Source organism: Muntiacus reevesi, chromosome 2, assembly GCF_963930625.1.
Source record: "Muntiacus reevesi chromosome 2, mMunRee1.1, whole genome shotgun sequence".
NCBI lineage: Eukaryota > Metazoa > Chordata > Mammalia > Artiodactyla > Cervidae > Muntiacus > Muntiacus reevesi.
Genome location: NC_089250.1, coordinates 179,929,916 through 180,044,986, shown reverse-complemented (window position 1 = coordinate 180,044,986; position 115,071 = coordinate 179,929,916). Strand labels below are relative to the sequence as shown.

Below are 115,071 nucleotides of genomic sequence, written 5' to 3'. Positions count from 1 at the left end.
GGGACAGAGTGTTCATCTGGGAGGAATGGAGTGTTCTGGGGGTGATGGAGGTGACAGTGGTTTGACACACATACTCGACACCCCAGTACACTTGGAAATGGTGAAGATGCTGAGTTTTGTATGTCATTACCCAACTACGAATTTAGAAAGGGGCGCACAGGGCAAAAAAGATTTTCATGACCCAGATAACCACGATGGTGTGATCACTCACCTAGAGCCAAACATCCTCGAATGTGAAGTCAAGTGGGCATTAGGAAGCATCACTACGAACAAAGCTAGCGGAGATGATGGAATTCCCGTTGAGCTATTTCAAATCCTAAAAGCTGATGCTGTGAAAGTGCTGCACTCAATATGCCAGCAAATTTGGGAAACTCAGCAGTGGCCACAGGACTGGAAAATGTCAGCTCTTATTCCAGTCCCAAAGAAGGGCAATGCCAAAGAGTGTTCAAACTACTGCACAATTGCACTTGTCTAACACTAGCAAGGTAATGCTCAAAATTCTCCAAGCCAGGCTTCAACAGTGCGTGAACTGTGAACTTCCAGATGTTCAAGCTGGATTTAGAAAAAGCAGAGGAACTAGAGATCAAATTTCCAACATTCATTGACTATGTCAAAGCCTTTGACTTTGGATCACAACGAACTGTGGAAAATTCTTAAAGAGATGGGAAAACCAGACCATCTTACCTGCTTCTTACCTGAGAAATCTGTATGGAGGTCAAGAAACAACAGTTAGAACTGGACATGGAACAACAGACTGGTTCCAAATTGGGAAAGGAGCATGTCAAGGCTGTATATTGTCATCCTGCTTATTTAACTTATATGCAGAGTACATCATGCGAAATGCCAGGCTGGATGAAGCACAAGGTGGAATCAAGATTGCTGGGAGAAATATCAGTAACCTCAGATATGCAGATGACACCACCCTTATGGCAGAAAATGAAGAAGAAATAAAGGGTCTCTTGGTGAAAGTGAAAGAGGAGAGTGAAAAAGTTGGTGTAAAGCTCAACATTCAAAAAACTAAGATCATGGCATCCGGTCCCATCACTTCACGGCAAATAGATGGGGAAACAATGGAAACAGTGACAGACTTTATTTTCTTGGGCTCCAAAATCACTGTAGATGATTTTGTCACCACTGTAGATGGTGACTGCAGCCATGAAATTAAAAGACGCTTGCTCCTTGGAAAAAAAGTTCCTTGGAGTTAAAAGGTGGAGACATTACTTTGCCATCAAAGGTCTGTCTAGTCAAGGCTATAGTTTTTCCAGTAGTCATGCATGGATGTGAGAGTTGAAGTATAAAGAAAGCTGAGCACCTAAGAATTGATGCTTTTGAACTGTGGTGTTGGAGAAGACTCTTGAGAGTCCCTTGGACAGCAAGGAGATCCAACCAGTCCATCCTAAAGGAGATCAGTTTTGAATATTCATTGGAAGGCCTGATGCTGAAGCTGAAACTCCAATACTTTGGCCACCTGATGCAAAGAACTGACTCACTGGAAAAGACCCTGATGTTGGGAAAGATTGAAGGTAGGAGGAGAAGGGAATGACAGAGCATGAGATGGTTAGATGGCATCACCAACTCAATGGACATGAGTTTGAGTAAACTCCGGGAGTTGGTTATGGACATGGAAGCCTGGCATGCTGCAGTCCATGGGGTCACAAAGAGTCAGACATGACTGAGCAACTGAACCGAACTAAACACAGGGCATGGCAGTGAGCACATAGAAGGCAAAGGAGTCTCCAGTGGGAGGAAGGGAACGGGAATCCTAGTCAGTCGCCTTTGCTGAGACCTGGTCCAGTTCTGGAGGGACCCCCAGGGCCCTGGACTGCCCTTGCCCCAGGCTGGCGAGGCTGACAGCGGGCTTCAGGCACCCTCCAGTGTCAGTGTGGGGAGTTGCTTCAGAGCCTCCTCCCGCTGGCCGGGGGCCCTGGCTCCCCACCCTCCCCGTCCTCCCCCTCCCACCCCCTGAGAATGGGACAGTGTCCCTGGGTTCCTGGGAGGGGTTCCTATAAAGTGACCTGGTCTGGCAACGGCACAAACCTGGCCCTGAGGTGGCCCCCCAATAGCAAGCTTCCCCTTGCTCCTGCCCAGCTGCTTCTCCAAGGGCTGGGTGGTGGCGCTGACTGTCACCTGCGCAAGAAGACCCCACAGGCTGCCTCTGCTCACAGCTCCTGGCCCCGCAGCCTGCGAGGGTTGCTTCTCTGAATCGCCCAGTGTGGTCAGCCATCAGAGGTCTGCTGCCCACATCAAGAAGCCCAGAGGGCTGTGGGCGCAGGAGAAGACGTGCTCAGTAAATACCCAGAGAGTGTGTGGACGGACGAATGACACCCCAAATCTCAGGTAACTCCCCCGACGCTGTGTTCCATTTGGAGGCTCTTGCATGTGCCTCCAACTCCAGACGCTACAGTGCCCTGACCCTCCAAAATGGGCCTCTCTCCACTTCCCACTCAAAGCCCAGGTCCTGGCTGGGGACCAGCAGATGGTGTGGAGCCAGGAGCAGTCTCAGGTGGGCCGTGCCCTCCAGCAGGGGGGCACAGGTGAGGAGCACGCAAGATTGGGGTGGGGTTGGGCCGTCCAGGGCCTGTGGGAGCCACACAAAGCCCAGGCGGAGTCAGTGGGGGTGGACAGATGGGAACTACGCCCCAGGTCTGGTTGGCGCCCAGGGCAAACCAGGAACAGGAAACTGGCCAGTGGGAGGAGAGAACTGGCTTCAAGGGGTCGGCGAGTCAAGCTCCTGAGGAAATGGTGGGAAAGCCCAGGGGGTCAAGTTCTGCCAGCTGCCGAGACCTCTCATTTGGGCTCCTGTTTCAGCAAAATCGACGAGAGGGAGAGACGTGGGCTGAGCAGAGGCCAGCTGAGCCTGTGGGCGCTCAGACCTCTGCAGCCAGGACCTCCTGAAGGTGTGCTCCAGCTGACCTGGGGCAGGGTGCTGTCACCCTTGGAGGGGCTGGGGGCTGGAGACACCAGGATGGTTCCCACAACCCAGAGCCACGTGATGCCAGGAAGCTGCCACCCAGTGGCATACTCCAGGGGTGCCCACCATCAACACTAGCCTGGAAGGCTCCTGGCCAGCCTGACCTAGGGAGCCCCAGGGTGCTGGAGGGAATGGCCCTCCCAGAGACCCCATCAGGGAGATAGTCACATCTGTCAGCTCTTCCGGGCAGCCTGAACAGCCTCTGGTTCCCCTTCACCTGCACAGCCCCCACCCTGCTCCCAGGTGGACTCTGGCCTAGCCCACCCATGAGCCTGTACCTTAGGACACATGGCAAGTTTCCTCCCTTGATGAGAAGTCCACTGCCTCCCTCCCGCCGCCCCACATACACCTTGCATCTTCTCCAGGAGCCAAAAATGCAGCTGCAGATTGATTTGCAGCTGAGCTAAAAATAACTGCCAGGCTCCAGCCAGGGCCCAGGAAAATATCCCATTGCTAGGAGACGACGTTACTGGGAAACCGCCATTGCTAGGCAACAGGGTTGCCTTGGTGACAGCTGGGCCCTGAGTCATCCTCAGCCCTGGCCACTCCACCCCCCGCACCCCCTCCCCTGCCTTGGTGAGTCGGGCCTGGGTCCCAGGAGGAGGGAAGGCAGGGAGCAGAAGCTGGAGGCAGCACAGGCCTGCCACCCACCGCCCCCACCTCCCACAGCTGCTGGGCCACCCCATGCTGCGAGGCTCTCACTTCCCTGGGCTCCCATCAGGTTTCAGAGTGCTGAGGACTGCCAAACACACCTGTGTCCTCCCCACGCCACGTGGTCCCCCTGCAGGCCCTCTCGGGGCCCCTGCCTCTGGGTGGGGAGCAGGGGCAGTGGGGGCACAGTGTCCGTCCTCCCTGCGGGTCCAGGGCAGCCTGACCTCTGGGGAGCATGCGGCTGTCCCCACCCGTGCTACACCAGGATCTCCAGGGCGACCCCTTGGGCCCCAGACTCACTTTCCAAGAGGGGACCTGCTTGTCTGAGGCCCCACCCCAGGAGGGCGGACTTGAGCCCAGGTTTGTGATCCTGGAGCACACACCTCACCCCAAGGAAAGGCCTGAGGAAGGAACCCCGTGAGCAGGTCGGGCCTGCAGAGCCGCGAGGTAAGCAGCTCCGCTCCCCGAGGTGACTATGGCTCCCTCTCTCATACCCGCAGGTTCTCAGGGCACAGTGTGCCAACGGCTTTTTGTCCTCACCCCCTCATGCTCCAGAGCTGGAGACCCCCAGCTGCCTGGGCTAGAGAGACTCCTCTGTGCCCAGCCATCAAGATGAGGGGAGCTCCAGGTGAGGGGTGCCCCAAGTGAGTGGGGGGGGGTGCTTTAGGTGATGTGGTGATCAGGTGAGGGGAATCCCAGGGGAGGGGTGCCCCAGGTGAGGGTGCTCCAGGTGAGGGTGCTCCAGGTGAGGGCACAGCCTGCTCTCTGCCTGGGCCCTGACACCTGCTGAGGGGCAAGAGCCCCGCAAAGTGCAAAGTGAAGGCCTGCCTCCCAGTCAGGCCACTGCACACCAGGGTCGGGTCGGGCTGCCCCACCGCCCCCTGCCGAGCAGGGGCTGAGCCCAGGTGGAGATGATGGGCTGGGTCAGACAGCACTCCCCAGTCACCTCAGGTCTTCACGCATCCCCACCCACCCCGACAAGCCGCCTCCTTCGGTCAGGGTCAGCAGGACGGGGGCGCCAGTCTCCATCACACACAGAGCTCTCTTCACCCCGCCAGCACCCCACACAGCTGCCTGAGCGGGCCAGCCTGCCCTCTCCAGCTGCCCCGCCTCACACCAGCCCCTCTGGGTCTGCTTCCTGTCAAAACGTTGCCGACAACAGCCGGTTGCATTTTCTATTAAGGCTCTCAGAGGGCTCCCTCTCCGCCCTGGGGCTCTTTCCCTGGTGCAAAGACCCCACTTTACTCTCCCCACACCTGGTCCCTCTGCTGTCTCCCAGGAGGTCCCGAGGTAGGCAGCATGAGCCTTGGTCCTCCATCCCGAGCCTGCAGGGAGGCCTGGCATCCCCAGGGGCCCAGACAGAGCCTTCCGCATCCTCCCGCCCCGCCCCGTCCCACCGTCTCTCCAGGCCCATCCCAGAGGGAACGAGCCTCGGGACCTTTGCACACCCTTTCCTGAACACCTTCCTTTGCCCTCTCTCCCTTGGGGACTCAGTATAGTGTCCTGTCCTCAGGAGCCCCACCACCACCATCCTCGGAGGTCTCCATCACGTGGCCCTCTTGAACCTCCATCGCGCTCGTCCCTCTCCGAAATGATCTACTGGTCAATTGTTACTCTGCTCTGCGGGTACGCAACTGTGCCCCCCGCTGAGGGAGGTTCCGGGGCCTGGTACCCACAGGTGCGCGGAGGATGTGACGGCCGGGCGGTGAAGGGGGCCCGGCCGTCCGCTCCGCAAGAGGGGCCGGGAGGGGAACGGTCGGACCGCTGGAGCCCAAAGGCTCGATCCTCTGGGCCCCGCTGGATTCAGGGTCCCCGCTGCTCCTCCGAGGCAGGGTTCGCTCCAGCCTGTCTCTGCGTTCGCGGGCCTGGACCTTCCTTCGCCTCTCTCCTGCCCTCACCGGCCCTCCTCTTCGCTCCCCGCCCCGCCGCGCGCCGGGTTTGTTATTGTGCGGGCGCCCGCGGCAAGGGGGAGCGGGAGCGCGTGCCGGGCCGGCGCGTGCCCGTGGGCGCCGGGGCGGGAGCGCGCTGTGCGCGCGGGAGGGCGCGGCGCGGCGGGGCGGGGCGGGGCTCGGCATCCTCAGCACCCCGCCCGGGCTCGACAGCCCGGATTGGCTACCGGCGCCGGGAGCGCGCGAGGGAGCGGCGCGTAAGGCCGGGTGGGGGACGCGCGCGGCGCCGCCGGCGGCCGCGGAGGAGCGCGGGGAGGAGGGCGGAGGAGGAGCGCGGGGAGGAGGGCGAGGGGAGGGAGGAGGCGCCCGCCCGGCTCCCTGCAAAGCGGCCTTATTTATCTGGGCACAGCCACGGCCTCCCCGGTGGGAGGCTCGGGGCGGCTGATCCTCTCCCACCGGGGAGCTCCTCTCGGGGCGCAGCGGAGGGGCCCGGCCAGGCCGGACGCGGGGCGCGGGGCGCGGCCGGGCCCTGCCAGCCAGGCCAGCACCTCGGTCGCCTCCCCGCTTCGCCGGTGCGCATGCCGGGCTCCCCATGACGGGAGGACGCCCGGTGGACAGCGTGGCATGAACCAGGAGCCCGGGCCGAGGTAAGGTGTGTGCCGGGCCAGGCTACAAGGCGGGGAGGGGGCTGGCCACAACACCGCGAAGGCCACAATGAGCAGGAGGCGGGGAGGGGGCTTGGGACAGCGCCACCTCCCCCCCTCCCCTGGGCTTACGTAACCGCAGCCCCTTCCCTGGCGGCTGCAGCTGGGCCTCCAGCCCTGCCGGGCCTCCCCCCAGCCCTTCACCCCAGTGGCTGCCTGGTTGAGGCCGGATCCCCATGGCAACTGGACCAAGGCTGTGGGTCGGTGCCACCGTGCTGTTCCCCCGTGGACGCCGAATTACAGGCCTCCAGCCAGGCTGCCTGGGTGAGGTCCCGGACCCCAAAGCACTCGGGACTCCTCAGCCCAGCACCGTGAGCCCCTGGGCCTGTAGACAGGTGTTAGATACAGTTACACTCCAGGAGGAGCTTGTGAACGCGAGGCCGGTGGCTGACCTGCCCCTGGACACCTGAGCCTGGCCCTGCACGGAGCTGCCACAGTGGGAGGTCGAGAGGAAGGGAGGCGCTGGCCACGTGTGCTCTGGAGGAGGGGCTGGGCGCTGGCCAAGGCTGGAGGGCCCCAGAAGCAGAGTTGGGCACCCTGAGACTTGCTGGAGGAGGGTCTGTCCTTCTGGGGATTTGAGTGGGTCGAGGAGTCCCCCACCCATGACCCAAGAAGGAGAGAAGTTCTGGCTGTTGGAGCTTCCAAGAGCCTGCAGCCTGGCGGCTGCTCCTCCACCCCTCCCAGCCTCTGCAGGGGAGGCCTTCCCTCCATGGACAGGGCCCATGGACCAGGGTCAGCCCAGGGCCCCCTGGCGCTGGGCAGAGCCTGGGGTCCTTTCTGCCCACAGATGCCTTTGAAGGATACCAGACAGCAGCCTTGGGGCAGGAGGCCTGGCAGGTTGGGAGCCTGAGAGGTTTGGGCTCCCCCAGGGCGACTCACTGGCTCCACAGGAGATGGCCCTGGGGCTGGCCGAGGCTGTCTGGGGAGGGGGGGGGATTCAAGGCCCAGTCCCAAACACGCAGAGCAGGGAGGCCATGCAGGCCCCAGGGGACCCCAGGACTCACCTAGCCCAGTGCCTGCTGCCTCTGTGGCCTGGCTCCCCCTCACCAGGGGCCTGGGGGCATCTGCCTCCCCTTGCTGTGGGCCAGGCCTACGGGCATCTCTGACGCTGCAGGGGTTCACGGGGCCGATGCCGCCCTCCAGCTCACACCCACTTTCAGGGCACTTGCAGAAATCCTGTCGCCCACTGGTCAGAAGGAAACAAGTGGCTGGAGGTCGGAGCACCCAGACACTCAGGCCAGCTGGGCCCAGCCTCGAGAAGGGCTGTGCTGCAGGGACCAGGGAGACCTCTTGCCTGGAGGCTGGGGAAGGGGTTCCTGGGTTGGCACTGTGAGCTGTCTGCAGCCCCCGTCTCATCACACGTGGGAGCTGCTGCTGTGTCTGAGGGCTGGCTTGAGGGACGAGCGGAGGTGGCAGCGAAGTGGGTGGCCCGGAACCTCCCCACCCAGTGGTCCGGGGGAGCCTCAGTCAGACCCATTGCAGAGGGTGGGCTTGGACACGTGCATCCCCTGGGCAGTGTTTGAGGCACTGGATGCCCCAGGCCCTGGAGGGCGCGGACCCTTCAAAGCAGAGAGGCCTGGAGCCTGACATGTACTCCTGGAGGCGCCCAGTCCCACGTGGTTGAGCTGCCCTGAGCTTGGCCACAAGACGTGCTCTGCTGGAGCACCAACTCGGCTCTCTCTTGAGCCCCACATGCTGCCTTTCCAGAGCCCCAGGCGCCCGGGTGGGGCAACCCACACCCCCAAGCATCTCCGAGCTGGGGGCGGGAGGGGAGCGCTACTGCTAGGACGTGTGCAACGTGGTAGGGATGTGAGTGTGCCTGAGTCACAGAGCTTTGTCACAGAATTTGTCAGCCTGAGCCGTGTCCCCAACCCCAAGCCACCCCGGTCGTCACCCCAGCCCCTGGGCTGCCGCTGCAGGTTGATCTGATATGAGCTTTTCTGGCTACCCATGCCCTGTCCAGCTCGATAGCCCTCAGCCAGTAGGGGGAACTGGTCAGTGCAGGTTCTACTGTTTTAGATGGGGTATCAGGGATGAATGAAGAGACCTCTGAGCTGAGGACCGTGACAGGTGGGTATGAGCACTCTTCCTGGGTATGAGCAGTCCCAAAGATGAGTGTCTCAGTGGTTGACACACAGCTTGCAGCCTCTGGAAGGAGGGCAGGGGCATGACAGGGGGCACACTGGGAGAGGCCCCCGGCCGAGGGCTCCAGGCTGGGAGAGCATAGGGACTGAAGCAGAACAGAGCAGAGAAAGGAGGCAGCAGCAGCAGGCGGGGTGGGTGGGTGGGGGCGCAGGGTTGCACTCTGGACAGCCATGCCTGGCCTGAGTCTTGGGAGTCAGACAGCTGGAGGACTTGGGGTCAAATCCTAGCTTTGTGCAACTTCTGAAAATGTACTCTGAAACTTGCTGTCCCGGCTTGTGGTCAGGCAGTGTGTGATGGGCTGAGACCAGCAGTGCAGCAGGGGGATGTGGTACTGGGAAGCTTCCCTCCCTTCTAATGCTTCCTGTCCCCTCCCCCCTGGTCCGGCCCGACCATGGGGAACAGACAACCAGCACCCTCAACCCTGCAACCCTCAAGGGGGGGACTCGGCCAAAAAGGGAGACACAAGCCGTCCCCTTCCCGAAGGTCTGAGTAAAGGCACAGCTCGCCCCAAGCCCCAGGGTCTTGGGAGCCTTCTCAGAGACCCTGGCATCACTCTCTCACTCCCCCATGGACTCAGGCCTCTGTCACAACCTGGACTGAGGAGCTGAGCCACAGCCCTTCCATCGACTGCCCTCTGTCCTGCCTCCGGGGAAACTGCACCCCTTTCTATATGACCCTAATCATTGGACTGGCATTCTTCATTCATTCAGCCACTCAGCCGTCATGCTGTCTGTCCTCAGGAGAGACAGACAGGTAGACAGTGATGATAGTCCACCTCATGGCGGACATCTGGAGATGCTTTCAGGCCAGGGGTCGCATGGGGAGAGGCAGGGCGGTGCTCACACTGAAGGATAGAACAGGAGGAGCTTGCGGGGTTAAGGATCCCGGAGGCCTCCTGAGCAAGCAGGGGACCAGCATGTGCCCGGGCAGAGGAATAGGGGAGTACAGGACAGCAGGTCTGGAAAGGGGCTGAAAGTGAGGCTCTAAGGTGGACTTGCTGGGTCTCGGGGCCCAGTGACTTCATCTGTAGAAGAGGCAGCTCCTCAGGAAGCCCCAGCGTGGCCATCTCCAGACCTGGAAGCCACCAAGGTCTGGAGTCCTCGCAGGACTCACGTTGCTCCCCAGGTGCCCTCTGGCCCCCACGGTTCCCGTGAGTCTGCTGGGGAAGCAGAGGCCTGGTTTGCTCTCCCTGATTCACCTCTGACTCAGCTGGTGAAGACAAGAAGCTAAACTAGTGAGCACCTCCCTCCTCCTGTGGTGAACCAGGATTCTGGAGCCCCTGCAGCCATCACAGGAGAAGCCCTCCCCCAGAATCCCACCCCTCATGGAGAGACAGCACACCAGGGGCTGAGGCTGAGAATAGTGCGAGCCTGACCGTCTTATTTTAAAAGCCTCTTTCCCTGCGAGTTATCTGCTGGTGCTTCTCCCTAAAGGGGAGTAGTCCCCAGTGGACTGGCTGCCCCTGCCCCATCCTGACAGGAAGACCAGGTGGGTCCTCCTGGACACACTGGGTGCAGTGGGGGCAGCTGTCAGGAAGGTAGAGGCTCTGCCACCGTCTGCTGGGTCAGGGGGTCAGAGCCAGGCTGAGGGGCTTCTTGCCTCACCAGCTGGAAGACCCATTTCTGATTTGAGCCTTGTCCCAAAGCCCTGACCCCTGCGCTAAGGTGTGGCTGTTTCCAGTTTTGAGCTGAAGATCCAGGGCTCAGACTGTCAACGAGGCTGGAGTGTGAGGAGCAGCCGGAGTGCAAGACTGTGGACAAGGACGGGGAGCAGCAGGCCTGCCTCTGAGGGAGGGATGCTCAAACCCAGAACGTAGGGGGCAGGGAGGCTAACCGACAGGCCGGCAAGGGGCTGTGGAAAGAGGGGCAGCCAGGCCTCGGACACTCCCTGCAGGCTGCTGTAAGCTCTTTTCCGTGGATGGGCTCCACCCAGAGGTCTGGGGGCTGGGGATGGGACTGTGGGTGTACGCAAATGTGAGCTCCTGTGGGGGACTGAAGGGAGCCCCGCGAATGCCCGGGGCATACACGTGATCCCCTCGACTCAGGCTCCACGTGCACACCCATGGCAGGGAGAATTTTCAACCTAAATCGGCACTGCTCTTGAGTTATTTCTCCCTTGGTGCCGCCTCCGCCGCCTCCTCCTCCGGATCTTAGCCAAGCGGGCGTCTTCTACCCCCTCCCCTCTCAAGCCTCGCGGGCCCCTCCCAGCCGAGCTGAGTTTGCCGGGCCGTACCCTACCCGCCGCGCGCTGCCGCTGTCCGTGGTGGCGCGGCCCGACCCGGCCCGGCCCCGGAGCCCGCACGAGGCGCCTGCGGGGGCGCTGTCCATGGTGCTGCCGCCGCCGGGCGCGCCCTGCTCTGGGGACGCAAAAGTATTCAGACAGGGACCGCCCCTCTAACCAGCACAGCCCGCACGAGGGAATTGCCAGGATACTCTCCCACCTGGCCCCAGGATGTGGGGTGGGGGGGCACTTGTGGACTTCATACTGTCCCTCCATGCGGCGCGGTTGTCCCAGGATGGCCCCTCCTATGTCCTGGCATTAAGGGGTCTGGGGCAGCCCTCACGCTGGGCCACCCCTGCCACTGTGGGCAGCTGTAACTCCTGGGAGCCTCAGGTTCCTGGTGTGAAAACCGTGATCACAGCAGTGGTCCCCCTGTGCCCCCCAGCTGGGCTGTTGTGAAGCTGACATACACAATTATCCCAGTGGGCACTCGGCACGTGCTGTTAGGGATGTCGTGTATTAGCCCAGGTGAGGAATGCAACTACCTGGTCATGACCTGCAGTGAAGGGGCAGCCAAGGTGTGGGGGTCTCCTCCTGGGGCATGGACCGGCAGCCTGAAGGTTCATGGCTACCAGGGCAGGAAGGCCTTTGGACTCAAAGCTGGGCTGGCAGCCACGAGGGCCATGTGTCCCAGTTAGACCCTTGGGCCCAGCCCAGGATGTGGAATGCCAGCCAATGTTGTGCTGCCCAGGGCTTGGAAACCAGTGGGGGGTGTGACGCTGGGAAGGGCAGGGCAGGACCACTGGCCCCCGCCCCCCAGGCCAGCAAGCTCCCTGTGAGCCGCGCCCTGCACTTATCGTCTTCTTCTCGTGCTGTTCCGTGGGGCATGTCATCACCCCCAGGCTTTGAAGTGAGGACAGTGAGGCTCGGAGCACGTAAAGGGCTCCCCAAGGCCACACAGCCATTTGGGGTGACCTCCTCGCTGAGTGTCGGAGGTGGGGACGGCAGGAGATCTGCAACGAGAGGCAGATGGTAGCCCTGTGAGGGACCCACTGCCTCTTCTCTCTGGGGTCATCTGCATCCAGTGCCCTCTGCCACCCATTCACAGCCTTGGAGGCCTGAGCAGGGGGGTGGGGGGTGGTCTCAGCCCCACCCTGTGGGAAGATCCCTACACATAGCCTTCCACAGCCAGTTCTCTGTCTGTGTCTTGGCTCCACCACTTACTGTGACCTCAGGCAAGCAATTCACGCTGCCTCAAGCTATGGTTTCCTCATCTGTACAATGGGTACAATCATCAAAGCCTCATCCTCCATGGGTTGAGTGGAAGATTAAGGAAACAATATGTGTGCAGGGCTCATAGTGCTGGCATCACCGTGAGTACCCTGGGAAGACACTTGCCCTTTCTCTGGGTATGTTTTGAGCCACAGAACCTCCTGCAGCCATGGAGATTCTCAGTTCATGAGCCTCAGATGGAGCACTTAAACCATTCCAGAGAGCTACACTGGCGTGGCATAGAGGAGTGGCCAGAGAATGCCCCAAACCCTCAGTTCCCCAGCCATGCCTGGCAGAGAGAGGCCTGGCAGGCACCGATGGTGGGCAGCAGAGGTGAAGGGGGCAGTCATCAGCAAGTGTCCCTCCACCTCTGTTCTGTCCTCCATAGAACCTGGGGATCAAAAAGCTCTGTGGTGGGTGGAGGTTGAGCTCAGTGCATACAGTAGGTGCTCAGGAGTGTCGTAGTCATGACCAGCCCTGCCTTCCTGCACCGGCTCAGTCAGGGAGGCAGGGCTTACACTCAGACCCGTTCTCTTGGGCGATTCTGAGAATGGCCTGGGAGGGGCCGCCGGGGATGGGGCGGAGCCTAGTCCTCCTGCACAGGACTCACTGCAGTCTCCTGGACCCTGTCTGCAGCCCGAGCGAGGAAGATGTCGAGCCCGGGCATCGACGGCGACCCCAAGCCTCCATGCTTGCCTCGCAATGGCCTGGTGAAGTTGCCGGGCCAGCCCAACAGCCTGGGCGCAGCCAGCATCACCAAGGGCACGCCAGCTGCCAAGAACCGCCCTTGCCAGCCACCCCCGCCCACCCTCCCACCACCCAGCCTGGCTGCCCCGCCGCCCCGGGCTGCCCTGGCTGGGGGCCTGTGCCCCCAGGCAGGGCTCCCCCTTGGTGGACCAGCCTTAGCCCCAGTGTCCGGGCCCCCAGCAGAGCGACCGCCCCTGGCCACAGATGAGAAGATCCTCAATGGCCTCTTCTGGTACTTCTCGGCCTGTGAGAAGTGTGTGCTGGCGCAGGTGTGCAAGGCCTGGAGGCGTGTGCTCTACCAGCCCAAGTTCTGGGCGGGCCTCACGCCTGTGTTGCACGCCAAGGAGCTCTACACAGTGCTGCCTGGAGGTGAGAAGGAGTTCGTGAACCTGCAGGGCTTCGCGGCACGTGGCTTTGAGGGTTTCTGCCTGGTCGGCGTCTCTGACTTGGACATCTGTGAGTTCATCGACAACTATGCGCTCTCCAAGAAGGGCGTCAAGGCCATGAGCCTCAAGCGCTCCACCATCACTGACGCCGGCCTGGAGGTGCGCACGGCCAGGGGCCCAGAGGAGCAGGGGTGGGGGGCTGGGTGAGGCAGCAGCCACTCAGCACGTGTGTGTTGGTGGGGGGTGGAGAAGCTTTCACAGGCAAGCAGCAAAGTGGCCGAGGGTGGGGCTGGTGCCCTGAGGAGTGTGGTTCTGGGGTGGGGGGAGCAGGGCTGGCTACTTAGTTTGGGGGATCTAGTTCAAAATGAAAATATGGGTTCTTTGCTCAAAGATAACAAAGGATTTCAAGACAGTAACAGCAATGCAGGGGCTTCCCAGTTATTGCTAAAGAACCCACCTGCCAGTGGAGGAGACAGCTTCATTCCCTGGGTTGGAAAGATCCCCTGGAGGAGGGTATGGCAACCCACTCTAGTATTTTTGCCTGGAGAATCCCATGGACAGAGGTTGCAAAGTTGGACACAACTCAACCGACTTAGCACTCATGCATGCAACAGCAAAGCAGACAAATGTGAGACCCTGCATGCCAAGAAGGTCGCCTTGGGTAGGGAGGATGCTGGAGGAAGTGGGAGAAGCAGGGGCAAAGGTCAGAGGAGCAGCTGTGGAGGTGGCCCCTTCCCCAGGAAGGGGACTCTAATCATTGCATCATTAACACCAAGGGCTCTGAGCACCTGCTCCAGCCTGGCCTCAGACTCCCAGATCTCCTGTGCCCTGCCTCCTCTCTTAAGAATGTTGTTTATATGTAACGAACACACTGTAAAGTGCACTTGGCAGAGTCCAGCTTGATGGGTGTTTACACTGTCTGCACCCTCAAGAACACAGCTTCTTGCCCCTCGGCAGGCTCCTTCCACCCTGTCTGCTATCAGCCCTCCATGCCCGTGGGGACTGTCATGCCTGGGAAACCACGGTAGGCTTGAGCCCCATGGAGGCCTCCTGACCCCCTCCTGATCCTGCACCTGTCCGCAGGTGATGCTGGAGCAGATGCAGGGCGTGGTGCGCCTGGAGCTGTCAGGTTGCAACGACTTCACCGAGGCTGGGCTGTGGTCCAGCCTGAGTGCGCGGATCACCTCGCTGAGCGTGAGCGACTGCATCAACGTGGCCGACGACGCCATTGCGGCCATCTCGCAGCTGCTGCCCAACCTGGCCGAGCTGAGCTTGCAGGCCTACCACGTGACGGACACAGCCCTGGCCTACTTCACGGCGCGCCAGGGCCACAGCACGCACACGCTGCGCCTGCTCTCCTGCTGGGAGATCACCAACCATGGCGTGGTCAACGTGGTGCACAGCCTGCCCAACCTCACCGCGCTCAGCCTCTCCGGCTGCTCCAAGGTCACGGACGACGGCGTGGAGCTCGTGGCCGAGAACCTGCGGAAGCTCCGCAGCCTCGACCTCTCCTGGTGCCCGCGCATCACTGACATGGCGCTCGAGTATGTAGCCTGCGACCTGCATCGCCTGGAGGAGCTTGTGCTGGACAGGTGTGCACGGCCCCACCCCTAGGCCACGGAGGGCAGGGCCAGGCGAGGCTGCTGGAACTCTATGAAGGGAGCCTAGCGGACAAGCCTGGAGCTAGAGGGGGGCTGCAGTGAGGGGGGCGGGGCCCTCATAAGAGGCTAACGTAGTGTGGACTATAACACGGGGGCGGGGCTGAGCAGTGCCCGCCCCCCCAGGGAATACAACCGAGCGGCCAGTTGGGGGCGGAGCCTGGGTGGGGCGCGGCGCGATGGGGCAGGAAGGTACCTCAGCTCCGGGCGTCTGGGGCGGAAAAGGAAGGGGCCGGAGCTGAGGGGCGGGGACAGGTGTTTTGAAGGTGGGCAACCCCTTCTGTTGCGGCCACAGGTGTGTACGCATCACGGACACTGGCCTCAGCTATTTGTCCACCATGTCGTCCCTCCGCAGCCTCTACCTGCGATGGTGCTGCCAGGTATCAGCCCTCCACGTCTCCAGAGACCGGGGAGTAGGCGGGGGAGGTGGGGGGGGGGCGCGGGGAAAGCCCCCACCCAGATATGCCGCTGATCTGCACCCGGCCCACTCAGATCCTGTAAGGAAGTCTGGGATCCCTTCACACCCAAGCGGCGCGAACGGAGTCCCCAGGGCCCTCAGCGACTCCGTGGGGACCTGAGAACCTACCCCCTGCCCACTACGGCCTGACGCTAGGAGTGGGGCTCCCTCGAGGCGCGAACGGAAATAGCTAACTCGCCCCGCCTTCCCGCCCAGGTGCAGGACTTCGGGCTGAAGCACCTCCTGGCCATGAGGAGTCTGCGTCTCTTGTCTCTGGCAGGTGAGACCCTGTGCCGCCCTCCTGGGCAGTGACCACTCACCCCCACCTAGGCCGACTCCGCCTGCACTGCCGGGACCCTTGTGCAGACCCACGCCTGGTGTTGACTCGCGGTGGTGCAGGTCCCACCCTACCAGAGGGCGGAGTCTCGCCCCGCCCGGGCCACGCCCACTAAGCCCCGCCCCTCTGCAGGCTGCCCGCTGCTGACCGCCACCGGGCTGTCGGGCCTGGTGCAGCTGCAGGACCTGGAGGAGCTGGAGCTGACCAACTGCCCCGGAGCCACCCCCGAGCTCTTCAAGTACTTCTCGCAGCACCTGCCCCGCTGCCTCGTCGTCGAGTAGTCGGGGCCTCCCCGCCCTCGGCCCCTCGCTCTCCTCCCCGCCCCGCCCCGAGCAGGGAGGGCGGCGGGCGGGCCAGCCCCGCGCACGCACGCACGCACGCTCGGGGAATTTGTGCATGCCCCTCGCGCCCGCAACTGCACGCCCGCCCTTCGCCACGCCACAGTCGCCTCCATCGTTCGCCCGCCCGCCGGAGGGGGAGCGCTGGGGCTCGGTCCTGGGGGCGCTTTGAGTTCGCCAGACGGCCGCCCCTACCGCCTTCTCCGCCACACCCCGCTCTGTCTCCCCACCCCGGGCAGGGCCCAGGGGGATTGAGGGGAGCTGGGTCCCCTAGGACACAGGGGCCCGGAAGAGCCCCCAGGGCTTTCCGCATCTTCCACTGCACCGCGCCTGGAGCCCTCCGAGGGGTGCGAGGGGAAACAGGCCGCCGCCAAAGCCATGGCCCGCCCAGGAGCCCAAGTCCCACCCGCCCTTCCCCCACTCATGCCAGCCTGACCCCCAGCGACCTCCCCTCTTCCTTGCCGCTGTGTGAGACAGGCCCGGCTCGCCCCACCCCCACCCCCAGGCCTAAGGTCCTTGGACCCTGGCTAGGCTAGGGCAGAACTGGATTAGGAGGGGCCACCGGGCTGACAGTGACCTTGGCATAATCAACATTAGCCCAGCTGGCCCCAGTCCACCTTAAACCAGGGGTGGCATAGCTACCTTGAGAGGCCTGCAGCTGGAGCGACCATTAGGGCCTGCAGGCCTTGGGAGCAGTCCTGAGTGGACCCTGCCCCGCAACCCTTGTAGCCAGCTGGGCCCAGGCCCCTCAGTGGAACACTTCATCCCGGGCAAATCTCCACCAGGTGGAAGCTGGAAAGGGGGGCCCTAGCCAGTGACCGATCTTCCAGTGACCAGCTCCCCCTCAACACCCAGAGGGAGAGCTCCTTTCTAGCCACAGCCTCCTTTTCCCCAGCTTCCCAGACTTCCACCTGCCCATGTGGGCTCACCGTGTTCTGTCCAGTCCCAAGACATCGGGAAGTCCTGGGGTGCTGGCCCATCTTGGCGATTGCTGAGGAGGGGGCTGGGACCCCTTTCCATCCCAACCTTGAGCACCCACACCCTATCTTGGGACACTCCCCCCCACCCCAATCTGGTTGGAAGAGAGTAGCCAGTTTCCAGAGAGCCAGAGAGTGAAAGAGAGAGAGAAAGAGAAAGAGCGAGCGAGAGATGCTGTTGAAGAGAGACAGTTCAACAGCCCAAAGATTTCCCTGCCCTTGGAGCACTGGTCAGAGGCTCCAGGGCTGAGATGGTCAGGAGCCAGTTTCTTCAGCCTCTCCTCCCCACAGCTCCCAGCGGGGAGGGGCAGCTGTCCATTTGTCCAAAGTATTAATGCAACTGAAGCTGTGATATTTCCAACAACTGTAGGAGGAAAAATTAGGGGGACAGAGGAAAACAAAACCAACCAACCCCTAAAATCATTTTCTTATTGTACATAACGACCTCATTCTCCTGTATATGCGGAAGATATAACCTTATATTTGGTAAGTGTTTCTTGTGCTATTTTATCACGTGACCTGTTTATAAAAATATATATTAAAAAAGTTGTAAAAACACATGTCTGAATTGTTTTTAGGTCATCACACCACGGTAGAGGGAAGGTGTTATATGTCCTGAGTGGCCCAAGGCTGAATTTTTGTGCACCCCTCATCAGGTTTATTGGTTCTTTCAATAAACATGCAGAGACTGGTAACACTGTGCCAGACTGGAAACCCAGCAGTGACCACCACAGAAGGCCCCTAACCTCTCACTGTGTCAGCGGGGATAGACGCTAAAATCATTACATATAACACTCCTTCCAAAATATCTAGGATCTAGCCCATTCTTACAAGGGCAAAAATGAGGGCTGCTGGGGTATCCTAGAAGATCACAGCGCAGCAAGCACACGTCAGGGCGCATACCCAGGAGAGAAAGGGCGGCTCAGAGAGGGTCACTGATTGAACCTTTTGTGTGAGCAGGTCCAGTCAGGCACCAGAGCTCTTGGAGACAGACGGATGCGAGTTCACACTCATGTGAAACAGATGTAATCAGTATACCGGGGAACTGGTTGTGACGAGCGCCGTGGAGGCCACTTAGATGGGGTGGCTGGGAAAGGCCTCTAAAAACGTGCCATTGAAGCTGAACTCTGAGGGATGAGGAGAAGTGTTCTGGGGAGGACGCCGAGCGAGCACACGCGATGACCGTGAGGAAGGCAAGGGCTCGGCCGGCTGGCAGCCGCCGTGGCGGGAGGTGCGCGGGGAGGACGCGGCCGGGAGCTCGGGATTTACCTCCCAGCGCGGTGAGGACGTGTGGAGGCCCGCAGGCCGGAGTCCCTGGCTGTGCCGGGCTCAGATGAGACGGGAGGGGGGGACCTCTGGAGAGCCGCTAGGAGGCTGTTCCCCGGGTCCGAAGAGGGCGAAAAAGAAGGCGGAGACGGAGGAGGGGCGTGGGGCCAGCCTGGGGGTGCCTGAGACTGCTGATGGACCATGGGGCAGAGATGAGCACTAGCGTTAAAATAACGCGCGTAAAAGAAGAAGAGGAAGAATACCGGAGGCGGAATCTGCGGAACCTCTCCCCGACCTCTGCTCGCCCCTCCGCCTCCACGGCGCGCTCCCGTTCCGGAACGCTTGTAGTGTGGGCACCCGCTTCCGGCGCGGGGCTGGAAAGAAAAGGACCACGTTCGGCTGGGGGCGGGGCGGAGAAGGGCTGTTTCCGGCGCGGCCGTTCCTCCCCGGCCTGGCAGTTTGGGGAAATGGCTCAGGTGCCCGCGGAAGGAGAGACTTCTCCGTTCCTTCGGTTCTGTTCCCGCTGTCTCAGCTCCCGCCGCAACCTCCGCGCCGCCGGGCTCTCCTGAGCGGTCGCGCCAGCCACCCCTCGGGCTCCGTAAACAGCTCGGTCCTGAAAGCCCTTCTGACCCTCGTGCCTCTGTAGCCTGTGTTCTCCGGGCGCCTCTGGTCTTCCCGCCCCTTTTCCAGAGGCCGACTGTGCACGGTGGGAGCCATCTGGCTTCCCTGACGGCACTGACTGCCCGAAGGTCCAGTGACCATCCTGATCTGGCAGTTAGGGTGTTGGAGAAGTGGCCTGGCCTGGGGCTGACCAGGTAAGGTCTCCCCCAGAAGTCAGACATGGGGCTGGCCAGCCTCAGGGTAGCCATGGCGCCCTCCGACTGCCCGGTCAGGGTGATGAAACTTGCCTATCAGACCGACTGACTAACGGTGGATTTCTCTGGACTAAGCAGTTTTGGAGGAACCACCCAGGGTGAAGGGTCTGAACGGACACGCCCCTGCCACCAGGCTGACCAGGCCTGCCCGTTTCACCGATCTGTCCTCGCCACCCCTGCAGCCATGGAGAAGATGTCCCGCGTGACCACGGCCCTCAGTGGGAGCGTGCTGACGGGCCGCACCATGCACTGCCACCTGGATGCTCCAGCCAACGCCATCAGCGTGTGCCGTGACGCGGCCCAGGTGGTCGTAGCAGGCCGCAGCATTTTCAAGATCTATGCCATTGAGGAGGAGCAGTTTGTGGAGAAGCTGAACCTGCGCGTGGGCCGCAAGCCCTCCCTCAACCTGAGCTGTGCAGACGTTGTCTGGCACCAGATGGACGAGAACCTGCTGGCCACGGCGGCCACCAATGGTGTGGTGGTCACCTGGAACCTGGGCCGGCCGTCCCGCAACAAGCAGGACCAGCTGTTCACAGAGCACAAGCGCACGGTGAACAAAGTCTGCTTCCACCCCACTGAGGCCCACGTGCTGCTCAGCGGCTCCCAGGATGGCTTCATGAAGTGCTTTGACCTGCGCAGAAAGGACTCTGTCAGCACCTTCTCGGGTGAGGCCCCGGGAGGCAGGTTGGGCAGGTGTGCATCTCTGCAGGTGGCCGGCCTGTCTAGGCAGGTTGAGAAGTGCTGTGTGTGACAGAGGCCCTCAGGTGTGCTCCCAGAGGGCTTCCTGGAGGAGGAGCCAGCTGAGCTGGCACTGGAGGAGGCGGTGCTGGTCAGCAGGGAAGGGGCAGGGGTGGGCCTGGTGGAAGTGTGAGGGGTACCTGGAGTGTGGGCACAGCGTTGATGCACTTGGGGGCCAGCAGGAGGCGAGGGTAGTGTGGGATCAGAGAGAGGGCAAGTGGGTGGCTGCCCTGGCGGCTTAACCTCCTCTCGCCATGCCTCAGAACCCCAGGCCACCTCATTGCGTGAAGTCTGCTTCCAGGGTGCTCAGCCAGGGAAGCAGTGGGGAGTGGGGCACTGCCTGGTTCCCCCCTCCCCCCAGTTCCCTTCCCAGCAGGCCCAGCTCCTGACACCCCCGCCTTGAGCCAGCTCTCCTTTTTACCTCGATGAAACCAAATGAAGGACAGGGCAGAGCCCTCAGATAATCAGGGAGTCTCTTATGACAGCCCTTGAGCTCCATGTGTGGGGGAAAGCTGGGTGCTGCATTCGGAGGCTCCTGGTGTGGTGGTCCTCAGGGCTGGATGTGTCTCCTCAAGGTCTCCAGTCCTTGGGGGCTGGTCAACCTGGCAGCTCCAGCTCAAGGTGTAGGGCCTGGGCAGAGCCCGGGGCATTCTATCCCTGCCTCCTGGGGCCTGAGGCTTCCAGAGGATTGTATTTGGCCCACCAAGGCTCCTGTTCACACAGTGCTCTGACACCTGGTCCTGAAGCAGTGACAGCTTTGCATGAGGATGGATGTCAGATGCAGAATCCAGAGAAAATCAAGGTCCAGGAATCTGTTAAAAACCACCTGATGCCTGGTGTCCCTCTCACCTGCCTAGGCTATTGCCATGCCTCTCTTCACTCCTGTCCACTCTGAACAGGCCTTGGCAGTGTCTTCGCCACCCTCTGGGCCTTCTAGTCTGGGCATGCATGGTCAGGCATGCAACACCAGCCCACATCCATTCCGAGGAATCCCCCTTGGCTGCTTGCTCTCCCCCCTGTGGGCCACCCCATCCCCCACCCTTAACCTTCTCCCTCCACTAATGTCCGCTCACAGGCCAGTCTGAGAGCGTGCGTGATGTCCAGTTCAGCATCCGGGACTACTTCACCTTCGCGTCCACCTTCGAGAACGGCAACGTGCAGCTCTGGGACATTCGGCGGCCCGACCGCTGTGAGCGAATGTTCACAGCCCACAATGGGCCTGTATTCTGCTGCGACTGGCACCCCGAGGACAGGTGTGGGTAGGGGCTAGGGCAGCAGGGCAGGGTGGGTGGGCTTGTGGAAGGGCTCTCTCACTGCCTCAAGACCCGTGGAGACAGTGGGGAGCCCTCCCACCCCGAAGGAGGTCACTGGGGACTTCATGTGCCTTCCCCAGGGGCTGGCTGGCCACAGGTGGGCGTGACAAGATGGTGAAGGTCTGGGACATGGCCACACACCGTGCCAAGGAGGTGCACTGCGTGCAGACCATCGCCTCCGTAGCCAGAGTCAAGTGGAGGCCCGAGTGCCGCCACCACCTCGCCACATGCTCCATGATGGTGGACCACAACGTCTACGTGTGGGACGTGCGCCGCCCCTTCGTGCCCGCCGCCATGTTTGAGGAGCACCGGGACGTCACGACGGGCATCGCCTGGCGCCACCCACATGACCCCTCCTTCCTGCTCTCCGGCTCCAAGGACAGCACTCTGTGTCAGCACCTGTTCCGCGATGCCAGCCAGCCTGTTGAGCGTGCCAACCCTGAGGGCCTCTGCTATGGCCTCTTTGGGGACCTGGCCTTCGCAGCCAAGGAGAGCCTCGTGGCCACTGAGTCAGGGCGCAAACCCTATGCTGGGGATCGGCGCCACCCCATCTTCTTCAAGCGCAAGCTGGACCCTGCCGAGCCCTTTGCAGGCCTCGCCTCCAGTGCCCTCAATGTCTTTGAGATAGAACCCGGCAGTGGCAGCATGAGCTGGTTCGTGGACACGGCCGAGCGTTATGCCCTGGCCGGCCGACCACTGGCTGAACTCTGTGACCACAATGCGAAAGTGGCTCGAGAGCTTGGCCGCAACCAGGTACACAAGGTGGGCTGAGGGCCAGGATCTTGGTACAGGGCCTGGAGCTCCTCTGACAGATGCGGCTGGACCCTGCCCTGAGTTCAGAGTTCAGCTCTGGCTGAGGACACCCCCAGCTTGCCCCAGTAACTGAGAGTGTAGAGCCCCAGGAGTGGGCTGACGCCAGTGCCATTCCTGGGGTTGCAGGCCTGGGTGTTGTGGGGTCTTGGCCCCTCTTGGTTTGTCCTTGCTTCTAGACTTCCCAGGGTGTCCAGTCCTACAGATAATGTCCACATTGCCTTTCTCATCACCTCCCTGGGACCTCAGGCCCATTTCCATGTTTCCTTTGCCCCTACAGGATGGAGGCTAGGGTGTTTGTTTTTCCTGTGGGCCTCAGCTTCCCACCTGGGGTGGGACAGGACATTGGGTCCCTGGGGCAGCTGAAAGCTGAGGGTTTGTGGTTCTATCCAGGCAGAGGGGGGCTTGTGCAGGGTGCCAGGGACACAGGACCCCCATGAGTGACTAGTGCCCACCCCTAGGTGGCTCAGACATGGATCATGCTCCGGATCATCTACTGTAGTCCTGGCCTGGTGCCCACCACCAATCTCAACCACAGTGTGGGCAAGGGCAGCTCCTGTGGCCTGCCCCTCATGAACAGGTAGACACCTGGGGGCGGCTTTCCCCAGAGGGTGGGACTGCTGGTACCTACCCACCCATCGGCCCTCCCTGCCCTAGTTTCAACCTGAAGGATATGGCCCCAGGGCTGGGCAGTGAGACTCGTCTGGACCGCAGCAAGGGTGACACACGGAGCGACACAGTGCTGCTGGACTCCTCAGCCACACTTATAACCAACGAAGGTAGGGTGGGCGCGGGCAGAGGGCCTTTGTGGGAGTGGGACTGGGTCTCCCAGCGTGAGGCAGTCCTGGAATGGCCTCCCTCCCTTGGACAGATAATGAGGAGACTGAGGGCAGTGACGTGCCCACTGATTACCTGCTGGGCGACGTGGAAGGTGAGGACGATGAGCTTTACCTGTTGGATCCGGAACATGCACACTGTAAGTGGGGGCGTGGGGAAGGAGTGGGGTGGGGCTGGGAGGCAGGGCCAGAGGCTCAGAGCCTGCCTACCCTTCCTGCCCATGTGTCGCAGCCGAGGAGCCCGAGTATGTGCTGCCCCAGGAGGCCTTCCCCCTGCGCCACGAGATTGTGGACACCCCACCGGGGCCCGAGCACCTGCAAGACAAGGCCGACTCGCCCCACGTGAGCGGCAGTGAGGCCGATGCAGCCTCCCTGGTGCCTGTGGATTCCTCCTTCTCGCTCATCTCTGTCTCGCACGCGCTGTGTGACAGCCGCCTGCCACCCGACTTCTTCAGTGCCCTGGTGTGTGACATGCTGCGCTTCTATGCCGAGCAGGGTGACGTGCAGATGGCAGTGTCCGTGCTCATTGTGCTGGGTGAGCGTGTGCGCAAGGACATCGACGAGCAGACCCAGGTGGGTGACAGGGTCTGAGGGTCTCCCTGGAGCAGCTGCCACCCCGAAGGCTGCCCCTGCACGCCCCGCCTACACCCACGCCTGTGTCTGTGACCAGGGAAGCCCGGGCTCTTACTCCGCCCTCCCTGTCCTGCTGCCAGGAGCACTGGTACACATCCTACATCGACCTGCTGCAGCGCTTCTGCCTCTGGAACGTGTCCAATCAAGTGGTCAAGCTCAGCACCAGTCGTGCCATCAGCTGTCTCAACCAGGCCTCCACCACCCTGCATGTCAACTGCAGTCACTGCAAGCGGCCCATGAGCAGCCGGGGCTGGGTGTGCGACCGCTGCCGCCGCTGCGCCAGCATGTGCGCTGTCTGCCACCACGTGGTCAAGGGGCTCTTCGTGTGGTGCCAGGGCTGCAGCCACGGCGGCCACCTGCAGCACATCATGAAGTGGCTGGAGGGCAGCTCCCACTGCCCCGCCGGCTGTGGCCACCTGTGCGAGTACTCTTGACCCGCTGCCGGGCTGGTGGGGACGGGCTTGTGAACCAAATAAAGGACGCGGGAGACATTCTGAGCGGCTTGTTACCTGCTCGCGTCGCTTGGAGTCAGGTCCCCGCGCAGCCTGGTCTGCCGGGCGGAGGGCGGGGCCTCCGAGGCGCGGGAACCAATAGCAGCCCTTGGAGTGGCCTTCGCCCCGCCCCCGGAAGTGCCCCCTCCTTCCGGGCCGAAGGAAGCGGCTCCCCAGCCGGTCGGTGGCCTCACGGCGGCGCTCCTGGCGTGCCTCCGGCGGCGGGTTCATGGCGCTGGGGGCGCGGCCGCTTCTGTGGCTCGCGCTCTGGACGCTGGCGGTTCCCGCCCGGAGCTCCGAGGAGGACGCCGACGGAGGGTGGTGAGCGGCGCCGGGCGAGGTGGGGCGGGGAGCGCGGCGGGGCGGCCGGTCAACCGGCCGGCAAATTGAGCCGCTGTGTCGGCAGGCGGCGGCCCGGGCCGGGGGCGCCGGCGGCCGTGACGGAGGAGGAGCACTGCACTGTGGAGCGCCGGGCCGACCTCAGCTACGCCGAGTTCGTGCAGCGGTACTTGCGCCCTCCTGCGGGGGCCACACCTCCCGGAAACCTGTCCCTAGAGCTGTCCCCTGCACCGCCGAGGACGCGCACTGTTCCTCCCTAGGCCGCTTCCCCTTGAGCCCCTTCGAGCGCTTGTGGGCGGGAGCCGAGGGTGGGCGCGGGTCAGACCTGGCCTTGACCCTGCCCTTCCTTCTAGCTACGCCTTTTCCAGACCTGTCATTCTGCGGGGGCTCACAGACAATTCGGTGAGTATTCACGCCCCTCTCGACCACCATTCGCCAGTGCAGGGCCCCGCCCCTAAGTCCTTTCTCTACCGCCGCAGAGGTTCCGGGACCTATGCACCCGTCAGAGGCTGTTGGCCTCCTTTGGAGACAGCGTGGTCCGGTTGAGCACCGCCAACACCTACTCCTACCAGAAAGGTGAGCTGCCCCACCTTGCAGCCCAGCCTACTTGCCAGCATCTTGCAGGCAGCACCAACTAGTCCTGATCAACGCCTTTCAAACTGCAGTGGACCTGCCCTTTCAGAAGTATGTGGAGCAGATGCTGCACCCCCAGGACCCCATCTCCATGGGCAATGGTGAGCCAGACAGGTGGCCATGGGTGTGTATGTGTGTGGGGGGTGACTTGGAGAGATCCCTGTTTCCTCCTGTGTTTTCTGCTGGCAGACACTCTGTACTTCTTTGGGGACAACAACTTCACTGAATGGGCCTCCCTCTTTCAGCACTACTCTCCACCTCCGTTCAGCCTACTGGGTACAACTCCTGCTTACAGCTTTGGGATTGCAGGTGGGTGCCTTGCAGGATGAGGGGACTTGGGGGCTGGGTGGGGAGGATTAAGCTTGGCAACCAGGTGCTCATAACTCGCCCCACAGGAGCTGGCTCTGGGGTGCCCTTCCACTGGCATGGACCCGGGTTCTCGGAGGTGATCTATGGCCGCAAGGTCAGCACAGGGTGTGGGCTGAGACTCTGGGTTAACTGACCAAAACACAAAGTATAACTTTGCTGCTCCCCCCCACCCCCAGCGCTGGTTCCTGTACCCTCCTGAGAAGACACCCGAATTCCACCCCAACAAAACCACACTATCTTGGCTCCGGGACATATACCCGGCCCTGACACCATCTGCACGGCCCCTGGAATGCACTATCCAGGCTGGTGAGGTCAGTGGCTGGCAGGCAAGGGCCAGGCTGAGCTGGGCCAAGGACCCCCAGCCAACCCATCAACCCACATGTCCCTCCCTACCCCTTGCCAGGTGCTGTATTTCCCTGACCGATGGTGGCATGCCACACTCAACCTCGACACCAGCGTCTTCATCTCTACCTTCCTCAGCTAGCCAAAGGGGGTGGCTGGCGAGCCCACTGCACACCAGCACACATCCCTGCAGTGCTCACAGGTTTTATTACAGGGACAGAGATGGTGGCAGCAGCCTCAGCCCAGCCCACCCTCACCCCGCTTTTCTGGCCCAGAAGGATGAGAGGCGCATTGCCCAGCAGAACTGATGAGGGTGGGGATGGGGACACCAGGGTAGGGATCCAGGGACATAAACTATATACAGAAAACTAGGGGCTACTGCCCCAAAGCCCTCCTGAGCTAGGATACCGGGCAAGGCAGGTGGGTGGCCCATTCAGCCACCCTGCTCAGTAATCCTCTACCCAGCCATTCTCAGAGATGAAGGCATCGATGACCTCTTTCATGGCCAGGTTGGGGATGAGCTGTTCCTGGGTCAGGGGGCTCCGAGTCACAGGGTCAAAATGGCCCACACGCTGTAGTGACAATAAGATCAGAATTAGGAGCTGCTCAATGGGTGGGGGTTCCGCTGCCAACACCCACAGGCCCTCACCTGCAGGTGCTCCTCGATGTCCTTGCGGTCGTAAGTGATGCCGCTGGGCGTGATGCAGGGCTCCCGCATCAGCTCAAAGCTGATCTTGCCGCATAGGTAGTCGGGGATGTCTCGCTTCTGCAGCACACAGGGTAGGGTCAGGTCAGGGGCTGGAAAGGGGCACTGCTCTGGCTACCCACAGGCCCCAGAAGATGGGCAGCTCACCTTTCTCTTCTCATCTACCTGGGAGAAGAGCTCGTCCATGTCTGCCAAGTACTTGTCCTGCAAAGAACCAAGCAGCCACTTGTGGGCCTGACACCCCTCTCCCCTCCCCAGGCACCAAGACACACAGACCCAACAGGAGCCGGGGCACCTCACGTCACAGCATGCGCACACACACAGGACCCACACTTGGGCTGGGGCACCCTCACATGCTTGGCTTCAATGCAGGCCTGCTGGGCCCGTATGTGGCTGTCGTCCTCATCACCCTCGTGGTTCCGCTGACACTCTTCCAGTTCCCTGGGGGTTGACCAAAAGGTGATCAAAGATGGGTCTGGCCAGGGGCAGTCAGACTCCACTCCAATCTTAGGCTCATTCAGGCCTCATTCCCCTCCATCTCCTGCGTGCCAGAGTTGGCCTTCAATAAACATTTGTGTTCACACCTCAGAATTAACCTGAGTGGTGACTAGAGGGGGGAGCCCACCTCTCACGCTCAGCCACAATGAGCCGTGTGAGGTAAGAGTGCAGCTCATTTTCCTGGTGGATGCGTCGCTCCTCGATGCTGTTCCAGCGCTTCTTCTTTGCGATACGCAGAGCACTGGGGATGTCGTCCCCAAAGTTGAGCCGCTGCTCTTTGGCCAGGTTGTAGGCTGGGGGATAGAGTATTTGGGTAAACCTCAGTCGGTCCACCCACCTGGTCCCAGGCACCCTGGAGCCGGCTAGCCTGTAAGCCCACCTCGCTGCAGGTTGGCAATAGCCTCATCATAGCTTTCCATCTCCAGCTGGCACTGCCCCAGGAAGAAGTGTGCCTTCACAGACTGCCCGTCCAGCTCCAGGGCGCGCCTACAGTCAGCCAGGGCTTGTTCGTGCTGCTGCATCTTCAGGTAGCACAGTGCCCGGTTGGTGTAATACACTGCCACCAAGGGGTTCCGGGTCTGGGGACCAAGGCCGGACCAGTAAGCATGAGGGAGTGAGCTCAGCCTGCCCACTCTGTCCCAATTTGAGGCCCACAGTTGGAACCAAGACACTAGCGTTTTCTCAGCTTCCAAGCCCCTGGGTTCTGAGGGAGGGTGAAGCCTACGTGAGCCCACTCTCTGGACTCCAATGAGTCTTGTGAAGGTAGCTTTCCCAGACTCGTGGAAATCCCCAGCATCGCGTTTTACTCTTCAAGGGGCAAGGGTGCCTGGTCCCCAGCCCAGTGGGCCTCGAATACCTACAGTTCCCACCCAACATAGTTCTCTGGCAACCCGCACTGACTCGGGAAAGGCGCGGCCTTGGCCCCAGACCCCAAGCACCCACCCCTCCCTCCGAAAGTCTGGCGGGCACGGCCCGACGTGTTCTGGGGACGGCGCGGGGCAGAAGCCGCAGCCCGGCCCCTCCCCTGGCTCGGACGCCAAGCCCCTCCCGCAGCGCGGGCGCACTCACGATGGCGCGGCCGTAGCAGGCCGCCGCCTCCGGGTACTTGCGGCCCACGAAGAGCCGGTTGCCCTGCTCCTTGAGCTCCTGTGCGCTCGGGCTCTTCTCGGGGCTGCCGCCGCCGGCGCCCAGCCGTGCGCCGCCCTCCTTCTCCTCCTTGCCCTTCATGGCGCCGCGCGGCACCGCCTGGGCTCCGCTCCCAGGCTCCGCGCCCAGCCCGCCCTGCCCCCGCAGCCCGAGCCCGCGATCCGCTCGGGCCCGGTCCAGCGCTCCGCCACCGGAACTTCCGGTCTGCAGGTGGGCGGGGCCGGCGGAGCGGACCGCCGCGCGGGTGGGCGGGGCCGCGCGTGCCCCCGGCGCGCTGCGGGGGCGGGGCCGGCGGGGAGCGTGACTCTCTGGCAACGCGACGCGGCGTCGCGGTTTGCGAAGGGCCGGGTCACCCGGACAGACGCCGGCCGCGGCCGCGCTCCGACGCCCCGCCCCCTAGGCCCCGCCCGGCGCGTGGAGATGGCCGCGGCCGGCCGGCTCTGGAGCTGTGCGGACCCGAGTCGCTGGGCCGCGGTCTTGGAGTGCCGCGGGGCGGTGCTGCGGGCACGCGCGGGCCCCCAGGGGCGGCTGGAAGCGCTTGACCAGTGGTAGGGCGGAGGGGGCAGGGGCGGGCGGGCCGAGCCCCGTGGACCGGACTCCCTAGCACCGCCTCCCCCCAGGTACCGAGAGGAGCTGCCCGCGGCCATCGAGGCCCGCGCGGAGAAGCACGTGACACGAGACGAGCTGGAGCGGCTGCTGGCGTGGAAACTGGCGGTAAGGCTTCACATGTGGGGCGCGGCACAGCCACGTGGGCGGGACTTCCCTGGGGGCGCACCCTCGTGGCAGTCTTGAGGGGGCTCCTGGCAAGAGCCACCACCCGTTATACCCGACCCGACCTGGCCACAGAGGGGCCGCTTCCGACCGCGCCTGCGGCAACTCGTGGCCGCCAACTCTCCGGAGCTGGTGGTGCAGCGTTCGGCCGCCGCCTTCCGCCTTCTGCCAGACATGTACGCAGCGGTCATGGCTCTGTGCACCCTCCGCGGCGTGGGCCCGGCTACCGCCTCGGGTTAGTCGGGAAAGCTGGACCACCCCCAGGCAGGGTCGCGGGTGGAACCTGACCTGTTAGTGTCGTTATCCGTGAAATGGTCTGATGGCCAGATAGGTTACACGGGAGAGTTGCTGGAGACAGCAGCCCCAGGCCCACGAGGGACTGAGTGCTGTCCATTCACCGCCCACAGCGGTACTGGCTGCTGGAGCTCCTGAGGTGGCAGCCTTCATGTCTGAGGAGGCGGTGGCCGCAGTGCCCGGCCTGCCCGCCCTGCAGTACACGGTCAAGCACTACTTGCTCTACCTGAGCCGGATGCAGGAGCGTGCCACAGCCCTGAGTCAAGGTGCGGAAACCACGGGCGGCTCGGGTGGTCACGGAGAGCTCTCTCTGACGGTAGGAAGATCGGTATCCCCAAGCCCCAGGCTCCTTCTGCCCTTCTCTAGGCAGTGCATCTGGGCTGTGGACCCCACACCACGTGGAGACGGCCCTGTGGACCTGGGCTGTAGGGCGGGAGATGTGCCCGAACTTGCTGCCCAACCTGGGTCCTAGCCCGGTCACCGCTGAGGACACCAGGCCAACCAAGAAGCGCAGGACCCAGGCTGAGTGACTTGGCTGCGGCCCAGAGCCTGCTCACCTGCCCGTTGATCTCAGGCCATAAGTCTCTGGACAGGAGGCTGGCTGACCAGGAAGCTGGCTGCTCTCGAAGCTCAATAAATGCCTGCTGAACTGATACCTGAATGTGAGGCCCACAGCCCCTCCCCAGGGCTCCCGGCTCCCACAGACACACCTCACGCTGGGTACAGAGAAGCAAGGGGGGCATCTCAGCCACTCTCGTGGAGGGAAGGGCTCTCAAGTTAGTTAACTGGTTAGTTAACTCTCTCAGAGTGAGGAGGAGACGAGCCCAGCCCAGGGCCCCAGTACAGCCAGCTGATGCTGTGTAAAATATTTATTCATTCTTCAAAAAGGCTCAGACTGCAAGTCTCAGGGAAGAGGCGGGGGAAGGGTCTCCTCTGGGGCCACCCCTGGGGACCTCCACCCCCCGGCCCAGGCCAGCAGTCCTTGTCCCTCCAGCCTGGGAGGGGGTGGCCAGGGCTGGTGTAAGGCTTGACCTGGACTCAGTGGGCCACGGGCCACCAGCCCACACTGGGAAGGAGCAGCCTCGAGACTACATTCACTGAGGGTGGACATGCAGGCCCGCCCCGTGGCTGGCCCTGGGGTCCTGCACCCTGGCCTCTGTGACCCTGTCAGGGTGGTGGGGGGATGTGGGCACCCAACAGGTCATAGGCAAAGATGTTCCAGAAGATGGCAAACAGCAGGAAGGTGCCATAGGCAAGCAGCACCACCCACCAGCCGCACTGGTCCCGCAGGCGCTCTTCGTAGCTGCGCAGGATGGTCAGGCCCATGCTGACGCCCACCACCGCGCCCGCCAGGTGCGCCATGAAGCTGGGCTGTGGGCCTGAGGCAGGCAGTGGCGGGGAGAAGCGCAGCCATACGGCCCGGCCCACCTCGGAGCTCACTGCAGGGGGAGGCGGCAGGTGAGGCCCCCTGGCCAGGGGCTGAGGCCCCCGCCCTGGCTCCCTACTTACTGCACACCAGGGCCAGCACCATCCTCAGCAGCTTGTAGGGACACCTCATCCCAGCCCAGTTCTGATGGGGTGCAAAGAAGAGGTGGTGAGATAGGTCTCGTGGGCCCCTCCCCTCACCCCACCCCAGGGGCTGCCCCGTTACCATGACGACATTGGCCAGGTGTGCAGAACACAGGGCATAGACCCCGCCGGAGCCCCCCACCACAGGGGCCCGCATGTCAGTAATGGAGACGGTCAGGGAGCCTGTGTGAGCAAGGGGAGAGCCGTGAGGGTGAGGCCGGCGGGGGCGGCCCCGGCGCACGCAGCTGCCTCACCTGCCAGCACGCCCGCCAGGTAGAGCAGGCTGATGCGGAGCAGGCCGTGCACCATCTCCAGTGGCACCCCGATCATCAGCTGCAGAAGGGCATTGAACCCCAGCTGCTCCAGCCTGGCCATGGGGGGGCAAACGGGTGTGAAGGGAAGGGTGGGGTCCACAGTGGGGCTACCAGCCCCCTTCCCCCACTTCGAGGGGCTGAGCTCTCCAGACCCAGATGAGGGGTGCTCACCCGACATGCATGAACATGTAGGTGAGGAAGCGCCAGGCCCGAGCGCGGTGGCCGGGGTGGTACACGAGGGGGCTCTTCATGTACTCGGGGTGGTAGGTCTGCAGCACCCACTTGTTGAGTCGGGCCCCGTAGCACAGGAACACGATGATCTGGGGGGACAAGTGCTGGGGCCAGGCAGGACCAGGGGCGAGGGAGGCGCCCGGGGAGCTGGCTGGACAGGCAGGCCCACCTGGGCAAGGGTGACCGAGGCCATAAATACGGGGGGCGGGCAGCTGCGGTGCCGGTAGAAATACCAGTGGCGGTCCACCTCTCGGGGCAGGATCTCGTAGGCCACGTAGCGCACGAACCGCTTGTAAACACCCAGGCCTGGCTCATCTAGCAGCCCGTCCCGAGGCAGTGCCCGCTGTCCGTTGGCGATGGCCCGCTTGAAGCTGCTTGAGCGCTTGCTGCTGATCTAGGGGGCGGGGCCCAGGAATAGACCACCATACTCCCCCCACCCAGGGCCGCCCCTCCTGAGGGGTCTACCCAGCTCCTCACAGGGTCCCAGGCTCTGCCCTATGTCCACAGCCCTCCCCAGTGGAAAGGGCAGGAAGGAGGGGCCACCTGCCCACCCCACTCCAGCCAAGGGACTGCACATGCCAGGCCGGGCCCCCACCCCAGCTGCCTGCCCACAGCTCACTGACCAGGTCCACCAGCTCCTGATAGCAGACCTGGCCCCGCTCGTTGCTCTGGGCCAGTGCCACCAGCATGTCCAGCTTGGCTGGGTCCAGGGGCAGCTCATGGCGGTGCACCAGGCCAGTGAAGGTGTCTGCACCGATGAAGCCTGTGTTCTCAGGGTCCAGCTGCTGCGGTTGGGGGGAGGCCAGCAGCCAGGGCTTAAGCGTGGGCCTGGCCCCCAGACCACAGGGCTGGGCAGGTCACCCTGGAGAGGCAGCCTCTGAACACCCCAGGTCCAGGTCCCTGTACCCACGTGGTCCTAGGAGCTGCGGGCACCAGTGCCTAGGTCCCTGTCCTGAAGCTCCACTAGTTCTCCAGGGGTCTCCCCCCTCATTTAAGCCCTGCCCATCCTGGAGGGGTAGGACCAAGGTATGAGGGCAGTCAATCCCCTCCCTCCACGCTGTGAGCACCCTGCTCTGGCTCGCCCTTTCCTAGGTCTTGGGCAGGAGGCTAAGGTCGCGCAGGGAGACGCTGGGCTGAGGGTCTCTGAGAAGTCCGTTCCCCGGCCCACCCAAGGGCGAAGGGCCGCGGCGGGGGCGGTGCCATCGCCCCCCACCTCCGCACGCACCTGCTCCTGGATAAGCTGCAGCAGCGAGCTCCTGTCCATAGAGCCGGGCCGAGGGCCGGGGCCGGGGCTGGCGGCCGCGGCCGGGAGGGGCTGCTCTGCGGACGACTCCGCTCCGCCCCGGCCCTCCGGCTCCGCCCGCTCCGCTCGGCGCCGCGTCACGGAGCCGCCCGCCCCCGCCGCACACGCCGCCGACGCCCGCCCAGCCACGCGCGGTCGGGACACGCGCGCGCCCCGCACGAGGACGTGCCTGGGCAAGAACGGCGCGCGGCTCCCGGTTCCCATCCTGCTAGTCCCGCGGGGCGGCAGCCGTGAAACTGAGTCACGCGCAGTACCCAAGACCCTCCTGCACACGACCCGTTTTCCCGGGCGGGGTCTCAGCACCAACGCCACCTCCTTGGGGAAGGCCTCAGGGAACAGCCCACTGCTGGGACTCTCCAGGCGGGGGCTCCCAGAAGGTACCTCCCTGCAGGCAACTTGCCCATCCTGACAGCCTAGCATCAGGCCCAGCCCACATAGCAGGGGGCAGGGAGGGCCTGCAGCTGGCCCTGCTTAGCAGGTGGGGACCCACACACCTTGGGCTGGAGGCTTCTGACCCCGCCTGTGGCCACAGCTGGGATGGGGAGGGGCCCTGGCCCCCAGGGAGGGCAGGCAGACCCCCTCCAAGTAAGGAAGGTGGCACTCTCACCCCCCCGTGCAGCTGGGCCTTGGGATGGACGCAGCAGCAAAGAGCATCCTGCCAGGCCTGGCACCAGTGGGGACTGCACCAGGAGCCTTGGGTGTGGAACTGGGGGCCACCGGGATGGTCGGACAACTTCCGGGTCTGACCCCCAGCCCCTACTGGTCTAGGTCTGAGCATCCCTGCTGGGTGGGCAGCTCCCCGCTCCCTAGAAACAGCTTGTCAGGGCTCGAGGGCCTGGGCCCAGGGCCTGCCTTGCACAGGAAGACCAAGTGCAGGATGGAGGGGACAGGAGCCCAGGATGAACACCAGTGTGAGGGCCTGAATGCCAAGCCGGGCCCCCACCTCAGCCCCAGGAAGGCTCTCTGCCCCCTTGTCCTCAGGCTGTCCCCTGCCCAGTGGGAGGGACAGAGGCTCTGGGGAGGGGCAGGGGTAGTAGTGAGAAAGAAGGCAGCTTCCCCAGAGCAGGGCATGCCAGCACATCCCAGAGCCCCAGAGCCTCAGCACACTTCAGCCAAGCCGACAGGTGGAGGCTGAGATTGGAGAGTGGGTACACCTGGCAGTGAGGAGGGGGTCGCATCAGCAGGACCTCCAGTATCAGGCACCCCAGCCTCACCCTCAGCCAGCGTGAACTCCACGGTCCCCAAGTCTCTGAGGCTGCATCGGGGCCGAACTGGTCCTGACTTGGACCCGAGGCCCCAGGATGGTGACCCACGCCAAGAGGGGAGGCATAAGCTCAGGAGGAATGTTCCCAGCCCACACCCACAAGGACGCACTTCAATTAATTCAAGAAGTCGTTTTCAGTAAGCAGGACCCAATATGGAAAAGACACAAGTGACGTTTAATCAGGAAACCCAATCTCACGTCTGCCCTGGACTGGTCTTCAAATCTGGGGGGGGTGGGGGCACATGCTGGTCCAGCCCTTTCTTGCTCCCACCCCCTGCCTTTAGCCCCAAGTTCCTGCCTTCATACCCTCTTCACACCCACTGGCCATACACCAAGGACCAGGAAGAAGGGATGTAGCCCTGAGAATTCGGGTCTGGGGGCACTGACTTGCTCAAACACCCCTGGTCCCTCCAACACCTGCTGCCCACAGAGGCAGGCCACACCCAGCACCTTCAGCAGCTGGGAGCCAGCCTACCTGTGGGTGGGGCAAGGGCAGGGATAGGGCAGTGGGGGGCTGTCCTCAGGAGGAAAGTGGAGACCGGGGGAAGCCCTGCCCCCCCCAGCACCCTGAGATAGACCGCGGGGCCCGGGGCCTCATCGGCTCTTCACCAGGACCCTATAGAGAGAGAAGCTGAGGACGGCAGCGACGGCAGCCCCCACGGCTCCCAGCGCCACCCGAAGCCAGAAGGAGGTGGCCTGCAGCTGCCCGTGGACAAGGTGTCTGCAGGAGAGAGGAGACCCTTGCTGCTGTACCCCAGTCTCCCAGAGACCACCGAGCCGCCGCAGCTGCTTCCTGCTCGCGCCCACTCGACAGACCGCCCAAAGCAGGGGCAGCCTGCGAGGCCTGGCCCCTAGGGCCTGACCCGCCCCACCGCAGTGCCAACACCACAGCCATGCCGCCCTCCTGGGATAGGGTGCATCTCCCACGGGGCTGTGTGCTGGTACCCACGGGAAGGTGGCCATTGTGGCCAGCCGGGTGAAGATGTCCAAGTGGGGCTCGACTGGGCCGGCACAGGAGAACGGGGCAGGGGCGGGCAGCCGGTGCCGGCGGCAGAACTCAGCAGGCGACAGGCCGGGCAGTGGGACGCCTCCAGGCAGGTCAGCCTTGGAGCAGACGAAGAGGCAGGGGGTCTGTCCGTCCATGTAGTGCTGCTGCAGGGCGGGGACCGAGTGAGTGTGCCGGGGGTCCCTGCTCATGCCCTGCTACCCTGCAGGCCCCCAGGGTGGGCGGGACCTTGCCTTATAGACGCTAGCGCACAGCGCGAAGGACCTGAGGTCACTGCTGTCAAACATCAAGCAGGCCACATCACAGGAGGCGTCCGCCGAGGCGGTCAGCAGGCTGTCTGCAGCCACCTCGCACAGCTAAATGGGATGGTCGCAGAGGGGCACAGGGCTGGGTCCCTGGGCCACGCTGCGCAGTGTCCCCCGCGTGCACACGCCAGGCCCACCCTGGGGACCCTCTGGCACTCACGATTAGGTACTTCTCCTGCCCGTTGACCTGCACTGTGTCAATGGCATAGACGGAAGGCTCCCCAGCGGGCTCCCGGGCATCCTGGTGCTGAGGAGGGAGGCCCCTGCAGCTTACGGCTCGGCCGCTCCCCAGAAGCCCAGCCCCCAGGTCCCCTCTCAGTCTCGCAGATGCTCACCCCCAGGCCATGGCCAAGGAAGGCTTGCAGGAAGGATGACTTGCCCACACCGTGGGCCCCCACCACCTTGCACAGGAGGACGTTTCTCTGCGTCTGTCCCTTCTCCTGGTCCAGCCTCTTCTCCCGGGTGACTGTGGGCAGGGAGAGAGGATGAGCAGGAAGTGGGGGCTGCCAGAGAGGTGCTAGCCAGGGGCCGGGGTGAAGTGGGCACCCACCTGTGATGGCGTGGGCCTGGGAGTCCTGCTCGCAGAGCGTGGGGTAGCCCAGATAGCCCAGGTGCTCAAGAGAGCGCCGGACATCCAAGTAGGTCACCAGGCTGGGGACAGGAGAGGGGGCACGTGGCATCGCCGCAGGGCAGAGGGCATGGGCCTGTCTGGGTGGGCAAGGGCTACACTTACGTCCACTGGCACAGGTACCCATGCAGGGGCAGCCGCCCGGCCTTGGTGCGGACCGTGCTGGGGAGTTGGGGGCCCCAGGGAGCAGCGGGAAACACACTGAAGAGGCTCTGCAGCTCCGCCAGGGAGAGGGCACCGTCCCGGTCCTGTGAGCAGAGAGGCGGCAGTGATAGGCGCTCAGGAGGCTGCAGGGGCGCAGCTGGGGCCCAGCGCCCTCACCTGGTCGTGCTTCTCAAACATCCTCTGCACAAACTGGTAACCTCGGTGGTTGAGCTCGGCGCTGCAGCCAGGTGGCACACGGAGCCTGTGGGCACCAGGGTGGGGCTGCGCTCAGCTCCCGGGCACTGCAGGGCACTTCCTCCCAACACAGGCCATCCAGGCAGGCAGCCCCCCAGCCCAGGGAGAGCACGCCAAGGGCCCCCACGCCCAACCCGACACAGTGGAGGCGAGTCCAGAGCCCGAATGCCACTCACGGTGGGCAGAGGTAGTCAGCTGTCAACTCCAGCGAGTCTCCATAGCCAAAGCGCCTCAGGATGGTCCACGTGGTCTCGTGGCGGCCTCGCTGGATGAAGAGCGTGTTCAAGAAAAGGAAGCCTGCTCAGGGATGCAGAGGACAGAGTGGCACCGGGCACAGCCCAGCCTCGCCCAGCCCCGACCTCCCGGCAGGAAGGGCGGGCGTCAGGCCTCACCGTCCAGGGTCAGCCGGTTGTCACGTACACCTCCCGCCACGTTTTTGCTCACCACCATCTTCACATCTTCCAGGGCCTGCGGGGCCAGTGGGTGCCCGAAGCAGGACGTCTGTCTCCAAGAGAAAGTGGTTGTTGGTTGGGCACCCTCTCCCTCTGTCTCGAGGGCGGCCCAGGAGTGAGGGCTGCTGCCGCCGGGGGGTGGGGGGGGTAGGGCGCCGGGAGACAGGCGGGGCCACACCTGGAAGGCGTTGAGCTCCTGGTCACTGAGTGCCTGGTCCATGTCCTGGTCTGAGAGCTTGAAGATGCGGGTGAGTGCCTGGGCGCATGCGGGCCTCAGCTGTGGAGACAGCGGCTCAGCACCCCCGCCGCTCCCTCCTGCTCCCCCCACCGCTGGCACTCGTTGCCCACCTGCTTGGCCTCAGGGTCATAGAGGGGGGCTGTGGGGTGCAGCACGGCCTTCTGAGCATAGTAGAACAGCTCTGAGATGTTCTTCAGGTTCTTGGCCGAGCACTGGGACATGTGGGAGCAGACTCGGGTGAGACGTGAAAGCACACGCCCTCACCTCTGTAGCCCATGGCCCTGTCCACTCACCTCCACGCAGGTCTCGATCTCGGGGAACTGGCTCATGATGGGCAGCACGGCCTCCATGGAGCCCCCTGGCCGCAGGTCTGCCTTGTTGCCCACCAGGATGATGGGAACCCTGGGGAGAGGCCCACGGTCACCAGGGATCAGGGAGCCAGCAGGGCCCAGCTTCCTCCCCAAGCCCTGCCTACTACCTGGGTCCCCTCTTGGTATCCCCGTTCACCAGCGGGATCCATTTGGTTCGGATCTGAAAGGTAAGAGCTGCCCGTGAGGGCTGGGGCCCACCTGGCCCACAGCTCCCAGGTGCAACTCTCACTTGGCTCAAGACAGGCCCACTGAGGAGGGAAGTCACGGCCACCAGCAACAAGGCCAGTGCAGGACAGCAGCCAGCAGGCAGTTCCCAAACACTCACAAAGGGCCTGGCGTCAGCAGCCCTTCCCCCAGGCCTAAAGAGACTTAGCCGTAAAGCCATCCACCATCTCTGCTCAGACATGTTCTGGGGAATTCCAGGGAAGATGGATGCCAGGGGCCCCATGAGACTCCCCAAAGCCCTCGTGAGACATGGGGTCTGCCACGGGTGCAAGCTGCCCTGAACCTGGGCCAGCCTGGGGTGTGTGTGGAGAACAGGCAGGTGACCAGGCTGAGCACCAGTGACGAGAACCTGGAATGCTCACCTTCTCGACAGTGGCCTCTTCAGACACGTCATACACCACGCACACCACGTCTGCCTGTTGAAGGAGGGCAAAGGTCGCACGGAGGGACCTGAAGCTTCCTGCTCTGCTCACAGGCGAGACAGGACGGGGCTCAGAGACCAGGAAAGCCCATCGCTCCAGCTGCTCCCAGGCTGAGTCACTGGCCATTGGCCACCCACACCTCAGGTCAGCCGTTTGCTGCCCACTTCCGCTGCAGAAGCCAGGCCCTAGTACCCAGCTCTGGACAGCGAGTCCCGTGAGGGCTCAGGACACAGCCATCCTGACACTTGGCGCCCCAACCCTAGCCTCAGCTCTTCGCTCGTTGGCCCCTACCGTCAACAGCAGATAGAGGGCAACAGCACAACGGGGGTGATGGTAAAACGGTGGCTGTGGCCCGGACCCTGCCCAGCCGCACCCCAGGACACAGCGGAGGCTGCAGGGGCGGCACCCGAAACTTAGTCCAGGCCCAGGTTCTCCGGAAAACAGGAAGGCAGAGAGCCCTCAGCCCTGGTCACAGAGCCCAGTACAACCGGGAGACCCAGGACGGTGCATTAGACTAAAGGGTCAGGACTGGGGGTGTGGGCACACAGTTGTCCAACGGATCACTTTCAAGAACTCGGAGACTGCTCCCCAGGGTCCAGCAGAAGAGGGAAGACGAGGGGAGGAGGGCTGGAGGGCTGACCAGCCCGGTGGGCAGGAGAGGCAGAGCCCCGCCCCCGCCCGAAGAGCTCCACGCGGACAGGTCGGGACAGAATTAGCAAGGCTGTGGCTCCTTAATCCGCTCCCTCGGAGGATGAAGCAGATCAGGCCGCGGTGGCTCCGCCCCCAAGCCGTGAGCCCTGACCCGGTGCCCAGCAGCCCCCGACACCCTGTACCTTGTCAATCTCACCCTGGAGCTCCTCCACCGTCTGCTCGGTTTCTGAAAAAGAGACCCCGCTGCAGACCTGCCAGAGACGCCGGCTCCTGGGCGCAACGGCGGGCGGGCGGCCGCGCTACCTGAATAATCCACGATGTGGGTGGGCACCTTCTCCGGGGTGACGTCCGCGGGAATCGTGATCTCCTCCGCTCGGGCGGGGACCTGGGCAGACGCAGCCGTGAGGGAGCCGGGCAGGGGCGCGGGGGCGCGGGGACGCGGGGCGCTCGGCCTTACCTCCTCGGGGAACTCCTCGCCCACCAGCGACAGTATCAGCGACGTCTTCCCCACCTGGGCTGCGCAGGGCAGCGCGGTCAGCGCGGAGGCTGAGGTCGCACCGCCCCGCCCCGCCCCGGCCCGGCCCGGCCCCGAGACCCCTACCCACCCCGAACCCAAGCACCTACCCTCGCCCAGCAGCAGGATGCGCACGTCCCGCTTCATGGCGGCGCCGGGAGCTAAGGCCCAGACCTGGGCACCCCCGCCCACCCGCCACCGCGACCGCGACCGCGACCCAGACCCGGACCAGCGCTCCCGGAGCGCGCACTTCCGGCCCCGCCCGCGCAGCCGCACTGAGACCGGCGGGCCAGAGTGGCGGCAGAGCGCGGCGGCGCCCCCGCGTGGGCGCGCCGGGCACTGCGGGCGCGCGCGGTCCAGGCCCGGAGGAGGTCTGGGGCTGCGGGGAAGCTGAGCTCGGGCAGTAGTCTGCAGTGACCAGGAGACGATGCTTCACCGCTACACGCACATTTATTTGAACTGTACAAGGCAGAAACAAGCCCAAGGGAGAGGGGCTCCGAGTACTTCACACATGTTCAGGTTCCTGATGCTTCACACACGCTCCTGAGGCGCCGGTGCAGACAGCGGAGAGCCCACCGGGCCGACGGAACCAGCACAAGGCCCAGGGCCGACCCAGTTTCTCAGTGAAGCCTCTGCCCAGGCCAAGGGTAAGGCTCAGCGGCCTGTCACTTCCCACACCAAGATCTCGCTGTAGGCCGCCGTGAAGAGCAGTTGGGCTGATGGGGCAAACCTGCACAGCTGCACGGAGTCGTCATGGCCCGCGAAGTCCTGCACGGCCCCCGACGCGCGGTCCAGCAGCCGCACCACGCGCTCTGCAGGCAGACAGCTGGGGCTGGGCCAGGGCGGGGGGCCTGCTGACCCCCTGGCCCTCTCCCCAGAAGGAGCTGGTGCCTCGCTGGGGATCCCGGCACCCCCCCCCCACGTCACAGATCCTATCTGTGAGCCCCGGGAGCGGTGTCCTCAGTCCACTTACAGGGACAAGGAACCCAGGGCCCAATGGTGAAGAGTATGGTTCTGTGAGGGTATACAGCAGTACCCAGCCGGCCCCACTCAAGTCACCAGCACTCACCAGAGAAGCCAATGGCCATGAGGTGGGCCCCAGGGGACAGACTCATGGACACAGCAAAGAAAGGCAGTGGGATCTTCTCCACCACCTGCAGGCGGCAAGCACGAGGCTCTGGGGGAAGGGGGCCAGGGGAGGGGTCCCCTGGCCCTGAGACCTGTCCCTCCCCAGCCCTGGGGCCCGCAGGCTCCCAGCACCGTGGAGAGGCGCACGTGCCTGCTTCTGGTGGAGGTTGTAGAAGAAAACCTCGGGGTGCACGCCAAGGCCTGCGCACACCAGCAGCGCCGGGTCCCAGGGGCAGAAGGCAGCGAGTGAGGGTGGCAAGCAGCCGGGGGCCTGTGGGGGCACAGTGCAGAGTGGGCAGCCGGGGCACCGTGCCCACGGGGCCGCCAGGACGCTTACCCCTGTGAGGCCGGGTGCTGGGAAGCTCAGCCAATCCACAAGCTCACAGTGGTCGCGCAGCCAGTCGGAGGCCCAGACGCTGACTCGCTGGTCCCCGCTGGCGGCCAGCCACAGGTCTGTGCCCTCTGCCCCGAAGTCTCCACACTGGGGGGACAAGGGGTGGTGGGTGTCGCCTCCCCTGTTCTCCCTTGCTGTCCCGCCAGCACCCTGACCTGGGCCGGCCCCACCCAGGAAGGACCATGTCACCTTCTTCCTTGTGCTCTGGAGGGTGCAAATGGGGGCGCCGCGATGGTCACTCAGCACCCGGAAGGTCATCCCCGTGCAGGGATGGCTCACGGCCACGAGCCCGTCCTTGTCTCCAGAGACGATGGTCTGACCTGGGCCAGGCAGACCCTGTGCTGTCACTCGTGCACCTGGCCTTCAGCCCAAAGGCATGACCTGGACCAGGCAGAGCCGCAGAGCCGTGCCACCACCGGGAGCCCAGCCTCACCATCAGCAGAGAAGGCGAGGGCTGTGAGCGCGGCCGCGTGCGGGTACATCTTGAGCTCCACGGCCGTGCGCGGGATGCTGAAGATCCGCAGCGCCCCGTCGCTGTAACCTGCTGCCACATACTGCTCTTCCGGGCGTCTGCACGACAAGGGGCTCCAAGCCAGGCAGAGGCAGCTCTGGGGACCACCGGCAGAAAACATCAAGACTCCCCAGGAAGGGGCGAGGCCCAGGCCTAGCCAGACACCGATGCTGGAGGGAGGCCATGGGGCCTGCAGGAGCCAGGCCAGCAGGCACCAGGTCCAGGCTCTACCCGGGCGTGCCCCCAGCCCTGGACATGCCCCCAGCCCCGTGGCACCACTGAATACCTGGTTGAGCACCTGGAACTGGATCAACAGCTCCATGCTAGCCACGCACCACACCCTCACGCTCCCATCATCACTGCACGTGGCACAGTGGGACTCGTCGGGGCTGAAGGCCACCTCGTTCACCTGTGAGGAGCCACTAGGCTGCCTGAGGCCCACGGCCACGGAGGAACACAGCATAGCCACGTGGCTCTGGAGAGCATCCGCCTCCCCCTGGAGCCTGCCGGGCCCCAGCCCTGCCATGTGACACCACCTCACTGTCCCAACCTCCCAAGGTGCCCCCACCAGGCCTGGGTGAAGGCCCCCTCCCGAGGAAGGTGCCCCCACGAGACCTGGGTGAAGGCCCCCTCCCGAGGTCCCCCACGAGGCCTGGGTGAAGATCCCCTCCCGAGGAAGGTGCCCCCACGAGGCCTGGGTGAAGACCCCCTCCCGAGGAAAGTCCCCCATGAGGCCTAGGTGAAGACCCCCTCCCGAAGGTCCCCCACGAGGCCTGGGTGAAGATCCCCTCCCGAAGGAAGATCCCCCCACGAGGCCTGAGTGAAGACCCCCTCCCGAGGTCCCCCATGAGGCCTGAGTGAAGACCCCCTCCCCGAGGTCCCCCACGAGGCCTGGGTGAAGGCCCCCCGCCCGAGGTCCCCATGAAGCCTGGGTGAAATGTGAACCACAGGAAGCCCACCGGTCAGTTGAACTTGACCATCCACTTGCTGGGACATGACAGAAAGAACTGTCCTTACAGAACCTAGAACATGGGACTTCTGGGGGCCACAGATTGAAGTAAAGGACGTGCTGTTAACCGAGCCTCATGGGGGGGTGCAGTGGGGGGTGGCCTGAGATCATCACGAGTGTGGAAAGAAAGATTACACAGAATCAGGGTCTCTGGTATAAAACAAGGAGACGAGGAACGTGCACCAATGAGGTGGGGACAAAAACCAAGTCTTGTGTTTGAATAAAAAAGTAAGAAATGAGTCCTGCTTGGGCGGGAAGTGCTGGGCCCTCTGGCCCTCAGACTGTGGCCTCTAAGCCCAGTTCCCACTGGAGGAGCACAGAACCAGGTCAGGCAGGCCAGGGTCAGGCAGAGCTGCAGAGGGAAGGCCTGGAGCACGCATGCCCCTCGGGAGGCGGGGCCACAGTCACCACCAGCTCAGGGGGACTCGGCACCAACAAGGCCACTGCCAGACACGGGCACTGCTGGAGAGACACAACGCTCCCCAGGGAGGCAACGCCTCCTAGACCTAGACCCCGGCCTGGCCTCCAGACACCGGGGGCCATAGAGGGGCACACCCAGCCTGCTGGCGGGGGATCCCAGGAGGCACGACCAGCTTTCTCCAACAAGTACACTACAAGAAACAGGCGGGACAAGCAGGTCGCGAAGGCCACGGGCCTGGGGCTGCTGCGGGGACGCCTCGCGGACACAGTGCCCACGGGCGCGGGGGAAGGAGTGCGGTGGCTCCCCCGCCATGTGAGCAGCGGCCCGCCCGGCACTCACCTTGCTCCGGTGGCCACTGATGAGGCGAGTGCTGGTGCCCTCGGCCCAGCTGATGTACCAGAGCGTGCCCGCTGTAGTGCCCACCACACCCATGTCCATGCTGTCGTGGAAGACCGCGCTCACGACGGCCCCATCGAGGGTCAGTTCTCGCTCCAGGAACACGGAGCTGGACCTGGAGAGCAGGGGTCACAGGGCTGCGGCGGGAGCCCAGGGCACTGCCTCACCCAAGCACACCCCTGGGGGCGAGCCCAGCCAGCTGGAGGGCCCACGCTCACCTGGCCCCCGAGCCCCGGCGCCGCAGCTCCGGCACGGCCCCCACAGCCCATAGGCGCAGCCGCCGCGTGTTGCTGCCGCTGACCAGCCAGGTGCCTGAGCACAGCAGCACTCCTGGGGAGCAGGAGTGGGCGTGAGCCGCGTCCCCAAGGCCTGGGGCTCCAGAAGGCGTCCCGCCGCCCCGGCATCATGACTCCCAGGGGGAACCGAGCCCCGAGGGCCGCGGGCTCGTCAGACACCCACCGATCTCGCTGTCATCTGCCTCCCAGGCAAGGAAGCAGCGGCCGGCACGCGTGTCCCACACGCACACCTGGCCCTCACTGGAGCCGCAGTAGAGCAGGGGTGTGGCCCCGTAGCAGAGTGAGCTCAGCTCCCAGCCCCCCGCCTCCTCGGGTACAGGCTCCCGGTGGGCCTGGCAGGAGAACGGGGGTCAGCCACGCCCGGGCCACCACACCCCGTCCTCCAAGGCCGCCTCCGAGCCCCAGCACCTGGAGGCTGACGTCGCCCGCCTGCCCCCACAGGAGCTGCAGGGTGAGGACACCCCGGCCCACGCAGGTCAGCTTGCCGGCGTCCCAGGGGTTGAAGGCCACACCGTGCACCGGCTCTGGGAGGTGCGTGGAGGACACGAGCTCGCAGGTGGCCATGCTCCACAGGGCCAGGGTGTCATCGCCATAGCCCCCTGGGGAGACGCAGAGGGCCTGTGTCAACAGCCCAGGGGTCCTAGGACCGGCAGGGGCTCAGAGACCACCGTCCTCCACCTCCGCCCGCTGACCCAGTGTGACCAGGAGCCTGTCGTCTGGTGAGAAAGCCAGAGCCTGGACCGCGGAGTCGTGGTGACAGAGGAACTGCCGGCAGGAGCCTCGGGGCACGTCCCAGAGACGGATCTGGCAGCAGGAGGCAGCACTGCTTCGGCCAGAGACCGAGGCCAGGACCTGGCGGTAGAGGGGCGCTGTCAGCAGGGAGGGTGCGGTCCATGGGCCCGCTCGGGCTGTAGGGGCACCTCAACTCTGGGCCTGCAGGGGTGCCGCAGGGTGGGCACCTGGGCGTCGTGGCTGAGGGCCAGCGTGGAGATCTCCTCGGGGTGGCCGAGCCAGTGCTGCTGGGCGCCTGAGTGCAGGTCCTCCACCACCACCAGGCAGCCACACGTGTAGGCGAAGAAGCCTGTGGGCCAGACAGAGCCCGGCAGGTCAGCACGGCACGGCGCACCTCCCCGCGGGCCCAGCTACAGGGGTTCACACCCATGCCCACCCCATGGAGAAGGGCTGGGGACAGGAGGCCCAGAGGCTCAGCAGGACAGGCCCCCCGCAGCCCCTGGGCCATGGCCGCACCGGTGTCCGGCCTCCAGACGAGGTTGGCACGCCCGTTCCCATTATAGCCCACGACGGCCTTCAGGCGCAGCCGCTCGTCGCCGGCAGGGGGCAGGGAGAGGCCCTGCAGGGAAGCGGCCAGGACGCGGGTGCCCACCTCAGACTCTGCCCTCAGGCCAGGCCTGGATGGAGCCCGCAGGTGTGGCTCCAGGTGGAGGCGGCAGAGGGCAGGAGCTTGGGAGAGGAGGGAGGCCAGGCAGGGGCTCCTGGGGAGGGCCTGGGGGGCAGGGAGGAGCCTAGAGAAGGCAGCATTGTGGGGAGGCAGGAGGGAGCCGGCACGGTGGGCTGGCGCACGGGACACTTCCAGTCCCACTGGCAGCCTGTCAGGAGCACAGGCTGGGCGCAAGGTGGAGGGTGACCAGCAGCCTCCGGCCCAGGGAGCTGCCCCAGGGACACGCCAGGAGCCACTGCTGACGGCAGGGCCGGGGGGTGAGGGGGACCCTCCAACACCACAGGCCGCACTGCCTGAGCCTGGCCTCCACAGTCCACCAGTGGCCGGGACCAGGAGGACCCCCACCCCGCCCACCTGGGCCGGCGAGGAGGCCTTGTAGCGTGCAGTGAAGTGCCGGTAGGAGTTCAGGTGAGCGGGGGGCCAGGCCCTGGCTCCCCCTGTGCTGCAGGCGCCTGTTGGGCAGGGCAAGAGGCTGTGGACCCCCGGGACCACACGGCAACCTCCTCGCTGTCGCCCTGTCCTGGCTGGTCAGAGGCTTGGGGTCAGGGGGCACGGACGGGCCACATCGCCCTGCCCACCTGGCTCGACCGGGGCCTCAGGCTATCTGCCCTGCAGGTGACCCCCCTTGTCTGCTGGGGCAGCTGGCTTTGTTCTTTGACCACCTGGAATCCACATGGTGCATGCACCCGGGCCCCAGCCCAGATGTGAGACCTTGCCCCACGCTGCTGCCCCGCCTGCTTACTGGGCCAGCCACAGGGGTGCGGGCGCCTGCCCAAGTCCCGGGGGCTTCCTGTCACCCCGCAGGCCCCTTCGCCAGCCCGGCCAGCCTTCTTCTGGACCATCACGGACGGGCCTGAGGCCTGACGGGGATCCTCGGGGCCACAGCTCTCATCTGATGGGAAGAGGGCGCCTGGGGAGGTTGGGGAGACAGCAGCGGTGGGGGAGCAGGCGCCCGGAGCCCCCAGCCCACCCCCAGGCCAGGAGCAGTAGAGCATGCAGGGGGAGCCTCCCCCTCCCAGGACCCCTGCCCTCACCATTAAAGCCCTCAGGGGGCCCAGCACAGAGACCCAGCTGGGGCGAGAGCGCCGGGGGTGACACGGACACCTGCTGGAGGGGCCCTCTGGCCCCGGATGCCACACCCTCCAGCTGTTCTGCATCCAGGCCTGTGGACGGAGGAGCCAAGCTGTGCTCAGAGCTGAGGGGCGCGGGCGCAGAGCAGGAGGTGTGCCAGCCCCTGACTCCCAACCAGCTCTGCCCTGGGGCCCCAGCACAGCATCAGCGTGTGCCTCCCACACCAGGGGTCACCGCAGGGCCTGCCAGCGTGGTGGGGCCACTCACCTGCTTCGCAGGTCAGGGGGGCCCCGGGAGCACCCTGGACACTGCAGAGGCAACAGGAGAGGCTGTCAGTGTGTGTGGGGGAGGCAGGGGCCCAGAGAGGCCTAGCAGGTTCAAGGGAAGACAGACACTTGCCTTTCTGGGGGCAACCCCTCACGGGGAACCAGAATGTCCCAGAGGAAGATGGCGTCTCCCACGCTGAGGAGCTGCTGCTGGTCGGGGGTGAAGGCCACAGCCCGCACCGGCTCCGAGTGGCCAATGTACACCTAGGGCGGTGGTGTCGTGCAGACCTGAGGAATGGCCCTCGCGCGGGGTCAGCCCAGGGCGCCGGGGGCTGTCCTCCACCCTGCTGCCCCCCGCCCGGGACACACACCTGGCAGCTGGGGCCGGCCTGCACCGCGTAGTCCCACAGCCTGACAGCCCGCTCGGCGGCTGTGACCAGAAAGCGCCCGTCTGCGCTGAGGGCCAGGGAGGCGCAGGCCGCAGGGCGGCCATAGGACAGCTACGGGAGAGTGCACTTGCTGCGAGGAAACGTGGGTGTGCCCAGGACTGCTGGCCGGGGGAACCCTCCCCAGAGCGCCGCCACCCGGGCGCAGCAGGCAGCCCAGGGCCGCCCCGCCGCAGGCGGTGCAGGCAGCAAGGCTGGAGCCAAGAGGAAGGGGGCTAGGCCGCCAGCCTCGGCCTGAGCTCACCTCCCGGACCACGCGGCCCAACCTGGCGTCCAGCACGGCGATTGTGTTTGAGGACGTGGACACCAGCAGGTGGCCGGGGGGTGAGGGGCCAAAGCAGAGGGCCACAGGCGAGTCCAGGCAGCTGCCAGCCAGGTCCAGGGTGCTGACGTCAACCCGCAGAAGCTGCGGGGGAGTAAGTATTGCCCCCACGAGGTCCAGGCGGAGCTGGAGCCCCCGAGCCGAGGCCCAGGTGGTGGGCAGCCTTGGGCACTCTGCCCTGCCCAGCCACCCACAGCTCACATGTCCTCTCTGCAATGTGTGGCCTCCCGCCCACAGGAATGACCCAGCCATTAGGGTCAGGGGTGCCTACAGGCTCCGTGCATCCTCAGCAGACACACGCAGGGCTCTGGCTGACTCACCTCATCCAGCGAGGCTGCGTCCACAACGCTCACCGTGTACTTGGAGGGACCCACGAAGGCCAGTAGTCGGCTGTCCCCACTGACCACCAGGACGCTGGAGCTGGGGCAGGCCTCCTGGCACACCACATTAGCTGTCAGCACACAGAGGCGGGCAGTCAGCTGAGCAGGGCGGACCCCACGGCAATGTGCACTGCCGGAGCACCAGGACTGTCCCAGTGACCACCCAGAGACCGCCTGGCTGGCCCGAGACACAGTGTCCATAGGAGGAGGCCGGCCCTGCCCCCTGTTGCTCAGGCTGCAGGCGATCACCCCTTCCTGGTGCAGGGCGGGCACACACTGATCTCTCACTTCCGGGGTGCTGGGCAGTCCTAAGACCACACCTGGCCCCGTGGGTCTGTGAGTGAGGCTACGGGCCGCAGCGTCACAGTCAGGGAGGTACTGGGAGGCCCACGCGGGGCTGGGCGTGGGGGCCTGACCTGCCACTCGCAGGACGCGGCACCGGGGCGCGCCACTGTGGTACTGGGCCAGGGTGCCCCGGGAGCAGGTGCTGAACAGGAAGCGACCGTCGGGGCTTGTGGCCAGGCCGGTGATAGCTCCTCGGTGACACCTGCCCCACACGGAAAGGTGTGCAGACGCTCACAGGGTGTCCAGGGGCAGCGGAGGGCGGGCTCTCCCAGGGAGCCCACACTCCAGCCCGGCGTCCACTGCGGGTGTCTGTGGGGCAGGCCCGCCTGGGCGCCCACCTGTGTTCCACCAGGACCTCGGCGACCTCTAGGCTAAAGGAGCGGACGGCCCCGCTGCTGAAGCCACAGAAGAAGGTCGGCTGCGTGGGGTGGAAGGCAACAGCACACGGGGTCTCCTCGGGTGACGCAAAGTCATACAGCTGGGGGGGGAAGGGGGGAGCCACATGAGGGCAGACAGCGGGGCCCCGAGAGCCAGTCTCCCCAGGGTGCTTGAACCTCGGGCCCCAAACCCGGGCAGGAGGACCTCGGGCCTGCCTGCCTGTGGCCTCCAGACTGCCCTCCGGGCCGGGGCCCCTCTGGCCACACCCCACCTGCTGCAGGGTCGCCAGGTCCCAGACGCGCACAGTGTGGTCCTGGGACATGGTGGCCAGCTGTCCCCGGCTGCGCTCGGTGGCAAGGGCCAGCACCGGGGCGGTGTGGGAGCGCACCAGCACGCTGTACGCCTGCGACGGGACATCCAAGAAGCCCAGGTGGCCCGAGGAGGTGGTGGACAGCACACGCAGGCCGCTGGGGCTGACGCGGACGGAGGTGACGGGGCCCTCGTGCTCTGCAGGCAGGGGGCTCGGTGACAGCCGGGCCTGCAGTGGGGCGGGTCCCGCACCAGGGCCCACCCGGGCAGGCTGACCACAGCCAGGCTGTACCAACCCCTAGCCCCTTGTCCAGAACAGCAAGAAGTGCATTTTCCTGCTGCCTGGAGCCCCGTCTCCCTGTGAGCTAGGACCAGCATTGCCCCCGTGACCAACTACTCCCAGATTCAGGACACAGCCCCGTGGAGCCTCACGCTGTCCAGCCTGGCGACATGGCCCTCCTGTGCCAACCCTGGGGCAAGGTGGTGTGCAGGACCCACCTGCCTCCAGGAGGACGGAGGAGAAGTCCAGTGGCCAGAGGCGCAGGTAGCCATCCTCGGAGCCCACGGCGCATGCGGACCGGGAGACGCTGAGGCTGCTGATGGCAATGCCGGGGCCTGGGTGGTAGGAGCCGGGTCAGCCCCCAGCAGCAGGGCCCCTCCCCCTGCACAGCAAGGCCCACTTACCCAAACTGAAGGTCTGCTTCTGTGCGAGGGGGTCACGGGGGTTCTGCAAGGGCAGGAGACGGCGAGCATGCCGCACGGCCATGCGCTGGTGGTCGATCTCCAGGATGTGGCCGCTGCGGCTGCAGACGTAGCTGCCAGGGAGCGGCAAGTGAGGGCTGTGGGCACCACGGGCGGGGCGCCAGGCCTTCAGGGAAGAGGGTGCGGGGTGGGGTGCTCACAGAGTGTGGCCATCCTGGGCTGGCCCAAAGGCCAGGTCGGTGAACTCCAGCGCGTGATGCTCCCCCAGGTCCACAGCGCAGGAGCGCAGCACCCCACCTCGGAGCCGCCACAGCCGCACACTGCCCCGCCCGCACGACGCCATCCTGCAAGTGTGGGAGGTGAGCGGGGTGGGGGGCGGGCTCACGACTCAGTGGCCCCAGCACCCAGAGAGGGCGGGCGATCACCTGGCTTCGTCAAAGAAGGCCACCTGGAATGCCTGGACATCAGCGTCACTGTGTGCCTTCGCAAGGATGACGGCCTCTCCGCTTCTCCCCAGCTGGGCCACACCCCACACCAGCACCATCTGCAACAAGCCTGCACTGAGTGCCCACCCACCCGCCCACCTGGCCTCTCCAGCAGAAGCCACCCGCCCACCCGGCCCCTCCAGCAGAAGCCAGAGGAACCTGCCGTGCCCACCCAGGGCGTCCGCAGATGTGTGTTTGCAGAGAGGAGCAGAAAACGCAACCACAAGTGGAGGGGAGGCCCCAGGGGGAACACCCAGCTTCAGAGACACTGGCGTGAAAAAACATCCATCTCAGGCCTGCAGAACTCGCCAGCAAAGAGAGCAAGACCAGTCACTCAAAGGACAGCTCCGTCCACAAGGGCGAGACAGATGCCCTGCGAAGCGTGTGACATGGGGGTGCCTGGCCAGGCTGGGAGAAGCCAACGGGGGTCCCTGCCCCCTGCCTGTACCCTGGGACGGCTGCCCCACCTCCCCGCCAGCCCAGTTACCGTCCGCCCGTGGCGGTCCTTGCCAACGCCGCAGAGCAGCTCCCCGCTGTTGGAGAAGCTGTGGACAGAGGTGACAGTTAGCGTCACGGGGGCTGGCCCCCACCCCCCCAGAGGCCCTGCACCCACCTGAGGAAGCAGACAGTGTGGACCGGGCTCCGGAACAGGGCCAGGCAGCTCCCCGTCTGGAAGTCCCAGAGACGCAGCATGCTGTGGGGCCAGGCCTGGGCCGAGGCCAGCAGCGAGCCACTCCCGTCCAGCGTCAGAGCAGAGACCTGGGGGCAGGGAGTTAGGGAGGGTACGGGCCAGCAGACCAGGCTGCCCCAGGCCAGGGCTGCCTACCTTCTCTGTGTGGCCAAGGAAGAGACGCTGCTCCCGGGTTTCGATGTGCAGGATGACGATGACTGCGTGGCAAGGGTACACGACAGCAGCCCCATCCGGGGTCCACAGGGCCTGTGAGCAGGGGCCAGAGGCTGAGGTCACAGGCTTGTCAGCTTCACTCCCCACCACCCGTGAGCCTCCCGAGGCACAAGCACAGAAGTCACCGCGTTGCATGAGCCAAAAGGGCAGAAAAAGCCCAGTCGAATGCGGGCACGGCAGGGATCCCGCTAAGCAAGGAACTATGGGATCAACTAACAAGAGCCCGAGAGCCCACCTCCAGGACAGCCTGGTGAGCACACAGCCACCTCTCTCGCGGCTGCCTCCACAGGGACCCTGTCTTGTCCACACCAAGGCCCACTTGGCTGGACGACATGCATCCAAGACTTAAAGGATGAACAAGGGCCTCAGGTCTCTCAAGGCTCGAGCATCTGGACCAGCACCGCCCCGGCTGGTGCTCACGACACAAAGGGCTGCCTGTCTGGACATCACAGCACCAAGGAGGCACCAGGTGTGTGTGGATGCGGGCAGGGCTGGGTGACCACAGCAGTGCAGGGACCCAGTGCCTAGGGGAGCTCAGAGGTTCACGCGGCCGAGGCAGGGAAACGCGGCGTCTGCCTGCTGTCTGCTCGGTGCAGCTGATGCTTGTAGGACCCAACAAGAGCACAGAACTCCTCACCCATTTGGTGCTATGACCCCCAAAGCCGATGACCCCCTTGAGCCTCAGGATCGGATCTGGGAGGAAGCTCTGAAACAGGCAGACGCACAGTGAGAGCCAGGTGGCAAGGTCCCTGTCGCAGCAGGGCTGCCCCGCCCAGAGCCAGTTCCGGCCTCCCAAGAAAGCCACCCAGTCCTGAGCTCCTGCCAGCCACTCTGCGGCAGGAAGCCAGAACTGCAGTCACCGTGCTGGACCCTCCAGGTGCCCCATTCCTGAGGTCCCCCTGCAGACCACTGGGGCTGGGGGCAGGGCACCAACTCTCTTACTCTTTCTTGAAAACATTTCTTGCCCAAAGCTGCCTCCGGTAAGTTCTGCTTCCTGGCAGGAGGCTGGATGGGAAGGGACCATCAGAGGGGACCACCCACCCCTTGCCCGTTCCCCACGGGCAGCATCTCAGCAGCCCTCCATCCACTGCTCGTCCCCACATGACTCCCTTGGGGGCGCAGTCCAGCCCCACCTTCCTCGGGAAAGGCACGCACCTCGTGTGGAGCTGTATCCTCTGGGGCCGTGGGCTCCGTCGCCTGATGGGCAAACACGTGAAGGCCGTCACTGGCTGCATGCTCGTCAGTAGTCTCCACCCAGGCTGAGGGCTCCTGACTACAGCCACCAGGGCCAGCCACACTGGAGACCTCTGAGCGCTCACAGGACACGCGGACCTCTGGAAGGGGCCTGGGCATGGCAGGGGCCCAGCAAGACTGCAGGAGGACAAGTGCCCATGAGTACCCTGCCTGAGGCCAACACCCCCAGCCCCACCTCCAAGGGCACCAGACACTCACGGCTGTGGGGTCATGCTTCTGGACCATGAGGGCCCTGGGGTCCCGCGCAGGTTTGCTGCAGGCTGCTGGGGAAGGGAGCAGCCGCGACACGTGCCCCGCTAAGACTGCAGTGGAGAACTGACTGAGCAGAGTGCAGACAGGCACAAGACACTGGGCGGGGTGGCAGGGGGCCCGGCCTTGCCCACTCTGCAGGAGAGGAGCCAGGCTGATAGCAGCAGCCCGCCCTAGCAGGGGCCCCAACACCCATCCCAGCAGGAAAGTTTGAAGCCCCAAGCACTCAAGTCACAATCTCCCGCTGCTCCAGGGCTGCCTCCCCGCGCCCTTGCAGGCACCACACTGCTGGGGCCACCTCCCCAGATGCAGCATCAGGCCCCCTCTCCTGCTGAGCACCATGGGCCCTGCAGACCTGAACCTGGTCACCGCTGCCCCACAGGCCCACCTGCCTCAGGAGGGAAACCGCTCTTCTGCACCAGCTCAGAGGGCGTGTGCGAGCTGCCGCTTGGAAACCTCGGTGGGGTAGAGGGAGAGTCAGCTTCTGGGACAGCCCTGACCTCCCTGCGCCTGGGACGGCAGAGGCACTCACCGGATGTGGACGTAGCGGTCGTGCCAGCTCTCCCCCTTTGGCACCGGGAAAGCCATTTCTCGAGGTATGGGGGTGACAGGCAGTTTTGCGTGCCGGGCTTCAGCAACAGTGATGGCTGCAAAGAGCAGAGTTGGTCCAGGTCCAGGGAACCGTCCAGGCCCTTCTCCCAGTCCAGGGGTCTCAACACCAGGGGCTAGCAGGGTCCCACCTGGTCACCAGTCCAGCCACCACTCCCTCTGATAGCTGCCTCGGGAGGTGGGAGGCTCAAAGCTGGCACAGCATGGGCATTTTCACGGAGTGCCAGGGATGGAGCGGAGGGTGGCACCCAGGGAGCGAAAGCAGGTGAGCTGCAGGCTAACACAGCTGTGGCCCTCACCAGGGTCGAAGCTCAGGTCACTGGTGTAGAGACTCCGGACCAGCATGCTGGCACACAGCCTGACGCCCTTCAGATGACTGTAGCTTCGATGCAGGTAGACCAGCAGGATGTCGTGCAGGTCAAGCTGCAGGCAGGTCCAGCGGGCACCAGGGAAGGCCACACCTGGCAGGTGTGCAGGACTCATGCCAAGGTCAGCACCGGCCACAGCACTGTGTCCTCGACCTGTTCCCAGTCTCACGGCCACAACCACGTGACCCCCACCTAGACCTCCCCCTGAGCCTTCTGACTGGACGCCTGTCCCAGACCATCCCCTTGTCCCATTCATGCCTCATCTGCACGTTACCTTCCCTGGGTGTCCCAACCTCACAAATGAAAGGGAACTGAAGCCACGTAGCTGTGGACTTGAACTCCTTGAAGAGGTTGGAGAAGGACACTCGGATGACCTGACTGTCCTGTGGGACACAGCATGGACATGAGGGGTCGAGGCTGCTGCAGGAGTGCGGGGCAGGCCCCGGGGAAGCCTCCGCCTCTCAGGTTTGCACCTCAGTGGACACATCCAGGTGAATGACGAAATGCTTGGCAGGCAGTGGCCGAAAGAGCACATACAGGTACCGTCCGTTCAGCCCCAGGGACTGGGTGCTGGTTTTGGGGAGCTGAATGTAGTTGCTCGCAGAGACAGAGCCCCGCACGCGGTACACGGTGCACTTGAGGGTCTTGTCCTGGAGAGAGAGACGTCTTGCAAACGTCCTGCAGCCCGGGGAGGCCAGGAGGACTGCAAACAAACGTCCAGGGAGAAGAGAGGAGAGGCCGCCGCTCCCCCCGGCCACTCACCGTCACGGCAGCCACGTCGCCCTCCTTAGTGGAGCGCTTCCACTCATCCACCTTGAAGTGTCTGAAGACATTGATGAACGGCTGCTGCCACACTGGGGGAAAACGGGACATGAGGTGCCAGGCCCACCGCAGGTCCAGAGAGGGCCCGGCAGGGCCTGCGCGCTCCCCAGCGATGACGGCTGCGACAGAGTCTCAGCACCAACCCGCGCGCTGCGGCGCCGGCCCTTGGACCCCAGACCCCCGCCCCGGGCCCACGTCCGCGCGCCGCTACCTCGCGCCATGACGCCGCAACTCGCACTTCCCGCTTCTGCCGACGCGCACCACACGCAGGGCACGCAACGCGTGCCTAGCAACAGAAGCCTGGCAACGGCGCCACTGACGTTGCACGGCGGCAGGTACGTCACCGCGCCTGACACGTGACCGCGGCGCGGGGCGGGGCCTGGCGCGGGGCCAGACCCCAGTGTGCCCGGCTGCCTCTCCTCTGGACGCGCCGAGTTAATGTGCGGCCACTTCTCTACTGCTGCCTTGCCACGGGGCAGGAGCCTCCGCCCCCGGGCCTCTGCGGCCATCCCCAAGCCAGAACCACGTGGACATGCCCTAGCACTCCCGGCACCCTGGCCGTGGGGTCTGATCAGGGAGGTTCCTGACCCTGAGTCCCGTGTTCGCGATGGAAGTGACACGCAGCCCAGAAATCCTGACCGCACTTGGCGGGGGCGGTCCTCCCCCACTGCTGCTGCCCAGCCCTCTGGAGACACTTATGTCAGCCGCCGGCCCCACAGGACACCGAAGGCTCCCCACCAGACCTGGGGGGTTCAGATACGACAGCAGGCGTCCTGAAACCTGACCCCAATTCTGGGTGGCTGAGACCCCATCTCAGGGTCAGTTAAGTAACATCTCTGGATCTTGAGAGCAGGTTTCGACACCCGACAATGATTACAGGGAGAGGAAGGGGGCATGGGTGTCAGTGGGGGGTCGGCTGGCCTTTACAGACTTCTATGCAAAATGATCTGGCCCAAGACGCAGGAAGGCAGCTGGGCAGGAGGCTAGGTGCCAGAGTTGGACAGAGCTTCAGCTGTGGGGAAAGGAGGCTACAGAGCAAGTCGTGTCCTCTCCCCCGCCCACTCCCCACAGACCACCGAGTCAGGGCCTCTCCAAAAGGCAGTTTCTCAAATTTATTAGCCTGGAGCTCCTCTCTGCCAGCCCCACGGGCTGGTCCCCGGGCACAGTGAGCAGGACTGAGGTCAGACAGTTTCAACCCCTGGCCCCCGGCAGCCTGGAACAGCTGGGCCAAGGGGTCAGCAGGGGCAAAAGTCCAAATGCTGGCACTTCAGGTGTGGCCGGCGCCTGGCCAGGCCCAGAGTGAAGCACGGCCTGCCTCAGCGGGTAGACAGGGCGCCGTGGTCCTCTCTCCTGGCAGAGGGTCCAGTGTGGGGCAGGGCCAGGCCCTGCACAAGACAGCCTTCCTTCCAAAGCTGTGACTAGGAGCAGTTGGTGATCCTGGCCAGGAACTGCTGTGCCCACCACTCGTCCAGGTCGATGGGCACGAAGTCTGTGGAGAAACAGAAGGCTGGGCAGTGACACACCTTCCTGGCGGACCAGCGTGCGTCCCCCCTCCAGCTGGCCACAAGCCCCTCACCCAGATCCCAGCTGTAGCAGACACTGGGAAGAGTGGATCAGGTTCCATTCCTCGCCCCACCCCCTTGGAGCTAGAACCTGGCTGAGCCAGATCAGGGGTGGAGAGGGGGTTGCTCCTTGCGGGTGGGGGAGGGCTCACTCTGCAGCCGGGGATTGGGGGTCCTCTCCACATACTGCACAGGCCTTGGCCCGCTCTCACCGGCCGGGCCACCACCCAGCTGCTGCTCCACTTGCTGCCAGGCTGTGGGGAGAGGACGGTCAGACTGAGCCAGGCCCCTGGTACCCTCCCACCCCAGTGGCTAGCCTGGACCCCTGCCCAGAGCTGGGAACGGGAACGGGCAGCCTGCTGAACGGTCACAGGACAGACGGGCCCAGAGCCCAGGTACGTCCCAGCCCTCCAGCGACTTCAAGTTCAGGTTACAGTGGGAAGGGGACCAGTGGCCTGGGCCACTCCCTCGGGCCTCAGCACTACCTTCTGACACAAATCGGACGTTCTCCTCGTGGGCCAGTGTGTAGGGCTCCTGGGTTCCCTCGAAGGATGGGGACGTGGCAGGCGGCCGGCGGCCATTCACCCGATTGAACACGAGCCTCGGCCCTGGACTGTGGGAAGGTGAGGAGACACTCAGCCACGTTCCCAGGCCAGGTGCTACCTGGCAGAGCTCCTGGAGCAGCCGCAGGCCACCCTGCCCCACAGGCCAGGCCCAGTCGGGGCACGTCCCTGAACTGCAGGGCAGCTGTGGGCTGCAGCCAGTGGCCGAAGCCTTTCTCCTGCAGACCTACACCCAACAGCTCAGCTCACACCTGCAGTCCCTGGCCCTGAGGCAGGTCGAAGGCTGCAGAGAGGCTCTGTATCCCCAGATCCCCGCAGAGCCCCATGCTCAAGGCACACAGACGGCCCCCCATGGGTCTCTCAGGAACCTCCACTGCCGCCTGCCTCCCACCTCCCCACTGACGGGCCAGGCCTCCAGCAACCCAGGTTCTGACCTGAGTGAACAGGTTTTCCGGCCCCACCCCACCCCCAGGCACAGTTCTTGGTCACTTTCTCCCCCACAGAAGCCTCTTCATCTCAAGATGCCCCCAGGATGGAAGGAAGGACCCAAAAGAGAGCAGGTAGACTATGCCCTTCGCAGCTGCCCGGCCCTAGAGACAGCTCCTGGTCTGGCTAGACAGTGCCAAGGTCTGAGTGGGCCATCTTGAGTGGGGAGGGTGACCGTGGCCCTGGTCCACCCCTGCAGCTTCCAGGCAAGGACCGTGCTCCTGCCCACAGGGCAGGAATGCTGAGTGCGGAGATGGCCCTGGGTGCTGGAGCCTGGCCTGGTGGGCATTCAATGTCGAAGTGGCCACCGGGCCCACCCCGGCTAGCCGAGCCCAGGGCATGGATGGTCTGCCCTGGCCAGAGGCAGCTGGCCCAGCCCTGCACACATGAAGCCCGGGACAGGGCCGTGGAGAGAGCGGGGCCCACACCTACAGCAGGAGGTGGGAGCCGGGAGTCCTGGGCTGCACGTGCCACTCCGCCAGGCACTCGCGGTCCCGCCGGCCTGCTCGCCATCCTGGGCTCAGGTGCCCCACCGCCGCGCGGGGTTCCTCCTCAGCTGAGAGGGGCACTAAAATAAAGAGGAGCATCCTGAGGGGCACCAGTCCCACCAGCTCCAGGCTGGCAGGTCGGGTGGCTACAGAGAACGTGGAGGGGCAGGGCTGCTCCCAGGCTTGAGCGATACCAACCAGAGGGATCCGTGGATGTCTGTCCTCAAGTGGGACAGCCCCTCGCCTGCCTGCTAACCTTACCCCTGCAAGGCCACAAACACCAGGAAAGTTGGAGACTGAGCATCCAAGAAGGAAAAAAAGAATTGCAGTCAAAGGCTACGAACTGCCAAGTACTTAAGAGAGTGGTTTCCCTGGTGGCTCAGTGGTAAAGAATCCACCTGCAATGCAGGAGACCCAGATTCAATCCCTGGAAGAGGATCCCCTGGAGAAGGAAATGACAACCCACTCCAGTATCCTTGCCTGGAGAGCCCAGTCCATGGGGCCACAAGAGTCAGACACGACTTAGTGACTCAACCACCAGAGGGTGGCCTGGCTGGGGCTGAGAAGGGGCTCAGGCTGGCACCTGCCCGCCCCCTGCTGGCAGTTACGTAAGGCGGCTCCGTGGGCCCTCTGGAGGAAAGGGCACTGCTCCCCTGTGTGCCTATGGTCGAGTCTGGTGCCACCCCCACCTCCACCCTCGTGCCAGCGCCCAGGGTCACGGTCCACTGGCAGGCCCTGCCCACGGAAGCAGCGGCTCTGGACTCCCTGCTCAGGGCCTGCCAACTAGGGCCTCCTCTTCATCCCCTTCACTATCCTCCAATGTAGACCACACACCTATTTTCAGCCCAGACTCGAGAGAAGTGACCTGTCCAGGGTCACACGTGGTGAGTGGACAGCAGCATCAGAACTGTATGCGTGTCTGAGCCCGAAGCCCACGAGGCAGTGCAGCTCCCAAGTCGCCTCCCCCATCAGCCTGCATCCCCTGCACCATCAGCTGGTCACAGGGTTCCATTTGCTCTTCTCCCCGAAAGCAGGTCTTACTCTCTCTGGCTCAGAGGGAGAGAGCTCATCAAGAGGCCCAGGCTCACACAGCCTGCTCACCACCATGGGCAGCACCTAGACCCAAGCCCAGTCAGGGGCAGACACCTGGGGCACCCGCGGTGTGCCAGGCACAGAGCACCCCCAGTGGCCCAGACTCCTCCTTCCCCGGCAAGCCTGGCTGAGGAGGGGTGGACCGGAAGTGTGGGTGGAGTGATTTTGGTGGGCTCCCCCCGCCCAGAAGTTTCAGGAGCAAGGCTGGGGGTCCCTGTGTGGGAGACCCGTAGGTGCTCTGGCCTCCCAGTGGAGGCTCGCCCCTGAGGCTGGGAGGGGACTGGCTCAGGGAAGGAGTGACTTCAGAGGGAAGGGGGGACGGCACGACCAGCACAGTCTGCCTTCCTGCTGCCCCCCTGCCAAACGGGACTGCGGAGGCGGGGGCAGAGCACCAGCACCCCCGACCAGGACCTGGCTGGCTGCGGCCCCTTATCTCTTCCATCTCTCCCAGGACCCGGACCCTGCACACACCGCACACTTCCTCCCTCACTCCCTGGCAAAGGTGCATGGAGAAAGCACAAGCTTCTCCAGGTAAGACAGTGGGGGATTTCTGCCTGGGTAACTGGGCCTGGGGCCAGCACACCCTGGGGGGCAGGGTGGCTGAGGGCCAGACTGACGTCACAAGCCAGGGTCATAGCACAGTGGGCCCCGGGACACACCCCCCACGGCCGCAGGCACCCCCCTCCCCAGGAGGCGCTTGTGGTCCTCACAGGACCAGCCTCAGAGTGTCAGTGTGCTCCCAGCAGGAGGCCGCCAGAAAGGGCCTCAGCCTACACACAGGTCTCACAGGCTGCCCCTACCTGTGGCATCTCAGGCCAGTACTGAGGGGGAGGGCAGGTTGAGGGAGCGCAGCAACACAGCCCCCAGCTCTTACCAACCCGGAGGTCGTCTGTCCTCAACTAGAGAAGAAATCCCAAGGCTTGTCAGTGCTGCCCCCACCCACCCACAGCCCACAGGAGCCTCAGGCCTGTGTGGCCTGGACCAAGCCCTGGGCCCATGAGCCTGCAGAGAATAAGTAAGACCAGAGACAGGACCCGAGCCAAAAAGTTACAGGTTCAGTCCCGGAGGTGGAGGCTCTGACCTCCTGGGCACAGTGACTTGGAGGCCACAGTGGTTGAACTGAGGCTCCCAGCAAAACTGCTGGTCAGGAAAGGCAGAAAAGCGCCGGCGGGGGCTCGGGGAGAAGGCGGAGGAAAGCAGCGGCCTGGCAGGGCCCGAGGGAACCACGTGCACCTCTCCCCCGCTGCTCGGCCAGCTCGGGGCTGGCAGCCTCCGGCGGCGGCCGCTCCCGCCCTCCGGGGCGAGTCCGCGGCAGCTCCTTTCAAAGCTTGGCCTTCGCCGCCCAAGGTCGGCCCGGGCAACTGACTCAGCCGCCTGGAGCCCCTAACATCCAGGAGCCGGTCGGCTTCCTCCCGACGCTGGGCGCATGGGGCCCCAGGGCTCGGAGGTGTGTCACGCACCCCCAGCCCAATCCCCTCCGACCCAGCCAGGTGCCAGGTGAGGCGGAAGCGCGGAGTCGCGGTTGCGAGCCGCAGGCTGGCCGGGTCGGCGGGCTCCGCCCCCTCCGCGCCCGTGGGAGCATGTGGCCCGGGCTCCGCTAACCTTTCCCCAAGGTCACCCTCGCGGCCCCGCGGCGGTCGGCGGGGGAGGGGAGGGCCGCGCGTCTCACCTCGACAGGGGCCAGGGGCCCGGCGGCTGTGCCCGCGGGTGCTGTGGGATCGGCGCGGAATGCCGGCATTTCAGGAGCTCGCCGAGCCTGCTCTCCACCTGCTGCTGCGTCGGACCTGCGGGCACCGGGAGCGCGCGTCAGCCGCCGGTGCCGCGCCGGGGGCGGGCAGCCTGTGCGGACCCCCGCCCGCCCCCTCCCTGCCTTGCGCGCCCCCGCCGCGCACCTGTGCGCCGCTGCGCGACCAGCTTGCTGGGTCCCTTGGTGATGGTGTACATGGTGCGGAGGGGCCGCAGCGCGCCCGCGCCCTCCGCGCCCTCCGCGCCCGCCGGCCCGCGGCCAGATCTCGCGCCCTCCGCCCGGCTGGCACTCGGCTGGCGCCGAGGGCGCGGCCCCTTTAACAGGCGGCCGGCGCCGCGGGGAGGGGGCGGGCCCGCCGCACACCCCCGGACCTTAAAGGGCCCGCGCCGAGGCTCGCGGCAGGGGTGGTGCTCGAGCCTTGGGGAAACTGGCGGGACCTCCCGGAGAGGTCTGAGGGCGGAGTTTAAGCAAGTTTCGCAGGGCCCGGGCCGCCATCCGCCACTGGAGGAGGCTCGGGGGGCGGGGAGGGGGGCACGGGCACCCAGACGTGGCGAGGCTCAGGCTCAGGCCCTCGTGGGGTCGGCGGTGGTGTCCCAGGAGCCGAGGCGTTGACAGGCGCTGGGAAAGATCTGTGTGTACCCTGGAAGCAAGGGTGTCCCCACACACCGCACGTCGGAGACCCTCCGCCAAGGTGCCTGGGCCGGCCTGGGCCACTGCTGTTCACTCACACGCGACTGAGGGGGGTCAAAGATGAGAACAGCGGGTCGGCCCCCGGGTTTGGGCAGAGACATGGCACCCTGGGGATCTCCATTTCACCCCACGGGACAGGAGCAGGGTACCGTCTGCCACGTGTGCGCCTGCAGACCCCAGGGAGGCGGGAGGGAGGCTCCCAGGGAGGAGCACCCTGGGTGCTGGGGGGTGCAGAAGGCAAGTGAAGGAGCCCAGCTTGCCTGTCATCCTGCGCGGGAGAAAGAGTACTTACTCCTCCACCCCCCAGGCCCTGGGGTCCGGACGCAAGACACACTGCAGTGCCTCAGGAGGAACCAGACCTGCCTGTAGGGGAGGGGTCTGGGCGCTGGGCCCTAGCTCCTTCCTTGGGGTGAGGTGGACCTGCCCCCCTCCCACAAGGCCTTTGACCTGAAAGGGGAGAGCATGCCCAGGGCATGAGCACAGCCCCCACGCTCAGCCACGCTGGGCCCCCTTTCCATCCCTGGGGCCCATCTCCCGCCCCTCCCCCCAGCTGTGTCAAGGCCAGCATGGTCCTGCGTCATCTGTGCTGGCGGCCCTGGCCTGTTCAGTGGCCTCGAGCACAATGCCAACCCACGCTGGGGAGACTTTGAAGGGTGAGGGGCCTAGGGGTGGGGAGGGTCTCTTCCAGAAGGCAAATGCTCTGGGCAGGAGCAGCCAGGCCCTGGGCTGACACGGAGCTGTGCGCTCCTCCTCTCATGGACACCCCCTCAGGCCAGCGTGGAGAGGACCCTGTTGATGGGCAGGCAGGCTTGGCCTTGATGGTGGGCAAGGCTGCTATACCCTAGTGTCCCAGCCCTGCCCCTGGCCCTTGTCTGAGGTCAAAGGTTGGATCCAGAGCCCTTAGAAAGACTCCAGGAGAAAGCCACAGAAGAGGAATGGTCCTTCCAAGTGAGAGGGGAGGAGGTGCAGGACAGGCTGGGGGCAGGGGGGTGAAGGAACCCAGAGGGCCCCCAAAGACACTGAGCTGGGGGAGCAGGCAGCCAGGGGGAAGAAGGTCAGGTTGCAGGGGGCAGGCAGCACAGCCCTGACACCTGTGTGGAGGAGGGCAGGGCCTATCTCCCCACCCCCACCACCACCCAGGGGCCTTCCCAGACTCCCTGCTGCCAGAACTCAGCCTGAGCACCTGACCCACCCTGACTTGGGGACAGAGCCAGGAGGCACGGGGAGGGCCCAGCCTGAGCTGGAAGAGGTCAGGGTCTAGTCGGTCTCAGTTCAGTTCTCCAGTTGGGGTACAGCTCAGGTCAGTTCTCCAGTTGGGGTAGGAAGCCTGGCCAGTGTGGCCTTGCCTGGACTACACTGTCCATGACAGTGAGCAACCTGCTAAGCCCCCAGAGACAGCGTCTTGCAGCCGGCAAACATTCCCTATTGTCAGAGAGGCTGGGAACCCAGCCCAGAGTCAGTCACAGGCAGCTGAATAGGAGGCAGGAGCCTCACCCAGCACCCAGCCACAAGCCCAGAAACGCCTGGAGCCACACAGAGAACATGGGCGTCCTAACAAGAGGGACCTTTACCTTACTGACTACAGTTAACCCTAATGAAGACATTAGGGTTTTTCTCTTCTTTGCTGTTGCTTAGTCACTCAGTTGTGCCTGATTCTTTGCAACCCCATGGACTGTAGCCCACCAGGCTCCTCTGTCTCTGGGATTCTCCAGGCAAGAATACTAGAGTGCCATGCCCTCCTCCAGGGGTTCTTCCCAACCCAGAGATAAAACCCGAGTCTCCTGCATTGGCAGGCAGATTCTCTACCGCTGAGCTACTGGGGAAGCCCTTCTCTTCTGCGTGTGTTAGTTGCTCAGTGTCCAACTCTTTGTGACCCCATGGACTATAGCCTGCCAGGCCCCTCTGTCCATGAAATTCTCCAGGCAAGCATATTGCAGTGGGTTGCCAGTTCCTGCTCTAGACTTTCTCTTCTAAAAGGCTCTAAATATGATACTGAAATTTCGTATTAGAGGAGAAAGTTTAAGTTTTCAGCCATCCTCAGTCACTTTGCAGATCTGAAATTCATGCCCTCACCAACCCAGACTGGAGGATGGGCTTCTGCCAACAAATCGTGGTCAGTGGTCCCAGGAAAAGCTCTGGCAGGTGCTCCCGTACCTGCCACCAAGTGTCCAGGGACTGCCCATCCCTTTTTGTGTTTGGCTGCAGCTTGTAGGATCTTAGTTTCTTGATCGGAGATTGAGCCCCGGTCCTGGGAGTGAGAGCACCAAGTCCTAACCACTGGACTGCCAGGGAATTCCCAGGACTTGCCCATACCCACACCCAAGTACAGTGAGTTGAACAGTGACCCTCAAAGAAACACCACCTGGAACCTCAGAAAATGACCTTCTTTAAAATAATGGTCTTTGCAGATATAATTAAAGCAAGGGATTTGAGATAAGGTCATCCCAGATTAGAGAGGGCCCTAAAATCCAGTGAAGCCTGTCCTTGGTAAAGGAGAGAGTCGTATCCTCCCATTGTGTGAAAATTGTATAAATCCTAATTATGTCAAATTGGTTCATAGTGCTTTTCAGGTCTACTCTATCCTTCTATGTGTCTATTCATCCTATTAATTTTTTAAATTCTACTAATTTCTAAGAGTTTGCTATTGAAACTCCAACTAAAAATCTTACTTTATCTACTTAAGAAAATAATTGTCATATATAGTGGAACTTTATATTTTCCAAGTATCCTGTAAATGTGTTATCATACTTTTATAACTTAAAAAAGAAAAAAAATTTTAAATAAAGATAAAAAGGAGAGGGATATTAGGACACAGAGAGACCCAGAGGAGAGATGGCAGAGAGGCGGCCACAAGCCCGGGAGTGCCTGGAGCCTCAGAGGAGCAGGAAGCTATGCTGACGAAAGAGCTTCCGGTAGGGCCGATGGGGAGCCGACATCTTTATTCTGGACTTCTGGCCTGCAGAACTGTGAGAAAGGAAACTGTTGTTTGGAGCCACCACACTTTGGAGTAATTTGTCACTGTAGCTCTGGAAAATCAATATACTGAGAGAATCAGTAGTGGGTGAGCACCCGGGGTACACACTGCAGGGTTCGGGAGGGAGCTCAGCAGGTGGTAGGCGCCTGGGCCTGGACCCCAGGAAGGACGCTGGACGCCGCTGTTGGCTCTGGACATCATGAGACGGCAGGAGTAGCCGAGAGGGCCCTTCTGGCTCCAACAGTAACCCTCAGGACACAACCTCAGGAGGGAGCACTGAGTGCAGGTCCAGGCATGGGATGCTTCCAGGGGTCCGATGTTCAGCATCTCTTCGGGGGGCTTCAGAGTCTGACATACATCAGGGACTTTATGGAAAGTGTGTGCCCACACACGTTCACACAGCTCCCAGGTGCTCCCATGCAAGCATTCACACACGCATGCGTGCTCATACTGCAGTGAAGCCCATTGCTCTGCTCTGTCCACTGCTTCTGCCTCTGCCCCAGGCTCTGAGCCTGATGAGTGTGGAGGGAGGGCAGGTGTCAGTTCACACAGAATCCAGCCCAGAGGGATGAAAGGCAGGCAGAGAGCAACTTGAGGTCAAGGACTGTTAAATGGAAGACGTTGCTGGGCATGTGGGCAGCACATACAACATGAAGGCTCCCTCCCTCCTACAGGACACACCTCTGACAAAGAGTTTGGGCTTTTCTTACTAAGCAATCCTCTAGTTCTCTTTGGACCCCAACTGGGTATCCTACAATCTAAGTGGATTCTAACTCCAGCCACCCAGTGCACACACAGATCCATAGGCTCAGGGCTCAGTCCACAACACAACAGGCAAGAATACTGGAGTGGGTTGCCATTCCCTTTTCCAGGGGATCTTCCTGACCCAGGGATCAAACCAGTGTCTCCGGCAGCTCCTGCATTACAGGTGGATTTGTGACTAACCAGCTGTAAATCGGGGTCCTGTAACTTGCCAGAATGACTCACAGAACTCAGGGGAGCATTTTGCTTACCTTATTGGTTTACCACAAGGACACAACTTGGGAACAAATGCAGGAGATGTCCAGGGAAGGTGTGGGAAGTGGTGCAGAGCCCCACACCTCCCCAGGAGCCACCCTCTCAGCCCTCCACGTTCACTGACTGGAAGCTCCCTGACCCCCTCCGTTTGGGGTTTGAGTGGTGGTCCATCACATGGGCAGGAGTGGTTAATCCTGGACCATTGGAGATTAACTGTGTCTCCAGCCCCCATCCCAGGAGGTCAGAGGTCAGGAGCGGGACCGAAGTTTCCCCTGGCAACCGCCCCCCCACTCCTCCTGACTTGTCACCTGTCCGGTGTGAACCCAGGTGAGATTGAAATGGGCTTGTTATGCATAACAGATGCTCCTCTCACCCTTTCCTTCAGGAAATCCCAGGGTTTTAAGAGTTCTATTCAGAAATCAGGATGAAGACCAAATATCCATTTCTTTCTTTTTTTTTAAAGTTTCTTTGACTGCTCCGTGTCTGGGTGTTTGTTGCCACACAGGGGATCTTTGATTTTCATTGCAGTATTCACGCTTTTTAGTTGTGGCATGTGAGATCTAGTTCATTGACCAGGGATGATGGCTCAGCGGTAAAGAATGTGCCTCCTGAGTGCAGGAGATGGGGTTCAGTCCCTGGGTTAGGAAGATCCCCTGGAGGAGAGCATGGCAACCCACTCCAGTATTCTTGCCTGGAGAATCCCATGGACAGAGGAGCCTGGCCAGGCTACAGTCCATGGGGTCACAAAAAGTTGACTGAGCGACTAACACCTTCTTTCCCATTGGGAGTGAGGAGTCTTAGCCACTGGACTACCAAAGAAGGCCCTCTATTTTTTATTATATGATAACATCACAGGATAGCCCAGGAATGCCAGGAAGCTTTGTGCCTCTTGAGTGGGCAAGGAAGCTGAGGGGCCTGGGTGGAGAGGCCCCAGCTGGCCACTGACCATCACAGGTAAGGGGCAGAGATTCACATTGAGGGACACCTCTTGTCCACTTGTAGACGCAGAAAATACCCAAAAAATCAGGCGTGCGTATGTTGCTCACTTGTGTCCTGCACTGTCTGTGGAATTTTCCAGGTAAGAATCCTGGAGTTGGTTGCCATTTCCTACTCCAGGGGATCTATCCCGACTCAGGGATTGACCCCATGTGTCTTGCATCTCCTGCATTGACAATGCTGATTCTTTACCACTGGCACCACCTGGGAAGCCCCAGCAAACCAGAACTTGAGGCAGAAGTGAGTCAGGTAATGAAAGCTTATGAATGAGAAAGTCGGCTAAGAAAAGTGTGGTACCGCTGAATGCTAAGGGGCTGTCTGGAGGCCGGCCCACTGAGTGAAAGCTTTTCCAGGGGCCTTGTGTTCACACTGGCCAACCCTACACCACCTCTTAGCCCTAAGAGGCAAGGCTGTCCTCCCCTTCTGACCGCATTCATACTGTAGTCTCTGGTCCCACTCTGCATGCCCCCAAGAGAGCAACCCCATACTAAAGCCCGGTCAGCGCCATTCGCAGAGCTTCTTGTCAGAGCGACCCAGGGTGTGTGTGGGGGGCGGGGGTGGGGCAGGGAGCGTCTCGCACAAGAAAAATCGCCCAGCAAAGATCAGCTAGACCAGAGAGTTGAGCGCTGCCTCACGCCTGCTAAGAGGGCCCTTTTCGAGACACGGGCCCCGAGACAACCAGGGAAGAGTGGTCGAACACACAAACCGGCCCCCGACAAAACTCAGAGGTCACCGACCCCTCAACACCCGTGAACCCCGGGTTTGCACTACTTCTCGCAAGGTCACAGAGACCCCTGAGCAGTACAGGTTCGCCTCCGCAGGCGGCCCGCCCCTCCTGGGGCCGTGCCCCGCCTACCGCAGGGAGCTCCGCCCCGCTGCCCCGCCCACCCGCGGCTCAGCTCAGACAGGAACCCAGTCCAACCGCGAAGGCCCTCCTTTGGCCCCGTACCCACAACTTCCGGAATGCCGCGGTTGCTATGGTTTCTACGGCGCCAGTTCGAATCCAGTCGGCCAGAAACCGCGTCCCTCATCGCCGCTCCTTCCCCTGGAGTGCTGGGTGCCTGAGACACTCGGCGGGACCCCCGCTTTCACGCCCCCCGCCCCTCAAGTCCAGTGCTCTCAGCCCTGCTGCTCGCGCCGCGGCGACGCCTGCACTCTGACGACTTCGTCTGGGGCTGAGCGGCGGCGCATGCGTCACAATCTCCTAAGTCTCGCGGACACACTTGTTATCAGCCGCGCCGCTGGTGTAGTGGTATCATGCAAGATTCCCATTCTTGCGACCCGGGTTCGATTCCCGGGCGGCGCAGGTTGCGACTTGAATTTTTTCCCTCTCAGTCCCCCAAACCCCCGAGGGATTTAATTAAAAGAAAAGAAAGCCAGACAAGGGGAAGGAATCCATTCCAGTGAGACACCAATGAGACAATTTCGGAGTAACAAGCACTATGAAAAAGTGCTAGGACAGCCACGGGCACCGGGTGCTGAGCCAATGGACGCCTGTAAACTAACGACCCAAGCTTGCCCCCGGTTCCCGTCCCGAGGCCGCGGCTCGCGGTGGGCCTACCTGGACTGAGGTGCCTTTAAGGCGCTGCGCGTGTCCTCCTGGGAATTGTAGTCCGTGGAGAGGGAAGGCCAATTGCAACGCGGCAAGGCCACACCCCCCCCCACCCCCTCGCGGTGCCTGACTACCACTCCCGACGGGCCCCGCGGCTCTGGAATACCACTCGCGACTGGCGCCGCGGCGTCGGACTACCACTGCTGAAGGGGCCGCGGTGCCTGACTACCGCCGCCGACGCTCCCGGCTGTGCCAAACTCGCGAAGGCGCTCTCCGCGGGAGACTGGGAAGATGCTGGTTGCGGAGGCCGCAGAGCGGAACAAGGAGCCCATCCTGCAGGTGTTGCGGCAGTACGTGGACTCGGCCCAGCGCGGCGTCCGCGTGCTGGAAGTGGCCTCGGGCTCGGGCCAGCATACAGCCCACTTTGCGCGAGCCTTCCCCCATGCAGAATGGCAGCCGTCCGACGTGGACCAGCGCTGCCTGGACAGGTGCGGCGGGAAGGTGGGACCCTGCGGATGAAAGTGGGCCCCGTCCCGCTGCCCTGGGGCACCCCCGCTATTGTGGTTCCTCTAAGTCTCCCCCAAGCAGGATTGCAGGGGCTCAGAAAAGGCTGCACAGGCCACCCCCACCACGGGCTGTCCTCCCGCAGCATCTTGGCCACCACTCAGGCCTACGGGCTGCCCAACGTGAAGGCCCCGATGTACCTGGACGTGACCTGGGATTGGAAACAGTGGGGCGGGATCTTGCCGCAGTCGCTGGACCTGCTGCTCTGCATCAACTTGAGCCACATCAGCCCCCTGAGTTGCACTGAGGTCTGTGGGAGCGTGGGTGAGCCACCCGGGGGCCACCCACCTGTGCCACGTGGGGAGGGAGCGGAATGCCCGATCTGCCCTGTATCAGCAATGGGGACTCAGGCCTGGGGAGGTCCCGGGAAAGCTCCCCATTGCTGTCCTGCCTCCCCCCTCTGCAGGGCCTGTTCAGAGCAGCAGGACACCTGCTCAAACCCAAGGCTGTGCTCATCACCTATGGGGTGAGTGCTTCTGCCTGAGATGGGCCTCCCCAGGCAGGCAACCTTGGCCATCTGGGCCTTTCTGGACTGCCTCCTCTTGGTATTTTCAGTTGCCTTTCCCTCCAGCTTCCTATCCTCATTGAAGCACACCCAAGCCCTCTGCTCTCCAACACTCCCGTCACTTGCCCTTGCTCAGCACTGTCCTCCACTGTCCCCTGTCTGGGGGCATCAAGGGGTGTGTCCTTTCCATTCTGTGGGTGCCATCCTGCAAGTGTGCACCGTGCCTGGCTGGGGACGGCTGAGCCTGTGGACAGTGGGCAGAACCGTGTCACCAATCTCCACAGGCCTATGCTGTCAACGGGAAGATTTCTCCCCAGAGTAACGTGGACTTTGACCTGACTCTCAGATGCAGGTCAGAGTTGGGTGGGTAGGGGGCTTGGCTGGGTGGCAGGTGGGTCGAATGACCCCCAGGCCACAACCCCGCCTCCTCTCCTCATGCAGGAACCCCGAATGGGGGCTACGGGACACCTCCCTTCTCAAGGACCTGGGCCAGGCCAGCGGCCTGCTCCTGGAGAGGATGGTAGGTGGCAAGGACTATGGTTGCGGGCAGCCTCCCTGGGGACCAGGAGCAGCTTCTCCAGCCCAAGTATCTCCCCCAGGTGGACATGCCAGCCAACAACAAGTGCCTAATTTTCCGGAAACAGTAACTCCTTCTTCCACGATGCCTGTGTTCCTGGACAAAGCCTCTGCCACCCTGGGCCAGACTGTGGGGTGTGACCCTGCCCAGACTGGGGATTCTTGACCAGTGGTCACAGGGCTGCTGAGAACCTGAGAATAAAGTATTTCCTGCTGCCCCACTGCTGGTATCTCCCATGTCATCTCCTGGGAGCACCCCTGCAGGGTGCCTGTGGGCAGTCTCTGTCTCTGAGGTTTCCATACTGGGCACAGGAGGGGTCTGGCCTGTGGGTCAGGACTCCCGGGCATCCTGGACTCTGCTGCTTCCGTCAACCAGTGAGGGGACGAGGGAGAAAAGCCCCAGGAATGCTGAGGCAGGACTGAGCTGACTGCCTGGTCCTCTTGCTGGGGGGAGGTGGCACCCACCTCCCAGGCTGCTCACTGGTGCTCCCTCCTGATCTCAGAGCAGAGCCACGTGCGCATGTCGGGGCCGGGCCCCCAGCACCCACAGGCCATGAGGTCCAGGACTTTTATTATCCAGGCAGAGGGCGAGGGTGTGGGGAGGGCGGGGCCTAGCAGGTTGGTGGGGAGCTGGGGCTGTGGGTTGGTGGGCAGGCTAGTCCTGGAAGCGGTTGAGCAGCTCGCAGGCCTTCCTTTCTAGCAGCTCAGTGATCTTCTTGATGCGCTTCTCACTGGCGGTGCGCACATAGCTGCCCGCGTCCAGCATGGCCACGCCGTCACGCACCTCGCCCATGATGACCAGTGGGCCGTCGCCGGCCGTCACGTTGGGGCAGGGGCAGGCTCGGTCCACACCGACCAGCGTCACCTCCAGGTACTTGGTGCCCAGGAGCCGGAGGCCCATCTTGTCGTCCTTGAGCACCTCGTCCAGCGCCACGCGTGCGATGCCGCCGCCACCCACCTCGGGCTCCTCCAGCACCTCGGTGAGCCGCCCCACGATGGCGAAGTCGCTGCGGCACAGGCTGAGCGCTAGCTTGCTGCGGAGCCGGCAGGCCCGGCAGGGCGGCGTGCGCGGCACTGGGCAGGCATGCTCGCAGCTCTCGCGGCTCTCAAAGTTGTTGCCGTTGCCCTCGCAGCCGCTGTACTCGAAGGGGTGGCAGTGCTGCAGCAGCGGGCTATAGGCCCAGCGTGGCTCCCAGCCCTGGCAGGGGCCCTGCACAGCCGGCAGTGCGCAGGTGTCCCCTGGGTCACGGGCGCACGCCTGCTGGCACGCCTCATAGGTCTCAAAGCCCTGGGCACCCCCAGCACAGCTGCCCACGGGGAAGGTCATGCAGCCGCGCCGCTGCGGGTCAAAGTGCCAGAGGACCCGGCCAGACTGGGGGCCGACACAGGCCTGCGTGCTGGGCAGGCACTGGGCCGGGGCGGTGGGAGCCTCGTGGACCCCAGCCCTGGCCAGATCGCGCTGGACCACGGACAGCGGGAAGTCGGCACGCAGCAGGCCAGCGGCGTTGCGCGCCGTGCACGTGTAGAGGCCAGCATCCTCGGGCTGGGCGTTGTAAAGCACCAGCTGCCCAATGCTGGTGACCACCACATTTCCGTACATCTGGTCTGGCCGCATGATCAGGTTCTCCCGCTGGTCACTCTGCTTCTCCCAGGTCACGGCGGGGGGCGGGCGGCCGCTGACATCGCAGTGGAGGCTGGCTGTGCCCCCCACATATACTGCCTGCGGGGAGGGGCTGCTGTAGAGGGCGGGCGGCACTGGGGCATCCCCGGGCGTGGGGCGGGCAGTGGTCTCGGGGGGCCTGGGGCTGCTGGGCGGCCAGCTGAGGACGTGCTTGCAGGGCACGACGTGCAGGCGCAGGCCGCGCAGGCAGGCCTCGGCGTCCATGTAGCAGCGGTTGTAGTAGGTGAGGCCATCCGAGGCACAGGTGAAGCTGGGCTCCTTCTCGCAGCGGTCCCGGCAGCGGCACACCGGCTGCCCGTCCCAGATGTCGCAGTCGGAGCCCTGCTGTGCACACACGAAGCCCTCACACGAGGCCGCCAGCCTGGGTGCGGCCGGGCCGCCGTCAGGGAAGCGGGCAGCCACGCAGCTCTGCAGCCCACACACGTTGGTACAGCACTTCTCAGTGGCCGCACAGTCCTGGGGGGTGGGGGGCACAGCTCAGCGGGCACCTGAATGCTCCCTCCCGCCCAGCCCCAACATGCCCAGCTTGGGCAGGGGAGGCCTGCTGCCCCTCCTTTCGTCAGTGTCCTCCAGAGCCGAGCAGGTTTGCTCTCCATCTGGGGGTGAGCCACAACTGTCAGCAGCCCCTCATAGGTCGCCTTGCTGAACCTCACTGAGCCCCCGGACCCTTGGCCCCCAAAGCAGGTGGTTGTTACTCCCATCGTACAGATGAGGACACAAAGGCCTGGGGAGGACGTACAATGTTCTTCAGGCCACTGCAGTGCTGTGGAGTCGGGCTGCAGGGACGGCACATCCAAACAGGGCCTTGGCCTCCGCCTTGCTGGGCCCAAACACAGCTAGTTTCAGGGTGGGGGTGGGCAGGTCTGAGGACTGAGAAATGAGTCACTCAGTCGTCTCCGATTCTTTGTGACTGCATGGACTATACCGTCCATGAATTTCTCCAGGCCTTGATAATACAGTGGGTATTCCCTTCTCCAGGGGATCCTCCCAACACAGGGAATTGAACCCAGGCCTCCCACATTGCAGGCAGACTCTTTACCAGCTGAGTCACCAGGGAAGCCCATTCAATCTTCAGACACGTGAAGGCAGCATCTGGGGGTGTCTGTCCCCAGGGCCTCTCACCTGGAGCTCAATGTGAAGAGTGGGGAGCCCCAAGAGAAAAATGACCTCCAGGGTCAAGGGTGGCTGGGTTCTCTGCAGTGCAGGCAAGGCCTGGGGCAGGGGTGAGGTCTGGGCTCCTCCAGCGCCGACCGACCAGACCCCCAAGACACCCTGGGCCCCCCAGGAGCTGGCCTCCCCCACAGTCGGGCTGGCAGGGACTGCCGGTGCTCACCTGATCTCCGACGCACTCTCGCTCACAGGTGCTCTGCGCGTCCACCCACAGGTTGGGGCTGAGCTGGTTGGGGCACACCCCCGGGTGGCCCCCAGGCCCCGGCGGCAGGCTGGCCCCCACAGTCAGCCCAGCCAGGAGCAACAGGGGCAGGAGCGGCCTCAGGGCCGGCATGAGGACCGTGGGCCCACAGGGTGGGGGGTGTGGCCACTAGCCCCTCCTCAGACCCTGCTGAGCCCCACGCCCTACAGGCATCCACCCTCCCAGACCTGCGATCGGTGCCCCTGTTGTCTGCCCTGGGCTCCCCTGTGCCCAGGTTGGAGCCCACAGCAGACGCTGGCCTCAGACCGGGTAGAGCAGAGTCCGTGCATGTGGCACCGGCCCCTCCCCCACCTGGCCCCTCTGGTCAGCTCAGGGCAGGGGGCGGGGAGACGGGAGGAAGGCCGGGGAGGGGCCAGCGCTCAGGAACAGAGACACTGGTGAAGAGGGTCACCGAGGGGCGGAGAAGGGCGGCTCTGGCCAGAGAGGAGAGGGGGGACTGCTGTAACCGGAGCCCCCTCCACCCTCCAGGCCCTGGGATCAAAGCTGCCCTGCAGGAGGGGGCAGGGCTGGCCAGCCCCTTCCCCAGAGCAGGCCGCCCCCTGGGAGTGACTGTGTCCAGGCAGAGCTGCAGGGGCTCTGCATCCAGCCCAGGCACCATGGGGTTCTACACCCTTCCCAGCAGAGCCTCTTCCCCTGCTCCTTCCCACAGGCATGCTGGAGAGGGGCATTCGCAGCACAAAGGTACCTGGTGGGTGGTGTTGCCTGGGCTTGCTCTGGTGGTGGAGGTGGGGCAGCTGATGTAGGAAAGAACTCTTGCATTTAGGGGACCCCCACCCCCACCCAGGCACCCAACCCCTGGTCCAGGCTTCTCCTCAACTGGCTAATGGTGGGTGCCAGCAAAGGGGAGTCCTAATCACAAGTCATGGACACTAGACAGGCTGAGTGTTTACTTGGACTGACTTGAGACTCAGTGGCCATGTGTGGCCCTACGTGGGGCCGTGCAGTCCTGAGAGACACCAAGGGCATCTAGGAGTACCCTGAGAAGAGTCCCAGGAGAGCTTAAGAACAGCCAGGACCCAAAGGCCATGGCCCGTCCCCTACAGGCCCCGCGACAGGGAGTCACCCACCCGGCAGGCGGGAAGCCCCTCATGGGCAGGGGCAGATCAGGGCCAAGGGGATGGACTACCCACTTTGAGACCTACAGGAAAACATCCTGCCGCCCTGCGTCTGACTTGCTGACTTCAGAGGCAGGGTCCCAAGAGCCTGGTCTGGTTCAAACACCAGGAGACACCCCAGGTGTGGAGGACTGAAGACAAAGCAGCCGTCTGCAGTGCCATCTGCCACCCAGCCCAGCCCGTTAGAGCCAGACCTTCATTCCTTCCCAATGCAGCCGAGAGACCAGAGTTGAATTATGTTTACTGAACAAAGAAATGAAAACCGTCCCAAGACAAGCCCAGGAATGGTGCAGGTGTGGACAGCAGCGAAGGGTAGTGTTGATACGGTGAACGCAGGACCGTCCAGCAAATGTGGACAGCAGCAGGGGTAGTGTTGACACGGTGAACGTAGGGCCGTCTGTTCCCTTCAAACAGTCCAAAGGGGCACCCACTGGCAGATGGGAAGGGTGGGCCTCCTCCTCAGGCCCTGCTGGCAGCCGGGCACCCGTCCACAGATGCTGCGGCCCCCCCCACCTCACCTCTCAGGACAGCAGCCCCCAGGGCATCCACCACAGAAGTCCTGATCAAGGGGTCACAGGCCAGGGAGGGGCCCACAGGCAGGAGGTAGAGTTGAGCACCAGTGTGACCTGTGGTCACGTCACCAGCCAGGTGGACGGAAGGAAGCTAAGCTTCCAGCTCAGGCTGGCTGGTGGGTCCTCGAGGAGGGGCTCAGTGTCCACCACGAAAAAACGGGCGAGGAAGGTTCTTGTGACGTGTGACCTCACAGAGAGGTGAGTCTGGGTGAGGAGCAGCTATGGGATCCCACCCAAGGTCAGCAAACTGAAGCTGGCCAGAGTAGGGTCTAGAAACTCCAGGGCAAGTGGGATTGGCTCAGCCCAGACCTACCCTGGCCTCATGGCCCAGCAAGCACTGCTTGCCTACAAACAGCTCTGTGTCAATTTGGAGAGAGGCCAAGCCAACTTCACGTGGCAACAGGTACAAACGGAATTGAAGGTGCAGAATCACACAAGGCTACCAGCCCCTGAGTGGGGAGAGGGCATGGGGGAGGGACATGGGGGTATGCCCACTTCCTTTTCCAAGAAACCTGAGACCTCTGAGTCACCCCTGGCCCTGATCCCACAGGTCAGGACTGTCCTCCGGGAGGGCTGGTGGGAGCCCTGGAAGCTGCAGCCCAGCATCCTGGGGCAGGCACACCGACCACCATGCTTAGAGGCCGACAGTGCAGCTGGGGGTCCCCGTGACCCCCGCTGGCCCCCATGGCCATGCCCCGTGTGAAGTGCACTGTGAGTTCAGATTCAAGCCTGGATGGTGGCTCTCTTCCGGCCTCAGCCTCACCGCCCTCCCCCAGTGTCCCCGGGCTCATCCCCTCAGCGGCTGTGCGCTCACTGCGTGGCTGCACAGAGGCTTCCCTACTGGTCCTTTAAAAATGTACAAAACGGGTGAACCATCCTTTACATAAATAAGAAAGGGGGCCTGGCCCCAGTCCTCAGGCCATCTCCAGGCACAGCCTCCTCAGGGCCCTTCTCAGCCGCTTCTCGGGGTCCCGGCATGTTCCGCCAGCATCCGCACAGCATGGTCCCTGCTGTCCTGTGCAGCTGGTCTGGCCGAGACCACCAGCCTACCAGGTGCGTTCCCCAGGCCTCCCAGGAGGGGCTGTGTAGCCAAAGTCCCCAACACACAGCACGGGGCCCAGAGCCCGCCAGGAGCATTCCCAGGCTGACCCTCCCGCAGCTAGGAGATCTTGCAGTTGCTGCGCGAGCAGTTCTGGGGGGGGCTCTGTGGCGGCCGGATGGACTTGGACCGCTTGAGGCTGTTGCCCTTGCTGCCGCCGCCCCCAGCCCCACTAGCCAGCGAGTAGGAGCGCCCGTGCATCATGACGGCGTTCATGCCATTGGCCATCGAGAAGGACTTGAGGTGGCTCTTGATGGTGACGGGCAGAGGGAGCTTGTCGATGAGGTGCACGGGGGTGCAAGAAACGATGGCCCGGCAGCAGAGGTCCTGCAGACTGAACACTGCGGGGTGGGGTGGGGCGGGGGGGGGGGGAGGGTATCAGATGATGAGGGGTCAGGTCATGGGGAGGTAAAGTGGGGGGTCTTGGTGGCAACTGACAATCTCGCCATCAGATGAGCACAAGTGACAGAGAAGGGGCTTGGGGACTGGGAGGGGCGGTGCGCAAAGTTCCCAGGTTTCCCAAAGCAGAACAACCTCCTTCTGGCGCCAGGCAAGCCAAGAGCAGCCACTGGGCACCCTGCCCCCATCTCCCCACCCCACAGGGCTTGGCGGCTAGACCCCCAAACCTGTCACCCTGGGTGCGAACTGAGCCTCCCTGGCCAGCTCGTTAGCTCTGCTCTGGTGGGACTGGGGCCTGGAACCTGTCCTCTGGCTGACGGTCGGACAGGTCAGTCCGCAGCCGGCCCCTCCCCTCCGAGCCCCGCCCCCGCAATAGGCCCCTCCCCTCCAAGCCCCCGCCCCCGCATCACCTCTGTTGGGCCTCCAGATCTTCTCCATGCCATGCCGCATGAGCACGATGCGGGACAGCTCAGTGAAGGACTCGATGACGTTGAAGTTGCACAGCGGGCTGACCTCGAAAAAGGTCATGCAGTTCTTCTCCGCGTAGGCGCGTGCCTGCTCTGTTGGAACTTGCCGCTTGAAGGCTAGGTGCAGCCGGTTCCCCACCAGGATCCGGGGGACTCCGGGTGCGTGCTAGGGGGTGTGCAGGACTCAGCAGAGGTGCAGTGGCGGGATGCCCCTCTGCACCCACCCCCGGCCCCCAGCCCGCGGGCAGGCCCTCCATCAATTCCATGATGAGGTTGGGCCCGTGGGGGCCCAGGACCCCAACCCACGGTGCCATAGCAGCCAGCGGATGGGGACGCACAGAACCTGGGCGTGGGAAGCGCTGCAAGTGGGGACCACAGAGGCTCCCCTTGCAAGTGGGGGATGGCGGCCCACGTGCCAGGGATGGGCGTGGCCCTGGAAGAGGGTCTGGGGCAGCACACCTACCTCGTCAATCTCTTTGATCCACCGGTCAATGCCGTCAAAGGACCAGCGGTTGGTGATGTCATACACCAGCAGGATTCCCTGCAAGAGAAGTGTGAGCATTACGAGGTCCAGTTTCCCGCGGATGGAGGGGTCTTGTTCAGGCCCTTCCCCACATGGGCAGGGCCAGGGGCACTTGGGCACCAGCCAAGCTGTCAGGTGGACATGCAATTTACCCAACAGGAAAATGAGCTCTGAACCTTCCTCCTACATTTAAGGGGGGCTCTGTGCACAGGGCTCACCTAGCCCTGAACTGTCTGCTCACTGCGGCCTGCCCTGTCCACCGTCTGGGTGGGGGCCATCTGACTGTCAGGGACCTCAAGGGGTCAGTACTGCCTCCCTCCACATGACGAATCCGCTGGGGCAGAACCACAGTTTTTCCATGTCTTTCCTTCAAGCACGCTGTGTTACCCTACATCATTTAAAAATCACTCCACCTGAGACAGGCAGGCGCACACTGGGTTGTGGTGTGGGGCACTCTTCATGGGGAAACCAGGGGGTGCCAAGCAGAGGTGTTTCTGAGCGGTCCCACCCACATTTGCAGGGGACGTGAGCCCGGGAGCAGCTGCCCCCGAGAGAGCCGCACAGAGGCTCTACTGCGGAGACTTCCCTATCACAGCCCTTGGAGACCACTATTCCGCCTGCCTGGAGGCAACCTCTCACAAACCTCAGGGCCCCGGGCTCACCCCCGTCTCTGGCCTCATGTTCCACCCCGAAACAGGCTCTGTGAGAACCACCTGCCAGCAGGGCTCACGCCCTCCCTGTGCAGGGAGTCGCCTTCATCTAGCCCACGTCTCCGTCATACATGGGGAAGGGGAGAGTGCAGCTGCGATGGAAGGCACCCTCCATCTCAAAACGAGGAATTCTGAAGCCTTTCCCCTTGAAACTATGCTTCGAATTAGGCCCTGCTAAGGAGCAGGTGGACACCGCTTTCAGGGCAGGGTGGAGCTGCCTGCGGATGGGGGATGGGGGGGACGCCCAGCCTGGAGGGGAGCTGCCCGCTGTGGGGGGCAGAGTCCACCAAAAGGCACAGGGACCAAGGACCGGGCCAAACATCCGCGTTCAGTCTTTGCAGATACTCAACACACAACTGCTCATAAAGCAAACGTCAACAGACAAACTAAACGCGTGGCCCCCAGGCTCCCCAGCAGTCAGGCGGGCAGACAATGAAAGCAGGGTACACTTGCGCTCACCCACACTGCTCACGGGCACCACAGACAGTGAGGTGACAAACACGAACCCCAATGCCACACATGGGCAGTTTTAGAAAACAGAAATACAAATACACCACACAGAACAGACTTCCACAGACGTGACCGCCCGTGGAAGGGCTGGACGGGGACTTATTTCCTTGCTTATGCTTCCTATGTGATGTTTTTGGTTCAAGCATCTTTATTAACCTATCAATGTTACATTTTACACATAATATAAAAAGGAATCTACTTTAGTACATCATGTTAAGAGAGCAGTGCTCTTTGGGAACCTGACTGAGCCTTCACTGACAGCCCAGTCCAGGCCGGGTGCAGCCCCAATCAGAGGGAGCATGGAAGCGTGGCCTCCAGGAGGGGAAACCTCCTCCGGGGCTGACGGGACCCCATCTGGCCTGGAGCCACACTAGGGCAAGAGGCAGGGGCTGCCGTGCAACCAAAGGCCTGGCCATGCCAGTGTGCGGGGTAACTGCCACGGTGGGGTGAGCAGGCAGCCACTGAGGCCAACCAGAAAAGGCCAGGACTGCTGAGGCTGTGGGGGCCCAGGTGCTGGCCATGGCCTGAAGGCTGAACTCCACCCTGCTGTGGGCACAGCTGCCCTGAACTCCAACCAGCCTGACCTGAGCTCCCAGCGGCGAGCAGGGTGAGGCAGCAGTGCTGGGAATGCTCCCGATGGCCACCTGCCGGAGCCCTGAAACCAGAGTATCCGTCAAGCCAGACGCCAATAGGACATCTTCAGTGATTTCGTCCTGGCTTGTTAAAGCGTCAGAAGCAGACTGTCGTGCTCCAGAACCTGAGCGGACTGTGCTCCGGGAGCACGAGGAGCAGGGGCGCTCCTCCCACCCCCACACCCCACTCCCAGGAGCGCCTCTGGGTGGTCCTGGTTCCCGAGCCAGCCAGTATGCAGTGCACACTACTTCCACGTCCCATCAGTTCTTGCCGAAGGTTTCTCCTGGCCTGACAAGGAGTCTTGGCCAGCCATTAATAAATACTATGCTTCAGTTTTCTGACTTGCAAGGATAAGATCAGCACTATCAAATCTGTTGCAAGATCCCCATCTCCATGTTTCTATTTCCTTATAACTCTGTCAGCACTAATTCATCCTACATGTCCTCTTCATTGTGAATGGGAATTCCTCAGACATCCTCCCCCAGCTGAGCATTGATGATAGCTTCCCACTCAGTCCACCTGCCTGTTCCAGGAGGTTCCACATGTAAAACTCCAGAAAGGCACTGCCCTGGTGGTCCAGGGCCTCAGTCTCCCAATGCGGGGGGCCCGGGTTCCAGCCGTGGTCAGGGACCCAGGTCCCACAAGCTGTGTCTCATGCACAGCTCACCTCACTGGCAGCTTGAGCGGGCCCCAGCCAATCACAGAGACCCACCAAGCCAGTGCGGGCAGGTGGGGAAGAAGAGGGGACCAGTAACGTTTGGAAGCTCAAGCAAATGGGGAGAAGCCCATCTCTTGGGTTCAGGCTCAAGTGCACCCCAAGGCTGTCGAAGAGCCTCTGGCTGGTCTCCTAACTGGCACCAGTCTCTGCCTACTGCCACCACCCGTGTCCACCAGGTCAGGGTAATAACAGAGACGTCACAGGATGAAGGACAGCCAGACGGCCAACTGTGGGCAGGGACCAAAGGGACCACACACTTGGCAGGAAAGACGCCTGGGAGTGAGCACAGGTGGCTTCCTTGAGACCCCAAAATGAGGCTCTTGGTCACCAGGGCCCCTCCAAAGGACCCCAGAGTCAGCTGTGACCTCAGAGAGCCACAGGAGTGGGAAAGACATTCTTACTGTATTCGTCCCATTTCTCTTAACTTTGGCTCAGCTTCTTAAAACTTACTAAGCACTCCAGGGTAGAAACAGAGGCTCTGGTCCTGCCCCCCGTCGCCAGTCACCTGCTGTTGTCTTTCAAGCGCCCACAGACGTCTCCTGACCCAGAGAAGGTCCTGGTGCAAACCGCCCGGCACGCCAGGGCCCTTCCCCACAGCAGCCACTCTCGCCCCAGGCTCGTCAGCGGGCGTGGCTGCTGGGTCACAGGCAACGCACCTCATTTTGTCACAAACATCAGCGGCGAGCCTCTGAGCACACACTGGCGACTCGAGCTGCGAGAGAAAACCTCCCAGGTGTGGGGTAGGCGTATGCACCCTTGTTGCCAAGGTAGTTTATTGAGCTTACACACCAAAAAACGTAGGGATTTCAGGTGTGACCTGTTCAATGAGTTTGGACAAACACACACCTGCGCAATCACCGCCCGACCAAGGTCAGAGAGTGTGGGGCTGAGTCACGCGCTTGCCAAGGAACCACAGGCTGTGGCTGAACGCCCCTGCCCATGCCCCATGGTGCGAGCACGACTCTGCCCAGAAACGAATGCGCTGATGAGGGGAGCAGACGACCCGCACACACCCCGCCCAGGCACTCGCTGGAAGGGCGTGTGTGCCCAGACCACTCACCTCTCTCCAGGAGACCAGTGCCTGGCTGAGCTCCCCTTGGTGCTAACCCAGCTGATCCCAAGCCCCAGCTCGACAGGACGCTGCCCACCCCTGGCTCCCACCACATGCCCAGCCCACGGGAACTGGCACAGGGGACCATGGTCCCCCAAGCTGGCCGCTTGGGCCACACATGGCCACCTCAGCAACAGAAAACAAGGGTCACAAGTCAGGAGACCTGAGACAGAGAGGGCCTCCCAGGAAGAGACCTGTGAGTGCAGCCAGGGCTGCGTCGGCGGCTGTGGGGCCCAGGCACCTGCGGGGCCTCTGGGGACTGCGCCAGGGCAGGAAGGCGACAGAATAGACAGGACCTGGGGAGGAGCAGCTGCTGATCGCACCCCGGGCTGCACAGGCCACACTACGGCCAGCGTGGGGCATCGACCAGGCAGGAGACCCGAGGTCAGCTTCTCAGTGGGAGACCCACCCCCACCCACCACCCAGGCTGGAGACACACTCAGGATCCACGACTGGTTCTTCCAGCCCAGAAGCAACAGGAGCATCCAGAACTAGCGTAGTCAGCCAGCACAAGTGACATGTCCACGCCCACTGCCCTGCAGAGAAGTGGATGCGGAAAGGCATTCCCCTCCCCAGGCCCCTGCAGGCGAGCCCTTAGCCGGCCCGCCTGCGCCCGTCCCAGCGGAGCCTGCCTGCGTTCAGGCCCCCAGGGCCTCATTGCTGTTCCCTGATCGCCCTGTCCCCATAAACCGAGGTAACTACCCCCCACCTCATTTCCTGTTTTATTGAAAAAGCAGCAACAAGTGCGTCGTAAACATTGGGAAACATCCAAAAGCAACAGGAAGACCAGAGACCTCGTCAGGAAGCCTGTGGTCTCAGGCCCTGACACCCGTCCCCCCGTGCACGTGCGGACTCCCCGTCAGAGCCCCACAGAGACCGGGCCGCGGGACACTCCTGGGTGCCCGCGCTCTCCCGCCGACCTGGGCTGTAGGGCGGCCCCGCACCCTTGTGTCTGCGCTGGTGCCGGCCAGTCTGCAGGCTGCCGGCTCTGACCGTCTGGGGGCAGCTGCTCCAGGTGGGACCACCAGGCTAAGCGGGTTGACAGCAGCACTGTCGCCGGCACTTCGGTGGAGGCCTACACAGCTGGAAGCCCCGCCGGGGGCTGTCCACCACACACCCACCCACCCGCGGCAGGGAGCTGAGCTCCGGACGCTCCTGAGAGGCACCTGCAAATGGGTCAGCTCCTGCTCACCAAGCAGAGGAGGCCTGGCCTCCACTGTCCAGGCAACTGTCGGGGGGCAGGCCCCACCTGATCAGAGTCTTGGCCCCCCACAGGTCCCCTGAAGCAAGTCCCCTCGCAAAGGCAGCGAGTGGGCAGCTGGTCTGCTCACACAACTGCTGCTTCCCTCCGTGCAGCCTCAAATCTCACACTGACGGTTGGCACGCAGGCCGCCGTGAGACGCCCAGGACAGGGACGAGCAGGTCCCCAGGAGCCCCCGCACTGCACATAGCCCAGCCCCGCAGCTCCTCCCTGCAGGCCCGCCACCACAGCCTGTGTCCGCCCTCTGGGATCTGCAGCAGCCCTTCCCACAGGGCTCAGCCATCTGTCACGCCGGCTGGCCCCGAGCCCACAGCTGCCGTGCTCTGCACGTGGTGCCACAGCCCTGCGGTCCCCCCGGAGGATGGCTGTGCAGGTCTTACCTGTGCACCCCGCGAGTAGGACCTGAAGATGGTGCAGAACCGGCCCTGGCCCGAGGTATCCCTGAAACAAAGTGGGGGGATGCGACCCATGGGAGCCCAGCTGCATGAAAGACCCTGCCCCTCCTGCTCTGCATGCGTCCCGTGGACCTCCTTGGCCTGAATACCCCAGAGACTGCCCTGTGGGGCTGGAGAACCCAAGTGCGGGGGAAGTCACACATCAACTGCGAGGGTCTGCAAACGCCCTTGATGTGGAGTCCAGTCGGGGCAAGGAGGGAAGGCCTGGGGCCCCTGAAACACGTCTTTAAGGGCAAAAGGGAGCTGGGCTCTGCCAGGACAGGCAGCCCTGACCTTCCGGTCTCTGCACCACATGTGGTCCCCTGTCTCCACAGCTGCTGTGCTGGGGGTTTCCTTAAGGACCCTGACTCACTGCACCCTGCTCTTTGGCCCCGGCAACAACGGAAGCACAGCAGCCCCCGCCCAGGCATCTGGGCGTGCAGCCCAACTCACCAAAGCTCCAGCTTGACCCGCCGGCCGTCCAGCAGGATGGTGGTTGTCTTGTAGTCGATCCCTGCAATAAAGCGGAAAGCGGGTGAAGGACTCACCTGGCCAGGACCCGGTCTCTGCAGTCCAGAGGAGTCACGGCTGCAGCCAGGGAGCCCAGCGACCTCAGTCACCTGATTTGGCGTCCCAGCGGCCCGAGGTGGGTGCCAAAGCGTGAGCCAAAGGGAGGGTGGTGGCTGGCCACGGCACGCGCTTCTCAGAGCTAATGGGTTTTCTGAGTTCCTGGGTTCACCCAGCACCCAGGTGCTGATAACTGGAGTGTGTCTGGAGCACTGTTAATGACAAAGTGGCATCTGAAATGCTGCTTCTCCGGAAAGCTCTCAGAGAACCTCTGCTGGCCACGTCTTTACTTTTCATTTTTTGAATACTTTTAAAATTGAAGTATAGTTGAATTACAATTGCTTCAGCTATACCACAAAGCGATTCAGTTTTATACATGTATCCTTTTCCAGATTCTTCTCCATCATAGGTTATTATAACATATTGAATTTAGTTTCTTATATTATGTAGCAGTTCCCTGTTTATTATTTTCTTATACTTTCATGAGGAAAAAGTCCAAGAAGTCCCCTCCCTGGCAGGAGCAGGGACAGTGCTGGACACATCACCTTACACGCAAGATCTTCAACTGGTGTCCTAAAAGCTCAGTCCTTCCTCCTCCTCCCTGAAGCCTTAAACATCCCAGGTTCTCGGCTATTCACACCTGTTCCAGGGAGGCTTGGAAATGGGCATTTTCCATGCAGACCTGGCATGTGGGCCGAGTCCACCACAGCGCTGCACGAGGGGCCTCTAACCTGAGGGCCTTCTACCCCACTCACGGCTGGCCACATGTCAAAGCCTGGCTCCCACCCATCAAGACACTCAGCAGAAGGAAAACACAATCCACAAAATGGGACACGATAAATACTTGCAAATCATGTATCTGAAAAAGGACCAGTATTCAGAAAATACAAAGAAATCTTACAACTCAACAAAAAGAATCCAATTAAAAAGTGGACCAAAGACTTAAAACAGATGTCTCTCCAATGAAGATTTGCAAATAGCTAATAAGCACATGAAAGGTGCTCAAGATCACTAATCACTAGGGAAATGCAGATCAAAGCCATATGAGACACCACGTCACACCCATCAGATGGTTATTATCAAAAAAACAGAAAACAAGCCGTGTTGGTGAGGACGCAGAGAAACCGGAACCCGTGAGCATTGCTGGTGGGGCTGGAAAATAGTGCAGCCACCATGGAGAACAGCGCGGCGCTCCCCCAGAGAATTAAACTCAGAATCACCACGGAATCCACAAAGCCCATCCAACATGTATGTATCTGCACATGCACGCTCACTGCAGCACTATTCACGATAGCTAAAAGATGGGACACAGCCCCAGTCTCTAAAGATGAAAGAATGAACAATCAAAACACAGTTCATCTGTACAATAAAGTATTATCCCACCTTAAAGAGGAAGGAGCGTCTGACACATGCTGCAACAGGAATGAACCTTAAAGACATTACTGTGCTCAGTAAAACAGGTCAGACACAAGACAAACGCTGCCTGACTCCCTTCTGCGAGGTCCCTGGAGCATGAGCATCAGACAGAGAGTGGAGGGAGTGAGGCTGCCTAGGGCTGGAGGCGGGGTGGGGGTGGGGGGCGCTCAGTGGGGAGTCTCAGCTGGGAAATGAAAAAGCTCTGGAGATGCTGGGAGGGCCACTGAACTGTACACCTAAAATATTTAAAATGATAAATTTTATGTTGCATATATTTTGCCACAAATATTTTCAAGACGGAAGAGAAGATTCTCCCACACACACTCTCGAGCTAAAGAAACAGAACTCGGGTGTCTCCACCCTCTTTCCTGTGCGTTCACCTCCCCTCAACTATCTGCCAACAACCCACTTCTTTGGGAGGGAACTCCTGGAATTCTCTGTCAAACGGGGAGCTCAGATTTGGCCCCGGACGCCTTAGAAGGTCCGGGCTCTCCAGCTGCATGAGCCAGACCCTGTGAGGACAGTGCTGGACACAGTGATTCCCAGGAAGGCCGCAGATGCCCATCCTCTAGGCAGTCACCTCTGTGGGGGCTCAGCCCAGTGGGTGCTGGCCACAGGGACCCACCCCGAGGCTGCCCCCACGAAAGGACTGCGGTCAACTTTGCACCAGGGCCCAAGGGCCAGCCTGGAGCTGTGGGGAGGAGCGGGCGCCCAGGGAGGGCCTAGGAGGAAGCAGGGCACAGGGAGCCGCTGCAAGCACGCCAGCCTCCGTGGCCAAGGGGTGGTGACACAGGGACCTCACCCACCCCCCGCCTGAGCCCGCCTGACTCCTCACTCAGGACTTCAACTCCAGAGAGGACGGCCAGCCCCTAGCCTTCAGGGCCTCTGCTCACAGCACTGCCAGACGCCCCAGAGGGCCCTGTGCGGACAGGCTCACAGAGTTGGGACCAGCTCTGCCATCCCCCCAGCACCCTCCCACGCACAACAGCTGAGCCAGAGGGCCCATGGACGGGAACCAGTGGGACGCCTGCCCAAGAGCCCGCCCAGGGTCGGAGGATCCTCAGGGCAGACAGTGGGGTCCAGCTGAAAATGGCAGGGGGGCCGGCTCCGCAGAAGACACAGGAGCCGTCAGACTGACCCATTGCCTCGGAGGTTCTAAACAACCGCAAGGAGGGGCTTCCCTGGCGGTCCAGGGGTTAGGACGCTGTGTTTGCACTGCAGGGGCAGGGGTCCCATACCGCTAGGGGAACTAACATCCCACGAGCCGCAGAGCGTGGTTAAAACACATCTCAAGTATGCTCTTCACGCTTACACTGCCGCTCACCCACCAACCCCCCAAAATCTGGGCAGAAATTTACAGTGTGCGTTACAGACTCAGACAACCAAACACCCGAGTGCAAAGGGAGGCCCGCCTGCAGGGACAGCACCAGACCCCACAGCTTCCCAGCCCGGACCCCACCTGTGGCCTCAGCACCTATCCAGGCAGAACTGCAGTCCCCCAGCCATCCTCGAGGACCAACAGGTTCATGGGATGCATGGAACACCTGGTGGGCACAGAACACCACCAGTCCCAGCTGCCAGGGCAACTGCCCAGCACACACAGGGGCGGGGCAAGGGCACCTCACACACGGGGAGGAGGCCCCACAGGACCCGGCCGGGGGCCTAGGACTGCAGACACTCCTCCAACGGATGCAGGGCTCAGGTGGCGGCTGGGGGCCAGAGCAGGCCTGCTGTGTCCCTGCTGGCCCCGGCTGCCCAGGCTTCAGCTCTGCGCCTCCTAGACAGCCGGCCCCTCTCTCCTGGGGGCTCACAGGAGGTCTGCTGCTCCCCGGGGCTTCTGAGGGGGCGCGGTTCACCTGACGTGGTGGCCTTCTGCACGCCTCACTCTGCCAGGCTCCAGCCACCCCATGTGGCCCCGAGCCAAGAACTGCAGCCTGAGGGTCGACTTCCACCCCGTGCCCCCACCGTCGCTGGGTGTTCACAGCTGAGACCCCACCTTCCACATTGTGTGGGGTCCGACATTTCACAAGGACGTTTCCACTTTAGGAGTCTGTTGTTTGCTCAGAATCTGAATAAGAACTGTTCAGCATTTTGAAAGAAACCACATTGTGCACAGTGACGCCCCCGCCGGGCCCACTCTCCCTTCACCCTCTCAGCATCGCACAGCTGTCCCCAGGCACCGACTCACTCGGCCACAGCCACCTTACGACACCGTCCGCACCCCTTCTTCCTGCTTCACATTACAGACGTGTGCGCTGGGTGACCAGCGTGGGCAGAACAGGTGATCCACTAATTTCGCTCCTTCTCAAGGACAGTCAAGGGGATGCTGCAGAGACCTGTCCAGAAGGGCCAACACCTGGGACCCTGCTCCCCTGCAGACCCCACATACCCTGGCCCACAGGACCCACCCAGCTGGGAGGAGCACAGCCCGGGAGGCAGGGGCGCAACAGGAACTTCCCGGCACCGACGCTTCCACCCTCCCCAGAGGTGCTCAGAGCAGGGCTTGGAGGAGGAGGCAGGGCACTCAGGTCCCATCCTAAGTGCCCACATCCTGGTGATGGAGGAGTCTACCAGGCACCCCTCAGGCCCCGACAGCCACCGCACCAGGGGCTGGGACTGCGTGTAGGGACACCCAGGAGGAAGGCCAGGCAGCACCAGCTAGCAGGAACCCGCCCCCACCAGCCAATCTTCGCAGCCCAGTGGGGCCCCAACGGCCTCCAGGGCTCTCCTGTGGACGACGGCACCCGCCTCCCTTGGGCCCTTCTCCCCTCAGTGCAGCAAGCGGTCCTCCCTTGGGACCCACATCTCCCACACCCACGAGCGCCGATGCAGGACAAAAGACCTCAAGAAGACCCACCTTCGCTCCAGCCCTGGGAAGGAACAAGGTCAGCAGGGTGAAGGGACAAGCGGTATCAGCTCTCAGCTTTAGCCTGCGCACAAACCAAGACCGCGGGTGTTCAGAAGCCCAGGGCTCTGCCCTCCCTGGGAGCAACAGCTGTCAGGACCAAGACTGCCAAGCACAGCCTGCCTGACCCCTGGGGGCTGGGGGTCATTTCCCATGCACCAGTCCAGGCAAAACTCAAACCTGTCTGCAGGACTGGCAAGGAGGGGTGCCGCACCTACAAAACAACCTGCCAGCCCCACTTCCATCCCAAGTTTAGTCCTTACGGAGAAATCGGCAGCTCCAGTGTATATCCACCTAGGCACTTCCAAACAAGATGAAAAGCCACAGAATAAGTTGTTAAAATTTCATAATAGTGAGAAAAAACCAAATGATAAAGACTGGGTTAAGAAGGAAGGAGAAAACGCTGATCAACGCCTTCCATTGTGCTTGACATGGGTGCACAGCTCCCGGGCATGGAGGGGCTGCTGTCACCCCGCCATCCCTGTGCTGGAGAAGCTGGTCTCCCAGCACGGCTCCCAGACCCCCACTCCCCTCCTGAACCCAACACGATGCCAACGCCCAGCGTCAGGGTGCTGCCCCAAACCCAGACAGGCAGCCGCTGCTCCTCAGAGCTACTCCTTAGGGAGGGAAAACCAGATCTCGCCAAGTTCCCAGAGACAAACAAAGGCAAAAAAGGCCTAGGTCCTTGTAAGCGGCAGACGTGTGGAAGTGCTGGGGCTGTGCGTGGCCATGCGGAAAGCACCAGGCCAAGCGGTCCTCCTGGACACAACTGACCAGCCCTTGCACACCCTCTCCCCAGGGGTGGAGGGGGGACAGCAAGGCTTCTCTTTGCCACGTGCTTCCTTCCAGGGCAGAGGAGGGTCTTCTGCAGTGTGGCGGGCCCTCTCACAGGTCGGCACAGGCCCCAGTCCTCCCGAGGGCGATGGGGGCCGAGCCTGGTTTCTGCCCCTCAGAGAAGGGCCCAGTGACGATGGCCCCACCACGGTCACACTGCCCGGACAACCCTGCGGCTCCGTGAAGCAGGACGCTCCTAGGGAGTGGCCTGTGCCCAGGGACGGAGGGTGGACACCGCCGCTGACAACACTCAAGTTCAGCGGGCCTTTGGCCTGGCCCACGAGTGCTCAGAGCCCCTGAAGCCCAGATTCCTGCCCCACAGACATGTGTGTGGCTCTTTCTGGTCGGCTCGGAACTGAAACAATTCCACAGACTGAGACTCACAGACAGCAGACATTTATCTCCCCCTGTCTGGAGGCCAGGAGACCACTCAGTGCAGGGGGATCCAGCGTCTGAAGGGGTGGCTGCCCACTGTGTCCTCGGGCGGAGCCTGCGAGGAGCCCTCCTGACCAGATCACCTCCCGAAGGCCCCACCTCCTGATACCATCTCCGGGGTCAGGTGTGAGCATGTCAACTGGGGAACACCCGCCCAGTGCTGGCAGGGGCAGAAACACAGATGTGCACTCCGCCGACCAGCCTGCAAAAGCCAACTGACACCAACAACCCAAAGACCCTTCCGTAGGGCTGTGGCAGTCCTAGTCCTGGAACCGAGGACACGCTTCCCACAGGGCGAAGGGCTCTGCTGACATGATGGGTCATGGGCCTCCCCGGCCGGATGTCATCGAGAGTCAGAGGTGGGCACCCCTGGCCAGTGAGTCTGACAGACGCGATGGAAGGAGGGCCTTGCTCTGGCTCTCAGAGTGGAGGAGGGGGACCTAGTGAGGAGCGCAGGTGACCCTGAGGGGCTGGGACAGCCCTCTGTCGACAGCAAAGGAACAGGGACTCAGCCCCACCTTACTGACTGCTGCGCACGCAGAGCGGCGAGACGGCAAGGGGCGGGAGACCGCGGCAGGGGTCTCAGGGGGCGGGCGACCGCGGCGGGGGTCTCAGGGGGCGGGCGACCGCGGCGGGGGTCTCACAGGATGTGCGACTGGGGTGGCGATCTCAGGCCGGCCATAACAACTCAACACAGTCTAAAATTCGCCTGCTGGGAGGATTTACCAGGAGGCGGCCCTCAGCACCGTGAGCGTGGGGTGCCCGCAGCCCTCACGCCCTCCCTGCGGGGCAGAAACCGCACTGGAGAGCTGCCAGGCAGCGCCCACCCCCAGCACTCACCACGCCCGACAGAAACACGCGTGCTTGCTCTCCAAGACACATGTGACAATCTGCACACCAGCGCCCCTCAGGGTGACCCAGACATGGAAACCTGCTGGTCAAAACAAGCAGCCAAGAGAGGCCAGGTCATCCAGCTCCGCTTACAGAAGTTCAGGCAGGAAAGCGGGCTGGAGGGGGTGTCGGGTGGGGTGGCTCGGGCCTGAGTCACACGGTGATCAGGGCTACCCACTGATCTGCTGACCACAGAGACTTGTCCGCACAAGCACCACCTGCTGGCCCCGCACCCGCCCTTCTCTGGCGGCACAGGGTCGGAACCACAGGTGCAGGCGGCAGCCCGTCATGGGCCTGGAAGGGACAGAGCGGACGCCCTTGCAAGTGGGCACTCAGGTTGGGGAGCAGCTCCAAGGAGGTCATGGGCTGGTTCCCTTAACACCTTGAAAACCACATGAGACCAACCACAACAAAGCTTTCTGCTGTCCATGAAGAGCAAGTCATGTTTCACACACAAAACCTCCAACATTATTTTAAAAAAAACACACAACACCCTACTGATAATCCCAAAACTCAAGGGTGACCATTAACGTCTCGAGTGCTTCAGTCAACGATTCTGCCCTTTGTCTTACTTACACAGACTTGACAAAATGACAAAAGCTTCTCTGAATGTTCATTCAATATTCCTCCACACCAGCATTTTTAAAGGCTCCACAATATCTCACCCTACCAATTTCCATATGTCCTTGCCAGAATGTGGGTTGCTTGAAGTTTTTCATTTTTATTAAAAAAAAAACTTTGCTTTCCTGCAGATGTGCCCCTTAAATTCCTCAGGGTGGGCGCCTCATCACTCGTGGGAAGTGGGGCTCGTCCGGCTATGGACGCAGGCGATTGCGCACCCAGCGGGAAAGCGAGCCTCCTCTGAGCTGCGCTGTGCTGAGCTCACAGGCAAGCACCCCATCCCACTGCACCTCAGGGGTGAGCATCCCCCACGTGCTCTTCACCAGGACCTCCCCTCTGAAGACTCTCCGTGTTGCCAGGTGACAGAGAGGAGAACACTCCCAGCAGCAACAGCGTGTTCAAGTTGCTCCCATTGTTAAGGGATGTGGGTGCTGCTGACGTGGTCCAAGTCAAATCACCACAGCTCCTTGGTGTGCGTGGGGTGTGTGCATGCACGCGTGCACACCTGCAGCTGACAGGCTTCTGCAGTCACGTCACACCTGAGCCCTGTGCTCAGGGACACACCTCCTCCCGCCCAAACTACATCAGCTGGAAAATCAGAGTCCGGCAGTTTGAGGACTGACAACATCGGACCCAGGAAGAGAGGGGGGACCAAACAAGGGGAGGGAGAGCACGCTGAGCCACCGCAGCCCCGGGGCAGTGCGGCCCACAAGGCGGGCGCGGGTGGCTGGCCACACTGCCACATTGCAGCACCCACAGCCTCTGCGGCGGCTTCTGGACCTGAACACAGCACCTCAGTGCCCCTCAGATGGACGTCTCTGCATTCTCAGGCCTGCACACCCCAACCCATGCACCTATCACCATCCCCTCCTAGAGTAGTGTGCACAGCCCTCGTCCACAGGTACCATCCCACCTCAGACCAGGTGACAGACGACTGCTCTCTGGGAAAGCGCAGGTGGCTGTCAGCTCAGCTCACGCCCCCAAGAACCACCCTGGTCCCAGGACATCTGCCCACTGGGGGTCCACGGGGCCGTGCTGTCTGACCCACAGAACACACCAGGTAGCCTTTCGGGTTCACAAACCCTTGGTGTTTATCACCAGCCAAAATCTCTGTCCAGGGGCTTCCCAGGTGGTTCAGTGGTAGAGAATCTGCCTGTCAATGCAGGAGACCCGGGTACAATCCTTGGGTCAGGAAGATCCCCCAGGGAAGGAAATGCTGGCAATCCACTCCAATATTCTTGCCTGGAGAAGCCCATGGACAATGGAGCCTGGCGGACTACACTTCATGGGGTTGCAAAGAGTCAGACACAAATGAGCAACTAAACAGCAACCACAAAGACCTGTGTCCAGGGTTGACACTGACTCCTTTGCCCAGACCTGCACCTGCTGTGGGCAGAGAACTGACCCACTCCCAGGGCTTGGGCCTTCCCCACTTTGCTCTTCCGTCTGAGGACGGGCGTCCTCTCCGCCATGCCATCTGCACACCCTGACTCAACTAGGCAGAGCCCGCCCAGCATCCTGGAAGCCTGCCTGCCGAGCAGCCTCCCAGTGTGTGAGCACTTCCCCTGAGTGCTCCCGGTGGTGCCCGCCGCCCCAATTGGGGCCAGTCTCCCTCGCCGCTGTTTCCGTCCCCCTGCTTCCGAAGGACGCAAGTCCATAGCCAACGAGGGTCTGGATATTCCAACATCCACAGAAGAAAATCGTCCACTGTGGACACCAGAATCTGCTTACTACTACCAGATCCCAAATGTGACTGAGAAACCTCAGTTACCACCTTACACTGAGTTCAAGTTCACCTTTCCTGCATGCCCAGTTGCTCAGTCCAGCTCTTTGTGACCCCATGGACTGCAGTCCTCCAGTCTTCTCGGTCCATCGAATTTCCAGGCAAGAACACAGGAGTGGGTATCACTTCCTCCTCCAGGGGATCATCCAGACCCAGGGATCGAACCTCCATCTCCTGCCTTGGCAGGTGGATTCTTTACCACTGTGCCACCTGGGAAGCTTTATTCACTTCTACTTCCCAGCTCATTCCCAAAGGACTGACGAAGTTCAGCTTCCCATCGTCTCTGACACCCGCACGCAGTCCCAGCGTGCTCCCCAGAGCACCCAGGTCAGTACAGTCAGCCCAGCGCCACCTCCCCGCCCTCCCGTGTTCCTTCTGCAGCTCGCTCCAGGTCAGGGCGCCAGACACTGACACCTTCCCCACGTTCTCCAAGCAACTGAGGGACGATGTCCTCACTGATGTGGTCCTGGGCCCTGCGATAGCCTGTGACAGGCGTGTCCGCCACACTAAGTACTGCCCACATGCAAACCAGCTCTTAAGGGAGCAGCCACTGTGCGCCTGGTCAATTCCTGGGACGCACTGCACATACGAAGCGCTGCAGTGGAGGCCTGTGGTCATCGGGAAGCAGGCCAGGCCCAGGCCCAGGCTGGAGATGCAGCCGAGGGTGCAGGCACAAGTGGGAGAAGGGCTTGCCGCTGCGATCTCACCCCAGAACCCAGCACCCGACCAAGGGAAGACAACCTCGAACTCACTTGGCTCCAGACTGAGGCGCCCAAGAAAGCACAAAGGAACAGGAGAGACTGGGAGGGTTTGGGTGGCAACCGTGAGCCCAGGGGTGCCATAGCAGGCTGCCTGCTGTGCCTCCTGAGCACGAGTCTCCTGCCAACACTGGGGACAAAACAACAGAGAAAACAGCAGGGGGCACACCTCAGCATGAGAGCTCCAGGATGCAGCTTCCCTCGGGTCGGCATTGAGGACAGAAACCAACCTCCAGCCCCAGAAACAGCTGGACCTGTGCAGGGCCGCAGCGGCACACTGGGTCCCAGAAACAGAGAAAAAACCGGCAGGGCAGAGCCCGGGCCGGCCACCGCACAAGCACACCGCTCACACCAGCTCGCCCCTCCGGCCCCTCCATCTCTTTCCTTCCCTCCCCCACACCCCGGGCTCAAAGGAGGCGCATGCCCAGCAGCACTGATGCCAGGAGCAGAGAGTGAGGACGGAGCTGTGCCTGGTCTCCAGGCTCCGAGGATGTGGGCGCGTCACCACGATGTGTCTTCCCACTACTCCTAACCCTGAAGACTCTGGGAGCCAGGGTGCGAAGAGCGGAACTGCCCTCTGTGAATGGGAAGGGCCTGAGCAATGGCAGAAGGCTTCCAAGCTCTGGGGTGCACTCAGTGCCCCAGGGACCCAGCAGTGCAGATAGCGCTGGAGCGGAGTCTGTGGAGCCCTGGGGAGAAGCCGCTGGGCCGCCAGTGCCTCCCTCCTGCCAGCCGCCACTGTACCAGCAACTCCCAGCCGGTCCACAGGAGCCTCGACGCCAAGTCCTGCCCCAGGCATGGACGCCTCCCCTGGCCCCATGCTGGGGTGTTAGCAGGAAGGAATCTGAGCTCCCAGGGAGCGAGAGGACCACCCAAGAGGGGTTCCCTTCACCGTTTCTGGCTGACGACCCACACTGGCCCAGGTCACCAGGAGTCCCTGGGTCCCTACCGTCTCCATGCCTCAGGCAGTGCTCCGCCTGTCACAGGGAGGAGGCGGGTCCCCTCTCCACCTGTGGCTGTGTCCCCAGCGCTCGCCACAACCGGCAGGAGGACCCTCAGCAGCAGAGGTCTCGTCTGAGGAAACCGCTGCTGCCCTGACGGTGCCCTGGCTTTGCGATCTGCCGGATACGCACCACCGGCCTGGGCAGCGACTCGGTGAGGATGACTCAAGAGCCCACCATCTGCACCTGGAGATACCCGGCAGAGGCAGTGGACGCCTCCCGCTGGCCCTCTCGCCCCTAAAATGAACCCAGGGCCCTACCCTCGCTGAGGCTGGGAGGACGTGCTCGGGGAGAGGGCCCGGCCAGTCCAGGTACTCCCACGACCCTGACAGTCCTGAAAGGAAAGGATGGAGGAGCAGCGCCCACAGTCTCCGCCGCCACAGCCAGCAGGTTAGTAAACAGCCTTCGCGAGAACCCCAGACACAAAGAGTGTGAAGGACGAGAACGCCAAGAAGCAGAATGCCTCAGGAAAGACAGCCTTGCCAGGAGCACGAAGGTCCCGGGGAAGAAGCGCCAGAGCCTGGGAGGGGCCGCGCTGCCCCATCAACCGCGGACGCTGAGAAACCCAGGCAGATGCCACAGATGCGTATGTGCCGTGTTTGGGCCACACGTCCGGGAACGTGGACAGAACGTTTAATCCCGTCAGAAGTGCGCGTTTTCCTCCAGCACAAGGTGCTGATGCTCGGAGCCCGGAACCAACCGCCTTCCTCTGAGGACGCCGAGGTGTGCACACCTGGGGCGGCCGCGGGGCCAAAGCAAGGCCCTTCTTCCTCGGAGGCCCGAGACCAAGTCTCCGCCCCAGAGACGCCGCGGGCCGCGGCGGGCCGCGGCGGGCCCCGGCGAGCTAGGGCGCTGCTCCCCGGCCCCCGCCCGGCGCCGGCCCGCGGCCAGGCGGACGCAGGTCGCCGTGCGGCACCAGGTGTCAGCTTACCGTTGCTGTAGGCGTACGGGGACTCGGCCGCGCCGTCCTGCAGGCTCTCCAGGATCTCGCCCTTGCCCACGTCGCTGTCGCCCACCAGCAGGAACTTGAGCAGGTAGTCGTAGCTCTTGACCGGGCTGCCCTGCGTCCCCATCGTCGCTCACACGCGCACGGGCCTCGCCCGCATTCCCACGGCGCCGCGAAGCCCGGGGCGGAGGCCTCCGGCCGACCTGTGGGCGCCGGCGCGGGTGAGCGGGGCCGGGGGACGGCGAGGCCGCTCAGCCCGCACCTGCTCCACCACCGCCGCCAGGCCTCTTCTCTGCTCGCCTCAGCGCCGCCGCCGCCCCGCCGCTTCCCGCAAGGCGCCGCGCAGCCCCACCGCTCCACCCCGCCCCGCGCGTCGCCATTGGTCGTCCGCCATCCCCCTTCCCATGGCCATTGGTCGGTGGCCACGTCCTTCAGAACCACGGGCGCCCCAGCCCCCGCCCCCGCTTCCCAGACTCCGCCGCGAGACCTCCGAGCGCCCAGCCCCGCCGCCGCCCCGCCCCCGCGCCGTCGCCATCGGTCATGCCCCACCCCCTCTCAGCGGCCATTAGCCCGAGCGCCGGGCCATCACAGATGCCCCGCCCCGCCACTTCCCAGGCAGCGCAGAGAAGCCCGCAGATGCCCCGCCCCGTCGTCGCTACGCCCCGCCTTCCCGCCGTCGCCATTGGCCGTCTGCCGCCCGCTTTCCCGGAAGCACTGGTCCGCCTGCACGTCCGTCATAGCCCCGCTGTCCCCGCTGCGTCCCACGGAGCATCGCGGACTCACCGGCAACCCTGCCCCCTGCTCCCGCGACTCCTCGGCCCGCTCTCTCCTTCGCCACTGGCCGCCGCTGCAGACCCTCCCAGAGCAACTGGACCGCCCGCACGTCGGTCTCGGCCGCTGAGCCCGCCCCCCTTCCGAGATGCTCACCAATCAGGAGCCTGGAGCTTCAGTTTGCGTACGCTCCTGCTTCCGCGGACGGAGCAGGACGGCGGCCGTCCCCAAGAGGAGGTGAGGCGGCTAGGCGCGGGAGGACTGAGCTCTCGGGAAAGTCGTTGCTGCTTCCCCCACGAAAACCTCGGACGGGACGGAGCGGCCCACCTGCCTCAGTGCCCTCGGAAGCGGCGCGCTCCGCCAAGGGGGCGTGGCGCGGAGAGGGGAGCCAATCGGTCTCGGAGTGGCCGCGGGAGGCGGGACTTCCGCTCTCGAGTGGGCGCTTCGGCCTCCTGGGCAGCCGGGCTGCCGGGGCAGTGAAGTAAGGTGTGAGGAGGGGGCGGGCCCGAAGGGCCGAGGAGGGCGGTGGGCTACGGTGAGGAGGGGCGGGCGGCGGTGAGGAAGGGATGCTTGGGGGCGGCGAGGGGACGCGCGGGTCTTAGAGGGGGCGCAGGGCCCCCAGCGCAGCAGGTCCCCTCCGGTCCTTCGCCTCTGCTTTTCCAACCTGGCAAGGTCTGCAGTTAGACAGCCGGGCTCCGATGGCCCGACGCTACGAATGGCGGGCTCAGCGCGCTGGTTTTCCTCCGGCTCCAGAGAAGATGGCACTGCCGGCTCTGAGCTGGTGAGGCCGGGTGGGGGGCAGGGCGTGGGACTCTGAGGTTTGACCAGGGGGCCTCCAGGAGGAAGTGACTTTGGGGTTGTTTACAGGATGGGTTAGAACTGCGTGTGAACACGTGTGAAGATAACAGTTTTACTCTTCAAGATGAAAAGTAAAGCAAAATAATACTTTTCTCCCCGTCGGATCGGCAATGTCACGTGTGGGCCAAGATGTGGGCAACAGCTCTTTGGGAGGGAGGTTGGACAGCCTAATAATCCCGTGTCTTGTTTAGTCTGGAGAAGTTGTCAGAAACAAGCTCAAGGAATCACTGTAGCATTGCAGTGATGGTGAAACCGCCTAGACCCGGGATAGGGTGCCATTAAATCAACCAGGTTTACGCAGCCCCTTCAGTCAATGAGGTAAACTGGGAACAATACTGACCTGAGAAGACAAATGCCAGTACAGTTATACCCAGTGTAACTTTAACAGGAATGCTTTATAATTTTAATTCATTTCATTCTAGATTTGTGCATAGAGAAATATAATGTGTGCACAGGATAAAGTCTGGAAGGATGCTCACCAAATGGACAGCATGGTTTCCTTTGGGCATGGAGAGTGGTGTTCTCATTGATAATATTTTCCCAAGAACATATTCACACATGACATGTAGTTAACAAAAGTTTAGCATATGGGCTTCCCTAGTGGCTCAGTGGTAAAGAATCCACCCGCCAATGTAGGAGACATGGGTTTAACCCCTGGTTGGGGAAGATTCCACATGCCACAGAGCAACAAAGCCCACGTGTCACAGTTACTGAGCCTGTAGAGCCTGGGAGCCCGAGAGCCTGTGCTCTGCAACAAGAGAAGCCACTTCAGTGAGAAACCCGCATACCATAACTAGAGAGTAGCTCCCTCTCCCTGCAACCAGGGAAAAGCCTGCACAGCAACAAAGACCCAGCACAGCCAAAAATAGATAAACAAAAAATTTTTCAAGTCCAGCATAAATGTACAATGCAGCAATTCCTCTCCTAGAGAAATGAAAACATACTTTTATACGAAAATAGCGTATGAATGTTCACAGCAGCATTACTCACAGTAACCAAAAGGTGTAAACAAACATCTATCAGCAAATCAACGGATAAACAAGATGTGGCGTAACCACACAACAGATTTTCATTCGTTAAAAGGAGTAAAGTGCTGATGCCTGCTATATTTATATGAAACATCCAGAATAGGCAAGTTCACAGAAAGTAATCAGTGGTTGCCGGGACCTGGGGGAGGGGAAATGGTGAGTGCCTGCTTACTGGGCACAACGTCTCTTTGGGATAATGAAAACGTTCTAACAGTGGTGATGGTTATATTACTTGGTAAAGCTATTAAAAATCCAGTGACTGTAGGGACTTCCCTGGTGGTCCAGTGACAAGGACTCTGTGCTGCAATGCAGAGGGCCTGGGTTCGATCCCTGGTCAGGGAACTAGGTCCCACATGCTGCAGCTAAGATCCAGCGCGGCCAAATAACAAATATTTTGTAAAACTCAAGAACTGTACATTTGAAATGGGTGAATTTTGTAATATGTAAAGTATGCCTTAATAAAGACATTGAAAACAATAAGTCAATGAAAAGGACCCGAGCTGGCAGAGGCCACGTGTGTTGGAGCTCCTTAAAAAGACTGCATGCAGAGGGGACAAGCACGTCAGCACAGCAACTAGGCCCTGAGGACAGCTCGACTGCCACATGTCCAGGAGGCGAGCAAGAGGGCACCAGGAACTCTTCCTAGCAGGTCACCGAGCCTGGACCATTCTCCAGCAGTAGGTGGTCTTCACAGGGAGCAGACCTCTGCGTGGCAGGGGCACGACTGAGTGACCACCCCCCCCCCCAAGCCACAGATAACCTGCAGTGAGCAGTGAGCCACGTGGACTCTGCTATTTCACTTTGGTGGGGCGCCTGGGGAGGCCTCATAAGGAGGCCTGGTCGCTCTTTTGGGTGCACAGCACCTAGTGAGCACTGGGCCCTTTCTCACCTGCCTGCAGGGAGAGGCTCTTGGTACCCTCCTGGCTCTGGGGCACTCATGGGCAGCGGGGTGGACAGGGCCACCTGGTTCATTCATAATCCACAGAGCGGCCACAGCCTGGATGCTGGCCCATGGCAGACAGGGCCGCCAGCATGCCAAGACAGGGCACATCCTCCCACAACACAGCGTTTGCAGAAATGCCAACCAGTGGGTGGAGTCTCGTTAGTCCTCAGCCGGCAGAGCTGGGGAGCCACAGCCAAGCCAAACCTCTCCTGCAGAGGTCACTGCACCAACCTTGGAGCCCACCTCTGCCTGGCCTTGCCTTCTCCCTGCTCGGAAGTAACTCCTCACTGGTGGTGACATTTCTTTCTCGGAGTCTGAGGCTGCTTGGAAGGGATGGTGGGTGAGAAACTGTTATCCCACTTTGAAGAGAATTTTAAGTCAAACCACCCTTTGTACCTCAGGACTGGGGGCCCCCGCTCCCTGGTTCTCCATTACCCAGGGTGGAGCGAGGCCACTGGGTCCTTACCAGCCCAGCCTGTGCCACAGGCGCAGCCACCCAAGACCTGTCCACGGAGTCCAGTCCTGGGAGAAAGACGCAGCGGCCTTCCAGTGCCTCCAGTCCTGCGTTCCCGTGCCACTGTCCTCTCTGGCCTCTGACCTCCCGGCCTCAGGGCAGAAAGGCTTGGCAAGAACCCACAGGGTCTGGAGCCTGGGGGTGGGGGGGCCCAGACGAGGGAGGGATGGCGGACGGTTGCCCTTCCCTGACCCCAGGAGGCCCTGTGGAGGAGCTGGCCTCCACGTAACTCATGCCTTTCTGCAGGGATGACCTTTGAGGAGCCTGAGACCAAGGACACAGCAGCCCAGAATAGCCCTTCGCTCACAAGTCCTGGGTCAGCCCTGCAAGGCGCCCAGATGCTGGGTGGTTGAGGGTCACTCTGGGCCCCTCTGGTGGAAGAGCCTGATGGTGACCCCTGCAGTTCCCCCATCCACTGGCTGGGGCCAGGATGGGGGCCAGGCCTCCAGACCCAGCCTCTGTCCAGAGAGGGGAACAAAGAAGTGGTCTGGGGCGTCTCCCCTTCCCCACTGAGTAGGGCCTGGGGTCTACCCAATGGGGTGACTCACACAAGTGATTGAGTAACTGGCCCGCTGGTTACTCAACCCCCAACCCCGGGCCCGGGCCTGCTGCCAAGAGAGGCCCCACTGAGGTGCCATAGGTGGAGGGCACTGGAGCATGTGCACGTCCAGCAAGAACGAGCGGGGGACACTGCAAGCAGTGGGCCACAGCAGGAGGAGGGGCAGGACAGGGAGCCGCTGTCTCTGTACTGATCACTGTCACATGGACGGGACAGCAGCTTGCAGAGGCGGCCCTGGTGTGTCCGGCTGACATCACAGGGATGGGCAAACACGGTGTTCCTCCCAAGGCGATGCCTGAGGTCACAATGGCACTTGCCTGTTCCCATCAAGAACACAGGAGCTGAACCCCAGAATCATCAGACGAACCCCACGTAGGGACAGGCTACCAAGTGACTGGTGGGATCTTAAGGACCCCAGTGCTAGGACAGGCAGAGCGGGGCTGGGGGCGTTTGGGGGCAGAGGGAGCGGGGGACGAGGTGGCCCCGCCCCTAAGTCACCCTTTCCCTCACCGTGCCCTGGGTGCATAGATCAGGCCTTGGCCCCACAAGATAGGAGGCACACTGGGCCTTTCAGGGCACAGTTAGGGGCAACTGATGATCAGAGTATGAGCTCAACAAAGCGGCCACAGCAAGCCAGTAGCCACGGGGATCTGGTGAAGGGCGCGAAGTGGCGTGCCGGCTGTCTCCCGGTGAGGTCACACCAGGAGCACACAGTGGGGCTCAGGCCGCCTGCTTCAGCAGCTGGCCGTCCCTCTCTGAGCCCGTCTGCACCAGAGGAGTACCGGGCCCTCCTCTGTTGGCAGCCATGAAGACCTGTCAGGGAGGTAGCGGCCCCAGATGAAAGGGGAATTGTCCATTTCTCAGGGCAGCCTGCGGAGAAGGCAATGGCAACCCACTCCAGTACTCTTGCCTGGAGAATCCCATGGACGGAGGAGCCTGGTGGGCTACAGTCCATGGGATTGCAGAAAGTTGGACACAACTGGAGTGACTTTACTTTCACTTTTCACTTTCATGCACTGGAGAAGGAAATGGCAACCCACTCCAGTGTTCTTGCCTGGACAATCCCAGGGATGGAGGAGCCTGGTGGGCTGCCGTCTATGGGGTCGCAGAGTTGGACACGACTGACGTGACTTAGCAGCAGCAGCAGCAGCAGGGGAGCCTGAGTTGTATGTAGCACAAAGCCCTACCAGGTCAGCATGGTAGGAGCGGTCAGAGCCCTGGGTTGGGGTGGGGGCCACTGATTAAAGTCATACAGGTCCAGACAGTATGGGAGCAGCTGGGACGTGCAGGTGGCGTGTCTCGGTGGCTGCCAGTGGCCAGTGTTCCCTCTGCCGGTTCTGGGGCCAGGCCTGGCCCTTGGGAGACTAGCAGGCAGTCCTGCAACCAAAATGAGTGACAGCTGCCTGACAAGGCCAGGAACGTGACTACCACTGCCCAGCGGGCTGAGCAGAGCAGGGGAGAATTCAGCAGGAGGTGAGGTAGGCCCCAGGTGCTGTTTCTGAGTCTCAGCATCTGAAGGTGGAGACCCTTCTCAGCAGAACGTGGGCTGCCCACCAGGCCCCATGTAGATCCTCTGCTGACCCCGGTGGAGAGGCTGGCCTGGCAATTGCCAAGTGGCCTCTTCAGGCTTCTACCATTTCCTCCACAGCCCGGATAGCAGGCTCAGGGCAGCCACCCGTGGGCACTGGAGGCTGCAGAACGGAAGAGTCCATCAGGAAGTACCCCTTCCGTGTACGGAGTCCCAGGTCTCAAACAACAACATGCTTATCAGAGCTCACTCACTCACCCAAAGGTCTGCACTCTGGGGCCCGTGTCCTGATCTGGGAGCCCCTCACGCCAGGGCAAGGCCCAAACTAGAAAGCAAGTGGCCCTGGGTCCATCCATCCATGCCAGAACATCTTCAAGGGGCTACACACCCAGCCCCCAGATCTGCAGAGGCCCGCGGAGTGCCCACTCCCCCCCAGCTTGGTCGTCATCTTAGGACAGACAGTGGGGACCCCCGCCCCAGGAGAAGGGGCACCTCCCCAGACCCATCGCTCAAGTGCTGATGAAGGCACAGTGGCATACTCCAAATACATCAGAGGCTTTATTGTCCCAGCAGAAAAGACAGAGCCAGGACCTACCCGCCTGACCCTGGGCTGTGGGGGACGCGCCCAGGCCTCCCCACTGTAGCCCCCAGCTGGGGAGCGTGGGTGTCAGGTGGCCAGTCCTGAGTGGGTGGACGGGGGCACAGCCCCACTGCCTGCTGCACGCATGTCTCCACCTTCACGATGACATGTTGTACATGATGCCACTGCCTCTTGAGGCACCCCGCCCCCGGGACTCTGGGCTCACACCCACACCCAGATCCTGCCTGTGGCTGCCAGGCAGGTCCAGACCAGTGCTGGGACCCCTGCCTGGGGGCTGCCTGCCCCCGCCAGAGGCCAGTGACAGGATGGAAGATATGGCTAACAAGCCTGTTCCTGCAGGGAGCAGGGTGGGAGCGGGCAGCCAGGTGGGCGGGTCCCTGCTGCCAGCTGGGGCACCCCCTGTGGCCTGGCTTCACAGAGAGACACCCAGAGGGCTGTGGGCAGCTCCTGCTGCAGAGCAGTCTCCCCAGAAGCGTCGATAGGAAGCCCAGTGTGACTCGGTGCCAGGGGCGCTGCTGCCCAGCTTCCTGGAACCGCTGGACCAGGCTGGGGGTCGGCGGTGGCTTGGACCCCCAGACTGGCTGGCTGCTGCCCCACTGAGACAAGTTGGAAGGCACTGGGGACCCCAGGGGGCAGCCCCCAGGGAAGGAGACGCTTGGGGGCCAGTCTTGAGGTTACTTGAGTGCACCCATGACAGGGCGGGGTGCGGGGGAGCAGCCAGGACCTGCCGGCCCATACTACTGGGAACGGGCAAAGCCAGCAGAGGCAGGGCTCTGCACACCCGTCCGGGTCTAGGGCAGGCCCAGGGGTCAGTGGGACCAGGTGAACTATGCCGTCACAACAGGTCAGCAGGGGGCCCTGAGGCGGAGGTGATGGTGCTGAAGCTGGGCACTGGCCTGGCTGACGGCGTGCATCCCCCTGCTCACCACCCCCAGGACTAGAGTTGGGCGGAGATGCGACAGGCGGGGCCCGCAGAGGCCCTGACAACCAGGGGCAGCAAGAGGTGTGTGCCGCCCTGACAACTGGCAAGTGGCGGTACGAGGCGGGCCGGGGGCCGGGCCCTCAGTCCTGCTTGTCCCCTCTCTGCCTCCAGGGGTAGATGAGCTCCCCGAAGAACAGCTTGCGGCACAGGGAGCCCCAGGAGTGCTTGGGATGGCAGCCACAGCTGGGGAGGCGGTAGGTGCGCACCACGTGGCTGAAGGGCAGGGGGTTTATCTGGAAGCACAAGGGCAGTGATCAGCCAGGACGTGGCCCCCAACCCCCTGGGACTTCCTCTCCAGGCCTCGCAGGCTGTCCTGGGGGTCCCTGAACTGGACAACCGCAGGGCAGGGCCAGCTCCAAGCTAGACACAGCCTCGCCAGGGCACGTGGGTCAGAGGGGGCAGCTCGGGAGGCAGGCCTGGGCCTCAGTCAGCAGTGCTCTGCTCTGGCCCGGCTGCGGGGGCTGACTTCCCACTCCAGGACTCACTTGATTCGTAGGAGCCTCCCCAGAAAACCACACAGGCTCCTGAGCCTCTGAACTCTCCTCTCAGGCCAGCCTGGCTGCCTGCAGTCAACAGGGCCTTCTGCACCTCCGGCAACTGGTCCACGGCCCCAGCAGGACAGGCCCTGACCCAACAGGGCCGGCCTGTGCCAAGTCTCTGCTACTTTGCCTGGAGATGGAGCCCTGGCCCAGGGCAGGAGACAGGGATGCAGGGCCCAGTAGGCTGGAGCCTGGGTGCCCCAGGGTGTCTGGCACACCACAGAGATTCCACACTGGGGGAGGGCCCAGGCAGAGAGGGGGTCACGGCGCCCAAAGGCCTTGAGGGCAGGAGAGTCTCCCCAGGGCCCCTGAGGCCCCCTACCAGGGGGGGTAGAGAACATGCCCCGGACAGGGGCCTCACGGTGGGCGGGGCGCCTGTCCACAGGCAGCAATGCGAGGGCCGCGGGGAGGCCTTACCTGCATCAGGAGGCGCAGGGGCCGGCCAGCCTCGTGCTCCAGGACCCGGAACTTCACACCGGCTGCAAGGAGAACGAGGCCTGGTGAGGGAGGGCAGTCCCCGCACTGCGCCCCTTGGAGGGCTGCCGGCTGTGGGCAGCAGCCGCCTCTCCAGTCCCGTCCACCATCCGCCCCTCACCAGAGCTCCGGCAGAACCGCACAGAGACCAAAGCCCCGGGTCTGCAGGCAGGGAAGAGCCAGCAGGCTGTGCTACTCTGTGAGCAGGACCGGGGTTCCCGAGAGTGGACAAGGCACCCGCTGGGCGGTGGGCACCCTGCTCATCTCAGCGCCTTCCAGCATGGCTGACTCGGGGACCCACCACACTCTGGCCTGCAGTGTGGGCTCCCACGCCTGGGGATCCCCAAGGTGGAAGGTTCTTAAAAGGAGAAACAGGAGCTAATTATCAATTGATGAAGAGGCCCCAAGGCAACACAGTGGAGAGAAGAGGCGGCATATGCAGTCTTTCCTGTGAAGTTAAAAGGACCATGCCGGGCTGAGCACGGGCGGGGCCAGGGACGTGCTGGGTCCGGGGGCTGAGGTGTGGTGAGGCTGGGGGAGCCTGGGCCACCTGGGGGTCAGCGGAGGAAGCTCTTGGAAAGAGGGTTTGAAGCTGTCTGGTGGGCAGACTCAAGGCCCAAAGACCACAAACACACACATTCGTGTCTCCTGACTCCAAACTGGCTGTGAGCAGCCGCCACGAGCTCTGGGGTGGGCTGAGCTGCTGGCTGCAAACCAGCCCAGGGCCTCCTGGGCACACTGGTCACCTGGGGGCCACTCCAGGAACCCCCAGGTTCCCCGACTGTTCAAAGACCCTGCACTGGGTGGGCTGGACCACAACTCTGACCAGTCGGGTCAGGCCTCCCTAGGCCTGCAGTGGGGACAGCCTCCTGTCAGGGGCATCTGGCCAACCTGTGGCTGGTGTCAGCATGCAAACAGGGGCCTCTGCCTGCAGGGGGGCCAGCGGGGGCAGCTGGGCTGGCCAGCGTGGTCCCGGCAGGTAGCAGTCTTCTGGGGGGCCAGCTCCCAGTGGAGGGGCACCAGCAGGCACACACCCTCACAGCCACAGGGAACACGTCTCTCTTCTGAACCATACAGGCGCTGCCCACACTACACTGCAGACACGCTTCCGAGCAAACTGCACACTCATCACAGGAAAGGCTCAGGAGACAGGAGAGCTAAGCCTGCAGCCTCCGAACCTGAAGGCGGGGCTCCCCTTGCAGCTCACCCCCGGAACCAGGGCCCTGTGCTCCCTGCCCGCCCGCCGCACACACCGCGGCTTTCAGGGCCCCTGGGCATGCCCCCTAGCCAGCATGCAGACCTACCCGCGAGCCTGTAGGGCCGGCACAGCCGGAGGCCGAGCGAGTACAGCGGCAGCGAGTTGATGAGGTCCACGAGCAGATGGACCAAGCCCTGCACGGTGACCACCAGGAGCCGGAGCTGCAGCACAGACGGCGCTCAGGGCCTTGGGCCTGGGACTGTGGCCAGAGCCACGCTGTACAGGCCCGAGCCAAGTGGCCTGACAGGTCCCGGGGTGGGGGGGCGGGCAGGAAACCCCCTCCCATTCGGTCAGAAGATAGGGCACTCCAACCCAGGGACACACGCCACTGGCCCCTCGGCCCGGCCACCCGGGTACCACACCCCTCCTGCTGGCCACACTCTGCCCGCCCTGCACCACGGAGACCCCTGCCCTCCATGCATCCAGCGGCATGTCCTGGGGCAGTAGAGGGTGGTACCCCCCCAGGGTGAACCCCTGCCCGCTCCAGGGTCCAGTACACGGAGTCCCGAATAGCCACCCTCTGTTGTGGCCAGCATGGGTGGGTGGTCTGCCCACAGCTGCCCGCTGGCAGGCAGAGCCGGCAGTTAACTACGAGCACTGTGGGCCAGGCCCCTAGACGTGGTGCTTGGCTCACCAGGGTGAACACCAGGTAGTACAGGGCCGTGGTGGGCAGCAGAAAAATCAGGATGGTGAAGAGCAAGGTCCCGATGAACAGCTACAAGGAGAAAGGACGCCAGCATCAGCGGCAGTAAGAGCCCCACGCTGGGGGTGCCCCTGCCTGCACTGACCACAGCCCCTCCGCCCGTGCAGAGATGGAGCACCCACCAGCTGCCTGACGCCACTCGGGACAGCCCTCCCCAGTCCTGGGAGGGACACTTGCCCTCCAGACCTGCTGAAACAAGGGCAGAGAGCGAGTAGAGACAGGACCAGTTAAGAGGTGTGCAGCCCATACACTAGACAGGAGCGGGGGTGAAAATTAGGCAGGAAAGAATACCCTGGAGGGCAGCACTCAGGGTCCCCATAGCAGGTGTGGACAAGCTAACAGCGCGAGCCAGGCCCTGTGTGCATGCACCTCCAGCACCTGCTGCCCTGCAGCCTCCCGGAGCAGGGTCTGTCCCTGCCTGCGGCGAGTTCTGCCCCATCGTGGCCCCGCGTACACCCTGCCCCTTGCAGCTCCCTGCACCCCTGGGGCCTGCAGAGCAGGAGCGAGGCTGCCCCTCTTGATGCCTGAGCCGCTGCATGTGCCAGTGCAGGCCGAGGCCGGCTGGACAGAGCTGGTACCTGGTCCAGGTCGTAGGAGCAGGAGTCCACGCGCTGGCGCAGAACGTTCCACTTCTTCCCTCGGAACAGGCGCCACAGCGAGGACAGGCCGTGGATCTTCAGGCAGTAGAGCCTGCAGACCACAGCCGTCAGGGTGGGGGCCGCTCCACGCCCGCCCGGCCTGGGAGTCTGTCTGTGCCCAGGGCCCAGGGCTGCACACGACAGCCTGCGGGGTGGGGCGTACACCCACCTGGCGCCGTAGACGTAGAAGCAGTAGATGTGGAAGGTGAGAAGGGAAATGATGTCCGACAGGATGGACAGGGCGACCGTCAGGCCCAGGCAGGCCGAGAGACCCAAGTGCCACAGGATGTGCTCGATGAACGGGGACATGAGGTGGATGTAGCCTGGTGGGACGGGGTCAGCTTTGAGGGGCACCCGGGGTCCTGCAGCCCCCAGTCCTCCCTGAAGACGGCGGCCTGAGGCATGGCCCGGCTCCAAACACGGGGTGCTGGGCCAACAGGAAGCAGAGGCCAAGGGCCCCCACTGCCCGCTCGGCTGGGCCTCTGTCCCCAGGACACGCACCACGGGGCTGGCAGGCACTCACTGATCCAGAGGTGGATGTGGTACAGAAAGAAGCGGCCCAGCACCTGGTCCAGCGCCCGGTTCATCTTGAGCCCAGCAGGCGCACCCATCAACCACTGCAGCAGATGCTGGAGCTCCTCGGCCACACGCTGCAAAGACTGGGGTGTCACCCGGTGACCCGTCTGGGAACCCTACATGAGACTGAGGGGGTCAAGCCCATCAAGGGCCCACGAGCCAGGCGGGGGCAGAGCGGCTGGAGGGTCCCACAGGGAGAAGAATGATGAGGGGTGAGGGTCCAGCACGGGGCCTCACAAGGAGCCAGTAAGCCGAACCCCGTCCCGGCCGCCCCAGGAGGAGAGCAGTGCCAGCGGGGCGGGCGGGCCCTCAGGCCTGGGCCTTGGAACCCATGGGGGGGCCACGGGTGCCCTGTCCCTGCCCCGTCAGCCAGCCCCTCCCACCTCCACGCAGGCCTCTCCCAGCCCTGGGTGATGGCCTCTGCCACGTCTGGGGCAGTGAGAAGAGAACAGAGTGTTCTTTATAAATAGAGCTTATTTAATATTTAAAGGGTAAGAGCTTGACAGCAGGAAGAGGCTTTCATTTTTAAATTAAATATTTATATTTCTGAGCAATTCTGCAGAAAAGAGGCCTAGGACAAAACTGGCCAAAAGGCAGAGCGCGGATGAAACGGGCAGAGTGGCCGAGCCCCCTCCCTAGCCCCCAGGCCCCCCTCCTCCCTCTCGGGCCAGGCCTCCCTTAGAAGCTATGGGACTCGCCTGGGGGCTCCTGGCCACCAGCAGGCCCAGTGCCCACCTGTGACTGGACACTAACAATAGCAGGAGTGGCTGAGCCCATAAGGACACTGCAGCCAGATCTGAGTGGCTTGCAGCCAGGCCAAGAGGGCGTGGGTGGGGAGGGGTGGGGAGGGGTGGGGAGGGGTGCTGGGGGCTGCCCTAGGCAAAAAGACAAGCTCCCGATAAAAGTGCAGAGACGGCAGAGAGGAGGAGGGCTCAGAGCCGGTGTGGATGGACAGCGGGTGGGCAGCTGTGGTCAGGAGGAGGCCGGGGCCTGTGGCCCTCAGTGCAGGAGCCGCAGACCTGGCGCGGGGTGGGGCAGGCGGGAGGCTGAGCGCGCCACAGAGAGCAGCCTGGAGGCACAGGGTCTCTGTGACACTGATCCGCTGACCATGCAGAGGCCCAGGCTGATGGCCAGGAGAGCAGAAACGACTGTGCAGTGGGGCCACGGGGCGCCGGGGCCTGAGCCTGGCAGGCAGGTGGCGCCCATGCAAAGTCCGGACAGGGGCTGCAGATGGCACCGTCAGGACGGCAGGGCGGCCCAGCTACAGGTCCCACGGGACACAGGCCTGCAGTGAGCTGTCCCAGGAAGTGCCCCCCCTGCCCCCGGGAACCAGGTGCTGGAGAGCAGCTGGGGCCCTCCCACCGACTCACGTCAGCCACGGGGACGAGCGCCTCGGCCAGCTGCGCGAAGCGGTCCTTCCTGTGCAGCCAGGACAGCAGCAGGAGGCCCAGGGCCATGTCGAGCAGCACGGAGACCAGCGCGTTGGCCTTCCTGGAAGCGGGTTCAGCGGGCGTGAGCGTGTGGGTGGATGCGGGGGTCAGTGGGGGCGGGGGGCCCGTGGTGCCCGCACCTCATCAGCTGGGCGGGGCCCTCAGCCCTGTGGGCGCTAACGACAAGCGTAAGCTGGTCCAGCCGGTGCCTGAGCTGCTCGCAGGTGGACAGCTTGCTCCAGATGAAGGACAGCGGCCACAGCCGGAACACCCTGTGAGGGACGGAGGCGGTGGGCCTTCAGGGCCTCTGGTTTCCCTGTGCTGGGGCCGCTGAGGCCACAGCCACTACCCCTAGATGTGCAGAGAAAAGGTCCTGGTGGCCCCAAACACCCATGGTCACACTGCTGAACTCCGTGGGCTGCAGACATGGGAGAGGTCCCCGGTGGGCAGCCCAGTGGGGGGTGGCAGTCGCTCGTGACTGTCAACTGGGAACACGAGGTGCTGACTCCAGGCACTGAAGCTGAGCACCTGCCAGACAAATGACCGTGTCAATTGTCAAGCCCAGCAAAACTGACCCCTCACATGGCAAAGGAAGCACCAGACGCTTCACAGACCTGCAGACGTGTTCTCAAGCAAAGGTGAACAAAGCTTCCAATGGCAACTCAGCACCTGACTCCGGGGCAACCCAGAGTCCTGCTGTTGGCCAGAGGGGCCAACAGGGCGTCTGCCAAGTGCAGGGCCGCCAAACGAGCACACGCAGGCTCCCGGGGGGGAAGGAGGCCTTGACCCTGCAGGTTTAGACTTTGACCCAACTCCCAAAGAGAAATGCGGTCAGCACACCCCTGTTCCACCCAGTGGAAGGCAGGCGATGGGCAGGGTCTCCCCAAGGCCAAGGCCAGCCCTGGGCAGCACCCCAGGGCTTCGCTCCTGCAGCCACAGCCATGCCTCACACTGATGTCCTGGGGCTCCTGACGGCCACCAAGGACTAGCACCTGCCTCTGGGGCTTCGGGACTAGGGGCACGCGAGCAACTCACGGCAACTCGCAGCCGTTCTTGCGTTCTTTGAAAGCCAACAAAAGCAAAGGAACTTCTCTTTCCAAAAGTGCCGCCAGGCAAGCCCAGACACTTTCATGTGACTTATTTCAAGGAGTCATGAAGTTATGGAACCCACCCCACAGGTCAAGACACTAGCAGTCCCCATAACCTAAGGTGCTGCCCATACACAGCTGCTGAGGTCTCTCTGTGGGGACAGGGCCACATTCCCCCAGAGCCCCTGGGGAGTCGGTGAGGCCCGTCCCCGGACCTGAGGCCAAACCACTCAATCTGGGGTGTAGCACGGCTGTTCCGCACCCAGCGGTGCCTCTGGGGGGCTTCTCACAGGGAGAGGGCCCGCAGCCAGAAGTACTCTGGTGAACCCTGAGACCAGCCCCCAGCGGACAGCAAGGGGCTACTGCCCACAGCCTCCCGGGGCGGCCACTCTTGTAGCGCCAGGGAAGGGGGTGGGCAAGTGCCGGGGGACCAACAGGGGGCCCTGTGCAGAACACCCTGGATCTCCTATCACCTAAGTTCCCTGTCGGGGCCTGAGCTGTCTGAGGGTCACCACATCCCCTACCCAGCAGGTCCCAGGCAACCACGGAGGCTGCCGGGAAGCCTGGCTTTACCCTGAGCAAGAGGCACCAGGAGAGCAGCCCCCAGCGGGGACAGGGCACAGGACGAGAGCTGGGGTGCAGGGGCAGCGTGGGCCTCAGAAGGGCCCGTCTGGCCTGTGAGCCCAACCCACCTGCCCCGCCCCGGGGGCACCTACCGACAGGCGCTGGCAGCGGAGACCAGTGACAGCAGACAGGCTAGCAGCAGGCAGACGGGCCCCGCCGCGCGCTTGGCCAGCTCCACGAGGATGCTGGCCTCCATGCCCTCCGACTGCCAGTGCGTCAGCCGCACGGGGCCCTCATCGAACCGGTCACTTTGGAAGAGCACGTCACTCCGTGCCACTGTGTCAAAGACGGCAGCCAGGCCGCCCGCGCTGGCCGTGGCGTCCCCAGCCTGACGCTCGGGCAGGGCTGCGGGCGGGTGCAGCTGCGACAGCAGCACCTTGCGCTGGTCGTAGAAGATGAGCATGACCTGGTCCTCGCAGGCAGGGGCAAGGGGGGCGGGCCCCTGCCGGCGGGTGGCCTTGCAGCTCCAGGACTTGCTGCCCCTCTCCCGACACAGCTGCAGCCAGGGTTCGTGGGAGAAGAGGGTGCCCAGGCCCTCCAGGAAGTGGCCTAGGCTCTCCTCTGGCTCCTGCCGGCGGTGGCACCAGGTGCCCAGCACGGCCACGCCCACCCTGCTGGCCTGCTGCACCTGGGCCAGGAGCTCCTTGACCTGGACGGGGATGAAGGGAAAGTGCACCACAGCCAGGACCACGGCACTGCTCTGCTCCGGGACCCACCGTCCCACCAGGAGGCCGCTGTCCGCCGAGGCGCAGCACGTGGGGAAGAAGGCCTTGAGAACCATGCTGGGGTCGCTGGAAGAGAAGAGGGCTCAGCTCAGAGCTGCCGCCGCCCCGCAAGGGCCCAGGGTGCCTGCCAGTGCCGGAGAGACAGGCTCTGGCCACGGCTCGTGGTTCAGACGACCCTCTCAGACACGTCCATGTGGCCACTGGGCCCACAGGTGGGGGCGACCTGGCTTCGGGTCTGGTCAGGAGGCTGGCGAGGGAGCCCCCAGCTGCCCATCTCTGCCCTGGGCTGCAGTGAGCTCAGGCCCAGGCCATGACCACCCCCACCCAGAGGCGGGACCAGGCTTCCCTCCTCCAGACACAAGCACCTGAAACAGGCGGGGTCACAGCCTACACAGGGCTGAGTACAGGGCTCAATTTTTGTTTTTAAAGAACTGATTACAGTTTTTGAAGTGCAGCACGAGGGAAAAATCTACAATCTCATTAACAATTAAAGTAATTTAAACATCTCAAAGCTTGACTTACTTACTAAGCTAGCAAGAACAAAGATGGGACACCTAAACAAATTACTGCTGAGCTAAGCAAAGTGAGGCGTGAGACCACTGCTGGCAGCTGTGAGCCTTGGTGTGGGGGCCCCAGAAGATGCCTGGGCACATGCCTGGTGCCCCAGTGACCCCCGGGGGAGCCTCAGTGCTCAGGCTGGGAGCCACCAGCATCCACCCTGCCCCAGCCTCCAACTGCGTGGGGCCCACCCCTCCCTGGGGCCCCACCCTCTTGTCACAGCTGAGCACCTCCCTCAGGACCTCCCCCTGCCCCCACCCCCGCAGGCTCTAGAGGTGGGGGTGGGTCTCCCCAGCCCTCCCAGCCTTCACGTGATCCTGGGTAGCAAGAACCTCCCCAGTAGGCCCTGCTTTCTGAGTCCTGCGGGGCTGCGAGCGAGCGGGCCTGGCAGGCAGGAGCTTCGCCTTGGTGAGGGCTCACTGGGGCTCCGGCCCTCTCCCAGACAAGAACGACCCCACAGTCAGCACAAAGCGCAGAGCAGCGGCGCCAAGCTAAGACCCTGGAGTAGGAGGGACACAGGCCTCTCACTGAGCCTGGCCCTCCAGGCGCCAGGGCTCACCAGGCCCTCGGGAACAGGGGGACAGTGAGGCTGAGGAGGTGTGACTTTGAGGGAGCCCTTTCCTGAGGGTTGGGGGGCTCTGGAGGGGGCCTCACACACCCAGGACTTAACCCCAGGCAACTGGGGCAGCTACTTTCCTCCCCTCCAGGGCGCCCAGAGCGGGCTGGAGGGAGAAGCCTCTCCCACTTGTGGGTTCTGACTGAAAGGGTCCCCCTGAGTCCAACAGCAGCCAGACTCCCAAAGGCCCCTCCCTGCAGAGGTCAGAAACAGCAAGCAACATGGTGTCTGCAGGGAAACCTGGAGCCCAAAGGCAGCCCTGGGCCAAGTCCCTGTGGCCACTGGCAGGGACATCAAGGACTGCCCTGTCTCCTGACACCTGTCAAGGGCATCATGAAAGGGACAGAGGCATTCTGTGTGTCAGAGTCCCGCCAATGCATGTTGACCACCAACAGGGAGCAGCCAGCACAGCCCAAGTCTCTCAGCACCAGCCAGTTGCAACCACCAGGTCGGCCAAATGACAGGATCACAGTCCTCTGTTTGGGGACTCCTCTCACAGGAGCTAAGGAAAACCGCCCATAGCTACTGTCAGAAGACAAACACACTTGGCCTCACAGTGAGCAGATGCTCTGGGCAAAGCTGGTTACACGGTGGGTTCACTTGCAGAAAATTCATCGAGCTGTACACATACGATCTGTGCACTTTGTGTGTTTTATGCTTCATCTACAAAGTTTACCTAAAAAAAAATAAAGAAAGGGGAAGAAGAGCTCCTCATGTCTGGGGAAGGCAGCAGAGGGCAGATGGTGGTGTTCCCATCTGTGGGGCAGTAAGAAAGAACTCTTAAATCTAGGAGCAAGTTTCCATCCCCACTCCCACCTCAGCCTCTGGGAGTGACCAACACAAAGAAGTCTGCTCAGATCAGACAGCCAGAAAAAGATGAAAGAGCAGGCAATCGATAGCAGAGGTGCAGATGGGAGAAAGCGGAGCAGCAACTCGGCACCGTGTGCATCTTTAAAGACTGCGATAAAGACAAGGGCACAAGCCCGGGAAAGCTGCCTGCTACCCAGGACACTAGGTGCCCTGTGACTCAGCCCACCATCCCAGGTCAGGCAACAGTTTGTGGGACACCCCTCTCCACAGGACCTGAACTCAACCATCTGCCTTGTGAAGCTCGCAGTCTGTCGTCCTCCGCCAGAACTGATTCAAGGCAAACGCCCAGTTATGACTGGCCAGAACCCCTTACTGCCTAAAACCATCCTCTGGGGAGTCTCCTGATCACTGCCCTTGGTAACTCACAAGAATTCCTTGGTACTCCTTACGTCTGTGTTTAAAAACAACAAGGATTGTGTTTAAAGAGGGCTTTCCCCCTCTCTTTTCAGAAGAAAGAACACGAATCCAGGGCTCTGGGTTTTGGCCTGTACCGCAATCAGGGACGACCATACAGCGCTGATGGCCGGTCCCCTTGATCCCTTGACGCCGGGTCCACGGCGGGACCGGGTAGGGCGGGCCAGAGGGCACCGGCCGGCCGCCCCTCACCCCACAGGGCCGGGCTCCAGACGCCCCGCCAGAGCGCCCCCGCGGCCCGCCGCGAACCCGGCGTCGCTGGGCTGCGCGGCCGCAGCGCCTCCCGTCCTAGGCCCGCCCCGGCTGACCTCCGGTGGCGCCCCCACTTTACGGGTGAGAAAGCAGGGGCTCCGAGAGGTAAGAGGCCCGCGTCGGCTCCGGAGGCCCCCGGGCTCCCCGGCCGCCGCGGCGGGGTCTGGGCGCACGGCCCGGCGGGGCGGGCCCCCAAGGTCACGCCCCAAGGCCGCCGGCCTCCCCCGCGGTGCTCACCGGGGCCGCGCAGTGGGCCGGCGGCGTCCGGCTAGGGTCGGGAACCGCGTCGGGCGGGCCCAGGCGGGCTGCGGCGCTCCAGGCCCCCAGCCCCGCCGCGGCCGCGCCGCGGGACGGTCCGCCGCACAGGCGCCCGGGCTGCCCGCTGGCCCCCGCCGGAGCGTTCCGCGCACGCAACGTTCCGGTCCCGGAGCAAGCGGCCGACCCGCGCCGTGCCTCGGTCCCTCCCGCGGCCTTGTCTCCCCACGCGCTGTGCCCAAGGACCTTGTCCCTGTCGCAGCGCTACTGTCCCCCCCGGTCTACCTACAGTGTCCCCCAAACCCCTGCCTTCCAGTCCCCCACCACGGTGGCCAGACCTCCCCTGTCCCTGGTTTCCTACTCTGAGGGCTCCAGACCCCACCTTGCCCCATCACCGCGGGGTTAAAGGACCCCCCCAGGCTCCGGAGGGGCTGGGGCGCCGGGGGTCCCAGGAGAAACTGCCTCTCCAGCCTGGGGCTGGCCCCCTTGCACTCTGCTCCCTGCAGAGGCCAAGTGATCCCTGAGGTTGCAGGGCCAGTCCAGAGGGTGAAGCCATCTGGGGTGGGGGTTGGGGGCGCCCCTGGCCCCCTCTTCTCCAGGGAACAAGACCTCTAACTCAGCAGCAGCCGTCAGCATTGACGCAGCACCTGTTCCCTGCACTTCCTTCCTCTGACCCACTTAATCCAGGCCCACGCTCTCAGGAGCCAGGACACATGGAGGGACCCTGAGACCACCCCCTTACCGCACCCAGGGCCAGACTAGGCGTGGCCTGCCCCCCAGGACCCCTGAGGGAGCTGGGAGCCTGGCTGGGCCCAGAGAACCCCACTCCTCCGCACCCCCAGCCTGGTTTTCCTGTCTGCTCACAGGAAGGTTCTCCTGCTCTTGACCACTGCCAGGGACTCTCCCCCAACCCATGAGCCTGAGCTGTTTGGTCCAGCTCCAGGAGGTCAGACAGTCTCAACGTGGGCCTGGAGCATGGAGGCTGCTAACCCAGCAGTGTGTCACCCCAGGGCACATCCAGGGGGCCCGTCCTCTGCTTCCCCCTTACCTCAGCTGGGCCCAGAGAAGCTGCAGCAGTCTGGGCACCCAAGGCGTCTCTGAAAACAGGGGACAGTGAGGAGCTGCACCCCTGCCCAGCCCAACCCAGCCCAGCCACACCCACCCTGCCTGCCTCCCTCTGATTAGGAGGCTGGGGCTGGAGCACTGAATGGAGAGCTGGTCCGGGTAAGTGCTGGCGGCTGGCCCAACACGCCAGAGACCTCCAGGCTTCAGCTGCTGGCCCCAAAGCGCAGGCCTCCTGGGCCCTGGGGGCTGGAGGCAGCTGATTCCGGCTGCCCCCTGAATCTGAATCCTCCCCAGGAGAAGGAGAGGAGACCAGGCCAGGGCCCGGTATGACGGGGCTGAGGACTGTCTGCAAATGTGCAGGGTCAGGAGGGCGAGGCCCATGGCCCAGGAGAACCCTGAGAATCCTGAACGTTTCTCCCATCATGGTCCGGGTCTGGGGGGCTATGCCACGCACAGAGAGGGGCGTTCCGGTTCAAGCCCACGGTATCAGGCCAACTCCAGGTGGGACTGGTACACTTTGATGTCGCCGTCCTCTGCGTCTGCCACCAGCAGCTGGCCCTGGGGTCCACAGGCCACACCCAGGGGTCGCCTCAGCCCCTCGGAAACCAGGCAGATGGGCGCCCTGACCTGGGGGAACAGGGTCACCTGGCGCCGTCGCTGGTCCGCCACAATAACACCGCCCGCTGCGTCGGTGCACACACCTGCTGGGCAGCCAAAGGGGTGCCCGGTCAGGTCCCCCAGGGAGCCCAGGCGCTGGCGGGCGCTGCCAAACAGCTGCACGTCCCCAAACTCCTCGCTCACTGCCAGGCCCCCGTCGGGCACCAGGCCCACCCAGCAGGGGCCTTCCAGGCCCAGCAGGGTGGCGGGGGCCAGTGGCGCCAAGTCAGGGCCCAGTGTGAAGCTGTGCACAGCCCCGGGCACGTAGTCTGTCACTGAGAGGCGGCCGAAGGCATCTACAGCCAGCCCCCGGGGGGCAGAGAAGGAGCCCACTGTCACCCAGCGGCCTTGAGGGGCTCGGGCGGTGTGCTGGAGCGCACGAACAGCCCCGTGGACCAGGTCGCTGACCACCACGAGCCCAGAGGCTGTCACCACCACATCTTCCGGCACAAAGGCCCCAGCCCCTGGCACATGGCAGGGCAGGTGGCAGACGGAGCGTCCCTCGAGGTCCAGCACGTGGACGCAGGGTGTGGCGCCCGCCGTCAGGAAGAGCAGACCATCTGGGGAGCAGTGCAGGCCCCGGGGTCCCCCGGTAGCCGTGGCGGGCGCTGGGATCCGCCCAAGCAGTCGAGGCCGCCGGCAGCAGGCAGGGACTCCGGGAAGGTGCAGTGCGGGGCACGGTCCCTGGGCCGTGGCTGACGCACTGGTGGGGGAGGCCCAGGAAGTCCAAGAAGGAGGCCCGGGAGCAGGCGCTGGGTGGCCGTCACGGCCTCGGCCTCTCTGAGCCGGTCCTCCAGCCCGGCCAAGCATGGGGCTGCAAGACAAGTAACACCCCACAATGTGCCGGGCAGCACTGTGGGCTCGACATAGCTTTCTGGCATCCTGGTGTCTTCCTGACCTACAGACCTGACTGTCCCACCACGCCCCAACTGCCAGTCGGGCCTCTGGGCCCTGTTTTCCCAGCTGTGGTGCCTGAGCACAGTTCTGAGAGATGCATGACCCCCCCCACCCCACAGCTGCTGTTCCACTCTGAGATTCAAGAGGAGCTCGGGGCACCTTGCTGTCTGAGGTGGGGGAGGGGTGATGGATGAGCAGTGCTTTCTCTATGGGCAGAGGAACGGGGCCTTGTTGGAGACCTCCAGCCCCTGAGGGGTAAACAGGGGTCCTTTCCTAGGCCTCTCTGGCCGGGGGGAGGGGTCTCCTACCTGGGGCTAGGCTCCCTGGGCCACGGGCCTGTGTTGTTGGAAACCAGAGCTCAAGGGGGTGGGAGGAGCCACCTGGCCTCGGGGAGGGGCCAGCAGAGCTCTGGCCAGGCGTCCTTTGAGCTGAAGCCCAAGGAAGCCCGAAGGAGCCCGGCGCTCAGCTGCTACACTGCCAGACACCCTCCAGCGCCGCCGCATTCCCGCCTTGGGGCCTTTGCACTGGCCTCTGGGACATTCCTCAGCCTGCCCGGCTGGTTGCACTCAAGGTCCACCCAGCCACCCTCCCCAGGGATCCAGGGCCTCTAACGCCACCATCTCAGGGGATACCACCCCCTCTGTCCTCCAGCAGGACAAGTTCAGGACTCGGGGGAGGGCTGTGCCCCTGACCTGCTGGCGAGGTCACCCACCTAGGAGTCCAGGGTGGGGGTGCCCCCACACAGGCTAGCAGGTTGGGTCCTGTTTCTGCACCTGTGGTGTGGGG

The 115,071-nt window shown here is 63.1% G+C and overlaps 14 protein-coding genes and 1 non-coding gene across 27 annotated transcripts; 6 read left to right on the top strand and 9 right to left on the bottom strand.

Moving 5' to 3' along the window:
- The first annotated feature begins 5,882 nt into the window (after positions 1 to 5,882).
- On the top strand, positions 5,883 to 17,264 carry FBXL16 (F-box and leucine rich repeat protein 16). Of its 2 annotated transcripts, none has more exons than XM_065920226.1 (6): positions 5,883 to 6,158; positions 12,489 to 13,144; positions 14,069 to 14,577; positions 14,939 to 15,023; positions 15,317 to 15,380; positions 15,570 to 17,264. In XM_065920226.1, exons 2-6 carry the CDS (start codon positions 12,503 to 12,505, stop codon positions 15,716 to 15,718), a joined length of 1,449 nt encoding a protein of 482 aa, XP_065776298.1. In that variant the 5' UTR covers positions 5,883 to 6,158; positions 12,489 to 12,502; the 3' UTR covers positions 15,719 to 17,264. The 2 variants fall into 2 exon arrangements, with proteins under 2 accessions (XP_065776298.1, XP_065776299.1); XM_065920227.1 differs by having other exon boundaries at positions 5,883 to 6,163.
- An 800-nt stretch (positions 17,265 to 18,064) lies between these two features.
- Positions 18,065 to 23,717, top strand: WDR24 (WD repeat domain 24). Of its 2 annotated transcripts, XM_065923937.1 has the most exons (9): positions 18,065 to 18,833; positions 19,076 to 19,558; positions 20,707 to 20,884; positions 21,025 to 21,706; positions 22,216 to 22,334; positions 22,412 to 22,533; positions 22,626 to 22,730; positions 22,823 to 23,163; positions 23,304 to 23,717. In XM_065923937.1, the coding sequence occupies exons 2-9, from the start codon at positions 19,078 to 19,080 to the stop codon at positions 23,655 to 23,657; spliced, it is 2,382 nt and encodes a 793-aa protein (XP_065780009.1). In that variant the 5' UTR covers positions 18,065 to 18,833; positions 19,076 to 19,077; the 3' UTR covers positions 23,658 to 23,717. The 2 variants fall into 2 exon arrangements, with proteins under 2 accessions (XP_065780009.1, XP_065780010.1); XM_065923938.1 differs by having other exon boundaries at positions 18,078 to 19,558; positions 21,025 to 21,697.
- Positions 23,718 to 23,844: 127 nt separating this feature from the next.
- JMJD8 (jumonji domain containing 8) lies at positions 23,845 to 26,686 on the top strand. The gene is made up of 9 exons (XM_065923940.1): positions 23,845 to 24,035; positions 24,121 to 24,219; positions 24,407 to 24,455; positions 24,533 to 24,629; positions 24,719 to 24,787; positions 24,876 to 24,995; positions 25,082 to 25,149; positions 25,232 to 25,366; positions 25,459 to 26,686. Exons 1-9 carry the CDS (start codon positions 23,944 to 23,946, stop codon positions 25,537 to 25,539), a joined length of 810 nt encoding a protein of 269 aa, XP_065780012.1. The 5' UTR covers positions 23,845 to 23,943; the 3' UTR covers positions 25,540 to 26,686.
- On the bottom strand, positions 25,586 to 27,945 carry STUB1 (STIP1 homology and U-box containing protein 1). The gene is made up of 7 exons (XM_065923939.1): positions 27,670 to 27,945; positions 26,981 to 27,179; positions 26,729 to 26,894; positions 26,457 to 26,544; positions 26,251 to 26,307; positions 26,047 to 26,163; positions 25,586 to 25,969 (listed from the first exon to the last, which is right to left on the bottom strand). Exons 1-7 carry the CDS (start codon positions 27,826 to 27,828, stop codon positions 25,844 to 25,846), a joined length of 912 nt encoding a protein of 303 aa, XP_065780011.1. The 5' UTR covers positions 27,829 to 27,945; the 3' UTR covers positions 25,586 to 25,843.
- Positions 27,946 to 28,052: 107 nt separating this feature from the next.
- Positions 28,053 to 29,473, top strand: LOC136160382 (uncharacterized). The gene is made up of 5 exons (XM_065923936.1): positions 28,053 to 28,295; positions 28,368 to 28,461; positions 28,594 to 28,753; positions 28,926 to 29,078; positions 29,179 to 29,473. The coding sequence occupies exons 1-5, from the start codon at positions 28,168 to 28,170 to the stop codon at positions 29,340 to 29,342; spliced, it is 699 nt and encodes a 232-aa protein (XP_065780008.1). The 5' UTR covers positions 28,053 to 28,167; the 3' UTR covers positions 29,343 to 29,473.
- A 17-nt stretch (positions 29,474 to 29,490) lies between these two features.
- On the bottom strand, positions 29,491 to 33,548 carry RHBDL1 (rhomboid like 1). 4 transcript variants are annotated; one of them, XM_065923932.1, is made up of 8 exons: positions 32,152 to 33,548; positions 31,550 to 31,711; positions 31,096 to 31,320; positions 30,867 to 31,015; positions 30,636 to 30,748; positions 30,464 to 30,564; positions 30,322 to 30,382; positions 29,491 to 30,251 (listed from the first exon to the last, which is right to left on the bottom strand). In XM_065923932.1, exons 1-8 carry the CDS (start codon positions 32,647 to 32,649, stop codon positions 29,980 to 29,982), a joined length of 1,581 nt encoding a protein of 526 aa, XP_065780004.1. In that variant the 5' UTR covers positions 32,650 to 33,548; the 3' UTR covers positions 29,491 to 29,979. The 4 variants fall into 4 exon arrangements, with proteins under 4 accessions (XP_065780004.1, XP_065780005.1, XP_065780006.1 ...); XM_065923933.1 differs by having other exon boundaries at positions 31,096 to 31,269; XM_065923934.1 differs by lacking the exon at positions 30,464 to 30,564.
- Positions 33,549 to 33,649: 101 nt separating this feature from the next.
- RHOT2 (ras homolog family member T2) lies at positions 33,650 to 38,958 on the bottom strand. The gene is made up of 19 exons (XM_065923931.1): positions 38,815 to 38,958; positions 38,648 to 38,706; positions 38,494 to 38,575; positions 38,373 to 38,416; positions 37,480 to 37,533; positions 37,000 to 37,052; positions 36,815 to 36,923; positions 36,632 to 36,733; positions 36,462 to 36,560; positions 36,224 to 36,332; positions 36,008 to 36,128; positions 35,754 to 35,838; positions 35,538 to 35,680; positions 35,355 to 35,455; positions 35,140 to 35,270; positions 34,965 to 35,051; positions 34,733 to 34,855; positions 34,443 to 34,645; positions 33,650 to 34,214 (listed from the first exon to the last, which is right to left on the bottom strand). The coding sequence occupies exons 1-19, from the start codon at positions 38,849 to 38,851 to the stop codon at positions 34,088 to 34,090; spliced, it is 1,869 nt and encodes a 622-aa protein (XP_065780003.1). The 5' UTR covers positions 38,852 to 38,958; the 3' UTR covers positions 33,650 to 34,087.
- Positions 38,959 to 39,135: 177 nt separating this feature from the next.
- WDR90 (WD repeat domain 90) lies at positions 39,136 to 53,543 on the bottom strand. Its single transcript, XM_065923930.1, has 42 exons — positions 53,440 to 53,543; positions 53,169 to 53,260; positions 52,880 to 53,056; positions 52,681 to 52,789; positions 52,338 to 52,499; positions 51,962 to 52,076; positions 51,818 to 51,885; positions 51,379 to 51,482; positions 51,082 to 51,297; positions 50,869 to 50,931; positions 50,564 to 50,632; positions 49,849 to 49,959; positions 49,636 to 49,781; positions 49,510 to 49,567; positions 48,963 to 49,081; positions 48,738 to 48,881; positions 48,520 to 48,650; positions 48,334 to 48,450; positions 47,798 to 48,033; positions 47,487 to 47,626; positions 47,220 to 47,350; positions 46,744 to 46,874; positions 46,346 to 46,507; positions 46,027 to 46,155; positions 45,789 to 45,919; positions 45,657 to 45,697; positions 45,353 to 45,481; positions 45,061 to 45,228; positions 44,673 to 44,842; positions 44,108 to 44,210; positions 43,819 to 43,940; positions 43,552 to 43,711; positions 43,268 to 43,458; positions 43,023 to 43,191; positions 42,782 to 42,893; positions 42,507 to 42,678; positions 41,024 to 41,146; positions 40,660 to 40,834; positions 40,416 to 40,546; positions 39,984 to 40,313; positions 39,774 to 39,858; positions 39,136 to 39,516 (listed from the first exon to the last, which is right to left on the bottom strand). Exons 1-42 carry the CDS (start codon positions 53,447 to 53,449, stop codon positions 39,359 to 39,361), a joined length of 5,610 nt encoding a protein of 1,869 aa, XP_065780002.1. The 5' UTR covers positions 53,450 to 53,543; the 3' UTR covers positions 39,136 to 39,358.
- A 783-nt stretch (positions 53,544 to 54,326) lies between these two features.
- MCRIP2 (MAPK regulated corepressor interacting protein 2) lies at positions 54,327 to 59,478 on the bottom strand. Of its 2 annotated transcripts, XM_065923928.1 has the most exons (5): positions 59,312 to 59,476; positions 59,089 to 59,203; positions 55,276 to 55,403; positions 54,943 to 55,044; positions 54,327 to 54,717 (listed from the first exon to the last, which is right to left on the bottom strand). In XM_065923928.1, the coding sequence occupies exons 1-5, from the start codon at positions 59,361 to 59,363 to the stop codon at positions 54,647 to 54,649; spliced, it is 468 nt and encodes a 155-aa protein (XP_065780000.1). In that variant the 5' UTR covers positions 59,364 to 59,476; the 3' UTR covers positions 54,327 to 54,646. The 2 variants fall into 2 exon arrangements, with proteins under 2 accessions (XP_065780000.1, XP_065780001.1); XM_065923929.1 differs by lacking the exon at positions 54,943 to 55,044 and having other exon boundaries at positions 59,312 to 59,478.
- A 6,600-nt stretch (positions 59,479 to 66,078) lies between these two features.
- TRNAG-CCC (transfer RNA glycine (anticodon CCC)) lies at positions 66,079 to 66,149 on the top strand. The gene has a single exon. It is a non-coding gene; the product is annotated as a tRNA-Gly (tRNA).
- A 380-nt stretch (positions 66,150 to 66,529) lies between these two features.
- Positions 66,530 to 68,263, top strand: METTL26 (methyltransferase like 26). 5 transcript variants are annotated; one of them, XM_065920223.1, is made up of 6 exons: positions 66,530 to 66,883; positions 67,045 to 67,207; positions 67,366 to 67,425; positions 67,749 to 67,816; positions 67,906 to 67,984; positions 68,064 to 68,263. In XM_065920223.1, the coding sequence occupies exons 1-6, from the start codon at positions 66,687 to 66,689 to the stop codon at positions 68,109 to 68,111; spliced, it is 615 nt and encodes a 204-aa protein (XP_065776295.1). In that variant the 5' UTR covers positions 66,530 to 66,686; the 3' UTR covers positions 68,112 to 68,263. The 5 variants fall into 5 exon arrangements, with proteins under 5 accessions (XP_065776295.1, XP_065776293.1, XP_065776296.1 ...); XM_065920221.1 differs by lacking the exon at positions 67,749 to 67,816; XM_065920222.1 differs by having other exon boundaries at positions 66,698 to 67,207.
- Positions 68,264 to 68,618: 355 nt separating this feature from the next.
- Positions 68,619 to 72,352, bottom strand: WFIKKN1 (WAP, follistatin/kazal, immunoglobulin, kunitz and netrin domain containing 1). Its single transcript, XM_065923925.1, has 2 exons — positions 71,055 to 72,352; positions 68,619 to 70,177 (listed from the first exon to the last, which is right to left on the bottom strand). Exons 1-2 carry the CDS (start codon positions 71,223 to 71,225, stop codon positions 68,696 to 68,698), a joined length of 1,653 nt encoding a protein of 550 aa, XP_065779997.1. The 5' UTR covers positions 71,226 to 72,352; the 3' UTR covers positions 68,619 to 68,695.
- A 140-nt stretch (positions 72,353 to 72,492) lies between these two features.
- Positions 72,493 to 93,922, bottom strand: RAB40C (RAB40C, member RAS oncogene family). Of its 2 annotated transcripts, none has more exons than XM_065923926.1 (7): positions 93,790 to 93,922; positions 92,848 to 93,065; positions 81,159 to 81,219; positions 80,652 to 80,712; positions 75,269 to 75,346; positions 74,749 to 74,971; positions 72,493 to 74,280 (listed from the first exon to the last, which is right to left on the bottom strand). In XM_065923926.1, exons 2-7 carry the CDS (start codon positions 92,987 to 92,989, stop codon positions 74,000 to 74,002), a joined length of 846 nt encoding a protein of 281 aa, XP_065779998.1. In that variant the 5' UTR covers positions 92,990 to 93,065; positions 93,790 to 93,922; the 3' UTR covers positions 72,493 to 73,999. The 2 variants fall into 2 exon arrangements, with proteins under 2 accessions (XP_065779998.1, XP_065779999.1); XM_065923927.1 differs by lacking the exon at positions 93,790 to 93,922 and adding an exon at positions 93,646 to 93,741.
- Positions 93,923 to 99,599: 5,677 nt separating this feature from the next.
- On the bottom strand, positions 99,600 to 112,775 carry PIGQ (phosphatidylinositol glycan anchor biosynthesis class Q). Of its 2 annotated transcripts, none has more exons than XM_065923923.1 (11): positions 112,715 to 112,775; positions 108,069 to 108,767; positions 106,405 to 106,536; positions 106,205 to 106,325; positions 104,782 to 104,908; positions 104,428 to 104,581; positions 104,199 to 104,310; positions 103,552 to 103,632; positions 102,964 to 103,078; positions 101,603 to 101,664; positions 99,600 to 100,879 (listed from the first exon to the last, which is right to left on the bottom strand). In XM_065923923.1, the coding sequence occupies exons 2-11, from the start codon at positions 108,755 to 108,757 to the stop codon at positions 100,727 to 100,729; spliced, it is 1,746 nt and encodes a 581-aa protein (XP_065779995.1). In that variant the 5' UTR covers positions 108,758 to 108,767; positions 112,715 to 112,775; the 3' UTR covers positions 99,600 to 100,726. The 2 variants fall into 2 exon arrangements, with proteins under 2 accessions (XP_065779995.1, XP_065779996.1); XM_065923924.1 differs by lacking the exon at positions 112,715 to 112,775 and adding an exon at positions 111,649 to 111,758 and having other exon boundaries at positions 104,782 to 104,960; positions 108,069 to 108,758.
- NHLRC4 (NHL repeat containing 4) lies at positions 108,695 to 114,198 on the bottom strand. Its single transcript, XM_065919259.1, has 3 exons — positions 113,186 to 114,198; positions 112,715 to 112,763; positions 108,695 to 108,767 (listed from the first exon to the last, which is right to left on the bottom strand). Exon 1 carries the CDS (start codon positions 114,196 to 114,198, stop codon positions 113,218 to 113,220), a length of 981 nt encoding a protein of 326 aa, XP_065775331.1. The 3' UTR covers positions 108,695 to 108,767; positions 112,715 to 112,763; positions 113,186 to 113,217.
- Positions 114,199 to 115,071: the final 873 nt, after the last annotated feature.

Excerpts from the sequence above, each read along its gene's own strand:
- FBXL16 (XM_065920226.1), top strand. The coding sequence starts at position 12,503 with ATGTCGAGCCCGGGCATCGACGGCGACCCCAAGCCTCCATGCTTGCCT. Across the intron at positions 14,578-14,938 it reads GAGGAGCTTGTGCTGGACAG|GTGTGTACGCATCACGGACA; the intron begins GTGTGCACGGCC and ends TTGCGGCCACAG. Across the intron at positions 15,024-15,316 it reads ACCTGCGATGGTGCTGCCAG|GTGCAGGACTTCGGGCTGAA; the intron begins GTATCAGCCCTC and ends CTTCCCGCCCAG.
- WDR24 (XM_065923937.1), top strand. The coding sequence starts at position 19,078 with ATGGAGAAGATGTCCCGCGTGACCACGGCCCTCAGTGGGAGCGTGCTG. Across the intron at positions 20,885-21,024 it reads GACTGGCACCCCGAGGACAG|GGGCTGGCTGGCCACAGGTG; the intron begins GTGTGGGTAGGG and ends TGCCTTCCCCAG. Across the intron at positions 22,731-22,822 it reads GGATCCGGAACATGCACACT|CCGAGGAGCCCGAGTATGTG; the intron begins GTAAGTGGGGGC and ends CATGTGTCGCAG.
- JMJD8 (XM_065923940.1), top strand. The coding sequence starts at position 23,944 with ATGGCGCTGGGGGCGCGGCCGCTTCTGTGGCTCGCGCTCTGGACGCTG. Across the intron at positions 24,456-24,532 it reads GGGGGCTCACAGACAATTCG|AGGTTCCGGGACCTATGCAC; the intron begins GTGAGTATTCAC and ends CTACCGCCGCAG. Across the intron at positions 24,788-24,875 it reads CCCCATCTCCATGGGCAATG|ACACTCTGTACTTCTTTGGG; the intron begins GTGAGCCAGACA and ends TTCTGCTGGCAG.
- STUB1 (XM_065923939.1), bottom strand. The coding sequence starts at position 27,828 with ATGAAGGGCAAGGAGGAGAAGGAGGGCGGCGCACGGCTGGGCGCCGGC. Across the intron at positions 26,308-26,456 it reads CCTGCATTGAAGCCAAGCAT|GACAAGTACTTGGCAGACAT; the intron begins GTGAGGGTGCCC and ends GGTTCTTTGCAG. Across the intron at positions 26,164-26,250 it reads AGGTAGATGAGAAGAGAAAG|AAGCGAGACATCCCCGACTA; the intron begins GTGAGCTGCCCA and ends TGTGTGCTGCAG.
- LOC136160382 (XM_065923936.1), top strand. The coding sequence starts at position 28,168 with ATGGCCGCGGCCGGCCGGCTCTGGAGCTGTGCGGACCCGAGTCGCTGG. Across the intron at positions 28,462-28,593 it reads TGCTGGCGTGGAAACTGGCG|AGGGGCCGCTTCCGACCGCG; the intron begins GTAAGGCTTCAC and ends ACCTGGCCACAG. Across the intron at positions 28,754-28,925 it reads GGGCCCGGCTACCGCCTCGG|CGGTACTGGCTGCTGGAGCT; the intron begins GTTAGTCGGGAA and ends CACCGCCCACAG.
- RHBDL1 (XM_065923932.1), bottom strand. The coding sequence starts at position 32,649 with ATGCTAGGCTGTCAGGATGGGCAAGTTGCCTGCAGGGAGGTACCTTCT. Across the intron at positions 31,712-32,151 it reads TGCAGCTTATCCAGGAGCAG|CAGCTGGACCCTGAGAACAC; the intron begins GTGCGTGCGGAG and ends CCCCAACCGCAG. Across the intron at positions 31,016-31,095 it reads CCTCGGTCACCCTTGCCCAG|ATCATCGTGTTCCTGTGCTA; the intron begins GTGGGCCTGCCT and ends TTGTCCCCCCAG.
- RHOT2 (XM_065923931.1), bottom strand. The coding sequence starts at position 38,851 with ATGAAGCGGGACGTGCGCATCCTGCTGCTGGGCGAGG. Across the intron at positions 36,734-36,814 it reads AGATCGAGACCTGCGTGGAG|TGCTCGGCCAAGAACCTGAA; the intron begins GTGAGTGGACAG and ends CACATGTCCCAG. Across the intron at positions 35,271-35,354 it reads CCAGGCCCACGCCATCACAG|TCACCCGGGAGAAGAGGCTG; the intron begins GTGGGTGCCCAC and ends CCCTGCCCACAG.
- WDR90 (XM_065923930.1), bottom strand. Across the intron at positions 52,500-52,680 it reads GGTTGGGACACCCAGGGAAG|GTGTGGCCTTCCCTGGTGCC; the intron begins GTAACGTGCAGA and ends CACACCTGCCAG. Across the intron at positions 49,082-49,509 it reads AGGACCGCCACGGGCGGACG|ATGGTGCTGGTGTGGGGTGT; the intron begins GTAACTGGGCTG and ends GGCTTGTTGCAG.
- MCRIP2 (XM_065923928.1), bottom strand. The coding sequence starts at position 59,363 with ATGTACACCATCACCAAGGGACCCAGCAAGCTGGTCGCGCAGCGGCGC. Across the intron at positions 59,204-59,311 it reads GGTCGCGCAGCGGCGCACAG|GTCCGACGCAGCAGCAGGTG; the intron begins GTGCGCGGCGGG and ends CGGTGCCCGCAG. Across the intron at positions 54,718-54,942 it reads CCCCAATCCCCGGCTGCAGA|ACTTCGTGCCCATCGACCTG; the intron begins GTGAGCCCTCCC and ends GTTTCTCCACAG.
- METTL26 (XM_065920220.1), top strand. The coding sequence starts at position 66,845 with ATGGCAGCCGTCCGACGTGGACCAGCGCTGCCTGGACAGGTGCGGCGG. Across the intron at positions 67,426-67,905 it reads CTGTGCTCATCACCTATGGG|GAACCCCGAATGGGGGCTAC; the intron begins GTGAGTGCTTCT and ends CTCCTCATGCAG. Across the intron at positions 67,985-68,063 it reads GCCTGCTCCTGGAGAGGATG|GTGGACATGCCAGCCAACAA; the intron begins GTAGGTGGCAAG and ends TATCTCCCCCAG.
- WFIKKN1 (XM_065923925.1), bottom strand. The coding sequence starts at position 71,225 with ATGCCGGCCCTGAGGCCGCTCCTGCCCCTGTTGCTCCTGGCTGGGCTG. Across the intron at positions 70,178-71,054 it reads GAGAGTGCGTCGGAGATCAG|GACTGTGCGGCCACTGAGAA; the intron begins GTGAGCACCGGC and ends CCCACCCCCCAG.
- RAB40C (XM_065923926.1), bottom strand. The coding sequence starts at position 92,989 with ATGGGGACGCAGGGCAGCCCGGTCAAGAGCTACGACTACCTGCTCAAG. Across the intron at positions 80,713-81,158 it reads CGGGTCAAGCTGGAGCTTTG|GGATACCTCGGGCCAGGGCC; the intron begins GTGAGTTGGGCT and ends ACTTTGTTTCAG. Across the intron at positions 74,281-74,748 it reads GATCTGGAGGCCCAACAGAG|TGTTCAGTCTGCAGGACCTC; the intron begins GTGATGCGGGGG and ends CCCACCCCGCAG.
- PIGQ (XM_065923924.1), bottom strand. The coding sequence starts at position 108,757 with ATGGTTCTCAAGGCCTTCTTCCCCACGTGCTGCGCCTCGGCGGACAGC. Across the intron at positions 106,326-106,404 it reads GGCCCCGCCCAGCTGATGAG|GAAGGCCAACGCGCTGGTCT; the intron begins GTGCGGGCACCA and ends ACCCGCTTCCAG. Across the intron at positions 104,311-104,427 it reads TTCTACGTCTACGGCGCCAG|GCTCTACTGCCTGAAGATCC; the intron begins GTGGGTGTACGC and ends TGTGGTCTGCAG.
- NHLRC4 (XM_065919259.1), bottom strand. The coding sequence starts at position 114,198 with ATGCTTGGCCGGGCTGGAGGACCGGCTCAGAGAGGCCGAGGCCGTGAC.